The following is a 144,179-nucleotide window of genomic DNA, read 5'->3' as shown; positions in this document are numbered from 1 at the left end:
ACCCTCTCCTCCCTCCCCCCTCCACTCCCCCACATGCCCTCTCCCCCCTCAACTCCCCCACACACCCACTCACCCCTCCCCTCACAACTCCCCCACACGCCCTCTCTCCCCTGCCCCCAACTCTCCCACACACCCTCGCCCCCCTCAAATCCCCCACAAGCCCTCTCCCACCTCCCCCCTTAACATCCCCACACATGGTGTGCATTAGCGTGCACCATTAGTCCACATGGCACCAGTATGCCTGGCTGTACCTATAGCCCTCAGCCTCTTCCAGCACCAGGTGCACCCCCTGTCCAATCTGCGCAGGTTCCGGCCAGACCTACACACAGGGCTGGTCCTGGTTGAGCTTGCATTGGAAGATGTCCCAGGTTGTTCTGGCAACTGTGGTGAATGCATGGCCTGCATTGCTGCCACCATTTCGGAGAGGACCTGCCGCACGGCTGCCAATTCCCGCAAATGTCCTTTGAGGTGGTCTCGATTGCTGTTTTCAGGGATGCAGCACATTCCCTAATGTCATCCCTTGCCCGGCCACATTCCTTTATATGCTGTGTCAACAGCCCTGTCAGTTCCTCCTGGCATTCTGAATAGCCCTGATCCCCTCTTGGCTGGTTGGAACTGTGGTGGATGTGTGAGGGGTTTCCAACATGCTTTGTTCCTCATGCACAGTTGGCGTGGGGCTGGAACTTGCGGGCCGTGAATCACCAGGAGACAGCCCGTGCATGCTGCTGTTGTGCAAGCTGCATGGGGAGAGTTGTGGTGAATGCAGGGGGCCTGTGGCGGTAGTTGCGCCATGCAGCTGAGCATCTGCCTCATCGTCCGACACGGCTACTGTGGCAGCTGTCTCACCCACTGTGCTGCTGGCAGCCGATGCAGTCCCTTCTGCCACTGGCTCCTGGGTGCTGGTGGCTGGTGTGGGTGCTGTTGTGGGGGCCGTAGTGCACATTGGTGCTGTGTCCTCTGAGGTTTTCCTGGCCTTCCGCGGTGGTGCAGGTTGGCCTCTACCCCTTGAATTTGAGGGGTGGTGTTCTCCCTCCTCGCCCCTGGCCTTCTTTTGTGGTGTGGCATCATCCTCCCTAGTGTCCTCGTCACCGCTGTCTGAATGCGTGCCTGTGGGGGACCAATAGAGGGAGAGGGTTAGTGATGGGTCTACAGGCATCAGGCATGCATTGAGGTGGATGTATTCTTATGCATTGGCAGATGATTAACATTGTGGGAGTGACATACGCGTTGCTTGGCTTTTGAGTGGGTGATGCATGGAAGCGTCTGGGTTGAAACACATATGGGGTGCATTATGCATGTGGACAAGATGATGCTGTGCACTGCCTGTAGGCAGTCTTGTACATATGTGTCTGGTGGACCCTGCTCTACATCACTGCACTGTCAGTTTAGGTGGACATCATCGTGTTGGTATTAGCATTGTTTCATTTGGGACACCTAGCTGCATCGGCCGATGACATAGCTCCTCGCTCCATGTCCCCCACTCCCTCAATTGCCTCCGTCCCTATGGTGCAGGCGTAGATCTCCTCCCATGGTTGCAACTTGATGGGGGAGTCCGCACCTCCATCTGTCACCATCCCCAGGTTGCGGTTGGCAGAGAGGATGTTCCGCACGCGTAAACGCAGATCGCCCCAGCGCTTACAGACATCTTTGGGAGTGCGGGGTGTGGTGCCAATGGCACTTACTTTCTGGGCAACCTCCGCCCATATCTGTTTCTTGCACTGCACTGCAGGGCGGGACATGTCGGAGGAGAAGACAACATCTGCATATTCCTGCAGCGTCTCCGCCAGCATGGTCAACTCCTCTCGGGAGGCGATCTGTGCTTTTTTTAACAGCTTTCGGCATTGGGGGGATGCAGCAGGTAGTGGTGGAGGTGTGGTAGAGTTCTGGGGGTCAGATGGCTCCTGGTTGTGGTGGATGGCAATGGATTGTGTTTTTAAAGATGGCCGCTGTGCTCTTTCCCGTTCCTGGGCGATGACGCTGCTTCGGGTTCCGCTTATTAGCGGTGACGGCTAATAGCAGTTACCACTATTAGAGGTGACCGCTATTAGCGGTCACCGCTAATGCCGATGGCTTGGATGCCGGTGGAGCTATTTGCACTTCGTACGATGCCGGAAAGGGAGAATTTTCGCCCTTTTATGGCATGGCGGTGGGGTCATTACCGGCATGGCGCAAAGCTCGTGCCCACACACCCGTAATAGGCCGCTTTGAGCGGTCTATTGCCAGCACAGACACAGTAGTTGCTCCATGCCAGTAATGACCGGTACTTACCGCCCAGGTCGTAATGAGGCCCACTGTGTCCAGCTCCTGCTCATCTGCTTCTCTGGCGGCCCGATCCTGAAGCCCTGGATCCGGATTCCATTAATAACCTGGAAGAACAAGAACAGCATTAGCAAGCAAGAACACCTACCTTTGAAATAACCAGTCTTGAATCCATCCTGCGCTTCTCTTACCTGGGCAAGCAGCGAGTCCTGGCAGCACCCTGCGCTTCTCTTACCTCGCCCATCTCCGGGTTTCACCGCAACCAGCAAGGGAGAAGGAACAAAGTCAGTATTAACAAAGCACTTATCTGGGCAAGCAGTGCTTAGATCGCTCATCACTCCAGAACATCACCGCAACCTGTACAAAGAGAAGAGAACACAGGTTAGCAATTAACACCAATAAACAGCGCAGCGCTCCGTGCATCAATATCTCACCGTGGTCTTCGCCATCGGCGCGGCAACTCCGAGATCGCAACCATTCCTGTGAAAACAAAAAGAGACATTGTTAGGGAACAGCATAGTGGAGCAAGACGCTGAGAAGACAGAGAGAATGGAGGGAAAGAAAGAGACAGAATAAAGACATTATAACTCACCTGGAAGACAGCAAGCAGAGTCGGAGTCACAGCCGGTCTAGGTCCACGGAACACCGCACCAACCACGCACCCCTGTACAGAGACGCAGGACGGAGAGTTTAATGCACAGAAACTTAAGGTGAGCAATAACCCCAAGGGAGGGGATTTGGACCAGAGGGAGGTGGGAGTCCACCCATCACAGAACCAGTATCTTAACCCTCCATTCTCCTGTTATAGGCGCTACCCAACGTCTGGCACATAACCAAGCAGAGAGGGATCCGGGATAGCGCTTAGACCTCGATCCAGTATCGTATGGCACCCCCGTGAATACCAGGTGAGCATAACAGAACGCAAAGCCTCAATTAAAATATCCACCTAGGTGTCATGGAAACAGAGACTGACCAACTAGCCCAGTTACTGAGAGAATTAGGGGCCGAGGTGCACTCGGCCCGGCAAGAAACCAACGCCCTTAGGAGGGAGTTGATTGTCACCAAAGACCGCATCGATGAATTAGCCAGACAATTGCTCCAAACACAGGCTGGGCAGGCTACGTTGCCAGGAAGTATTCCGTCGGTTCCAGCCACATCCCTCAATCCAGTGCAGGTGGTCATCCCTGGGGCAGTTCCTTTGGCCCCACCGGAACGTTTTAGGGGGGACCCAAGAAAATATGCAGAATTCATGGAGCCAAGAAATTAGTCTTCTCCAATGAGTGTGCTCATGCGTGCTACCAAGTGGAAATGCCATTGTCTGAACCAGAGACAGTTGTCCAAGATAAAGAGGCCTTGGTTCTAGGTGTAACAAGTACACTACCAAACAAATACCACAATTTCCAAGACGTTTTCCAAAAAAAACAGGATAATACCTTACCCCCTCACAGGCCATATAACTGTCAGATCGACCTCGTACCTGGTGCACAAATCCCGTGTAGTCGAATCTATGCACTCACCAAACCTGAAAATCTCCACTTGAAATCATACCTGGACCAATAACTGCGAAACGGTTTAATCCGCCCGTCCAAATCCCCGGCAGCCTCGCCCGTATTGTTCGTATTGAGAACGTGCATGGACTACCGCGCACTAAACCAGGTAACAGTTAAAAACCATTATCCTCTACCCCTTATCCCAGAACTGCTGGACCAAGTCAAGGATGCCCAAATTTACACCAAATTGGACCTCAGGGGGCATACCATCTCATGAATGTAAAGAAAGAAGACGAATGGACGACCGCCTTTCGTACCAAGTATGGGCTGTACGAATATCAGGTGATGCCCTTTGGGCTTTGCAACGCTCCTGCCGCGTTCCAGTACTTCATGAACGATGTACTACGGGAATTGATCGACGTATGTGCCCTAGTTTACATCGACGACATCTTGGTGTACTCCTCTTCTAAACAGGACCATGTCAGGCACGTTCGCTCCGTCCTTGCAAAACTCTGACAGAACCAGCTATACGCCAAACTTGAAAAATGCTCCTTCCATTTCACCGAAGTCGAGATCCTAGGTTTTGTCCTCATTCCCAGAGGTGTCCGGATGGATATGCACAAAGTAGACGCCATCCTTAGCTGGTCATCACCGTCTTCAGTCAAAGGTGTCCAAAGTATGCTCGGCTTTGCGAACTTTTATCGCCACTTTTATCGCCAATTCATCCCGGGTTTCTTCCAGATTGTGCACCCGATCACTTCTTTATTACGAAAAAACAACAAACTGTTCCAATGGACAGAAGAGGCGGAGAAGGGCTTCCAGGAACTCAAGAAAAGATTTACCTCAGCCCCGGTGCTATGACACCCCCGCCCAGATCTCCCATATGTAGTGGAAACAGATGCCTCCAGCGAAAATGTACTACACCTGAACTTAACTATGCAATAACAAACAAGGAACTCCTAGCGATAAAGGCAACCTTCAAGGCTTGGCAGCATTACCCCCTAGGCTCCAGGCATACCATCACAGTAATCACCAACCATCGCAACCTACAATACCTCAAGACGGCAAAGGCTCAATCATCCCGTCAACTTTATTCTTCGCAGAATATGATAACATAATCACGTACCGACCTGGAGTCCAGAACGTAAAAGGCGATGTCCTTACAACAACGTTATCTCAGGACAAACTCCAAAAGGAAATTGGGCTCTTAATTAACACCGAGGCTCTACAAGACTGGACCACTCAAGGTGAACATTACACAACAAAGAACCAACTCCTGTTTTTCAGAGGGCGCTTATATCTACCGAACAAGTCATTTCTGGTTATCACGACAGCTGTAAGTGATGTCAATCGGGCACACACCCAAGTCAACGCCTAGCGTGTATTGCACAACTGAAATCCTTATTTATTTTTGTCTAAAAGTTCTTTATTCTGAACGATGTACCACTCATATCACGCCCCTCTCCTGGAACCCCCCGGTCACCCTGAACCAGGAATCAGGCTGGTTTACAAAGTTAAAATATGTATTTATGAATTTACAATTTAATCACACTATGTTTTAATAGGTACTCAACAATCACCAATGGAGTGATGTCACACTGAATGATCTCTTTACTACACAAGGAGTAATAGTTAGAAAACAATTCAGCACAGAATTGCTGTGGGTGCAGATCAGATTGCACTGTGGTTAAAGGTTCCCCCTGCACACCCCTAAACCCCCCAATAGGCAATGTAAAGAGATAGGAGGAGCAAGCAGGTATTCAGGAATGGCAGAATTAAAAAAAAATACAATCCCACTTTCCCCCAGCAAACACAAGTGAAAACAGAATCGACTGTCAAGCTGTCTGAATGGCTTCTGAAGTTATCTTGAAAATAGATTGGGCAAAAACACTGCATATGGTTTAAAATTGCTGAAATTGTTATAATTCTCAAGGGAGCCGCTTTGGATAGTTGCACACAAACACTAGCAATGATTTAATACCAAGAAACAATTTGAAATCTTAAAATTAAGCTCGGGACCAATCATGAGCTGTTTTACACGTGTAAGAATTTCCCTCCAATGAAATTTGTGGCAAACTTTTCATTGTGCGATAATTGCGATAACGGAATAACTGTATGGATTTGGGATGCGGTTTTAGATGTGATTTAAAGCTGTGGATGTTGGCTACAAGCAGAAGTTGAAATTTTGAAGTTATGGACGTTTTAGTGGAGGTGGTTTTTTTTCGAGATAGGTGCAAGGATGGAAAACAGGAATGCGCTTTTAAAATTACAAATGGGATTTCTAGCATGAGAGGAGGACTATGAATAAAACAAATCCCCACAAGAACACAGCCACTTGATCAGGGCGACTGCCTGCCAGGGACTCGCCTTCTTCAGATGAGAAAAGATCAGCGCAAAGACAGTTTTAGCAATACTAGCACAGGAGGAAGATAGGAGGGATTGGATAGAGAGTTCAGACAATTCAAAAGTACTTCTAACAATGCAGCTTCTGAAGACAAGATAGGATGGATTTAAGATAGGGATTAACTAAGGAAGGTACATATGCTAGTGAGACACAGTTCTATCTATAGATACTCACTAGATATGTTTCAAACAGAACCATCAGGATTCTGGTCAGGGATTCCGGTCAGGGATTCTGGTCAGGGATTCTGGTCAGGACAGACTGCTGGGCACATCGGATTGGGCAGCATCAAGGCACTCTGGACACCGCACGGCACTGGACTGGATCTGATCTGCAATGCACTCCGGTCACAGCACGGCACATGACTGGATTGGATCTGCCCTTTTTGGTTCTGATGATAATTATTTCAGCAGGCAAGCAGTATTGTGCAGCCCGGCTGTATTTTAGTTCCCCTTAGGTTGGTGGGGTTGGTTCTGGTTCTAGAAATTGAGGCCTAGCTGAAAGAGGTTCAGATATGCAATGGGCTCTGCTTTGCCAAGTTTCTGGAGTCTGGAGCAAGGAAGATGGAAAGTTCTGCAGCAGGGTGCTCCACCAGCATTCGGATAGTGGGTGATTCTGTCTGTCTTTTTCTGCCCTCTGCTGTCTCTATTTATGCTATGATACCGGGTGTGTGTGTGCTGGTTTAGCCTAAGTTTGCCCCTTTGACAGGGATTGGTCAGAATCTCCTCTCTGCCTTGATAAGAGGAGAAAAACAGGGTGTCACCTTTATGGTGTGGGTCTATGAGGGGTAGAGGCCACCCGTAGCCTCTTGAACACAAAATCTACTTTTGACACAATATATATTTACACATGTGCAACCTCTATAACAACCACATATACAGATTACATATTTTGTAAAGCAGTTACTCCTCCAAATCCCGTAGCTGTGGGCTCTTGTGTCTGCTTTTCCCAGAATTTCACCCTTTTCATCAGGAACACAATGTCCTATATATCAGTAAATTTCTACAATTGTGCACATATAACATGTGCATAAGTGTATAAAGTTTCTTACTTCTAGCAGAAATACATTTGGTGTAAAATCAGATTTTGCCGACTCTTGAAATGTGCAGCCAAAATTTAGATTTACAATTCTGTAGCTTTTGTGTTTTTGACAATTTTAAGTGGCAAGTTATATGTATTTAAACAAAATGTTCTTTGTGAATGTTTAGCCACAGGTGGTTGTTTGTCTCCGCCTCTTTTTGTCTCCCTTCAGTTCAGGAGCAGTATCCTCTCTGTTCTCATGGCAGAGTCCATTTTACGACTGTCCTCACACCTAGCCTTTCCTGCTTTGCAGCTATTCATTGATTCTTTCCCCACTGCAGAACAGGTTCTTCCCACACCCTATAATTATCACTTAGGTGTGGTTTGCTGGTGGAGGGAGCTGGGGCGGGAGGCCTTGCCTCTGTGAGGAAAGCTGTTATTCCAGTTTGGTAGCTTTAGCCAACTTATTCTAACTGTTAATTTTGTTGAATTTTCCCTTAGCATACAACAAACTTGTGGGATCAAATCACAGCTAAATACTTCTTCAAGATTTTAAACCATGGAATCAAAACAATTACAAGATGTGTTACTCTCAATAACAGGCCTCTTAGCTTGCAAACATTTTATTTTAGCTTATATATGTTGAAAAGTTTTAATCCTGCAGGCCCCTGACAGCTGTCATTCAGGCGGCCTAGGGTACTGCACCCAGATTTTGATAGATCCACAGAGCCACTTTTGCTGTGGAAATCCCTTGATGCTTTCAGCTTTTCAGGACATTGTAAGTTCACAATGGTTTCTTGCACTAAGTGAATTGTTGCACCCAGTAAGAATTTTGGATGTTTGAGGGTGTTTTGTACCAACATTCTGCAGTTTCAGCAACAAAGAAAAAGTGATTTAAAGCAAGATTTTGGGTTTCATCTAGCAAAGCACTGCCTTTTCCTTATGTGCTCCATCTTCACATGTTGTGGAGCCCAGTGACATATTCCAGGAGTGAGATCTCTGTTCCACCACTGACAACATGCATGACAGATTGGGCAGCCATCTTTTTGTGCTTTGCAAAGCGCAATTTTCAGAGGTTTTGGCGCGCACAAGGGTTTTGCGGCCATTTTACTATTTTTGGTACCATCAGAGCACAGTGATGCCACATGGCAGAGCAAAATAGAGCTAAAACATCCCACAGAGCCCCCGCTCATGACTTGAGGTTGACCACCCGTCAAGGAGAAGTCGGGAGATTGGGATGTTCTTTCTTTCTTTGGTCCAGGTGGAGAAAGTTCTCTGCTTCTCCTATCAGTGCTGGATCGACATGTTCTCCTCGGTGGTTCTGGATGGGAGTATGGAGCAATACTCTGGGCCCCTTGGGTCTTTCCTCCTGGTCCCCGAGTGGTCCTCCTTGGTACTTAGAATCCTTGGTTTCAGTGCTATGAGACAGAACAGAGCATGGTTATGGAAATTTCCCCACTACTATTCATGTAGTGGGGCAGATGCATACATTTGACATACAATTTACAATATTCCCCGCCTGTAATTCCTAATGATTTTGACAGGTGGAATGGTTTTAGCCGTGGGAATTTTTCTATGGATCCGGAATGTCCCCCTCTGTGTTTCCGGTTGACTCCTCTATTTGCCGCAGAGTATGCCTGGGATGGCAACTCTTCAACTGGTTGATGTGGACCCACTTGTCTTCTCCCTCTGCCAAACTGCCCTTGGGGATGCAGATTTTGTAGACGACTAGTGAGATTCTGTCTACCATTTCAAAAGGACCCCGCAAACCTGGGAGAAATTTGCGCTGTTTGGCTTGGTTCCTTTGGAAATTGTACAAGTAGACCCGGTCACCTACTTGATATTCTTTTTTAGCTGTCTTAAGGTCATAGTGGGTCTTCATACTGTCTGCAGATCTTTCTAGATTCCGCTGAGCATAGGCAAACACATGTTGAAGGTGTTTTCTCAGATTCTCAACATACTCATGATTTGTGGAGGCATTTATCAAGGTCTGCTCTTGGGTTCTGTAGAGCAGATACTGCGGAAGCACCACCCTTCGTCCAGTTATCTGCTCAAACAGAGACATTATTGTTGTAGAAGAAGGGGTAGAGCTGATGACCATCAGGACAAGAGGTAATCGAATGTCCCAACTTGGTCCAGAATCTGCCACAAACTTTTTTAATATGCTCACAATAGTCTTGTTGTATCTCTCAACTCCACCACTAGAGGATCGCCGGTAGGCAATGTGTAGTTTCCTTTTGACCCCAAGTATCTCCCACATCTTTGTCATCACTTCGCTAGTGAAGTGGCTACCTCGGTCTGACTCAATCCTTTGGGGTAGTCCAAAACACGAGAAGATGTGGTTGATCATCAGGGCAACTGCTGTTTCTGCCTTGCAATTTGGGGCCGGGAGACATTCCACCCATTTAGTGAACAAGCATGTTACGGTCAACATGTACTTGTTCCCCCTAGAGGAGCGAATCACGGGCCCGATGAAATCGACTTGTGAATCTGACCAAGGCAGTGTCATCCCCCTCTTTTGGAGGGGAGCACGGTGTGACAGTGATGTTGGCTGAAATTGTGCACACACGAGACACCCCTTCAAGTATTGGTCGAAGTCCTGCCCCATGTGTGGCCAGTATGCAACCTCTCGCAAGATTTCTAATTCGTATGAAACCCCTGATGACCGGCTGTGGCCGCATCATGGGTGTGACTTAGCAACAGGCTTCGAAATGAGGTAGGGACCACCCACTGGTCATGGCCAGCTATGGATCTCCTCACCAACAAACCGTCATGGATTCGGAACATTTTTTGACATTTCATCAACACTCTGAGGTCCTCTTTCCCTGCGTAATCGGTATCCGTCAGGAGAAAGTTCTCAGGGTCCTCAATTGTGAGCATTTGTCTGGGACCTAGTGATAGCAGTGACCCGGATTTCCCCCAACAGGAACTCGATCTCAAGTAGATCCCCTTGGATGGCTCCGGTTTTGGCCAGCTGATGAGCTAGTTCATTTCAAGTTTTGTCTGGTCCCTCTACTTTAGAATGACCCTTGATCTTTTTCCAGTAGATGGTCATCCCATTCGAGGTGACCAGTTCATCAATATTTCGTATTAATTTCCCATGTTTCAATGGTTTGTTATTAGCACATAGCATGCCTCTGGTTTTCCAATTAACCAGGTGCTCCACGAACCCGTTTCGTACATAATCTGAATCAGCGATTATGACCAGTTCGTGGAGTTGGACAGAAGTGAAGATGGCTTGATGCACAGCCATCAGCTCTGCCACTTGACTACTTCGGGGACCGATTTTGTACCCAGCGGAGGGTTCTGGGGCATCATTCACCCATGCATTCCCTACACCGGACAAAAATTCCTTTTCCCCGTTGTTGTCAACATGCTAGGAGCACCCATCCACATAGACAGTAGGCATTCCCTCACACTAGTCTTCTTCATAGACTTTGTGTTGGGAATTAAGGTATGCCTCCATGTTGTCCTTGATTTTAAGACTTTCGTCCTCGAGACAGTTTTCACAATCATGCAAGTCAGCCAGACCTTGCGCGAGGGGACTCTTCTTGTTTTGGCCATATCTGACCTCCACAGGAAAGCCTTGCATTGACAGACTCCAGGAAGTAATTCGGGAGTTACTGACATTTCCGGCCCGGATTCGGTCACTTTGAAGATATTGCAAAGGTTGGTGTGGAGTCTCCACTATGATGTGTTCCCCCTGGATAAACGGGCGGTAATTCTTCAATGCCCACACCGTTGCCAGGAGTGCCTTCTCACAATCGTTGAATTTTTCCTCCACAGAGGATAAAGTTTTACTTGCATTGGAGATTACTTTATTGACCTGGTCATGCTTTTGATATAATACTGCAGTCAAGCATGTATTTGAGAACCCTGTCTCCAAGAAGAACTCCTTGTTTTTGACAGGTTAAACTAGGCAAGGTGCTTTTGAGAGGCTTCTTTTGAATTGTCTTGCTGCCTCGGCTTGTTCTGGGACCCACTCCCTCTTGACCCCCCTTCAAAAGATGGATCAGGGGTCTTGTTATCTCTGTGTAGTCCTCAATGAACTTTCCGCTGTAATTAGTTAGTCCAAGGAGGCTCCTTAGTTCCCGCAGAGTTGTGGGGTCTGTCATGATCTCTGCTTCCAAAAGGTCAGGGTTTTCCCAACTCCCTTGGAAGCAGATCCATAACCCAGGTTCCGAGTGCCAACCAGTCCCAATTGGGACATTTTGGACCCAGTCCTGGCGCCAGTGGCACCAGGCTCATAAATATGCCCAGTCCCAGCGCTGGAAGCGCCAGGCTCATAATGCTTGGGTGGACTTACCTGCAGCAGACCATGCTGCTTACTTGCCTGCCAGTTGAGCCTCTGATCCTCTTCTGTTTGGAACTACTTTTCCTGTTGGGTGGGGCAGGAGCCACTCCCTAGATTCAGAACACTGGAACTCTTCTGGAAAGCAGGAACTCTTTTCTTACCTAGGCGTGGCTGTGGAAGGAGACACCTAAGCACTACAGGAGACTATTTAAATCACACCCGATGGATGAATCTTGCTTTGCGGTATTCTGCATCCTCTGCAGCAGAACGCTCATCGTGTCTTCTGCATCTGATCCTGGGCCTAAGGAAAAAGGCTTACCATCCTGAATCCAGTCTTCAGCAACACCTATAAAGACAAGAAAGAACAGGTTAGCATTACGGTCTTCAGTGACAGCTCTTCACTTACCTGGTCCATCGGCTGTCACCAACGCCTCGCGCTGCATTCCGGCATCTGAAAGACAAAGGCTTACCTACTCTTCGTGCGCTCCGGAGGTCTTCACACTGCATTCCGGCATCTGAAAGACAAAAGCTTACCAACTCTTCGCACGCTCCGGAGGCCTTCGGCGCTGCATCCCGCATCTGAAAGACAAAACAAGGTGTGTTTAAAGACATTGGGGAACTTTAATACTCACGTGCCATTACTCCTTTCCACATCTAACCCAGTGGGTATTCCGGCACCCTGCAGCCGCTCCGAACTTGAACCTGCAAAATAAAAAGACAGTTAGAGCGCATCGTGAAGCAGGCAACAAGCGCTTACTTGCGTGCTTCCAGGCGCTTCTATTCATCCCACGGGCTCCATCTTCAACTCACTTCAGCCCGTCATCCGCCATCGCCGGAACCCTGCAAAACAAGAAACATCATTACTAAAGACTTTAAAGACATTAGAATTACTCGAAACTTACCGTTCGTGCAGTAAACGACGGACAGCAGTCCTCTGAAGTCAAGAGGCCTGCTCCCCTTATCCAGTGAAGAAACTGGTTACAGCACCCTGACCCGAGGCAGATGGAGAGCACAGCGTTCACTTACCTAAGGTGAGAGCGTTAAACTTTGGGGTTCTACAGGAGAAGAGAAAGGGAAGAAGAGAGAGACATTCAATAACCCAGTTCCTTAATCCCATATTTTCTATCTGCAGACATCTTACCCTTCGAGTCAGACATACAGTGCACAGAGGTCCAGCCCAAAGAGCCAGCCGTGTGTTACACATCACCTTTGAAGATACGGTATACGCCCAGTCAAGACCGGCGCCTCTACGGGAATCAGGTGAGCGTTACAGGTCTTATTTTCTGGAGTGCTTCCAATTTCTTTTCCTGGGGACAGAGACCCTGATGAGTTATCTCATGCCCCAAGAAATTGACACGGGTTCTGTACCACTGTGCCTTTTGAAAGGAGAGTTTTGCTCCGGCAGCCCTCAACTGCGTCAGGACGTAACAGATCTCCGCTATGTGTTCCTCCACAGTTGAGCTTTTGACTAGAACATCATCTACATATGCCAGGTTACCCCTTTCACCCAGGTGGGGCATGGCCTTATGTAGAAAGATGGTAAATTCATTGCCGGAGTTGATGTATCCGAAGGGAGTCCGGGTCCAAGTGTACTGTTGGCCCTCGAAGGTAAAGGCCAGCTTGTATTGGTCCTTCCTACCGACAGGTACAGTCCAGCACCCATTGGTCAGGTCAATTGCAGTGAATACCTTTGACCCCTGGATCTGGGCCAGCCCTTGGTCAATGTGGGGAAGAGGCCATCGGGAAGTATGGACCCGTTTGTTGAGCTCCCATAGGTTGGCACAGAGCCTCCACTGCTGTTAGGTTTCAAAATCCCCAGCACTGGATTATTGAAGGTTTTGTGGACTGGACGAATTATCCCACGGGACTCAAGGTTCTTAATTATTTCAGTAAGGGACTCCATTGATGTGAGAGGCAAGCAATATTGCCTCACAAACAATGGTGTCATGCCGGGTCTGTGGGAATTGTTGTTGTGTGGATGTCGGTGCGACCACAATCATATGAGTCCACCGCAAAGAGATCTTGAAAATCTAAGAAAACTTGTTTACATTTTTGCTTTTGCTCCAGAGTCTCACAGGCATCAGCTATGTTGACTCTCTCTTCAACCATCTGCCTGAAGCCTGGAAAGACTTCCGGTTTGGCTATCTCAGCGGCCTCCTCCAGCTGGGTGGAGAAGTCCCTGGTCAAAGTGCTGATTTGGACTGATGGCTTCAGGTGGGGAAGGCAGTCCTCGTGGATTTTAAAGATCACCTCATCCCTCCTGAAGTCACAGGTCACATCTTCCTTACCATAAGGGCAGGAAGAGTACACCAGGAAATTCCCCCCATGCCGGGTGAAGATCCTGTCTGGTGTTGTGTCATCGTCGCTATCACTGTCAAAACAGTCCTTGGGGATTGGTCCTAACAGTTCATTACCTAAATCTATGGAAAAATGTCAGTCATCAACCGCCATTCCAATAATGGTGCCTGCGCCCAGAGTGATACTCTTTAGGTCGCAGTTATCCACCTCTATTGGAATGGTGTTGTGTTCTATGTTGACTACTGGTGTTGGGTTACCCCCAACCCTTGCTGTTGCAAATGAGCATTGAGATGGACATAGACGTCAGGGTTTTTCAGTTTCTGTCCTCTCTTAATTTTACTTCCAGTGAGAATTGCCGGGTCCATTTTGGGATGGTGACTTCCTCTCAAATCTAAATTTCAACTGCATATGGCAGCAGTTGAGCTGACCAAAATGCTTTCTCTGGGTAATCAAAGTCCATGGGATTACCCGCTAATCGGGACCAAGCTTTGAAGTTTATCAGGTCCAAACTAATGGCAAAGCGGTTGAGAATGTCACTGCCTAAATAAAATGCAGCAGGGACATCTCGCACGACTCAACAATTATGGCCTATGCTCTTGATGCCTAAGGAAATTTTGAGCATACACGTGCTAGGCAGGAGATGTTTGGAATTGGGTGTTTCCAGGTCCATTTCCCATTTGTCTAACAGTTTAAATGTGGGAATGGCTGGATCTTTTGGGAGTTTGCGGAACATGGCCTCGCTGATGAAGCTCTTACCGTTGTTCATACACACTCAGGCGAGAACAGAGTCCTTCCCCTCATTTAACTGAATAGGGATGAACAACTGCTCTCCAATTTTCTGAATATCAGCCAAGCTTTGAGCTGATTTCTCATCTTTTTGGACTATAGGAATGGGATTTTCTGATTGTGAATCTGTATAGAATTTCAGAGTGTTTCCTTCCAGTGTGGAATGCCACGTTCGACTGGAAGGTTGATTTTCAGAAATAGAGAGAGCTCCCCATCACCAGTTTGTTGTCCTACTGCAATTACTGTCACGTCTGGGATTTGATTATTCTGGAAGTGAAACTCAATTTGGTCAGGTTTTTGTTCAACCATGTGGCATGTGCCATTTAAACTAACATGGTTGACACTCTGTTTCAATTTTATTGGTCGGTTAGTCTGGGTCCAGAGGAACTTGTTTACACAATCTACGAGGGGAGACAATCTACGCAGGATGTCATTCCCTAGTAAACAAGGGGTGCCCTCTGGAGTCATAACTATGACCGGGTGCTTCACCTTGTGTTGCCCAATTTTAATGTCCAAATCTGCAGTCCCCTCGATGGGAATTTCCTTCCCGTCGAAGTTTCTGAAGTTGTCCAGGAAGAGGGGTGAGAGAAATTTGGTATTTCTCCCCCCTTCCCGAATTCAGTTGGTCAAAGTCCATTTTTGACAGAAGGGTAGCATGTGATCCAGTGTCCACCAGTGCCAAAATTGTACATTGCCCCTGTATTTGGACCGCGGCATACAATCTTCCCTCCTTTTCCTCAAGGGGGCAAAGATAATGCACATCTTTGGCCAACTGGTGGGTTAATTTCCTTGCTTTGGATACCGACAGAGAGGTGATTTGGGCTGGGTCTTGTTTGGGATCTTGGAAACCTGCAAGAAAAAGGTGACAACTAAATATGGAGAAAGGTTTGGGTTCCCCTGGTTCTGATTCTGGGATGCCCCCCCCCTTTTTGGAGGCAGTCACTAGCATGGGTTTGTGCTTGTCATTCTGGGTACTGATGATGGGCGGTTTTAACTCGATCCCCACATCTACCCAGTCTGGATGTGGATCCTTTGGGACCCATTTTTCTTTGGGAGGAGTTCCCCCATCCCTGAAGGAGAAGATCCTTTTCCCAGAATCCTCTGAGGACCCCTCTCCTTCAAACTGGAAGATTTGCACCTCCTCCTCAAAATGGGTCTTTTTAGGTTCTTTATTTCTCCTACCCCCCTCTGTTCCTTGGGTTGAGACTTTCAGGGGCAGGAGATTTTGGTTCCGGTTCCTGGGTTTCCTGGGGCTTTTCACAAGTGGGGAAGGAAGCTTACTCTAAGGCTTTGCACCCCCCTTCCCCTTGTGCCTCCTCCCTGGGAACCGGTGGGTTGTCGGGGTTCTCCCCCCGTCATTGTTCTGGAGCACCAGACCCTGGATTTGAGGAATTCTGAGCCGCCATGCTCATCTGAGGGTTCTGTTGAGCCCTCAGCATGCGACCCGGATCCTGTGCCATGTTCTGGACCTGATGCTCTAGTTGGAACACCTGCTCTGGCTGGTACGGGGTCCTCAGATCTCCCCTGGGTTGATCCCGGGAAGGGTAACTATCACTTCTCGCAAAATACCCCTGGTTAGGAAAGTTTGGGTACCCCTCCACCCTTGGCCTCCCGTCTCCCGGATTGGGCTGTCTGGGCCGAGGAAAGTGGGGAAAGAAGGATGGGTTGTTTTAGGGGTTGAAGTTTGGTGGGGACCGGGGAAAAGAAGTTTGGTCCGGCATTTGGGGAATTACTGCCCTCCTGGAGAAAGTGAGGTGGGAAGTTTTGGATTTCCTGTTGTCTGGTTGGATCCACCCACCCCTTGGGCTGGAGGAGTCCACACATAGCCCGGAATGGGTCTATTTCCCTTGTAGCGTGGACTGATGTAATCAGGGGAGTTAGTGGTCCCATTTGTGGGGTTACCTCCATGGCTCCTTGTTTGGGACTGGCCCGAGGGCCTTCTGGGTCTGGGGTTGGTCAGATTCTGTGCGGGAAGGTTCTTAGGCCCCCCCATCTCCAGATCTAAAATAGGGGCAACCTTCACCTCTGCTACCTTAGCAGCAGCAGGGATGTTGGTTGGTTTGGGGCTTTTGCTCATATTTTTACTTTCCAACGGCTTCTGTACTACATAGATGCGCGTTGCTTGTTCAATGACCCAGTTTAGTGATCTTTTCTCATGAAAGTCCCTCACTAGCTGGGTCATAATATACTAGGGAGAGAATGTAAGAAGGTGTTCACAACTCCCTTACTGTCAGTGCGCACCCTTCTAGTGGTCTGCGCAAAGGCGCGTTTCAATTCCTGAACAAATTCTTGTAGGGCCTGGTCTTCCCCACATTGTAAGTTGTAGGCTGCCTTGCAAGCCTCTTGAGGATTCCTATGAATGGAAAAATGTTTCAGGATGGCCGTCCTATATGTGGACCATCTGGAATGTTTCTGACCCTCCAGCCCCACAAAGAAGCTGCGGTACTCAGGAGAAAATGCCCACTTTACATACTGAATACAGCTTTGGCTGTCCTTCAGATGGAAAGTTTCCATCATCTGCTCAAGTAATTCAAGATGCTCCCAAACCGGATATTTGGCATTTTTGTGGTAGGGTGTGATGACGCTCCTAATAGCTTTTATTTGTTTCAGGGGATACTTGAGTAAAGCCCTCTTAACTTTGTTAGCCTTTTTAGTTCTTGTCACCCTGGTCCACTCATCCTCTGACTCAGAGGCACTGCTACCAGAGGTGGCTGTCTGGTCTTCTAGACTCTCCCGGAATCTGCAAGCTTGGGAATGGCTGGCAGAATGTGGGGGCCTAGTTCCTTCGGTCCTGTGGTGCACAGAAGAGTCTTCTGACTCTTGCTTGCTCCCCGGATTGGTTGAGTATCCCCCCCACTGTCCTAGCTGGGAAGAGGTTTTTAGTATGCTCTTAGTGGGCCTAATCTCATGGAATTCCCCACCAAATTTCACTGCCTGATCTCTTGATGAGTTATATTTCTGAGGATCCATTTCTCTGATTCTCCCCTCACTGGAGACTCCCTGATCCGAAAAGATGGCCCTAGCGCTTGGGAACCTACACATAGATGCCCGCCCATCCATTTCTGGGAGGCACTGACCTATTAGCCCCATTTTCCCCATTGGGTTGAAGTCTACCATCCCCATAGCCCTTGTTTCATGTGAGCCAGTGGACGTGGGGGTGGCAGAGTCCATGGAATTGAAGAGATTAAAGTCTCTGGTGCCAGGGTTTCTGAGGTTATGCTCAGGGGTTTCCCTCTCCCATCTGACCTCATCTCTCTCAGCCCCTACTCACAGATGGCATGCAAGAATCTGACCCTTTCGTTCTTCTATTAAGGCCTTACTGGTCTCTATTAGTTGTTCCCACATAGCTATCTGTCTATGGTGCCTGCCATTTTTTTCACAGAGAGCCTCACTGTCTCTCTGTGCTTCCTGTCTGATTTGGGAGTATTTGGCCAATGTTTGATGCAGGAGGCTCACCTCCTGAGTTCTGTCCCTGCTGGCCTGGTCATTCTTTGCCAGAGCATCTTCCACCCTCCTGGTGTGCTCTAAAAGCTTTTCATAGTCCATTTTGAGTTCACCCAGTCCCTGAAGGGCCAGGTGATTTTCTTCCACCTTGGTTTTTAAATGGCTGACTTCCTGGCCTAAGGCGTCTCTTTCTTGAATTAGAGGGCCCCTCTGTGCAGCCAGGTCATCCCTCTGTTTTTTGAATGCACCAGCTTTCTGGCGCTCTTCATCAAACTCAGTTTGTGATTCAAGGTCTTTAAGAATTAATTTATTATTTTCTTCTTTTAATTGGTCTATCTGGTCTTGTAAAATGACCATCCATTCTGCGCAAACTATTAAAAGTTAACTGTTGCTCCAGTTTTTGTTAGCTCTGTTTTAAAGAGTCCAACCTTTCTTGACACTCTTTTTGCAGTGTCAGTAATTTGGTGTCTTGCTCTACCCTCTCTTGCTGCAGGAGATCCAGATCTTCTTTTACTTTTGTCAGGTACTGTCTGGTTTCACTTTCTGATTCTTGGCTCTTTTGTAGCCTTTGCTCTGCAGAGTCCAGATCAATGTGGGTCTTCTCTAGGGATTGTACTTGCATATTTGCCAGATCTAGGTTTTCGGCATATTTTTCCCATGTTACTCCAATGTGGAGGTATAGGTAAGCCGCTATTTTGGCAATTTTACATTGCTCTTCTTTTGCTCTTGGTGCCATATACAATTCACTAAGTGCCTGGTGTAATGGACCCTGGTCCTGCCATATATCTAATTTTGAGGCAGTGGTTTGTTGTTTGATTTCCTGCAGCCAAACATTCTCATCCTGCTCAACCCATTCACCTCTGACAAACAATTTGTACAGTGGGTGTTCTTTTGCCATATTAATTTCCACTGGGGTCGACATTACGGAAATATTAATTTCCTTCTGACTTATCTCAGGGTTATTTTTACCTTTGCAAAACAGGCACAACCCCTTTGAGTATTTCTATTGAAGGGTGTTGTAAAGTGTAGCACAGTGTGGTAGCCCAACAAGGTGTATGTACCCCGTCAGTTAGCACGCTGTGTTAGACTGTCACAAGTGGTATGACTAATTCAGGATCTCGTGACGAGCCCCCAAGCTGTAAGTGATGTCAATCCGGCATACACACAAGTCAACGCCTAGCGTGTATTGCACAACTGAAATCCTTGTTTACTTTTGTTTAAAAGTTCTTTATTCTGAACGATATACCACTCATATCACACCCCTCTCCTGGAACCCCCCGGTCACACTGAACCAGGAATCAGGCTGGTTTGCAAAGTTAAAATATTTATTTATGTTTTTACAATTTAATCACACTGTTTTAATATATATTCAACAATCACTAATGGGGCGATGTCACACTGAATGATCTCTTTAATACACAAAGAGTAATATTGAGCAAAACAATTCAGCACAGAAATAATACTTTTGTGTGTGGGTTCAGATCAGATTGCTCTGTGGGTAAAGGTTACCCCTGCACACCCCTTAACCCCCCCAATAGGCAATGGAAAGAGATAGGAGGGGAGAGCAGGTATTCAGGAGTGGCAGAATTCAAACAAAATACAATCCCACTTTCCCCCAGCGAACACAAGAGAAAACAGAATCGACTGACACGCTGTCTGAATGGCTTTTGAAGTTATCTTGAAAATAGATTGGGCAAAAACACTAAATATGGTTTAAATTGCTGAAATTGTTACAATTCTTATGGGAGCCGCTTTGGATAGTTGCACACAAACACTAGCAATGATTTAATACAAAGAAACAAGTTGAAATCTTAAATTAAGCTCGGGAGCAATCATAAGCTGTTTACACAAGAGAAAACAGAATCGACTGACAAGCTGTCTGAATGGCTTTTGAAGTTATCTTGAAAATAGATTGGGCAAAAACACTAAATATGGTTTAAATTGCTGAAATTGTTACAATTCTTATGGGAGCCGCTTTGGATAGTTGCACACAAACACTAGCAATGATTTAATACAAAGAAACAAGTTGAAATCTTAAATTAAGGTCGGGAGCAATCATAAGCTGTTTTACATGTGCAAGAATTTCCCTAAAACGAAATTCGTGGCAATCATGATAACGGGATAACTGTATGGATTTGGGCTGCGGTTTTAGATGCGATTTAAAGCTGATGTTAGCTACAAGCAGAAGTTGAAATTTTGTTTGTAGCACAGAAACTGAGTAAGTTATGGACGTTTTAGTGGAGGTTGTTTTTTTCGAGATAGGTGCAAGGATGGAAAACGGGAATGCGCTTTTAATATGAATGTTAGGAAGAATTCTCTCTTTAGGCTGAATTTCCTAACCTAGTGAGTCCCCCAGCAGCTTTGCTGGATTTCTGGAGTTTGTTTTTTTCACCTGCCAAGAGTGAGACTCTTTTTCTCCCACTCTTGAACATGATTTATGGTGCTCCTTTGACTGGTAATGTGTTTTATGGGCTATGGGGTCCTTTACTCCATAGGGTCTCATGTGTTTTTACTATGCGTGTTACACAGCACCCTCCGTGCAGTAACACAGGGGTGTCATAGTGACACCCCACCATAGACTCCATACCCTGGGACTGACTATTGCCACCCAGGGCATGTAAAGTCACCATTGGCTTTACTAGTCCCAAATTATTAACAGACACCAGTACAAACCATCATATTGTGGACGTACTGGTCGGGGCAATTCGATTGCCCCGGGGTCTGTTAGTCGAGGGGGCACGTCTCCGTCCCCCCTGATCGAGTTTTGGCTGGTGGCAGTGGATACTACTTTTTATATTCGACTGCGAATATATTCCTATGGGATTTTCCCACAGTTCGAGGCTACCAACTTTAATTATTTAATTCTCATAGCCTCGAACAAACCGCCGGTTTATTTAATTAATATTAATTCGCCGGTTGGTATTTTTTGCCAGGACTCGATTCTAAAATGGCATTTGTGTTCTCTTCTGTGACTCCAAACCAAGTCGAGCCCTTTGTTCCACTTTTTGGCAGGCTTCTCCACAGAAGCCTCCAAAAGTGTTGCCACCCTGTCTGGGTGTCACAGGTGGTGTGGGAGGGGGTTTAGGCACCCTTGACTGAGTTACCTTGGTAACTCAAGTCGCACTCTTGTGTGATTGGCCCAAGTGGTGAGCCGGCGGCTCACCACTTAGCATGTTTGATTGACAGCTAGGCTGAGTGAATGGGGGTATGCTGCATAAAAGCAGGGCTTTGGGGACTGGAACTTCAGAAGTCGCCACAGGACCTGAGAATCCGACGAGGGAGAAGCTGAGCCGACCTACCACGACGACACCACCGGTGGAGCCCTGCGGAACCGACTCACCACTTCCCGACGACAGAGAAGATCTCCCGGCTGGAGAGGCTTCTTCCCCTGACTGGTGGGCACAACCAGTTTACCTTCTTCTCTTCGCACCCCGGCAACCGGAGAGCCACTTACCACTGGACCGCGAACGAAAGGACCGCTCCTTTCACCTGAGAAACTCTGCGGCTGGTTTCTTCCCTGGCAGTGCAACGGATTCCTGTTTTCCTCCTCGACGAGATCCTCTCTTCCCCCGGACGAAGCATCTACTTGCATCCGCTGCCAGGAACAACTGCCTCCGCTGGAGTATTCTCACCACTTTAAGGTACCGTGTCCGTCAGGCCTCCCTTTCTAAAGATTGCTACAAGGTAATAATAACCCCTTAACCTTCTGGACTGGGCTGGCCGCCTTGACCTTCTAACTGGTCCCTTTCTTTGGTCCAACTCCTTTTTGAACCTTTACAAGACTCTTGTGCACTGCAACTGTGTGACCTTGGACACAATTTGTTTGATCCTCTTAAAGTGAATCCGGCCTACTGACTCTAAACTCACGGTGTTACTTGCCTTCCTCTCTTGTTGTGTTCGTGAAAAAGTGTTGGGATCTGTTCCAATTTATTCTCTGCTTTTCTCTCCCTTTTTTAAACAAATTATTAGAGTGCCATCTACGTTAAGCGCTCCCCGTTGTCTGAAAATAAGTGGGGCTTTACTTAAGACTTGTCTAATATTCTTTGAAGGGAGTGTATGGGCCTCATTACACGGAAGGCGGTAAGGGTTAACTGTCACCAGTAATGCTACCGGTGACCGTTAACCCTTACCGCCTTATTACGAGGTCCCTTTGCGGGTTGGTGCCTTAACGCCTGCTTTTACCAGGCGTTAAAAAAATGAACCCGCAAAGGGACCTTGGTGCTAATTACGGTACCGCAATTTGTGGTACCGTAATTAGCGCCTTCCACATTCCCATTACGCCCTATGGGGGCAAAAATGAGAATGGGGAAGGGCCTTGGTGAATGGGGAATTACCGCCCCCGCTCACCTTGGAGTAATGAGGCCCTATATCTTTTAGTGACCGTGTTTTTGGATTGCTTACTATTAGTGCCTGTGTGTTTTTCTAGATGTGGTTTTAAATAAATAATTATATCTCTTTTACACCAAGCCCTGGTCAGTGTTTACTTGTACTATTGTGTTCTTTTGACCTATTGTGAATACTCTGTATACTGCCTAACTCTTCTTGAGGGAAGTCTGACTGCTCAGCCACAGCTACCAAGTGAATCTGTCTGGTACAGACTGCTACCAAGTGGGTTTACTGCCAAACACCTGTAGTCCTAAATCTTTTGCAGTGGTCCCAGAGGCAACTGCACAGGTTTCTGCCTAACAATGAAAAATGGGATTTCTAACATGAGAGGATGACTATGAATAAAACGAATCCCCACAAGAACACAGCCACTTCATCAGGGCGACTGCCTGCCCGGGACTCGCCTTCTTCAGATGACAAAAGATCAGCGCAAAGATAGTTTTAGCAGTACTAGCACAGGAGGAAGATAGGAGGGAATGGATAGAGACTTCAGACAATTCAAAAGCACTCCTAACAATGCAGGTTCTGAACACAAGATAGGATGGATTTAAGATAGGGATTAACTAAGCAAGGCACATATGCTAGTGACACAGTTCTATCTATAGATACTCACTGGATATGTTTCAAACAGAACCATCAGGATTCTGGTCAGGGATTCGGGTCAGGGATTCTGGTCAGGACAGACGGCTGGGCACATCGGATTGGGCCAGCGTCAAGGCGCTCTGGACACCACACGGCACAGGACCGGATCTGATCTGCAATGCACTCCGGTCACAGCACGGCACAGGACTGGATATGCCCTTTTTGGTTCTGATGATAACTATTTCAGCAGGCAAGCAGTACAGCGCAGCCCAGGCTGTATTTTAGTTCCCCTTAGGTTGGTGGGGTTGGTTCTGGTTCTGGAAATTGAGGCCCAGCTAAAAGTGGTTCAGCTATGCAATGAGTTCTGCTTTGCCAAGTTTATGGAGTATGGAGCAAGGAAGATGGAAAGTTGTGCAGCAGGGTGCTCCGCCAGCATTCGTATAGTGGGTGAATCCGTCTGTCTTTTTCTGCCCTCTGCTGTCTCTATTTATGCTATGATACAGGGGGTGTGTGGGCTGGTTTAGCCTAAGCTCGCCCCTTTGACAGGGATTGGTCAGAATCTCCTCTCTGCCTTGATAGGAGGATAAAAAGAGGTTGTCACCTTTATGGTGTGGGTTTATGCGGCTTAGAGTCCACCCCTAGCCTCTTGAACACAAAATCTACTTTTGACACAATGGGCCTCATTCCGAGTATGGCGGTAAAGGATACCGTTCACCGTTAACGAGACCGGTGCCGGTAATCCCTTACCGCCACATTCCGAGTTCCCTTTGCGCCCTTGTCCTTAACGCCTGCTTTTAGCAGGCGTTAGGAACGAGGGCGCAAAGGGGCTTTTAAGCCAATAACGGTGACCGTAAAGTACGGTCACCGTTATTTGCAATTTCCCATTCCCATTGGGCCCTATGGGGGCTCATTTGGGAATAGGGAAGAGCCCTGGGGAATGGGAAATTACCGCCCTGGTCAACTCGGAATAGGGCGGTAATTTCCCATTCCACCAGGGCGGTGCCGGTACGGGTCCGGCGCCGACCAAGGCGCTAATAGCGCCATTGGTTAGCGCCAGACTCGGAATGAGGCCCAATATATATTTACACATGTGCAACCTCTATAACAACCACATATACAGATTACATATTTTGTACAGCAGTTATTCCTCCAAACCCCGTAGCTGTGGGATCTTGTGTCTGCTTTTCCCAGAATGTCGCCTTTTCATCAGGAACACAATGTCCCATTTATCAGTACATTTCTACAAGTGTGCGCCTATAACATGTGCATAAGTGTATAAAGTTTCATACTTCTAGCAGAAATACATTTGGTGTAAAATCACATTTTCTGCTGTTTCCCTCCAAATTATGTCACACAATTTTGCCGCCTCTTGAAATGTGCAGCCAAAATTTTGATTTACAACTCTGTTACTTTTGTGTTTTTGACAATTTTAAGTTGCAAGTTATATGTATTTAAACAAAATGTTCTTTGTGAATGTTTAGCCACAGATGGTTGTTTGTCTCCGCCGTTTTTTGTCTCCCTTCAGTTCAGGAGCAGTATCCTCCCTGTTCTCATGGCAGAGTCCATTTTACGACTGTCCTCACACCTAGCCTTTCCTGCTTTGCAGCTGTTCATTGATTCCTTCCCCACTGCAGAACAGGTTCTTCCCACACCCTATAATTATCACTTAGGTGTGATTTCCTGGTGAAGGGAGCTGGAGCGGGAGGCCTTGCCTCTGTGAGGAAAGCAGTTATTCCTGTTTGGTAGCTTTAGCCAACTTATTTTAACTGTTAATTCTGTTGACTTTTCCCTTAGCATACAACAAACTTGTGGGATCAAATCACAGCTAAATACTTCTTCAAGATTTTAAACCATGGACTCAAAACAATTACAAGATGGGTTACTCTCAATAACAGGCCTCTTAGCTTGCAAACATTTGATTTTAGTTTATACATGTTTAAAGTTTTAATCCTGCAGGCCCCTGACAGCTGTCATTCATGCGGCCCAGGGTACTGCACCCAGATTTTGACAGAGCCACTTTTGCTGTGGAAATCCCTTGATGCTTTCAGCTTTTCAGGACATTGTAAGTTCACAATGGTTTCTTGCACTAAGTGAATTGTGGCACCCAGTAAGAATTTTGGATGTTTGAGGGTGTTTTGTACCGACATTCTGCAGTTTCAGCAACAAAGAAAAAGTGATTTAAAGCAAGATTTTGGGGTTCATCTAGCAAAGCACTGCCTTTTCCTTCTGTACTCCATCTTCACATGTTGTGGAGCCCAGTGACATATTCCAGGAATGATATCTCTGTTCCACCACTGACAACATGCATGGCAGATTGGGCAGCCATCTTTTTGTGCTTTGCAAAGCGCGATTTTCAGAGGTTTGGGCACGCACAAGGGTTTTGCAGCCATTTTACTATTTTTGGCACGATCAGAACACAGTGATGCCGCATGGCAGAGCAAAAGTGGGTTAAGACATCCCACACCCCCTTATAGAAGGACATCCAGGAATTTCCAAGACCCTAGCCAAGGTGAAAAGAAATTATTGGTGGCCGACCTGGCGAAAGGACATTACGCAGTTTCTGTCATGTGGCATTTGTGCACAGAATAAATCCCAGAAACAAAGACCTGCAGGCCTTTTTCAACCCCTGGAAATTCCACCTGCACCTTGGCAACACTCTCCCTCCATTTCATCATAGATCTGCCTCCCTGTCAAGGGTTCAACACTATCCTAGTGGTTGTTGACCTATTCTCTAAAATGGCCCATTTCATTCCGCTTAAGGGTCTACAAAACGCATCCAGTGTAGCAAAGGTATTTTTAGAGCAAATCATACGATTACATGGTTTCCCCTCCGTCCTGATTTCTGACCGAGGGAGTCAGTTTGTGTCTAACTTCTGGAGAAAGAGTTATGCAATTGCCAAAATCGATATTCGTCTGTCCACTAATCAGCATCCACAAACTGATGGCCAAACGGAGCAGACCAATCAGATACTAGAGCAATACCTACGGTGCATGTTACATGAAGTGGAAGAAAGCTGGATGGATGTGCTGTGGATAGCTGAATATGCCTACAACAACTCGCTACACACCAGTACCGGACAGAGTCCATTCTATACCGTATATGGAAGGCACCCACGTACTTCCGAATTAGATACCCCCCATGGCTTTGGAAATGCCCGCGGTGAAGACTTTACATACAGCCATCACTCAAGCCTTCAAAAAGGCAGCAGAACACTTGATCCAAGCCAAAGAAAGACAGAAAAGATTCTCTGATCAACACCGATGAAAAGCCCCAGACTACCAAGTCGGAGATGAAGTCTGGTTGGCGTCTCGGCACGTGCCCATAAGAGGAACTCGAACATTTTGTCCCAGATATCTAGGGCCCTATACTATCAAGGTTATTATAAATCATGTGGCAGTAAAACTAGCTTTACCACCAAATATACAGATCCATCCCGTATTCCACGTGTCACTCTTAAAACCTGTTCAGCCTGGAACTCAGGTCAAAACTCCACCAAATCCGGTACTGGTTAACGGAGAACCCGAATTTGAAGTCAAGGACATCCTAGATTCTAAACTCACCAGGTCCAAGTTATATTACTTAGTGCACTGCAAGGGATACAGCCCTCAGGACAGGACATGGGAGCCCAGCAAGCACATCCATGCGCCACGACTGGTAAGACGATTTCATCGGAACCATCCGACCAAACCAGGGCCAGACAGAAGAAATAACTTGAGAGGGGCCTTATGGGGGAGTGCTGTCTCGATCCATGCCCCTGACCCCCTCAGGTATAACAGCCCCCTGGCAGCAGTTGGGCTAAAGCCCTTCACACTGGCCCCAAGGGCCTTAAAACTCCATCAGAAACATAAATGGAGTCAGTCCTGGCGGCTTTGGCGCCAGGCTCATTATCAGGAATAAAGCAATACCAGTTTTGGACCTTAATCCAACATGGAGGCCTATTACACAGCTCAGTTCTTTAGAACCAAGCCATGCGGTCTAGTGTTTTGTGTGTGGCTGGGCCTGGAACTACTTGGGCTTGAACTACTTTACCTGGGCTATTTAAACCACACCCAAACAGCAGAACACGCTTTGCGTTATTCTGCACTCCTGCAGATTAACGCTCACCGTGTCCAGCTCCTGCTTATCTGCTTCTCCGGCGGTGCGATCCTGAAGCCCTAGATCCGGATTCCATTAATAACCTGGAAGAACAAGAACAGCATTAGCGAGCAAAAACACTTACCTGTGAAGTAACCGGCCTTGAATCCATCCTGCGCTTCGCTTACCTCGCACATCTGCGGATTCCGCCGCAACCTGTAATGGGAAAGAAACAAGGACAGCATTAATAACAATTCTTACCTGGGCAAGCAGCGAGTCCTGGCAGCACCCTGCGCTTCTCTTACCTCGCCCATCTCCGAGTTTCACTGCATCCTGCAAGGAAGAAGGAACAAGATCAGCATTAATAAAGCACTTACCTGCGCAAGCAGCGCTTCGGTCGCTCATCACTCCGGAACATCATCGCAACCTGTACAAAGAGAAGAGAACACAGGTAAGCAATTAACACCAATAAACAGCGCAGCACTCTGCGCATCAATAACTCACCATGGTCTTTGCCATCGGCGCAGCAACTCCATGATCGCAACCGTCCCTGTGAAAACAAAAAGAGACATTGTTAGGGAACAGCATAGTGGAGCAAGACGCTGAGAAGACAGAGAAAACGCAGGGAAAGAAAGAGACAGAGTAAAGACGGAAAAGACATTATAACTCACCGTGAAGACAGCAAGCAGAGTCAGAGTCACAGCCGGTCTGGACCCGACATAAGGGCACATGGACCAGTGAAGCAACTAGGTCCACGGAACGCCTGCACCAACCACGCTCCCCTGCACAGAGACGCTGGACAGAGAGTTCAACGCACAAAAACCTAAGGTGAGCAATAACCCCAAGGGAGGGGATTTGGACCAGAGGGAGGTGGGGGTCCACCCATCACAGAACCAGTATCTTAACCTTCCATTCTCCTGTTTTAGGCACTACCCAACATCTGGCACATAACCAAGCAGAGAGGGGTCCGGGATAGCGCTTAGACCTCCATCCAATATCGTGTGGCGCCCTTGTGGATACCAGGTGAGCGTAACAGAAGGCCAGATCCCAATATTGAACACCGTATTGTGTTTCAAGGATGCCATCGACCCTCCCGGGTGAACAACAGAGTTGGGGAGGCGAGGCCAAGCCTGTGGTACTAACCATGACCAGTGAATTAAAAATTGAAAAAGCGGAAAGAACTGCACACAGCCAGTGAGTTGGCAAGCAACCTGAGAGACCATTGTGTGCTAAGAGAGATTGAAGTTTGCAACAATATATCGCAAGTGAAGGCTGCACGTGTGTGAATGAGACGCGAGGAAAGGCAGACATTTGAATGAACTTTAAGATAAAGACAGCTGTGGAATCAGCGATACTGAGTAACATAGTAGTCTTGCAAAGAGGAGTAGCCCACTCTAAAGTCTCTGTGAAAGGTGCATTGTTTGAGGTGATAAAAGTGAATGAATTGAAAAAGCGAAAGCGAACAAAGTTAACCCAGAGAGAAGGGGAGAGAAAAAGCTTTGAATTCTTAGTTGAAGTGGTACTGCGGTGGTCTGCAAAGGAAGCACTGCACATTCAAAAGTCTTTGACATCCGAAAAGTGGTCTGAGCCTGACTGAGGGAGACCTGAAGTGTAAAAGGCTTGGGAGAAGGGAGCCCCGGCAAGTGTTGTTGAACTGTGAAAGGTCTGAGCCCAGCAAAGGGGGACCAATGTTTGTACTGTGACAGGTCGGAGCTCGGCAGAGGGGGACCAACGTTTGAACTGTGCAAGGTCTGAGCCTGGCAGAGGGGGACCGATGTTGAACTTTTGTTTTGTTATTTGAGGAAGGCTGTAACAAGAACCTTTAACATGGAAGGCCAGGCGGGCCTCGATCCATGTGCCGAGCTGTTTCAGTGTTAAAGCCAGAGTGTGTCATCCAGCCTATAGAGACTGCCTTATTCCTTGCTGTCCAAACGTGGGAAGGAGCCACGTGTATTCCTTTTTGAACACCGATTTTCCTTTTATATACATACCTCCTTTACACATCTTTCTGTACAAGAGATAGGGCAGGCATTAGGTTTTTGTAAGCATAAGCCATATTGATTTGACAGACACAACTAAGACTGTTTTCTTTATTATTTGATGGGCGAGACTCCCCCCATCCTAGTTATATGGCAACATAGGAGTTTTTCCAAACCCCACAAAGTTAATAAAGGTTTTACAAACTGTGGGCCTCATTACGACCCAGGCGGTAAGTTACCGCCTGGGACGTGCCTTTACCATCATGGCGTAAACTACGTTTACGCCATGGTGGTTGGCGGACTTACCGCCCCATTCCGACCTTGGCGGGGCGGTAAGTCCCCAATCCCCATTTACCCTTCCCCATTCCCATTTTTGCCCCATAGGGCATAATGGGAGTGGGGAAGGCGTTAATTACGCCACCGTAAATTACGGTGGCGTAATTAACTCCATGGTCCCTTAGCGCCATGGATTTTAATCCGCCATGGCGCTAAGGGACCTCGTACTCAGGCGGTAAGGGTCGGCGCTGTTTACGGCGCCGTAAAACCCTTACCGCCTGAGTTGTAATGAGGCCCTGTATCTTTTGTGTCAGTGTCATACTTGAAATACCATGCCTCCCCTACAGTGGATTCCCATCAGAAGGGTCTGTGAAGGTCATGTGGATGAGGGAGTGATACAAGAGGTAGCCATTAAATAGTTAGTGGGAAGGATAAAGTGAGCTATATAGGTGGTTTAGGTAATACAGCAGATATGTCAGTGGGTAGACTTCGAGTGCGTATCGGCAGGGTTGTACTGGAGGCAAGGGATTCTTGGAAATAGCAGCATTTCACACACTAAATTCAGAAAAGAATTTGGATCGGAAATTCAGTACTTATACCATATCATAAGACATTAATATGATCATCAAGCTATAAAGTGTAAACCTATCCAAAACATACTATGAATATATTTTGAAAAACTTACCATTCCAACCAGTGACGAATCAATGAGATGGCTAACACTATATATATTGTGTCGCAATTTCATGAAAATAAGTCCATATAGCCCTGCAGAGGTTGCTGACAGTAGTGTATTCAGTACGCTCAAAGCAATCACATCCCCATCTCCAGCTTCAGTGATGTGGCCTAAGGCTCCTACTGTGAAACCAAAGAATCCAACAAATTGCATATAGGCTCCAGTCAACGTAAGCTGTATCAAAACAATTGAAAAAACAAAGAAATAAATAAATCATGGTTATTAAGAATGAGTTTAATTAATAGCTATTCCCAAAGATTGATAAAACTAATATACAAAACAGAACATATTGAAAATCAACACTTTAAACGCATAGAATGCTTCACATTATGCAACTGTTTTGGAGATTCGTAAGGACAGAAAAGGGAGTGTAATCCTCTAACGAGCTTTAAAAACCAGTCAAGCAGGAAACACAAATGCAGACGCGATCCTTTCCTCTACCTGCCCATTTGCCTGCATCACCAGTTCAGAATATGTTTAACTGTCCCTCTAAAAGACTCAGCTGAGACAATGAGAATAAAAGAACATTTATAACTTGAAGCATTTCATACTTTTGAAGAAAAAGCTGTTGAGTCGTAAGAAAGCAAACAATGGGCTTCATTAAAGGTTTGGCAGTAATTCGGGCGTTAATCCTCAGAATTATCACCAAACTTGTTTACTGTTACCGCCACTCTGTCCTGGGAATTATGACAGTATTACGAGTGATGGCACATAAGTGTGAGTCCTGATTGTTGGCGTCCATAGGACTCCATGTGGAGTAATGCGGTTTTACTCTGAGCCGTAATTCCGCTGCAGTAATTCCAGCTATTTTTGGGGGGTTAAGTGGAGGATATAGCTGCAACAAAATGATGGAGGAAGATCATCCACTTTACCTCCAAACCTCAGAATATGGTGGTGCCACAGTGCAGCAGTAAAGTGGCAATAAATTAATTACCATCACTTAACTGCCGGTTTTATTGCACCAATGTACTTGTAATGAGAACCATTATCTTTATGATCACACATGCCCTGCAAATTGGTTTGGTCATGGTCATACCTCGTGTTAGGAAGCACAGCCATATAATATCAAGACCACGGTACTGATTCCTGGTTCTCAGTATGTCAAAGGTAAGTGGTAAGCATGGACAGTAGAATGCACATGCATCTACCTAAACAGATGTTACTCTTTGTCTCGTTTCCCTCTCATCTATATCCACCTATATGCTGCCCCTCATCTATATCCACCTATATGCACCCTGAACAAACCCTGTTTTGTAGGAGTGGGATGTGATTCAAAAGGGTGGTGAATCGGTAGGGGGTTAGCTGAAAGAAAGTCTGAGGGTCAGAGACAAGGTTGAGAGACAGGTCCACAGGAATGAGTATCTATTCAGAAAGGATTACAGGAAGCTGGGGCAGGGTGGCAAGATTAGGTCCCGGGCCAAGATGGCAGTGTAGTATCTATCCAGGCACCAAATGATAAAAAAAACATATCTATTTATTGAATACATCGTCCAATTAGCAACATGCATAGTAAGGCTGGAGATGTTTCATATCAATATCATGAAACCAGGCATGTCACATTGTCGAGCATCCACCAACATATGTATCTATATAAACAAACAACAATAAACAAACAAAATACATTTTAACAACTCCCAGAGGGGTGAACGAGGCTTGGGCAGTAAGTGTAGTTCATGGGCAAGTCGGCAGCTAGGTGTACCTAGATTTTAAACCAAGCGGGTACCATGGGACCACTGTGTGTTTGGTTCAGGAGAGAGTCAACAAACCATGGGCATACACATCTGCATATTTAGTACATTCCCACACACAAAGGTGAATTGCAGCTTTCACAGTGACTTATCATCTGGTGGATGAAAGTCAACGAAAATAAGGGCCCTCTAGGACTCAAATGTGTCACTTGACCTGCATGCACTCTGCCCAAGGACCAAAGCCAGGCTGTTTCCGCTAAGGACCATCGTTCTTTACGCCAGATCCTGTACTGAGGGCCCAGCTTGAGCTTCCAAGACATAGCTATAGGTCTCTTAGCAAGGGCACACGTAAGATCCATTGATTTAGTTATATGTCGATATATTTTCAGTCTGGGGTATGCGCCCAACAGGCACTCTAGTGGGTTCCCATCATATTCCATGATCCCAGCTGCTATGCACGTTTGCTTTATATGGGACCAAAAATCCCCCATTCTAGGACACCTCCAGAACATGTACATTAAATCAGCACCCTACCCTTGACACCAGGGGCAAGTCGACGTTGCTTTTGCAGCAAATTTATCCACTCTGCTAGGGGTCATGTAAATGCGGTGGGGCACATTAAGTTGAACTAATCAGAAAGGTATGTTCCGGGACACATTTTTAACAAAAAAGCAATGCGTAATCCCATTGTACATCAGCAAAAGCCTGGTCTACATCAACCTCCCATCGCTCCTTCAATCATGCATTACTATTGCTGGTCATTCCCTGCAGACATCCATATAGCCTGGACAAAGGACAGCAACTGTCCTCTAGGTTGTGCATCAGAGTAAAGAGAACCGAGGCCTCTGGCTTTGCAGACCACTCCTCCCATTTACTTTTAGCTAATCTAGTTACCCTTAAATGTTTGAGGAATTGGCCCTTAGGAAGGCACTCCCTTTGCATCAAACTCTCAAAGTCCCAGAAGGCCCCGTTCTCATACATATCTCCCCACCTGCACAAGCCAAAATCTTCCCATCTCCTGACAGCCCGCAATTCATCCATATTCACACAAACATCAGCTTCAACCCGGACATGTGGAGAGTAAAGGTGCTGTAGGGGTAGTAGCTTCAATGTCATAGTCCAGACCTGTTTTCCAAGCCTGATCAACAAGGGCTGGGCACCCATACAACCCTCAGAGATCCACAGTGCCTCTTTGAGCCATGTAGGGCACACCAGAAACTGGATCAATCAACCTTTCCGAGTGGAGTCGTCGGACAGCCATGCCGTCAAGTGGCCTAGCTGAGCAACTAAATAGCACAGCTCCAATCTCGGTAGTTGCACACCCCCAACCCTGTAACGCAGGCACAGGGCCTCATTACAACCTTGGTGCTAAGTGCACCAACTTTACCACCATGGTGTAAATGGTGGATGGCGGATTTACCGCCCCATTCCAAGGTGAGTGGGGCGGTAAATCCCCATTTCCCATTTTCCCTTCCCCATTCCCATTTTTGCCCCATAGGGCATAATGGGAGTGGGGAAGGCGCTAATTACGCCGCCGTAAATTACGGCGGCGTAATTAGCACCATGGCAGGTTAGCGCCATGGATTTTAACGCCTGCTAAAAGCAGGCGTTAAAATCAGAATCAGGCGTTAAGGGTTAACGGTGGCGTTAACCCTTAACGCCTGAGTTGTAATGAGGCCCACAGTGTCAAGTGCTATCCAATGTCTGTTTCACCCCCATAGAAAATCTCTGAGTATGATGTCTAGGGCTAAAAAAAAATACAGCCTCTATGTAGTAGCATACATTTGTAAAGATATAGAGTAATCTAAGCAGCACGATCATTTTAACAATGGAAACCTTCCCCACAAGGGAGAGCTGTAGTTTAGTCCAGAATTTTATGGAGTATTTGATTCCGTCCATCGCCCTAAGATTGTTCCCTGCGTGCATGTCTTTAGGGTTATGCGCTATCCATATGTCCAAATATTTGAAGGTGTGTAACTCCCACTGTAACCCCAGATCAGGCAGATTTGCAGCATCATATTCATGAAATCCTGCTCAAAGAAAAATGCATGATTTGGGTCTGCTGAAGCAGATCCCATATAATTTCGCATAGTCATCGAGCAAGTCAAGGACAATGGGCAGGTTATGTTGCGGCTCAGATAGGTATAAGAGCACGTCATCTGTATAAAGGGACACCAAGTGTCTAACCCCTCCACCTCTATGCCCGCTTCCAGATACTCCTGCCTCAAATACACTGTCAGAGGCTCCAACAACAGAATGTACAACATCAGCAAGAGTGGGCACCCCTGGCGAGTCCCTCTTTGTATGTCCCAAAGCTCAGGCACCTGTCTGTCAGACTTCAGTCTAGCCACCAGCAGTGTGTATAACAGCTCAATCCAATGACTGAAGCCCACTCCAATCCCCTACAATGCCGCATACACCCACTCCCAGAATACAGAGTCAAAGACTTTAATAGCATCAAGGGAAGTCACAACATGCAGAGAGCCTCTCAAATTAGTTTAGTCAATAATATGTTGTAACAGCGAAAATTCAGTGAAATACTGCGACCAGGCACAAAGCCTGTTTGATCTGTGTGGATCAGTTTATTAATAACTGTGCGCATGCGTCCGGCTAGCAGTGTGGTAAGCTGTTTAATATCACAGTTCAGTATGGCTAAGGGACGGTAGGATGCGCACCGCTCAGGCGGCTTTCCTGGCTTGGCAATGGGGATCAGCAGCGTTTCCCTCATGCTGGAAGGGAGTAAACCCTTTCTGTAGGCCTCCTCGAAGACTTTCTCTTGTACAGGGGCAAGAGTAGGGCAGTATTCCTTATAAAACTCAGCTGGGAGCCCATCATTACTCATTGTCTTGCCAGAGATTAGGGAGGCAATAGCCCCGCCCAACGCCAATGCCTCTCCAGAACGTTGCCGTAGATTTCACTGAATACAGGAGAAGTGGCCGAATTTATTTGACTGAAAATGGTAGGTAATGTGGTATATGCATAGTGCATAATAGGTGGGGTGTGGGGTAAGGGTGTACGTTAGGGTAGGGAGGGGTGAGGGAGGACTCCCCCCGCATTATAAAAAAAAAAGAAAAAGTAGAAATAGTAAAAAGTGAATTTCGTTTTTAGGTTAAATAAATGTGTCACTTCTCCATTAGGTAAACGTTTTTCCAAGGAATCACAGACATCCCTTTTATATGACTTGGTGCACATTATTCTGGGAAAATTGGGCATGTATTGGCACTGGTAATGGGTAAAATGCATGACTGCATGGTACGCTGCAGATTCTTATGGAAGTGTGTGGGGGGATGTGTGCAGTGGGAGCTGAGAGATGATAGCAGGGTGGAGATTATAAGGTGCCAGTGGGAGGTCACCAATAGGGTGGTTGATGCTCCTTACTCATGGCATCAATTAGAACTCTGACCTGGAATTTATTTGTTTTTGTTGAAACACAAAATTATTGAAATGAGAAAAGACAAATAACAAAAACACAACATAAAAAAACAATTGAATGAACACCCAACTATATATATATAACCCCCCTCCCTCCCACAGAGCCACATTTCAGTCAATATCAGGCCTAATACAATAAAATCAATTTACCCCAAATCTTGTTGAATAATGCACTTTTCTTTCCCCTGAGATACAAAACTGTTTTGATATCCGCCAAAGTATGCATCTCATCAATCCACGTTCCAATGGTAACGGGAGTTGAGGTCTTCCAATGTCTCCATATCAGTTTCTTTGCCACCATTGCACCCGGAAAAATCCACTTTCTCTAGGAAGTACTCAAGTCCTCCAGATCATCAGTGCTTCCCAGCACAATGGTCTTAAAATCCATGTGAATTCTCTCATCGAGAACCTTCTCACAAATCTGTTCAAACTAGAAACACATACCCCTCACTCTTGAACATTCCCACAGCATATGTTCAAAGGTGCCCACCTCATGAACACATGCCCAACAGTCAGAATCATCACTCATTCCCCTTTCCATCATTCTCTCAGGCGTCCAATACGTTCTATGCAAAATTTTGATCTGACGGGATCTCTCAACCAGACTCAGAGAACACAATTTCACATTCTCACAAATTCGAGACCAATGATCCTCCTCAATGTCCTCACCAATCCTCCAGTTCCAATCCAGTCTCACAGCATCATTCATCTTAAAGTTAGACACAATTTGTTTATAAACATAGCTGACCAGGCCACAACCACTCATCCCCGGGTTCCAACCAAGCAAATTCAAATTGATCACTGTCTCCAGATTTAGTCACCCAACGCTCTCCTGATCTTCCGATAATCCGCCAGACAAAAAGTAGGGATATCAAATTTCAACCTTACCTCCCTAGCAGACATCCAAGCCATTCCATTAAAAAGATCCCCAATCCACTGCACCCCAGCAAGGAACCAATCATGCCAGAACAAAACTTTCCCTTCATGAGTAACACTCAGATTCAGCCAAAGTGAAGCACTCGGGTCTCTCAACGCATTGAAACCCAAACATTCATTCAAATCCAACCAAGAAGACCGTAAAGTCCTAGTCAACGGATTCTCCAACCTCCTTCTGCATGGCTGACTCATCAGCAGAGCCCTAGGTGACAAAGGACGCACATGACTGGACTCTGCACCAAACCAATCTCCACCATCTGATTTAAGACAGGCAAATAAGGGGCGGGACATGAAAGCCAGATGATAAGCCTTGAAGTCTGGCACTCGCAACCCACCTTTTCGACAAGGGCAACTGTAGTTTACTAATCCTCAGGCGCGGAGGTTTATGATCCCACAAGAAACCTTGCATGAGTCTATCTAGTTCCCGCCAATATTTTCTCTCAATCTCCAACGGGACCATACTCAGAACATAGTTCACCCTGGGAGTTGACACCATTTTCAAAGCATTCACCTTCCCCCAAAGGGAAAGATGCAGCAAGAACCATGTATCCAGATCCGATTTGAAATTTGCACACTCTCACAAAATCAGCCACCGCACGTAAAATCCAAACCCCCAAGTACATCAATTTCTCAGCGCACCATTTGAATCCCAACCCAGTAACCAAATGTTTGTCTTATACTGGGACAAGGGGCAAAACCTCCGATTTCGCCCAATTAATCTTATATCCAGAACACTGATGAAAGACCTCCAGAACATTCATAAGTACAGGCAGTGATTCAGCAAGATTCTTAAGGACCAATAGCAAGTCATCGGCATTCAGCCAAGTTTTTTGTTTCAAACCCCAACAATCAATACCTTGCAAGCCATTCTCAACTCTCAGCATAATGGCCAACGGTTCAATACTAAGCACAAATAAGAGGTGACAACGGGCAACCTTGTCGCGTGCCACGTTTCAATTCAAAAGATAGAGACCTCTGACCATTAGTTTTAACATCCGCTGGAATGTAAGCGGCCTAGGATCATATGTTCACAGGAACCGAGTGCGCTCATACTTGCACAGGAAGAGGATAGATATAGCACTGCTGCAGGAGACCCATCGAATGCCTGCAGACCAGGACATGGTTGTCGCCCGATGGGGAGGGTTTAGTTATGGCTCTGCATACTCCAAATTCGCAAGGGGAGTGCTTGTGTGGATAAAAGAGGTATCCCATTCCAGTTATTGGAGGCAAAGGCGGACACTGAAGGGAGATACGTGATACTGCATGGCTAAATAGGTCATCAGCAGCTGTGCATTATAAATTCCTAATTCCCTAACCACTCCATTCCAGGTCATGTGTGCTTGCTGTGTGGTCTGCTGGATTTACAACCGAACGCCTTGTTCTTTGTACTGGGGGGATCAATTGCGTTTGTGATCCATTTTGGGACAGATCTATTCCCCCAAAGGGTAGGACCTCTCCTACCAAGGTGGGTCTAAATGCGGGTCTGACAGAGCTTGCTTTGGTGGATATTTGGAGGAAACTGAACCCTAACAATAAGGGATACTCCTTTTATTCGCTCCACCCTCCACCATAGGCAGCATACTAGAATAGACTATTTATTTGTTGATATTGAACATCTAACAGACTTTACTGGAGCAGAGTACATGAGGCGCTCTGTGTCCGACAACTCCCGTTAATGGCTACATGGGAAAATACGGGATCTATACCTCCTATATCAACATGGTGTATGCTAGTGGACGCACTCCGAGATGACCTCTTTAGGGAGAGGCTACGGGAAACTCTGGGAAGAAGACTCCGGACTGGATCTTCTCTTGTCGTTGAAGGGTACATAGCTCAGGACTGCAGCAGTGCTTCACCGGGACTCAGTAGTTGCAGCAGCCGTCTTCTTCTCTGCTTCTCTTCGGTTCCTTGCAGTTCCAGTGGCGTCTCTGACTTCCAGCCCAAGAGTCCTGCCTTTTATGCGAAAATCCCCCATTCACACAGCCTGGCTGTCAATCACACAGCAGGGGAGTTGTCCGGCCCGGACAACCGCCTAAGCCAATCATGCCAAAGTGTGACTTATGTTTCCAAGGATATCCTGTGCAGGGGGTGACTACACCCCTCCCTCACATACAGCCCATTTAGACACCCAGGCGTCAAGAGGAGGGCTTCTTGGAAGAAGCCCGCCAAAAGACGGTGAACAAAAGAGGCAAACCTGGTTTGCCGCGCAAAGTAAAACACAAGAAGGACTTTAACAAAAAGAAATGGCAAATAAACCCGACTGGAGCCAAAAGAAAGAGCATTTGGTCAAGCAGGTTTATGTTCGAGGCTACTATGATAGCCTTGAACAGTACCACTTTTATATAATATAATCGCGGTAGAAAGGTTAGGGTAGATACCACTGCCACCAGCTAAGTCTGAATGTTAAAAGAGCAAAACAAAGCTCAGAGAGGCACAGACAAAAAGGGATAGGAGTTAACCCTTTCCAGAACTCCATGTAAGATGGGGTGCACTGGGTCTGTAGTTTTAAATGACTATGTAAAGTAAATGGCAACTTTACCCGTTTTCTGGGGGACAGAAATCAGCCCCTGAAAATGGAGTCAGGGGGAAGTCTCAAAGACAACCCTGTGCTACTGCACGGAAGGTACTGTGTAACACACATGAAAAGTGGGGTCCATGGAGTGGTGTCCTCCAGAGCCCACTATCACACAAACAGTAAAAACACACATGGCAAAACACATGTAAGCGTGGAAAAAAGGCTCACACTCTTACCAAGTGGAAAAAATAAACTCCAGAAATCCAGCAAAGTTGCTGGGGGACTCACTAGGTAAGGGAAATTAGCAATAGAATGAGAATTCTCCCTAACAGATACTTCGGAGCTTCACTATGACGTTGGTCTGAAAATCTCTTGTGTTTTTCTTTAGCTTGCTTTAGATGCCCTGCCGCCTTTTCGAAGGCTTGTGTGATGGTAGCATGCAGATTCCTTACGACAGGCATTTCCAAAAGTAGAGGAGGGTCTAGATTGGAGGTTTGTGGATGTATTCTGTAAATCGTATAGAAGGGACTTTGCCCAGTGCTGGAGTGTAAAGAATTGTTATAGGCATACTCGGCTATCCATAAAACATCTTTCCAATTACCCTCCGTTTGGTGTAACATGCATCTTAGATATTGTTCCAGCGTTTGGTTGGTTCTCTCGGTCTGACCATCGGTTTGAGGGTGATGGCTAGTGGAAAGTCTTACATCGATTTGGGCTAACTCGCAACACTTCCTCCAGAAATGTGAGATGAATTGGCTGCCACAATCTGAAATCAGAACGGAAGGGAACCTATGTATTCAAACGATCTGTTCTAGGAACTCTTGTGCAAGGGTGGAAACTGTGGGTAGGCCTTTTAGTGAAATCAAGTGGTCCATTCCACTAAAATGGTGTTGAACTCATTACAAGGAGGAAGGTCAGTGATAAAATCAAGAGAAAGCATATGCGTGTAGGTGGAACATCCAGAGGTTGTAACAGACCAGATGGTCGTTTCTTTTGAGCCTTGTTTTGTGCACAAATACCGCATGATAGCACAAATAGCACAAATTGCATGATGTCTTTACGCCAAGTTGGCCACCAATAATTCCTTTGATTTTGGCTAAAGTTTTGGCAATCCCAGGATGACCTTCCACCAGTGATTCGTGGTAATTTGAGATGACCTGTTCCTGAAATTCCTTACTGGGTAGATAAAGGTGTCCTCGAAAATATGGCAGGTGGTTCGTGACTGTATGGTGTTCGCTTTGGTTAGGTCAATCTTGCAAAGTCTTTGCATCGATTAGGTGCAGAATTTTCTTGTGGATGTCGTCCAAGGTCAGAGATGTCGTAATCCCCAGGATTTTTCCCCCTGGGATTATGGCTACTGGATCTGGGATTGTGTATGCTTCATCTACGCAGATACGGGACAGAGCGTCAGCTTTTCTGTTCCGACATCCAGGTCGGTATGTAATCACGAAATCATATTCGGCAAAGAACATGGCCCATCGGAGCTGGCGAGATGACTGGGCATTTGCCGTCTTTAGGTACTGCAGATTACGATGATCTGTGATCACTGTGACGGTGTGTATTGCTCCTAGGAGATAATGCCGCCAGGCTTTAAAAGATGCTTTAATGGCCAATAGTTCTTTGTCTGTCACGGCGTAATTTAATTCCGGTGCTGAGAATTTCCGTGACCAAAAGGCCACTGGGTGAAGTTGACCCATCTCAGGGTCTTTTTGGGAGAGGACTGCCCCCATTGCCAGACCGGAAGCGTCGGTGTCCACCACATACGGGAGATCTGGGCGAGCATGTTTCAGGATCGGAGCTGAGGTAAATCTTTCTTTCAATTCCTGGAAGGCCCTTTCCGCTTCATCCGACCATTGAAAGCGTTTATTCTTTCGCAGTAAGGACGTGATGGGTTGCACGATTTGCGAAAAACCCAGGATAAACCGGCGATAGAAGTTTGCAAAGCCGAGCATACTTTGGACTCCTTTGATTGAAGTTGGAGAGGGCCAATTGAGGGTGGCATCTACCTTACGCGAATCCATACGAACACCTCGGGGAGTTAGAAAAAACCCGAGAAACTCGACTTCGGTGACGAGGAAGGAGCATTTTTCTAATTTGGCATATAACTTGTGTTGCCTGAGTTTTTCAAGGACAGCACGGACGTGTTTCACATAGTCTTGCTTGGAAGCGGGGTACACCAAAATGTCATCAATGTACACTAAGGCGCAAACATCAATCAATTCTCGTAGAACGTCATTCATAAAGTACTGAAATGCCACCGGGGCATTACAAAGCCCAAAGGGCATCACCTGGTATTCAAATAGCCCATATTTGGTATGGAAGGCGGTTTTCCATTTATCTCCCTTTTTGACTCATTCAAGATGATACGCCCCTCTGAGATCTAACTTAGTATAAATCCGAGTGTCCTTCACCTGATGCAGCAGCTCAGGGATTAGAGGTAAGGGATAACGATTTTTTACAGTCACTTGGTTCAATGAGCAGTAGTCAATGCAAGTCCTTACATCTCCTTCCTTTTTAGGTACGAAGAATGAGGGAGAGGCCGTCAGGGATTTGGATGGCCGAATGAAACCGTTTGCTAGATATTGGTCCAGATAAGCTTTTAGATGGAGGTTTTCAGGCTCAGTGAGCGCATAAATTCGACCGCATGGAATCTGTGCGCCAGGTACAAGGTCGATTTGGCAGTCATATGGTCTATGGAGCGGCAGAGTATTGGCTTGGTCCTTCTGGAAGACATCTTGAAAGTCTTGGTATTCCTGGGGTAGTGGGTTTGTTAGACTCATGACCGTTGCCACCTCTTTTCCCTCTTCAGTCAAGGATTCTTCCACCGTATAACATGTATGAGCACATTCACCTTTGAAGGTCCACCTCTTAGCACGCCAGTCAATGCGAGGATTATGTGTTTCTAACCACAGCATTCCCAGAATTATTTGGAATTGTGGAGCCTTGATTAGGTCGAACACAATGGCTTCCTGATGCCCGTCTTGGCACAAAAGTGTCATCTCTGTCGTTGAGTGCGTTACAGGACCTGAGGATATCTCTGTTCCGTCGACAATGGTGACCAAATCGGTTGTTGCCTTCTTGCAAAGAGGAAGATTCATCCTTGAAGCTAATTCTTGATCCATATAGTTAGCAATGGCTGCGCTGTCAATGTATGCTCTGATCGCATGCATGCAAGACAGTTGTTGGTGACTGATTAGAATTATTGACAAGGCTAGGTGCGAGGTCTGAGAATCCTTCTTTTCTTGGGCGGTTTCACTGGACAACCTCAGCGGAAGTGGCCGGCAGTCCCGCAATATAAACACAACTGTTGTTGCCTCCTTTTGTCTCTTTCGGTCTTGAACAATGGACCTCAAACTCCTCCAATCTGCATAGGTTCAGACATGTCGGTTGGTTTAGAAGTGTTTTCTTTAGGGCGCACATAAAACCGATTTTCCATTTTAGCTTGATCAGCTCTTTGATCCTGCAGTCGGTGGTCTAATTGCACCACCAGGTCAATGTATTCCGCACAGTCTCTTGGAGGATTCACCACTTAAGCCAATATGTCTTTTAGCTCACCTCCAAATCCTCGATGGAACAGTGTTGTTCTCTTGTTTTCGGGCCAACCAGTTTCCACTACCAATCTGTTGAGGGTTGCAATATACGTTAACAGATCTTGGTTCCCTTGACGCAAAGATAGGAGCTTGTTGTCTAGGGCTTGACCTTGGGTGTGCCGAGCAAACAGCTTCTCCATTTCATGTTGAAACCTCTGAAGGTGTCCCGTAGAAGAGGGTCATCCTGCTTAACAAGTGGTACTGACCAATCTGCAGCACTGCCACGAAGCACGATAGCCACCTTTGATTGATCGTTTGGAAAAGCTCCAGGCCTACATAGGAAATGAAGACGGCACTGGCTCATGAAAACCGCACATCTTTTTGGGTCTCCAGTGAAGCGTTCAGGTGGAGCCAAAGGGACGGCCCCCGGAAGAACCACCTGTACGGGGCTGCTTGACGGAGCTGGGACTGATGACCCGCTTCCTGGTAACAGTGTTTGACCAGCCTGCAACTGAAGGAATTGTCTGGCTAGTTCATCCGTGCGATCTTTAGTCACAATCAGTTCTCTTCTTAGAGCATTTGTTTCTTGTTGAGCAGAGTGCACCTCAGCCCTGAGTTCCCCCAAAAGCTGGGCCAGCCGGTCAGTCTCAGATGTTTCCATGACGCCCAGGTAGAGGATTTTATAAAGGCTTTGCGTTCTGCTATGCTCACCTGATCTCCACGGGGGAGTTCCACAAAGTTTAGCTATAAACGTCTGCGCGCGTCTCTTCCTGTCTCACTACTTCTCTCACACTTGGGCGTTCCCCTAGAATGATGAACGGAGATGTTAACTTGCTGCGCAAGGTGGGTAAGACTCCCACCTCCTTTAAACCTCCAACCGCATCCCTATGTGCTAATGTCTCACCTTAAGTATTTTAATGATGGGCTCTCTGTCCTGCGTCTGAATGCAGGGCGCTTTAATGTTCTTAGGCACTTTCACTGGATCTAGTTCCGTCACTGAACCTGCGGCCAGTAGAGGAATCCAGACCAGCTGCGACTCCATAGGTAAGTCCTTATACCAATTGGTTCTTGGTAACAGTTTTTGTTTAATGTGTTCTTTTGTTGCCAAAGTTTCACTATTGTGCTTATCCTTTTGCAGGAGCGGTTTTGGAGATGCCAGATGAAGGAATTGACTCCTCACTGCAAAGCTGAGCAGTATTTATGCAGGTGAGTGTTAGCGCGAAAGCACAGCGTCGAGATGTATTTTAAAAATTGATATTTCTATTGCGCGGCTAAACTGGTGTCTCTTTTCCCTTCCTCTGCAGGTGCGGTGAGGCTCCAGAGCTGCGATTGCGTGAACCGCTTTGATGGAATCCTGAGATGACTGTCGCCTCCGGGTAAGTATTCGTTCTCCCTTCTGATGTCGTTTCTGCAGGTGCAGCGGTTCCCAGGAGCGGCAGAAGAGAAAGCCGTTCGGATGGAGCTGGAAGACTGCTTCTCTCAGGCAAGAACTCAACCGCTGTTGTTTTTCTTGTTTTCTCTTTCCTTTCTCCAACAGGTGCTGATGGTCCGTAGTTCCTGAGGCATGGCTGAAATCCAGGTAAGCAGGAGCTGAGCAGGCACGATGAGCATTACGCTGCAGGAGTGCAGAATAACGCAAAGCGTGTTCTGTTCCTTGGGTGTGGTTTATATAGCCGTGGTCAAATAGTCCCAGGTAAAGTAGTCCCAAGCCCAGCCACTCCCTGGAAACCAGACTGTATAGCTCAGTTCCTCAGGACTGGGCTATGTGTGCCTCCATGTTCACTGAATCCTCATCCACATGATCAAATAATATGAGCCTGGCTTCAGGAAGGCCTCTGAAAAGGTTTGTTTTGTGGCCTTAAAGGTCCCAATGGAAGCCTGCAACTGTGGAAGGCTGATCTGGCCCTGAAGACTGGAGGCATGCATCATGACAGCGGCCGAATGGAAGTTGGATGCTAACGCAATGTTCGACAGCAGGTAAGTGATGGTTTAAGGAAAAGCGCAAAGTATGGCGAAGCGCAACCTTAAACTGACTGTTTTTTCCCGTGTCTAACCTTGTCTTCTGTTTTTCCTTGCAGGCACTGCTGACGACGATGGAGCGTGTCGTGCTGCGATGCCAAGATGAAGATTACGGTGTTCCATAAAGTGTAAAGAAGAATACCTGGTTCGCCGAAGAGATGTACAGGTAAGAGCAGCTTCCCCCAGTTGGTAAATATGCTGGCAGGAAGCAGGATGTCCAGGAAGCAGGATCTTCAAAGGTAAGTCTGACCTCAGGCGACGGTGAGCGTTACGCTGCTTTCAAGTGCAGAATAATGCGAAGCGTCTGTCTTGAGGATCGGGGCCGCTTATAAAGCTGAGATCGTGGGCATGCCCATTAGGGCTGGTTTACCAGCCACACCCTGCCACTCCTAGAGAGTGAGCACGTGCGAAGGCAATCCATTAGCAGCCACACTCAAGAATACACTTGGGGCTGCTTAATGGATGGAATGTTGAAGGTTAATGCATCTGAAGTGCTATGTCCATAATAAAAGCTTTTTGGTGTTAAATGGATGTTCTTGTTCACTTTTATTCATGAGCCTGGTGCCAAAGGCGCCAGAATAGTGTACGCCCAGGTCTCCTGTGCATGCGACCCCTGCATGCCTGTGCCCCTGGCTTCATGACCATGACAGCACTCCCCCTCAAGGGTGGTTCTCCTCCCGGTCCTGCTTTGGTGGGATTATTGCGATGGAACTGTCTGATTAAATGCAGAGCATGGGTGTGTTCACTGGGTTCTCAAGTTCGATCTTGAGGTCAGTAACCTTTCCAATCAATTAGGTAAATCAATTTTGATCGAACCACCTTGGAGTCCAGGATGGATTTGACTTCATATTCTGATTCTCCATCTATTACTTTGGGCTCTGGCAGAGAACTAAGCCGTGTACTGGATTTTATTGGTTTGAGGAGGGAGACATGAAATACAGGGTGAATTTCCATGTGAGATGGTAACTCCAATTTCATAGCAACAGGATTGATTATGGACTTTATAGTATAGGGGCCCAGGTATCTTGGGCGGAAAGATCTTGGCCCCTTCAGGGGAATATATTTGGATGCTAACCACACCTTTTCTCCAATCTGGTACGCAGGGGCTTCCTTCCGATGTCGATCAGCAAACAGTTTTTGTCTTTCCTTAGCCTTGGTCAGATGCTCTGTCGCCTCCTTAAGAACCTGAGTGATGGTTTTATGCAAGTTTTTTAGGGCTGTGTTAGGGAGAATTCTCTGTTTAGGCTGAATTTCCTAACCTAGTGAGTCCCCCAGCAGCTTTGCTGGATTTTTGGGGTTTATTTTTTCTCCTGCCAAGAGTGAGACTCTTTTACCCTCACTCTTGGACATGATTTGAGTGTGTTTCTTTGGATCTCGATGTGTTTAATGGGCCATGGGGTCTTTTACCCCATAGGGCTTCATATGTTTTTGTGATCTGTGTTACACAGCACCCTCAGTGCAGTGACACAGGGGTGTCATAGTGACCCCCCAGTATAGACTTTATACCCTCGGACTGACTACTGTCTCCCAGGGCATATAAAGTCACCATTGACTTTACTAGTCTTAAATTCTGAACAGAACCAGTACAAACCATAATATTGTGGACGTTCTGGCTGGGGCAATTTGATTGCCCCAGGGTCTGTTAGTCGAGGGGGCACGTCTCCGTCCCCCCTGATCGAGTTTTGGCTGGTGGCAGTGGATACTACTTTTTATATTCAACCGCAAATATTTTCCTATGGGATTTTCCATTGTTTTAGGCTACTATCTTTATTTAATTATTCACGGGAGCCTCAAACACCGCCGGTTTATTTAATTAATATTAATTCTTCGGTTGGTATTTTTTGCCAAAACTTGATTCTAAAATGGCATTTGTGTTCTCTTCTGTGACTCCAACCCAAGTCGAGCCCTTTGTTCCACTTTTTGGCGGGCTTCTTCACAGAAGCCCTCCAAAGTGGTGCCACTCTGTCTGGGGTAATTAGGAGGGGTGGAGGGGAATTTAGGCACCCTGGACTGAGTTGCCTAGGCAACTCAAGTCGCACTCCATTCTGATTGGCCCAAGTGGTAGGCCGGCCGGCTCACCACTTAGCATGTTTGAGTGACAGCTAGGCTGAGTGAATGGGGGTTTGCTGCATAAAAGCAGGGCTTTAGGGACTGAAACTTCAGAAGTCGCCACAGGACCTAAGAATCCGACGAGGGAGAAGCTGAGCCGATCCGCCACGACACCACCACCGGTGGAGCCCTGCTGGACCGCCTCACCACTTTTCCCAACGACAGAGGAGATCTCCCGCCGGAGAGTCTTCTTCCTTTGACTGGTGGGGATAACCAGTTTCACAGTCTTTTGGCCTTCCCGACGTACCTCGTGGCCCCCTTGCCTGTGCCCAGCACCCCGGCAACCGGGACACCACGTTTTACCACGACCGCGAAACAAAGGTACCACCTTTAACCGGAAAACTGCACGGCTGGTTTCTTCCCTGGTAGTGCAACGACCTTCATCTTTCCTCCAAGTCGAGATCTTCTCTTCCCCTGGACGATGACGCAACTTGCACCCACTACCAGTAACAACTGCCACCGCTGGAGGATCCTTCCCACTTAAGGTACCGTGTCCCGCCTGGCTTCCCTTGCGACTCACTGTACGGGGTAGATTTAGCCCCCGGCTTTCGAACCTGGGTTAGCCTGGGACACTCTGGCTAAACTTTCCTAAGCCTCTCTAAACTCTTTTTGAACCCTCTGCAAGACTTTCTAAGCCTAGTGTAAGTGTGTGATCTTGGGCGCATTTGTGCTCTGCTCTCTCTAAGAGTGTGCCCAGCCTTTGGACTTTGGCTCACCAGTGACTTTTGCTCTTCTGCCTTGCTAACAGTGTTCCTGAATCTTAGAGTGGTGTACCTTTCCATATTCTGTCTTTTTCCCTCCCTTTCTCACAAACTTATTGGAGTGCCATCTAGTTAAGCGCTCACCTCTGTATGAAAATAAGTGGTGTTTTACAGTGACTTATCTGATAAGGAAAAAGGGGTGTATATAGTATAATAGTAACTGTGTTTAGAATATTTTACAATAAGAGTGCTGGAGTGTTTTCAACGGTGTGTTTTTAAATAAATAATTATATACTTTGATACCAAAGCACTGGTCAGTGTTTGCTTGTATTGTTGTATCTGAGTGCCTATTGTGTATACTTTGCATACTGCCTAACTCTTCTTGACGGAAGTCTGACTGCTCAGCCACAGCTACCAGGTAAATCTGGGTGGTGCAGACTGCTACCAAGTGGGTTTACTGCCAACACCTGTAGTCTTAAATCTTTTGCAGTGGTCCCTAAGGGAACTGCACAGGTTTCTGCCTAACAGGCTGGCATTTCGAGGTTATCAGGTGGATCAAATACTGATGTCCTTGGATGTCTTCTGTGCACAGTGTAGAATGGAGTTTGCCCTGTACTTGTGTGAAATTAGTTGTTGTATGCATACTCAGCTATCCAGAGTATATTTTTTCAAGAATCCTCGGACTGCTGCAACATACACCTGAGATATTGCTCTAAAGTTTGGTTAGTTCGTTCAGTTTGCCCATCAGTTTGAGGGTGATGGCTTGTGGACAACCGGAGGTCGATTTTGGTAATCGTACAACACTTTTTCCAAAAGGCAGAAACAAAGTGAGTTCTGCGATCAGATACTAATATTGATGGAAATCCATGCAATCGAACAATTTGCGCTAGGAACACAGAAGCGAGAGTTGATGCAGTTGGAAGTCCCTTCAGAGGGATGAAATGGGCCATTATGGAGAATAAATCCACAATGACTTATATGGTGTTGTATCCATTGCAGGGTGGAAGATCTGTGATGAAGTCCATTGACAGGATATGCCAAGGTGCTGGCGGTACTGTTAGGGGATGTAGTAAGCCAGCGTGGTTGTATTTCTGAGACTTGTGTTGTGCATAGACACTGCAAGTTTCAATAAATTGGGCAATGTATTTTCGCCAGGTTGGCCACCAGTAGTTTTGTTTTACCTTAGCCTGAGTTTTGGCTATTCCTGGGTGTCCTTCCACTAATGATTCGTGGTAATTTGTGATGCTTTTGCACTTCTTGGTCTTGGACATATAATCGTCATTGGAAATACGGTAGATTGTCTTCGATGGTGTACTGGTCACCTTTTAACAGGCATTCCTGTTGTGTTGATTGATCCATCTGGGATTGCAAACTGGTTCTTGCGTCATCCACACACGTGGTGGCAGCTATTTTGGTTTCAATCCTTTCCTCAGGAATTATGGCCACGGGGTCGGATGCTGTAAAAGCCTCTTTTTCTTCACTCATGCGTGATAGAGCGTCTGCTTTCCCATTGTGTACTCCATGTCTATAAGTCATAATAAAATCATATTCCGTGAAAAAGAGAGCCCAATAAAGTTGACGCGAGGATTGTGCTTTGGCGGTTTTCGAGTATTGCAAGTTACGGTGGTCCGTGATGACAGTGACCATATGTCTCGCCCCAAGAAGGTAATGTCTCCAGGCCTTGAATGCTGCTTTAATTGGCAGTAATTCCTTATCTGTGATTGGGTACTTCAACTCGGGGGCTGAAAATTTGCGGTACCAGAATGCGAAGGGGTGTAGTTGTCCTGTTTCAGGGTCTCGTTGTGACAATACTGCTCCCATAGCTATTTTTGAAGCATATGTCTCAACTATGTAAGGTAGTTCTGGTTGTGGGTGTCGAAGGACTGGTGCTGTAGTGAATGCTAGTTTCAACTTCTGGAAGGCTTCTTCAGCTTCTGTCGACCAATGGAACTTTTGATTTTTCTTTAACAAGGAGGTAATTGGATGTACAATTTGTGAAAACCCAGGTATAAACCAACGGTAAAAGTTTGCGAATCCGAGCACGCTTTGCACTCCTTTCGTGGATGTTGGTGAGGGCCATTGGAGGATTGCATCCACCTTTCGTGTATCCATATGTACGCCTTGTGATGTGAGCATGAAACCGAGAAACTCGACCTCGGTTACATGGAAAAAACATTTTTCCAACTTGGCATACAATTGGTGTTGTCGAAGCTTCTTTAAGACTGCCCGGTCATGGCCTACATGTTCTTCCATGGAACTTGAGAAGATAAGAATGTTGTCAATGTGAACAAGAGCGCAAATGTCCAGTAGTTCACGTAGTACATCATTCATAAAGAATTGGAATGCTGCAGGGGCATTGCATAGCCCGAAGAGGCCATACTTTGTGCGGAAGGCCGTTTCACTTGGTATAGAAGCTCCAGTATAAGTGGTAAAGGATATCGATTTTTCACTGTGATCTGATTGATGGCTCTATAGTTGATGCAAGTTCTTAAGTCCCCCTCCTTTTAGGCACGAAGAATAAGGGCGAGGAGGCAGGTGACTTGGACGGACGAATGAAACTGTTCGCCAGGTACTGATCCAGTTAAGTTCTAAGATGCTGATTTTCTTGTTCTGTCAGAGAGTAAATTCGGCTGCAAGGGATCTGGGCTCTGGGTTTCATGATCTATTTGAACATCGTAGGGTCTGTGCGGGGGCAGAACGCTGGCTTGCTCTTTTTTGAAGACATCCTGATAATCTTGGTATTCAAGCGGTAAGGAGCTGATGAGGCCCAACACAATTCCTTTCTTCGGTTTCAGATTGGTGTGATCTTTTTTGTAACGTGTGTCGGCACAATCATGAGGAAATAGCAGAACTTGTTTTCGCCAGTCCATCCTAGGATTGTGGGTCTCCAGCCAAGGCATTCCCAATATCATCTGGAACTAAGGCGCACCGATGAAATCGAAAGTAATGTTCTCTTGATGCCCGTCCTAACACAGAAGCTTGACTTTCTATTGTGTATTGTGTCACTGGGCCTGATGAGAGCCATCCACAGCAGTGACGTTTTCTAATTTCTGCTTCTGTCGGAGAGGAAGGCCTATTCGGAGAGCCAAATCTTGGTCAATGTAGTTACCTACAGCTCCACAATCAATATATGCCTCCAAGGCATGCATTTTTGATGGTTGCCTGTGATTCACCAAAAGCACTGGAAGGACTAGATGCGAGGTCTGTACGGATTCCTTTTTTATGCTCGACAAGCGGATACCTACACTTGCCGGGCATTGGCGTTTCCCCGAGGTCTGTTGTTCTTCTTCATCAGTTTTGTTTGTTGCCCCAACCGTTTCCTTGGGTGGTTTTACCAGGCAGTCACGGAGGAAGTGACCTGCTTGTCGACAATATAAGCAAAGCTGTTGTTGTCGTCTTTTTTCCCTTTCTGTTTTGGCAAGGGACTTCGTAATCCACCAATTTGCATTGGCTCAGACTGTTCATGTGGTTTAGTCTGATTCTCAGGACTCGTACGTAAACTGACGTCCCTCTGATCTAGCTCGATCCATTTTCCGATTCTGCAACCTATGATCGAGTTGCATCGTCAGGTCTATGTAGTCCGCACACCTCTCAGGGGGATTCACCACTTGCGCCAACACATCCTTAAGTTTTCCACGTAACCAACGGTAAAAGAGTGTAGTCCTCTTCTCTTCTGGCCAGTTGGTCTGGGCTATGAGACAATTAAAGGTTGTAATATAGGTTAATAGATCTTGACTCCCTTGTCTGAGTGACAACAACTCGTTGTCCAGAGCTTGTCCTTGTTAGGCAGAATCCCGTGCAGTGCGCTTAGGGACCACTGCACACAATTAAGACTACAGGTGGCAATACAAGTTTTACCTTTGGTACAAGCCTGTACTACTATGTCAGAGTGGTAGCAGTGGCGGAGCAGCCAGGCTTATCTCAAGAGTATATGAGAAGTAGCAGAGATTACACAAAGGGACCACAATTACTGTGACTCAAGCAAACGCTGACTCAAGGTTTCAGGTAAAAAATATAAGTACATTTATTTTTAAACAAGTCGTTATAAACACAACACTTCTATTAAACTAAAATAAAAACCACACGTTAAATATACTACAACTAACCAATTCACTTTGTACAGTAAGTCTCAAGGTAAGTACCCTGTGTTGAATGAACCAGTGTTACGAACCAAACACGTTACCGTGAATACGATTGCGATCACTTTTTGACAGTTCGGTCTACTAAATAAACGCATATACGTGACATGAATTGCTACCGAGGCAAAAACACACTTAGCACCTGAGATACCCAGAGTGAGTTGGAGGCAAAAATCACAGGCAACATTTTGGTTAAGCAGGCAGAATCAAGAAACACTCAGAGACAGGAATTCAAAAATCAAAGGGCCGGAGCCAGGGTCGAAAGACACCGGGGCCTGTTGCCGAAGATCACACAGACAGTTCACGATTCAACGTAGCCAAAAGTACTTCGATATTGTCAATGTTCGGAAGCAAAAGTTATAAGAAGGAGGGAAGACAAAGGCAAGCCTTGGAAATGAAGAAAAGGGATTCACCCAGTTTCCTCAAGTAGAACACAGTACCTTGTTCCAATGGTGCAGCTGGTGCCCTGGCAATTGTTCCTGTTGGTTTCCCGCAGACCCACGATTCCTGGAGCTTCGTTGTGAAGGAGGACGTCTGAAGGGGGACTGCACCACACAGGGATGAAGCCGGAAGCAGCAATGAGGAATAAAAGGTGCTCTCCTAAAAAACAGGTGAGGCTCTTCAGGTGGCTTTCCGGACCACTACAGCAGCGTGCAGCGATTCCGACCAAGGAAGAGGATCCTCTGGCTGTGGAAGATGAGCTGGTCATCCCACCAAGCTCAAGGGAAGAAGACTCCGGACTGGATCTTCTCTGAGCCGTTGAAGGGAAGATAGCTCAAGACTGCAGCAGGGCTTCACCGGGACGGGGCAGTTGCAGCAGCCGTCGTTCTCTCCGCTTGTCTTCGGTTCCTTGTAGTTCCAGTGGTGACTCTGACTTCTAGCCCAAGAGACCTGCCTTTTATGCGAAAAACCCCCATTCACACAACCTGGCTGTCAATCACCCAGCAGGGGGGTTGTCCAGACTGGACAACTACCCTGGCCAATCATGACAAAGTGCGACTTGGGTTTCCTAGGATACCCTGTGCAGGGGGTGACTACACCCCTCCCTCACATTCAGCCCACCTAGACACACAGGCGCCTTGAGGAGAGCTTCTGAGCAGAAGCCCGCCAAAAGACAGTGAACAAAGAAGGCAAACCTAGTTTGCCGTGCAAAGGAAAACACAAGAAGGACTTTAACAAAAAGAAATAGCGAATAAACCCAACCGGAGCCAAAAGAAAGACGATTTGGTCAAGCGGGTTTAGGTTCGGGTTAATATAATAGCCAAGAACAGTACCACGTTTATCTAATATAACCACGGTAGAAAAGTTAGGGTAGATACCACTGCCACCAGCCAAGTCTAAATGTTAAAAGAGCAAAACAATGCTCTAGGAGGTACAGATAGAAAGGGATACGAATTAACCCTTTCCAGTACTCCATGGAAGATGGGGGGTACTGGATCTGTGGTAGATTGACTAAGTAAAGTTAATGGTAACTTTACCCTTTTCTGGGGACGGTAGTCCCCTCAGAAATGGAGTCGAGGGAAGTCTCAAAGACAACCCTGTGCCACGGCACTGAAGGTGCTGTGTGACACACATAAAGAAGAGGGCTACTGAAGTGGTGTACTTCAAAGTACACAATCACAAAAACAGGTGGAAACACATAGCAAAACACAGGTAAGAGTGGGGAAAAGCTCTCACTCTTACCAAGTGGAAAAACTCCAGAAGTCCAGCAAAGCTGCTGGGGGACTCATTAGATGAGGGATATCAGCCATAGATGAGGATTCTCCCTAACACTCCCCACCCCAGACTAAGGCACAGGAGGATTTAATCCACTCCTGGCTGGACCTCATACCTCTAGTCGGTTACAAACATCCTAGAGAGACCATCAGCATTTTGGTTGTGACTTCCTGCTCTGTGCTCAATGGAAAAATCAAATCATTGTAGGCAAATTGACCATTTGAGTAATTTTGGGTTTTCCCCTTTCATTTGCATCAGCCATCTCAAGGGTTGGTGGTCAGTCTGAATAGTGAAGGTAGATCCACACAAGTATGGTATAAACCTCTTCAGTGCCCACACAATAGTAAAGCATTCTCTTTCTATGGTTGCCCACCTTGTCTCAGGATCCTTTAACTTCCTGCTGATGAAACAAATAGGGTGTTCCCTACCTTTCTCATCCAGTTGACTAAGGACTGTACCTATACCTACATTAGAAGCATCAATTTGTACAATGAAGGGTTGGCGATAGTCAGGAGCTCTTAGGTCTGGAGCTTGACAAAGGGCTTTCTTTAGACCTTCAAAGGCTTGATTGCACTCCTCATTCCACCTGACCTTTTTAGGAAATTTGGGAGAGGAGATGACATTCAAAGGAGAAGCTATTGTCCCATAGTTCTCTATGAAGTTCCTATAATACCCAGTGAGACCGAGAAAGGCTCTCACTTGGGTTTGAGCGGTAGGGGTGGCCCAGTTTTGTACAGCTTGTACTTTGCTAGCAATGGCCTTATTTCACCTCCTCCTACCTCATGTCAAAGGTAGACCACTGAACTCCCGACCAATTTGACATTTGCTTGCCTTTATGGTCAGATGGGCCTGTTCAAGTGCCTGCAATACATAACCTAGGTGTTCAACATGTTCTTTCCATGTAGGGCTGAACACTGCAATGTCATCCAAGTTTGCCATGCATAAGTCCTCCATCCCATTCAGAACTTAATTGACCATCCTCTGAAATGTATCAGGTGCATTCTTTAATCCAAAAGGCATTAACTTGAATTGGTAGAGGCCAGCTGGGGTGGAGAATGCAGTTTTCTACTTGGCATGGTCTGTCAGGGCTATTTGCCAATAGCCTGACATTAGGTCAAATGTGCTGAGGTACTTGGCTGCACCAAGTTTGTCCACCAGCTCATCTGTCCTAGGCAAAGGATGGGCATTAGTCATGCTGACTGCATTTAGAGCTCTATATTCCACACAGAATCTCAACTCCTTGGAACCTGCCTTTGATACAATCACAACTGGGCTAGACCATGGGCTAGTAGAGGGTTCTATTACCCCGAGTTCAAGCATCTTGTTGACCTCATTCCTTATGTGGGATCTGACATGGTCTGACATTCTTAAACCCCCTGCTTTTGACAGGCAAACAGTCACCAGTGTGTATGTCATGCTGGCCCCAAGGGGTCAAGCCTGTTGAAAGTGAGAACAGGGAGGCTAACTGATTTAACAGTAACTTGCACTCATCCTGTTGGTCAGATGTGAGACTGGAAGAGAGATTAACTCCTTCCACTTGCTCATCTAAAGGTAAGCCTCTGGGGAGGTCAAGCAGAGGTTGACTCTCCTCCTCCTCCTGAGCTGAAGCTAGAAGCAAAGCTCCTATGTCAGGTCTAGAGACATAAGCCTTTAAACGGTTGGTGTGAAAGACTCTGGCAGCCTCCTTAGGATTGCCTAAATCCACCAGATAGTTCACCTCTCCAAGTTTACCCACAACCTTGAAGGGTCCTATCCATTTGTCCTGCAAGGCCCTCTGCCTTGTGGGGACCATAACAAGAAGGTATTGAGTAAACTCAACCATGTTAGCCTTCTGGTCATGCCAATGTTTGACCAGAGCTTGACCAGCCCTCAAGTTATCACTTGCCTCTGCCATCATGTGTGGCATTCTCCTCCGGAGACCTATCGCATAGTCATTCACTCTGACTGGCTTGGGGGAAGGAGCACTCTCCAACCCGTTCTTAATCAGGTCCAATGGACCTCTGACTGGATGGTCATAGAGAAGTTCGAAGGGACTGAATCCTACTCCCTTCTGAGGGACTAGTGGCATGGTCCACTAGAACCAGGATAAACCTGTTGCCAGAAGTTGTGGGAGGGTCAAGAGGACCCACACTGTCAATCCCAACCCTCTCAAAGGGAATTCCCACCACTGGGAGAGGCACTAAGGGTGCCACATTCTTGGATCCACTCTTGCCAGAGGTTTGGCAAGTGTGGCAGCTTCTGCAGAATGTGTCTACTTCTGTGCCCATTTTAGGCCAGTAGAAGTGTAGAGAGAGCCTTTCTTTGGTCTTCTTAAAACGTAAGTGACCAGCCAAAGGTACCTCATGGGCTAACTGCAGAAACTGGAGTCGGTTCACTAGAGGTACTACAAGTCTTTTGTAGTCTCCAGGGGTTGACTCCGTTGGTTTACTGTAGAAGAGGCCATCTTCCCAGTGCAACCTATACTTCCCAGACCCAGTCCCATTGAGCTGAGAAGCTGCCTGTTGGCGAAGACCTTCCAAGGTAGGACACTCTCTTTATCCCTTACTGAAATCTTCTCTGTTGGGTCCACCTTCTGCCAGTGAAGACTGCAGCTCAGGATGGTCAACAGGGTCAAGATCTCCTACCAAGGTAAGATCCTCTTCTAGATCTGATTCCTCAGTATCTAGTTTGACCGTACAGGGTTGAACCTCACACTCAGCCTCAGCTGGTGTGGGAGTCACAGGTGTGACTTTGGACAGTCTCGGAGATGTCCTTCTGGACACAGGAGTGCTTGCTGTTTTCCTGCTGGCAGACTTAGGTTTCCCCTTTGTCTTTTCTTGCCCTGCAATGGCAGTAAGTAAGTCCTCTGGACTTGGGGTGATAGCTTCCTCTATCATGTCCCCAGGAGAGCCTCTTAAGGTTATCTTCCTTGCAGACCCTGTGAGCTACTGTTTACTTCTGCTGGGAGGCTTGGGGGTGCTGGACACAACTCCAAGAGTTTTAAGGTCATTACCCAACAGGACCCTCCCAGGTACGTTATTCTGCACACTTCCAGGTATTCTGACAGTCATGTCATTAAACTGGATGAGAGCTGGTAACTGGGGAACCATTTGCACAGGGCCTCCAGCTAACCTGGTTAAGTGTTTGGGTGCCTTAGCAACATCCTCCACTTTGAAAAAACATTCATCAACCACAGTTATGCTGGCTCCAGTGTCTCGGATGGCAGGGGTCTCCTGAACATTCACAAGAACACTATCTTTATAATACTCTTTAGTATTATCTGGGATTGAGTTATAGACATCTAAGTTCTGTTGTTCCCAAAGACCCAAGGACACTAAAGAAACACTAGCTGAGACTCTCATGGGCTCATCAGCTAGTAGCTGAATGTTTCCACTGGTCATAGGTACTTCATCCACCTGGGAGAAGGCTAAGGAGACAGTGTTGATCCCTGAAGGGTTACCCTTACACTTGGAATCCCCTTTCACATGGCCAGGCAACCCACAAACAAAGCATTTTCCAAATGCTCTCTGGAATGGTGGTTTGCCCTGGCCTCCATCTGGTGTGGAACCAGGTGGTACACTAGCCTGATTCTGTTTACCTTGTCGCTTACCCTGGTTATGTTTGGGGCCCTCTTTTGGATTGGAATTATTGGAATTGTCTTTGTTGTCTTTCTTTGGCTGCTTCCCCTCATCCTTCTTCTGAGTAACCCCAGAATCCTTGTGAGTGGCCCTGCTGGCAAGCCACAAGTCAGCAGCCTTAGCTAGCTTCTTAGGATCTATCTCCTTTTAATCAGCCAAGTGCTGTCTAAGCTCAGGAGAGCAGACATCAAAAATAGACTCCAACATTACAAGATTCCTCAAACCTTCATAAGTGTTCACTTTGTAACCCTTAACCGAACCATCTAAGTTATTCAAACATTCACACACCCAAGTAGCCCAAGGGGTAGCCTTCATACTTTTTGAGGGTTCTAAACCTCTTAAGATACTGGGAAGGGGTCTTCCCAAACATAGCTACTAATGCTAGTTTCACACACTCATAATCCTGTTTATCCACCTCCCCCAATTCCATTACAGCATCACTTGCAACAGGGGGGAGCCTAGAGAAAAGCCAAGGAATCAACTGATTCCCTGAGATACCTTGAATCCCATGATTGTACTCAAACATTGCTAACCAATCCAAAACATCAAGTTTAGTCTCATACATACCAATCATTTCCTTTGGCATACAGGGTCTCTTAGGGCTGGAAGACCTAGAAGACTCTGGGAGAGAAGCATTTTCTAGAGACAGTTTCTTCATTTCTAGTTCATGGTTCAGCTCCATTTCTCTGAGCCTTAACTCTTGATGTTTCATTGCAGTTTGTGCATCAATACATTTCACTAACAAATTCAAGTATCATTTTCTCAAGTGCAATAAAGTCAGGAGTAAGTGTAGGACCTGTGGGGGTCCCTGTGGACAGAAGTTGTGCATTCTGAGCAGGCAAGGGAGTTGCAGGGTTTCCTAGCAAGGATTCATCTACTTCTTCGCAATTAACACTCCCAGAATCAGAAACATCAAAATCCACATTTGCTGGAGTGGTAGGTCCTTATGACCCACTCTCCAGACTTTTTCCCATAAACTTTGCAACCAGTTCAGATTTCTTTCCTTTACCAGAGATATTCTTATCCCTACACATGGTTCTCAGAACCTCAGCAGTATAGAGTAACAGACTCTCTTCAGTGTAATTTCCCATATTTGACATGATTTCTTATTTAAATAGAATTAGTGGTGTTAGCCTTGTGGTTAGTTGAACCCAAGCAATAGCAGCACTCTAAGTGTAATCACTCGACTTCCAAATCCTGACCGCTGTACACCAGTGTTAGGCAGAATCCCGTGCAGTGCCCTTAGGGACCACTACACACAATTGAGACTACAGGTGGCAATACAAGTTTTACCTTTGGTACAAGCCTGTACTATGTCAGAGTGGTAGCAGTGGTGGAGCAGCCAGGCTTATCTCAAGAGTATATGAGCAGTAGCAGAGATTACACAAAGGGACCACAATTACTGTGACTCAAGCAAACGCTGACTCAAGGTTTCAGGTAAAAAATATAAGTACATTTATTTTTAAACCATTTGTTATAAACACAACACTTCCATCAAACTCAAATACAAACCACACGTTAAATATACTACAACTAACCAATTCACTTTGTACAGTAGGTCTCAAGGTAAGTACCCTGTGTTGAATGAACCAGTGTTACGAACCAAATACGTTACCGTGAATATGATTGCTATCACTTTTTGACAGTTCGGTCTACTAAATAAACGCGTATCCGTGACATGAATTGCTACCGGGGCAAAAACACACTTAGCACCTGAGATACCCAGAGGGAGTTGGAGGCAAAAATCACAGGCAATATTTTGGTGGGCGGGCAGAATCAAGAAACACTCAGAGATAGGAGTTCAAAAGTCAAAGGGCCGGAGCCAGGGTCGAAAGACACCGGGGCCTGTTGCCGAAGATCACACAGTCAGACAGTTCACGATTCAACGTAGCCAAAAGTACTTCGATATTGTCAATGTTCGGAAGCAAACTTTATAAGAAGGAGGGAAGACAAGGGCAAGCCTTGGAAATGAAGAAAAGGGATTCACCCAGTTTCCTCAAGTAGAACACAGTACCTTGTTCCAATGGTGCAGCTGGTGCCCTGGCAGTTGTTCCTGTTGGTTTGCCGCAGACCCACGATTCCTGGAGCTTCGTTGTGAAGGAGAACGTCTGAAGGGGGTCTGCACCACACAGGGTTGAAGCCGGCAGCAGCGACGAGGAGAAAAAGGTGCACTCCTTAAAAACAGGAGAGGCTCTTCGGGTGTCTATCCGGACCACTACAGCAGCGTGCAGCGATTTCGACCAAGGAAGAGGATCCTCTGGCTGTGAAAGATGAGCTGGTTATCCACGCCAAGCTCAAGGGAAGAAGACTCCAACTGGATCTTCTCTGAGTCGTTGAAGGGAAGATAGCTCAGGACTGCAGCAGGGCTTCACCGGGACGGGGTAGTTGCAGCAGCCGTCGTTCTCTCCGCTTCTCTTCTGTTCCTTGTAGTTCCAGTGGTGACTCTCTGACTTCTAGCCCAAGAGACCTGCCTTTCATTTGAAAAACCCCCATTCACACAGCCGGGCTGTCAATCACCCAGCAGGGGCGGGTTGTCCAGCCCGGACAACTGCCCTGACCAATCATGACAAAGTGCGACTTGGGTTTCCTAGGATACCCTGTGCAGGGGGTGACTACACAGCTCCTTCACATTCAGCCCACCTAGAAACCCAGGCGCCTCGAGGAGGGTTTCTGAGCAGAAGCCCGCCAAAAGACAGTGAACAAAGAAGGCGAACCTAGTTTGCCGCGCAAAGGAAAACACAAGAAGGACTTTGACAAAGAGAAATGGCGAATAAACCCAACCGTAGCCAAAAGAAAGACGATTTGGTCAAGCGGGTTTAGGTTCGAGGCTAATATAAAGAACAGTACCACGTTTATCGAATATAACCGCGGTAGAAAAGTTAGGGTAGATACCACTGCCACCAGCCAAGTCTAAATGTTAAAAGAGCGAAACAATGCTCTAGGAGGTACAGATAGAAAGGGATACGAATTAACCCTTTCCAGTACTCCATGGAAGATGGGATGTACTGGATCTGTGGTAGATTGACTAAGTAAAGTTAATGGTAACTTTACCCTTTTCTGGGGGACGGTAGTCGCTTCAGAAATGGAGTCGAAGGAAGTCTCAAAGACAAACCTGTGCCACAGCAATGAAGGTGTTGTGTGACACAAAAAGAAGAGGGCTACTGAAGTGGTGTACTTCAGAGTCCACAATCACAAAAACAGGTGGAAACACATAGCAAAACACAGGTAAGAGGGGGGAAAAGCTCTCACTCTTACCAAGTGGAAAAAAAAATAAACTCCAGAAGTCCAGCAAAGCTGCTGGGGAACTAACTAGGTGAAGGAAATCAGCCATAGATGAGAATTCTCCCCAACAGTCCTTGAGTATGACGGGCAAAAAATTTCTCCATATCATTTTGGAAATTCTCAAAGTTCCGGAGTAAAGGGTCTTCTTGATTTACCAAAGGTATAGATCAGTCCACCGCACTACCTCCTAAATACGAGAGTACAAACGCCACTTTGGCTTGGTCATTAGGAAAAGCTCCTGGTCTGCACAAGAAATGAAGGCGACATTTGTTCATACATACAGCAAACCTGTTTGGATCGCCGATGAAGAATTCGGGAGGGGCTAGAGGCACTGCTCCTGGAAGAACCACCTTAACCGGTGTTCATTGTTGTAGTGTGGAAGAATGGGAAGAATGGGTCACTCCAGGCAGTGGAACCTGTCCTGCTTGTGTTTGTAGCATTTGTCTTGCCAATTCGTCAGTTCTTTCTCGAGTTACAATAAGATCCCTCCGTAATGCGTAATGCATTGGTTTCCTGTCTTGAAGCATGTACTTCAGCCCGTAATTCCCCTAGTAAGAGGGCTAACTGATCTGTTTCTGAAGTTTCCATAACCCCCAGGCAGAGAGTATTAGATGCTTCACGTTCTGTTACACTCTCCTAGTCTCTGCATAGGCGTTGGGGCACAGTTGCAGCCCTCCCTGAACTTAAATCACCCCCTTCAGGCCTCTCTCTCAGTAGAAAAGCTGTGAGTGGTGGTACGTGGTGATACTGCTCCTGCGTGGAGATAAGAGTGTATGAGTGCACCAATCTGTGATTGTTGTACCTCTCGAACCCTTCACCCCAAAGTACAGTTTATGTGAGCATACACCGGCCCATAAAGCTCACCTGTGAATTATGGCAGATAAGCTCTCTGTCCTGCTACTACTGGCAGGGGAGTGTTGAATGGAATTTAGTTCCTTCACTGATCCCTGATAAGGATTAGTCCAGTCCAGCTGCGACTATGCTTTTCCTTATGATTGGTAAGTCTTTCTTGAGCTTGTGTGATGCTGTTCTTTCTGTTTAATGTCCTTATATGTTGCTCCTATTTATGCCCGCAATAATGCCTCTCTTCTGTTAGATGGAAATGCGGCCTCAATGCAGCTGTGAGACGCGAGACGCGGCCGGATGGAAGTTGGATGCTACCTCAATGTTCGACAGCGGGTAAGTGATGGTTTAAGGAAAAGCGCGAAGTACGGCAAAGCGCAACCTTAAACTGACTGTTTTTTCGATGTCTAACCTTGTCTTCTGTTTTTCCTTGCAGGCGCTGCTGTCTGCGATGGAGCGTGTCGTGCTGCTGTGCCAAGATGAAGATTTCGGCGTTCTGGAAAGTGAAAAGATGAATACTTAGTTTGCCGAAGAGATGTACGGGTAGGAACAGCTTCCCCCAGTTGGTAAGTATGCTAGCAGGAAGCAGGATGTCCACGAAGCAGGATCTTTAAAGGTAAGTCTGACCTCAGGCGACGGTGAGCGTTACGCTGCTTTCAAGTGCAGAATAACGCAAAGCTTCTGTCTTGAGGATTGGGGCAGCTTATATAGCTGAGATTACACCATACCACTCCTAGAGAGTGCGCACGTGCGAAGGCAATCCATTAGCAGCCAGACCCAAGAATACACTTGGGGCTGCTTAATGGATGGAATGTTCAAGGTTAATGCATCCTGCTTAATGGATGGAATGTTCAAGGTTAATGCATCTGAAGTGCTATGACCATAATAAAAGCTTCTTGAAGTTAAATGGATGTTCTTGTTTACTTTTGTTCATGAGCCTGGCGCCAGGACAGGGTCCACCCAGATCTCCTGTGCATGCAACCCCTGTATGCCTGTGCCCCTGACTTCCTAACCATGACAGGCATCACAATTATTCCCCCTTAGTAGTCTGCTGCAGCCAAAGGGCGAAGATGGTAGAGCAATGCGGTGTCAGGCGTTCCTGGTCAGGTCACAGTCACATATAGGGGCTAGGTAAAGAACAAAAAAGCAATGGGCTAAAGAGAGGGGGATCACGTGTAAGCAATCTGCAAATACAAGTAACGTTGTGTCCTGTGGGAACAGGATGGGGCGGGGGCAGTTTCAGGGCAGATTGCACATAACAGTGCGCTCCCGGCAGGGGAGAAGATCCAGCAGCCGCCAGTACAAGTGGCGAGACAAGATGTTCTAACCAGGGCAACAAGTCAGTGAAATTGTGCATTCTTAACAGACCCCTCAGTGCACAGACCTTGCTGCCAGGCCCCCCCTCCGTCTGAGGCCCAGGAAGTCGCTGATGTCCTAGCTGCAGGTCAGGCACCATTTGCAGCCACAGCAGCGTTCTATGCCAGTAAGCCATTCCTCCCTCGGGCAGGGATCTTCAGACTCAATTCCACAAGTGTGAGCAAGCAGCACTCCCTCTGCACTGTGAGGGCGTTGCACAGCCAGTTAGGAGAGTGTCGGGGGAGCATGCTCACTTTTGTGCCTGACCCTGTTCAGCTGCGCTGGTCCCCTCAGTAGGCACAGCGGCACCTCACAGGCGAGCAGCCGCCTCCAAGCAGGCCCCCAGTCAATTGCTGCACAAACTCCACCTCACCGTTTGCCAGCAGCCACAGGGTGCTCCCCAGGGTCAATCCATCCACAGCAGGTCTTAGCGTGGCTCCAACACAGGGCAAGGGCACCTTGTCGACCTCCTTCATCAGGCCCGTAAGCTTCTTGTCCAGGCTAATGGCACGGTCGCCATCTTAGAACCTGAAATATCACAGAGGAAACATAAATTGCTCTACCACCTGTGCAGCAAGCCACACAGGACAAATGCTGCCGAGGTAATCACAAGGTGTAGCCAGCCAAACGTTGGGAAGTCTGAAACAAATATATGAGTATAGCACAGCAGAGAGGATCTTTAACAGGATCGTGGCGGGAGCTCACGCCAGGCACGTCCTTACTGCATGGACTCTGGCCACACCTCCAGGCACCAAGTGATGCGCCTATATCTCTTTTAGAGGCCCAGGAAAACTGATGAGGATAGGAATTGAATCTGCACGATTAGATTATTTGAAATAAAGTAGAGAGCTGCAGCAGACCAGGAAACCGCTAGGAGGTGTCAGTAATGCGAGACGGACAGTTTTCTCACAAGGCGCCACTTTAATAATAAAGGGTAAGATGAATGTCTATCTTTCCCTAACCTAACAAGGATTTCCCTACCTAACAAAATAAGGCTGGAAAATGACCTAATTCCCAAGGGTCTCTCACTCTAATACACACAACAAAAGCATACAGGAATTATCTGGTGATTCAAACGTCACAAAATAACATATACATTCAAACATCAAATTTATAAGAATGAATCCTTGTGACCAGAGTTGGATCAACTTCACCTGGATCAATTCAGGATGTTTCAAACCAAAGTTCAATTTCAGGAAAGTTCTTTTTTATTAGCCAAGTTCCACTCCAGGTAGAATGCACAGTTCCAATATGCCCCTTTCTTGGAAAAGTAACTAACTCAGTTCCAACAGGAATTTTTACTTTGAAGATAATTGTTAAAGCTTCTACAACCTTCTGCTTGGCAAACCAAAAAGACTCTCTCTTCATACGTCAAATCAAAAATAATTTAAATGGACTTTGCTCTGGTGCGAAACCTGAAGGTATTTTCACTGCTGGAACCCAGGGATTCCGTGCTCAGGTGGCCAGGGGCAGACCATCGCTTTTATCTTCCAACCCTGCGGGCAGACAAGCGAGGGAGGATCACCTGGATAAAGTATCTCTGGGGACCTTGGGGAGAAGACCTAAAGGTGAGACATGGTATTCCCCTTCCCCTGCTTTAACATCCTTACTCGACATCTCCTCAGCCTTTTAGGTTACTGTTATACGAACTCCCCACAACCTTATCCCTTATGGGAAAACAAACATGGGATACCAACCAGGACGGAACAAATTCTACCTCATATAACATTGTGAGGAATACCCCTTCTTTATGAAACAGCTTTCAAAAATCAGCTTCTTCTTACTACAGAAGGAAATGACAACCCCACAGTTTTTGTTGCCCCCTTTTTTGTACATAATCCGTACCTCTATCCCAACCTACTTTGTAGGAAACTAAAACTCCCATGATCCTCACCATTCCTACTCTATCAGTACTACTGGGCCGAGGAAGATCAGGAACTGAGCCACAAAGATTACCTCTGACTCTTTTCAATGGCTCTGTCCTGGTAATGAGGCCAGGCAAGGTCAGGCCTCCCTTTCGAATCATCCTCACCTGAAACCTGTTAACGTCCTCACCTGGGATAAAAGGAGGAGCACACAGGTACACTCTGAGCGAGGATGGGAGTGAGAAAGAACCTGACTTCAGGAGCTGCTGGGAATTCGAAGGGCAGAAAGCCAGACGACTTTACAGCTGTGGAAAAGTCTCAAGAAAACTAGGCAAAAGAACTGTGCTTGCAACAAGCAGCTGATAACCGAGCTGGAAGTCGTCCTTCTGGGGAACCTTGATGAAAGCTTGCTTCCCTCCCAGTTAATAAATGAATTATTGAATTGGGGAGGTTCGATAAAGCTATGGGTAAAGGAACCTTGAACTCAGTCACGCGAACAATATTAAAGAGTAAAGAAAGATCAATGCTTTAAAGAGACAGTGCGATACAATGTACACAGAGTGGTCCTGCTGTTAGATACTGCACAGTCGAAAGTCTCTGAACTAACATGCCGGTATAGAAGAAACTATTGAACTTTGTAAAAATGAAAGAGATTGTTGAAAATAGAAAATATCTTCGATTGAAGCTTGCATCCGATCGAGGGGACCTTGTGTGAGCAGGAGAAACACATTTTAAGCCTGAATCCGACTGAGGGAGGCTTGTGTGAACTGTTTTTTACTTTATTTATATCAAGCAACCATAGGCCCGGCAAAAGTATTGAAGGGCTGAGCCAACTGAGGGAGGCTTATTTGAAAGATAAGAGGTCTGAGCCTGATTGTGGGAAAAACAGTAATATTCTGAGTGGTTCCAGCCCGACGGAGAGAAACCCATCGTGAAACTAAATGTAGCAGAAAGCATTGGAAGAAAGTGAAGGTAACGGTTGTCAAAATGGTCAGGCATAGTCTGAAGCTAAACCTATGCCGTCTCAAAAGTCTTCGACCAAGAAAGCTTGGGGAAGGGTATCCCTAAAACCTTTATGAAATATTGTGACTTTTAAGGTTTTGTTCCAAGACGAAGAAGTCTATTTGTGAAAACATATGCAACCTTTGTTTTTGAAAAGCCCCAGTTAACATTTGATTATGAAAGAAGCCTGAACATTCTGTTCACTCGCCCCAGTAAGCTAGTGTGCGCCTCACTGGGGAAAACTCTGCTGCCTAAGTCCCTGTGCCCTCGAATCTCATTGTCCCAAGGTGAAATTGTGGGGGAGGGATTCATCATTTCTTCAAACCCATTGCCATCCTGATCCTTTTGTTGAGAACACTATCCTTTTCAATTTGTGTGCACTTCTCTTGCACCTTTTGTATTAGAATTAGGGCAGGCATTAGGTTTAGAACCTTCTGTTTTGACTGTGCCGACTAGGACTGTTTTACTTTTACTTTAAGGTTGATTGTACTCCCACTTTAGATTTAGGGCCAGTTAGGAAGTCTCCAACCCCTTGTAAAATGATAAATACAGCTGTTGAACTTGGATCTCTTGTTTGTGACCCTCCTTTTGATACCATAGGTTCCTCACACTCTGAAGGCCAATCACTTTTTTATCATATCACAGTTCTTCAACACCTTTTAGCCAGGATGGTTATACAACAAATCACCAAAACAACTCTCCTTCCTAAGCAACACTTTTGTTAAAATACAGTAGTGGAATTACCACTTCCTTTCCACCACAATGCAGTACTTCAAATCATCTTCTTCCTGGTACACTCGCCTTCTAGGACTAACTACTATTTGTCACTTTCCTGGTGTACTCACCTGCCAGGATAAAACTCCTACTACTACTACTTGTACTCTGGTGAAGCTTGCTCCAAACTTTCCGCATTTAAATCCTCAATGGGAACAGTTGAATCAACAACTACTTCTTGATTCAGTCTCTTGACTTTCAACACAATTGGTTCACAATGTTTCTACATGTATATTGTACAAAAGGTGTAAAAGAGGGGTGCTTGGCTATTCCCTGATCTCCCCAGGTAATACAGAATATTTAATAAAAAATGATCAGGGCGAGCCCGGTTGTACAAAAAAGACCCAAGAATAATTGAACAGTACTTATAACATAAACCTTGTACAATACATTTCATACATGTCAGTGATTAACGCAGGTTAGTGAACCCGACACATTCCCAACATAAAACATACATACATATTTCTAATCACAGTAACCATTTGTGCATCTTTGGAATGTCTAATGACTCAACAGTACTTCCCATTAAACTTGAGGGGGGGATTGTTATTGGTATCGATTGAAATATCAAACAGTATGTTCGGTAGGTGTGATAGACACTGTGCATTATAAAAAGTTGACACGCCTGTGTTTCGGCCTTTAGCCTATTTTGATGGCTGTAAGTAAGAGGACCTTCATCAGGACTTCATCAGGACCAGGAATTGTGGTCTGGGTTCAGACAAACTCTCCTGTGGTGGAATTCTCTAAAAAAACACATATAAAGTGCTAAGTGTCGGTCCTTGTCCGGGATAAACATATATACAAGCTCCAACGGTAGCTAGAACAGTGTCCCCAAGAGGGGAGACTTACCGTGCCTGAATAATGTAGCATGTGACTGCAATATTGTGCCACGCCTCTAGCTGCGGCCACACCAATCCACCGGAGCTGGATGCGTAATCGGACCCTTGTTGTCCTAAGTCAAGACCTGTTGGTAAAAAGGCAGGCCGTGACTAAATGGCCCTACCCAGCATGGATGACAACCTACACTTGTGGTAGCAAAAAATGTGGCGGTGTGTAAACAACTTTCCCCATTCCTGGGTGATTTCCCATGCACATAGTATTGTTTCAATGCCCTGTTGCTGAGGGTTCTTTCGCGTTCCCTGGAGCTTCTTCTACTCAGTGAACCTATCGGGGGGATAAATGCAAAGGTGAGTCAGCATATGCTGCAAGGGTCACCTGCTCAAAATCTAAACTTCTGCACTTGCATGTGTGGATGGCTATTTAGGTTCACACACGAGAATAACCCCATTGATTACATGTGAGATGCGCACCTTTCCCCTCGCCAAAGAAAGAGTATGCACAAGTGACTGAGGCAACTATTGGTACTATTGTACAAAAGGACAATGTTTCACATATTAATCTGTTTGCCACATGTAATGTGGGTTACATTTCTCTCCCCTCTTGATCCTTTCTACCAGGAGGGCCCTTTTCCTGCAGTCTGTGATTTATTTGGCTTTTGCAATGCAGGTTATAATGTCCCCTTGTTGGATATCTCTCTTTTGGCAAGAGGAATCCGTTTTTCTTTTTATTGTTGCCTCCTTTTTAGCTTGTACAATGCAGGTTACAATATTTTCCTATTCAACCTCTGCCTTTTGCGGGTTACATTCACTTTGCTTGAATATTGCATCCTTTTGGCTTTGGCAATGCGAGTTACAATATTCTCCGATTCGACCTGTCTTAATAGGAGGCGAACTTGTCTGCTACTACCGGCGGTTGCTGCCTTTGGAAATTGACACTGAACACTGTGATTCTTTGTGTTCACATTGCAGTAGCCGATCATTTAAGGATTCTGTATCTTCCTCGGTGCGGCACGGAGCGCCTGTGCAGTGTCTGGCGACAAGTCCAGTCACTCGTAAAACTGACTGTCTGACTAAAGCTCTGTGAACTTGTCTGCTACTACCGGCGGTTGCTGCCTTTGGAAATCGACAGTGAACACTGATTCTTTAAGGATTCTATATCTTCCACAGTGTGGAGCGGATGTCTCGAGTGTCTGGAATCTCGCCTTTCAACTGCAATTATGCGGAACACCACTCAGGTTTTGAGGAAACAAGGAATCTCTGACCCAACATCTGTAGGTCGAAGGGGGGCTGGGTGAAAAGCCTACGCTGCACATGTTTGGGTCCAGTAATACTGTGGTGGAGTGAATGGAAGATCATGCGGCTCTCAGTCCGCCTGCACTCTCCCCTTCTTAGGAAGGTAAGCCTACTTCACCCCCGGGTAATAACATACTCACTGCCGTGCTCGCACCCTTCCGGGCTAGGACGATAGCCAGTACAGGGTGGTAATGGAGGTACAGCATACCGCGCTACCCTCTGGGGTTACTAATCAGCATTCACAGCCCCTTACTAACAAGACCTTTGGCGAATTGAAGGAAGCATTGTGTGAAAAAGACAAAAAAAGGATTTGTCTGTAATCCTCCCTCTTTACAGCATCTGGCGAAAGATGCATTAGCATGTAATACTTTCCCCTGAGCTGCTCCTAGTGTCTTGTGTCCGCTTGCTATTACATCACTGCCCCCAGCCCCAATTACCAGCATAACCGAGGCCTCTGAAACTGGCTCCCAGAACATGTAAAGTTGCCATTGACTTTATTAGTCTTTTTAATCCACAGACCCAGTACAAACTATCGTACATAGAGTTCTGGAAAGGGATAATAGTTATACCTTTTTGTCTGTTTCTCATGGAACATTATTTCGGTCACTTTTCATTAAGATTTGGCTGGTGGCAGTGGTAACTACCCTATTTATCCTATCGCGGTTATTTTAAATAGCCTTGGTATTGTTTTAGGCTACCTTAGTAGCCTCAAACTTAAACCCGTTGGACCACATTTACTTTTATATGGTGCCGGCTGGGTTTATTCACCATTTCTTTTCGTAAAAGTCTTTCTCGTGTTTTATTCTGCACGCCAAACCAGGTTTGGTTCCTTTGTTCGCCGTCCTTTGGCGGGCTTCTGCACAGAAGCCCTCCCTAGGTGCCTGAATGTCTGAGGGGGACAGGATGTGAGGGAGGGGTTTGAGACTCCCTGCACAGGGTCTCCTTAGAGACCCATGTCGCACTCTGGTATGATTGGCTGAGGTGAGTGTCACGCTGGGACAGCACCCTGCTGTGTGATTGACAGCCAGGCTGTGTGAATGGTGGAAAACTGCATAAGAAGCAGGTCTCTGGGACTGAGAAGGCAGAGTCGCCACTGGATCGAGAGAACCGAAGAGAAGCTGACAGAAGAGGACCTCTACCACGACTGAACCTCCCGGTGAAGCCCTGCTGCGGGTCTGAATCTTCAAACTTTGACGATAGGGATGATCTACAAGGAATCTTCTCCCCTTGAGCTGGTGAGACCAACCAGTACACCAAACTGCAAGCCAGGCCTCCCTCCTCTGGTCGAATTTGCTGTGCACAGCTACAGTGAACCGGATAGCCAGGAGGATCGAACCCTGCTTAGTTTTTAAGGAGCGCACCTTTTATTTGTTGCTTTGCTCTGCTGCTGTTTTCTTCCCTGAGCAGTGCAGGACCCTCCAGTCTTCCTACTTCATGTCAGTCCGACAGTCGCTTCAGGAACCGTGAGCCTGCAGGACCTGCCAGGAACTTGCACCTCAGCTACAGCCTTCTTCTCCATTTAAGGTACTGTTCAAATCCGGTTGTTCGTTCTGTCCGACCGCGGTAAAAGTGCTTGAAAGCTTTTGCCAATCCGAGGGCTTGTCCTTCTCTATTCTTTGAACTAACATTTCATCCGACCAACTTCGTTCTGAACTCTTGGCAAAGACTTAACCGTGAACTACTCTGAACTGTGTGATCCTCTGCAAAGACTTTGGTCCAGTGACTTTGTCCCAGGCCTCTTGATTTGATTTCCTCACTGTAGTTACTTTTTCTAGATTGCCCTGCTTACTTACTTGTTGGTGTTGCTCAACATTTGTCTAACTTTTGTCTTTCCCTCCCTTTTAAATTACTGGAGTGCCATTTTGCTCACACTTCATTTTGAGCTTAACTTGTCCAGAATCTATTGGATGTGGTGCAGTGTATTAAGATTGTGATTTTTCAACTGCTTGATAATAGTGAAATGTTTTATAGCTGATGTGTAAATAAATGTATATTCTTTTATACTCAGAAACCTTGAGTCAGTGTGTGTTTGAACCATAGTCATTGCTGTCCTTTGTTTAACTGCTCACTTTACTCTTGAGATAAGTCTGGCTGCTCAGCCATCGCTACCACTTTACTCTGTAGTACAGGCTTGTACCAAAGGTGAATTTGTACTGTCACTTGCATTCTTAATTGTGTGTGGTGTTCCCAAAGGGTACTGCATATGATTCTGCCTAACACTGGTGTACAGCGGTGAGGATCAAGTACACTTAGAGTGCTGCTATTACCTTGGATCAACTGACCACAAGGCTAAACATCACTAAAAAGCAATATTAATCATGTCTGATATGGAAAGCTACAGTCAGGAGACCCTCCTTAGTTAAACTGTGGATTATCTGAAAAATCTGTGCAGAGAAAGGAATCTCTCTGTTAAAAGCAAACAGTCCTGAGTTGATTGAAAGGTTGTTAGAGAAACCAAGTCTGGAGGGTGGGTCTGAAATAACTAATCCCTCAGCAAATGTGGAAAATGACGAGGAAGATAATGTGTCTATTATTGATGAGTTAGATGAGGCAGCTGTGTCTCACAATGTAGGCCTTACTGCTCCTTAACCTGCTCAGCAACCTCAACCTTTGTCCACTGGGACCTCTACAGGTCCTACACTCAGTCCTGATGTCATTGCTCTAGAAAAGATGAGGCTTGAATTGCAATTCAAACGTTTAAATGCTCAAACTGAACAAAAACATCAAGAACTTAAGCGCAGAGAAATGGAGATGAACCATGTCTTAGAAATGAAAAAGTTGTCTTTGGAAAATGCTTCTCTCTCAGAGTCTTCTAGGTATTCCAGTCCTAAGAGACCCCGTATGCCTAAAGAAATTGTGGGTATGTATGAGGCTAAGCTTGATATTTTGGATTGGTTGGCAATGTTTGAATATGACCATGGGATTCAAGACATTACAGGGAATCAGTTGCTTCCTTGGCTCTTCTCTAGGGTACCCACTGTTGCATCTGATGTTGTGATGGAGTTGGGGGAGGTAGATAGGCTGGATTACGTGTGTGTGAAGCTAGCTTTAATTGCTAGATTTGGGAAGACCCCTTCCCAGTACCTTAAGAGGTTTAGGACCCTCAAAAAGGATGATGGCACCCCTTGGGCTACCTGGGTATGTGAATGTTTGAAAAACTTAGATGGTTGGGTTAAGGGTTATAGAGTAAAAATAAATGAAGGTATGAGAAATCTTGTTATGTTGGAATCAATTCATGATGCCTGCTCTCCTGAGCTCAGACAGCACTTGGCTGATTCTAAGGAGATAGATCCAAAGAAGTTAGCTAAGGCTGCTGACTTGTGGGTTGCCAACAGGGCTACTCACAAGGATTCTGGGGCTACTGAGAAGAAGGATGAGGGACAGCAGCCAAAGAAAGATAACAAGGAGAATTCAAATAACTCCAATCCAAAAGAGGGCACCAGACAGAAACATAAGGGTAAACCACAATCGAAATCGAATCAGGCTAGTGCACCATCTGGACACAAACCAGATGGAGGTCAGAACAAACCCCCATTCATCAACACATTTGGGAAATGTTATGTTTGTGGGTCAATTGACCATATGAAAGGGGATCCCAGATGTAAGGGTAAACCTTCAGGGGTCCACACTGTCTCCTTAGCCTTCTCCCCAGAGGAAGAATTACCTATGGCAAGTGGAAACCTTCACCTATTGGCTGATGAACCCATGAGAGTCTCAGCTAGTGTTTCTCTAGTGTCCATGGGCTTGTGGGAACAACAGCATTTAGATGTCTACAATTCCATCCTAGATAATACTAAAGAGTATTATAAAGATAGTGTTCTTGTGAAAGGCCAGGATACTCGTGCCATCAGAGACACTGGAGCCAGCATAACCGTTGTTGATGAATAATTATTCAAGGTGGAGGATGTTGCTAAGGCACCCAAACACCTAACCAAGTTAGCTGGAGGCCCTGTGCAAATGCTTCCCCAGTTACCAGCTCTCATCCAGTGTAATGATACGACTGTAAAGATACCTGTTAGTGTGCAGAGTGAAGTACCTGGGAGTGTCCTGTTGGGTAATGACCTGAAAACTCTTGGAGTTGTGTCTAGTACCGCCAGGCCTACCAGTAAAAGGAAACAGGAGCTCACTAGGCCTGCAAGGGAGAGGACCTTGAGAGGCTCTCCAGAGGAGGAGATAGAGGAAGCTATCCTCCTCTTGTGATATTCGTATTCGGCAGGTTCGCTGCTTCAGAAAAATAATTTTAGGCAGAGGGCTCTGTGTACAAGGTCGTGGTGTCGATGTCCCGGGCTCCGTACCGTGTCGATGTCACTATCAGTATAAATAGCTTGTGCCGCGCCCTTTGGCTTCAGTTCTGTTTTTTCGAGGAAATATTTGAGGAACACCCATGCGTGCCCCGTGACTTATAGACTCTTTGTGAGAAGAAAGTGTAAGAAACGCAAACTGTAATGCGGGGTAGCATGGGAGGGTCGATGAGGAATATATGGGAGGAACATCCAGTCGAAAGAATGTTACAGTTGGTAAGTAACTTGTTCTTCTAATGGATTGTGTCCTCCCACATATTCCATGTATTCCTCATCTTGCGATAGACTTCCATAGCAGTGGTAAATTTGGAGGTGGGAGTACTAGTTGTTGTTCTCATGGACGCCTTGGCAAATAAACCCTCTTTGGAGGAAGAGGCATCTAAGTAATAATACTCGTTGAAGGTATGCAGTGATGCCCATGTTGCAGCTGAACAAATATCTGCTGCAGGGACTGCCCTCTTCAAAGCCGCAGAAGTAGCCATCCGCCTAGTGGAATGGGCTCGTAGCCCAATCGGTGGGTCTTTTGCCGCTAATCTGTAGCACTCAATTATAGCCAGAATGATCCAGCGGGGTATAGTTTGTTTTGTCACCGCTAATCCCAATTTATGACCTGTCTAACCTACAAAAAGTTGGTCATCTTGACGTAACTTTGACATTCTTGAAATGTAAAAACTGAAAGCCCTTTTGGGGTCCAGTATTGTGCAGTCTCTCCTCTTCTTTGCCCAAATGAGGAGGAGGCTAGAACATTGGTAATATGATTTTTTGTGCCAAATGGAAGTCAGAAACTACTTTTGGGAAGAAAGATGGTTTAACTTTAAGAACTACCTTGTCCTTGTAAAATTTAGTATATGGGGGTTTACATGAGAGGGCCTGTAGTTCACTAACCCTGCGGGCTGATGTTAAGGCTACAAGAAGGACAGTCTTCAATGTTAGAAGCCTCAAGGGACAGGAGTGCAGAGGCTCAAAAGGTATACAAGTTAGAAACTTAAGTACTAGATTTAAATCCCAAGTTGGGACATGAAAAGGTACTGGAGGGTATACATTAGTAAGCCCTTTCAGTAATTGAATGATTAATTGAATTTTGAAGTAGGAAACCTCTTCCGAGGAGTGCTTGAAAATGGACAGCGTAGCTAGATATCCTTTAATTGTTCCGATCTGGAACCCCAGATTGGCTAGATGCAATAGGAAAGAAAGCACCATTGAGATGCCACATTGAAAAGGGTACACATCCTTATCTTTGCACCAGTTACTGAACTTGTCCCAACTAAATCGGTAAAAAGATTTTGTTGCTGGCCTTCTGGCTGAAAGCAAAATCTCCATAGCGTCATCCGGAAGATCCCAATCCTTGTATCTCAACCTCTCAGAAACCATGTGTGAAGGTTGAGTGTCGACCTCTGGATGGAGAACCCGACCTTCCTCTTGCGAGAGAAGATCATCTCTTTGCGGAAGATGTATTGGAGGGCAGATGGACATGTCCAGAAGTCTGGGTACCACGTCCTCCTGGCCCAATCCGAAGCAATTAGGATCATGGTTTTCCTGAACTTTCTCAACCTCCTGATTACTTGCGGTATCACGGGGACTGAAGGAAATGCGTACAGCAGTGGAAACTTCCAGTCCACCACGAACGCGTATCCTAGAGCTCCTCTCAGAGGAAATTCCCTTGAGCAGTACTGTTCGCACTTCCGGTTTACCGTGGTCGAAAAAAGATCTACCTGAGGGTTTCCCCAAAGGGCGAAGATCTCCAGAAGGACTTCCTGAGCTAGCTTCTACTCGTGGGAGACTGTGCTCTGTCTGCTCAGAGCGTCTGCTGCTGTGTTCTGCTCTCCGGCTAGATGAACTGCTGAAAGAGAGATTCCTTCTCATATTGCCCAGAACCAGAGCTGCATTGCCTCTCTGCACAGGGTTGTGACCCTACGCCTCCTCTCTTGTTGAGGTAGTACATGGCCACTGTGTTGTTCGTCATTATCAGGACATTCTTTCCCTGTACAGAGGGCAGGAAGGCCTACAACACTAATAGATCGATGTGTACTTTGGACTTCGATGGAGACCAACGACCGCTGATTGTCAGATCGTTGGTATGGGCTCCCCACCCCGTGAGTGAGGCGTTCATTACTACTGTTATCTCTGGCCATGGTTTCCAAAAAGATTCTCCCTTGGGGATGTTGTTGTTGCAAGCCCACCATAGTAGATCCTGAGCGACTGCGCTCGGGACTAGCAGAAGATCCGACATACTCCCCGAGAACTGGGACCACTGAGTTCTGAGGGCCCACTGAAGGGATCTCATTCTTAATCTGGCCTCTGGCACCAGAAAAATGCAGGATGCCATGAGGCCAAGCAACCTCAGAAAATCGAAGGCCGGCAGATGCTGGGCATTCTGGTACTTTGTTAACATCTGCAGAATGTGAAGAGCTCTCACCTCGGGAGGTGAGGCTTTGCCCGAGGAAGTGTCCAAAACTGTTCCGGTAAACTGGAGTTTTTGGGATGGTATCATGTGGGACTTCTTGAAATAGAGGGAGAAGCCCAGTTTGTGAAGGAAGTGACAGTTGATCGACAGATGTTTTTGAGCTTGTTCGGGAGAACATGCTCTGATCAACCAATCGTCCAGGTATGGGTAGACGTGAATCCCCCCTCTCCTGAGACTCATGCCACCAACACCATCAGCTTGGTGAAAACCCTTGGGGCGGAGGTCAGCCCGAATGGCAGAACTCGAAACTGTTAGTGAGAACCGCCAACTGCGAACCTCAGGTGCTTTATGTGCTTGTGATGGATTGGCACATGAAAGTAAGTATCCTGAAGGTCCAATGATACCAACCAGTCTTGGAGTTGGAGAGCCTGAAGGATCTGAGAAAGGGTTACCATCTTGAACTTGTCCTTCCTGAGGAACTTGTTCAAGTTTCTTAAGTCCAAGATGGGTCTCAATCCTCTGTCCTTCTTTGGAATGAGAAAGTAAGGGGAGTACCAACCCTTGTTCCTCTCCGCTACAGGTACATGTTCTATTGCACCTTTCTCTAGCAGGGTTAAACTTTCCTGCAACAGGAGCGGGTCTGGAATTTTGGCAGAGTTGGATCCCGGTGGATGATCCTGAGGCCTTTTTAGGAAGGGAAGGCAGTAACCTTGAGCTACTGTTTCCAGTGCCCAAGCATCTGAAGTAATGCCCCGCCATTCTTTCAGATGTTGAGAGATTCTGTTACCCACTGGGGTTTTGTGTGATAAGGCCTCAGAGTAATTTGGAGACAGCTGCAGGAGCGGCTGAGGGCAAAGATGCCGTTCTTGAGGATGGCTTTGCAGTCTTTCCTCATCCACCACGAGTGACATTTCTTTTGCCTCTTTGAAAGGCCTGTCCTCTTCCTCTACCAAAAGAGGAGTAGTGCTGAAAAGGAGAACCCCTCCAGGAAGATGAGCCTGAATAAATAGGGTTTCTGAGGCTGTCGCATGGAGGCGCTAAGAGATTTAGCTGCCGCTTTTGAGATCTGTAATCTTTCTAGGCTTTCATCAGCCTTACTACCAAACAGCCTCAAGCCATCAAAAGGCACGTTGAGAAGTCTGGCCTGCATATCTGGTGAAATCCCTGACTTCGACAACCACGCAAATCTGCGTAGCACTGTGCTTGTAGCCATGGACCTACTGATACTTTCAGCAGTGTCCAATCCAGACTGGAGACATTCCCCCATTGCCTCCTTTCCGTCTTTGCCAACATTCAGGAAGCCATCTCTTTCCTCGCCTTCTGGAATATGTTCAGCCGCCGCCGAAATACAGTCCCACACGGAATGTGTTAACCTGGCAAGGGTACAGTTGACGTTAGTTGACTTTAAAGCCATGCTACCCGAAGAAAAATCTTTTCAGGACCAAGCATCTACCTTCTTATCCTCTCTATCCGGAGGGATAGTTGGATATGCAGTCTGTCTTGAAGTAGTTGCAGCCTGAATAACAAGACTTTCTGGAGACGGATGCCTGTTCAAATAATCAGGATCAGAAGTCGGAGTTCTATACTTCTTAGAAAAATTACCGTTTACTGCAGCAATGTTGTCAGGAGCTTCCCAGCTGTTTTCTACTGTTCTCTGAAGTGCCCTATGGAAAGGGAGAACTGGATCCTTCTGGGGGCCCTGATCTAGAATGTCCGTCATGTCATCCTGATCAAAGGGGGGGTGAGGCTCTACCCCAACCAATATATTCCACCACTCTATTCATTAAACTCCTGTACCCTGAATATGCATGTTCTGCAGGGTCAGGTCTTGCAAACTCTAGCTCAGGTGACGTATCAATGCTACTAGCAGAGTGAAGTCTCACACACAGGTCTCTCATTTTCGATTGTGGAGCGATTACTTCTTCTGGAACTTGTCTTGTGCCATATTGCACCCCAAAAGGAGAAATCTCCTCATCTTCATAGCCACTTTCTTCAAATATCGAAGACATAGACTTAAAAAAGTCTGATTTTGGTAATGGAGTAAATCTCCTGTCTTGTTCATGAGTTCTAGTCGAAGAAATGGAAGGATCCTTCGAGGGTATCGAAGGAATTCTCGACGACACCGATGGTGTCTTCGACAAAAGCGTCAAAGACGCTTTTGGCTTTGATGTCGAAGCTGTCGGCACCGATGGCATTGACGAAGTCGCAGATGTTTTCGACGACTTCTGTTTTTTATGCAGTGTCAGGGAAACACTCGACTCTCGAGGATTCCTCGACGACTTGACGTCGACTCGAGTCTCATGAGTTTCACCCATACTACTAGGTTTTACCACAGTAGTTCCTGACTCCCTGTGTCATCCGATGGAGCGCCCGGGGTCTGGCTCTTTTGAGGGGGTTGAGGCCGGATTCTCAAAGACCTCCATCATCTTTCTTCTAAAATCTTCCCATTTTCTTGGGGAATCCAACTTAGTTGGGCATCGTACCAATTCGGTAGATGTATCAGATGATGACAAGGGAGATCTATGTCTCCTTTTAACTCTTTTTGAAGAGGAAGATGAAGAGCGCCTCGATCTACTAAGAGATCGGGATCTCTTAGAGTGTTTTTAGTGACGGTCCGAGTCTTTCGAATCAGACGATTTTTTTATGTCTTTTTGACGAGGCCTTCGAAGAGGCCTTAGAAGCATCCCGCCCTACGACTAGTTTACCTTTCCTCTCACGAAGGGCCTTCTCTGTCATCGACTGACAGGATCCACAGTCGCCGGTTCGATGATCTGAACCTAGGCACCAAAGACAAATGCGGTGAGGATCTGTTATCAACATCTTCGAATTGCAGTCGATACATTTTTTGAACCCCGTCTTGGGTGTAGAAGGGGTAGATGAAGACAACATTTTCTAAAGAAAATTTCGAAGCGTGCCGTTCTCGAGAGCAAAGCAATCGGAAAAACGGAACTGAAGCCAACGGGCGCGGCACAAGCTATTTATACTGATGGTGACATCGACACGGTATGGAGCCCGTCGAGGGACATCAACGCCACGACCTTGTGCACAGCAACCTCTACCAAAAAGAAAAATCCTGAAGCAGCAAAGCTGGCGAATACGAATATCACAAGATGAGGAATACTTGGGAGGACAAAGTCCATTCGAAAACTGCATTCTCAACCCCAGCAGGCCTCTACCAGTTTAAGGTTATGCCTTTTGGATTAAATAATGCACCTGCTACATTCCAAAGGATGGTCAATCAAGTTCTGAATGGGATGGAGACCTTCTGCATGGCATACTTGGATGACATTGCAGTGTTCAGCCTTACTTGGAAAGAACATGTTGATCACTTAGAATATGTTTTGCAGGCTCTTGAGCAAGCCCATCTGACCATAAAGGCAAGCAAATGTCAAATTGGGCAGAGAAAAGTGGTCTACCTTGGTCATGAGGTAGGAGGAGGTGAAATAAGGCCATTGCCTAGCAAAGTACAGGCTGTACAAAACTGGGCCACCCATACTACTCAAACCCAGGTGAGAGCCTCCCTAGGTCTCACTGGGTGCTACAGGAATTTCATAGAGAACTATGGGTCAATAGCTTCTCCCTTGAATGCAACCTCCTCTTCAAAATTCCCTAAAAAGCTTAGATGGAATGATGAGTGCACTCAAGCCTTTGAAAACCTGAAGAAAGCCCTTTGCAAACTCCAGTCTTAAGAGCTCCTGATTTTCACCAACCCTTCATTGTGCAGACAGATGCATCCAATACAGATATAGGTGCAGTCCTTAGTCAACTGGGTGAGAAAGGTAGTGAGCACCCCATTTGCTTCATCAGTAGGAAATTGAAGGAACCAGAAACAGGGTGGGCAACCATAGAGCATGAATGTTTTGCCATTGTGTGGTCTTTGAAGAAGTTTAGACCATACTTGTAGGGATCTAATTTTGTGATTCAAACAGACCACCAACCCTTGAGATGGTTAATGCACATGAAAGGGGAGAACCCAAAACTTCTAAGATGGTCAATCTGCCTGCAAGGGTTTGATTTCACCATTGAGCACAAGTCAGGATGTCACCAGCAAAATGCTGATGGCCTCTCTAGGATGTTTATAACCGACTAGAGTGAAGAGATTAATCCAGGAGTGGATTAAATCCTCCTCTCCCTTAGTCTGGGGGTGGGTATGAGGGGGCGAGTGTTAGGGAGAATTCTCCAGAATGGCTAATTTTCCTTACCTATTGAGTCCTTCAGCAGCTTTTGCTGGATTTCTAGGATTTATTTTTACACCTGCTAAGAGTTGCATGTGTTTTGCTATGTGTGTTTAACATTTTTTGTGTTCATAGACTGTGGAGCTTCAACTACTCCATGGGCATCATCGTTTTACTGTGTGTCATACAGCACCTTTAGTACAGTGACACAGGGTTGTATTTTTTTAGACTTCCCAACTCAGACCACATTTTCTGGGACTGACTACTGTCTCCCAGAACATGTAAAGTTGCCATTGACTTTATTAGTCTTTTTAATCCACAGACCCAGTACAAACTATCTTGCATAGAGTTCTGCAAAGGGATAATAGTTATCCCTTTTTGTCTGTTTCTTATGGAACATCATTTTGTTCCCTTTTCATTAAGATTTGGCTGGTGGCAGTGGTAACTACCCTATTTTTCCTAGTTAATTTAGTCTTGGTATTGTTTTAGGCTTAGTAGCCTCAAACTTAAACCTGCTGGACCACGTTTACTTTTATAGGGATCCGGCTGTGTTTATTCGCCATTCTTTTTGTAAAAGTCTTTCTCGTGTTTTACTGTGCGCGCCAAACCAGGTTTGGTTCCTTTGTTCGCCGTCCTTTGGAGGGCTTCTGCACAGAAGCTCTCCTTAGGCGTCTGAATGTCTGAAGGGGACAGGATGTGAGGGAGGGGTTTGAGATTCCCGGCATAGGGTCTCCTTGGAGACCCATGTCACACTCTGGTATGATTGGCTGAGGTGACTGTCCCACCGGGACAGCCACCCTGCTGTGTGATTGACAGCCAGGCTGTGTTAATGGGAGAAAACTGCATAAAAAGCAGGTCTCTGGGACTGAGAAGGCAGAGTCGCCACTGGATCGAGAAAACCGAAGAGAAGTTGACAGAAGAGGACCTCTAACATGACTGAACCTCCCGGTGAAGCCCTGCTGCCGGTCCGAATCTTCAAACTTCCACGACAGGGAAGATCTGCAAGGAATCTTCTCCCCTTGAGCTGCTGGGACCAACAAGTTCACCAAACTGCAAGCCAGGCCTCCCTCCTCTGGTCGAATTTGCTGTGCACAGCTACAGTGAACCGGATAGCCAGGAGGATCGGACCCTGCTTGAGGAGCGCACCTTTTATGTGTTGCTTTGCTCTGCAGCTGGTTTCTTCCAGTGCAAGTCAGGACCCTCCAATCTTCCTACTTTATGTCAGTCCGACAGTCGCTTCAGGAACCGTGAGCCTGCAGGACCTGCCAGGAACATCCGCCTCAGCTACAGCCTTCTTCTCCATTAGGTTCTGTCCGACCGCGGTAAAAGTGCTTGAAAGCTTTTGCCAATCCGAGGGCTTGTCCTTCTCTATTCTTTAAAGTAACTTTTCGTCCGACCAATTTCGTTCTGAACTCTTGGCAAAGACTTAACCGTGAACTACTCTGAACTGTGTGATCCTCTGCAAAGACTTGGTCCATTGACTTTGGCCCAGGCCTCTTGATTTGATTTCCTCACTATAGTTAATTTTTCTAGATTCCCCTGCTTACTTACTTGTTGGTGCTGCTCAACTTTTGTCTAACTTTGTCTTTCCTTCCCTTTTAAATTACTGCAGTCCCATTTTGCTCACACTTCATTTTGAGCTTAACTTGTCCAGAATGTATTGGGTGTGGTGTAGTGTATTAAGATTGTGATTTTTCAACTGCTTGATAATAATGAAATGTTTTATAACTGATGTGTAAATAAATGTATATTCTTGAGTCAGTGTTTGTTTGAACCATAGTAATTGCTGTCCTTTATGAACTATTGATACTGCTCACTTTACTCTTGAGATAAGTCTGGCTGCTCAGCTATCGCTAACACTTTACTGTGTAGTACAGGCTTGTACCAAAGGTGAATCTGTACTGTCACTTGTAGTCTTAATTGTGTGTGGTGTTCCCAAAGGGTACTGCATATGATTCTGCCTAACAACACCTACCTGCACAGTCTCCTAAACAAGCATGGCTAAATAAGACTACATTACATGTAACATTCCCGGACGGCCTTCCCCTCAACAAATCAACATTTGAAGAAGGAAGTCCCGAACAGTTAGACAATCATCCAGACACGAACAGAGGCTGGCTCAGTGATAACATCAGCATGGTCTGCCAACTGATGGAACTGGCCTAGTTTAAAGCCAGTGGTTCTAAAATTAGACACCCTGCGAACACTAATTGGCAAAAAGGAGAGGCATCAACAGCTCATGACACATCGCCCCTCCTGAAATGGAAACGGACCGGGAGGCTGGCTAAGATTACACCTACAAACCCATTTGCTAAGAAGACAGGCATAGAAACAGATCTACCAGAACAGTGCCTGAAGTCTAACCAGGAGCCAGAGAACCTGCCAGCAGCCCTTGCATCCGTGCTTGGAACGAGTGAACTAACGGATAACAAACTATTGGAAGGATTAGATAAAGCAGAAAATCTCAGCCTTTATACAGCTGATTTGTAAAAGCCAAAAAATCTGCTCCTGCCAGCAAAGTGGTTTATCATCATCAAAAGCATCAGCCCAAAGAAGACCAAGAATGGCCTCGCCCTCAGAACAAGCTTCAACAACTGCTATGGTCAGAAACAGGGCCCTAGTGTCTGGGGATGATAACGTTGGCATATGGAGGCCGATTTACTCAGAATCTGAGGAAAGACTGGAATGCAGAGCTTTACGAAACACCCTTTGCTGCCTACATCAAGACAATGCTACTAAGACCTGGATAATTGGGTCGCCGCCGGCTGACTCACGGGCATCGATCAGGAACAACATCAAAAGGACAAGTATGTCGAGTGATGCACATGGACCAACACAAGTTCATCACTTAGATATGCCCATAGACACTATTACAACCGAGGAAGCAGAAGTAGATGCCTCTGAGATGCTATATACGCCATGAAGACCAACAAAGGCTTCTGGTCATATCCCTGCCTTTTTGACAAATCACCCGATGTGATGTATTGCCCCTTCAATATATCACCTAAAGCCCCATCCTACACACAGGGCAATGGAAAGGACAGAACCAGGTCAACGGAGGGCACCGCACAAAAAGTACCAAAAGCCCCCAAAACAGACCCTCTAACGCAACTATCAGTGATTACTATAGCAATGGCCCCGTTCCTGAAGCTGTATGAGGCTATACATGACACCTTAGCCAATCAGACAACCCTGTTGGCAATGGTGAATTGGAAGTTTACATTACCGCTCGTTCAACTGTAGTGGTAGATCCAATAAATGCTTTCCAACCTACAGCAACAGAGAAAAGGTCCTCAAGATCGGAGCTGTATGATAATAACATAGAGGAGGGGAGGGAAGAAACTGGACCACTGACAATCCCAATAAGGGTCTCCTCTGAGAGCACACAAACTATGGATGAAATTCTAATCAGGGATGATGCTCAGAAGATTATAGTTACGGAAAGCATTGAAGAGGTGGAACAGACCAAAACCTGAAACACAATTCCACTAATAACCACTGAGGTTCAGAGGGATGATGGGGAGAAGCACCAGGCAGGTGAAGGGAAGGAACAAGAGAAAGAACAAAAAGAAACCTTCCCTATGTTTGTGGCAGGACCAATGAATAGGCAGGAGCCTGTCTCACTGTCACAGCCATCAAAACCTACCCAACGAAAACGAGGAAATAAATCAAGGAATTTCTTTAAGAAATCGACAATTCCAAGAAAAGAAAGATCTGCGGGAGTAAAGCTGAAAGGTCCAAAGAGAAAAATAAAAATCAACAACCAAAGCACCACATCTAGCCTTGAAGTTCCTCAGCAGCCCACACAAACAGACTGTGTAGAGAAAGAAGTTTTAGACACTCTCTTGGATCTCTCTACTTATTCAATTGAGGAGCACGAAGACGACATCCCCACTACAAGGAACATTGTAGCTTCGGGGTTCCATGAAGCCTTTCTTACATTGGCACAGAAGCGGGAACGTGCAATAAAAATCTTTGAAAGTAAGGAGAGGTCTACAACACACAAGGACAGGCTAAATACACCATCACTGAGGAAAAACCTTCGGCGAAGCTCTCCTGAGCATGACATGAAACCCAGTTCGAATAGGACCACCTTGTACGAGTATTCATCCTGCGACCGGAAGACAGGCTCTGTTAAAATAAGCAGTACACAGCATTCGGCTATGGATAAAAGAAAGAGTATCCATAAAGATCACCCTTGTAAAGGAAAACAAGTAGAAAAACTAGACCTTTGGAGATCCACTGCTGAACGACTGTACAAGGATTATGACTGCTGTGTACGGTTAGAGAGGGTGGCAGATGCAGAAGACAACTTTATACTTAACAGACATAATGTAGTCAGTCTGTGCCATTGTGTGTCTCAGTTGAAAGAAGTGGCCACGGATGACTTGGCAGTTGTGGAATTTAGATGTGAATATAGAGCCGACCTGGTCTATTTACATCTGCATTCAAAAGTAGTAAGGAATCTATTGCTATCTGCAGCTCCAAGCTTTTTGCAGCTGGGTTACGATTGAACTAACTTAGCAAGGAAACCGACAGAGAAACGCCTTGGAGAACCAAACTATGCCCGTAAAAATGAAGGCGAGAGAAGCAAAGGCCTTAAGCCATCTACAACCGGCAAGCAAAGGATTGTAACATTTACTAAGGATAATAAACAAAAACCTAGGACCAAGTTGACAAAGAAGACAATAGCGGGACACCTGACAATGAGAAAAGGTCCCTTAGACGAACCGTCAACTTTGAATCTGAAAATGGGTCACCAAGGGAAAATGAAGCCAACTAACGCTTTAAAAGCGTAAACATTGAAGAGGACTCCTGGGCCTGGAAAACAAACAGTTTAAATAGCAGGGATTGAGGAAGGCGGCCCCACCTAAGCATCTCCGATTTGCAGCTTCGAACACTAAAGGATTCTCACATCTGGTGAGAGGTGGGACTCAAGATTGGGGCAACCTAGACCTGACCAGGCCTCCAAGAAACGTGGTTAACCTCTTCCCCCTCTCTAAACGGATTCACTACACGTTGCAACCCTGCATCACTGGGGAAAGCGGGACATCCAACGGGTGGTCTTTTGACAATGAGTAACTCAGCAGGAGGTTGTGAAATAATCCTTGCTAAAAACAGAGGCTCCTTTGTCCAAAAGACTACACTTAGTACCACTTATACAAGCTTAAAACAAAGTCCCTTGGAATCCCACTACCTGACTGTGATTAACATCTACTGGAGCCTATTCATTCGAGATAATAAAGATCTTTTGGATCCACTGGCGAACGCAATTGACGAAGCCTATGCAATGGGGAAGTTGTGAATTATACTATGTGGAGATTTTAACTTAGTATAGCCCTGATGCAACATACCCATGGAAATTGGAGCTGGACATCAAACTGCAAAGCAAATTCAAAAAGGACTTGAATGTGATACTTTGATAAAAAGTTGCGACTTGCATGTCCTGAATGGTAACTATGAAAAGAACAGCATCTGTAAACCCACATGGCACAGAGGATCTCAGTCATCAGTCATTGACTACCTCTTTATTTCAAGGAACCTAGTCAGCGATGTTGTGTCTTTTGTAGTCATGAACACTGATGCCAGTGACCACAATTGGTTTGAACTAATATGGGCCCAAGTCTCAGAGCGACCCAAAATGAAACAAGATCTTGATCTGGTAGTCACAAATAAGGAATGAGAATGCTGCATTAACCAACAGGGGAAATAACTGCTGAAGTTTACTGATATCGCTGGAAAGCACGACAGAGGATCTGCAAAATAATACAGAAAAATTAAAGAAAAAACTGTGGGAAGCGGTCTGGATCAACAGCTTAGAGGGCGTCAGCAAATATAAACTACACAAGTTTGTGGCAGAAGAACTAAGATATGGTGAGACTTTAAATTATCTAAAAAAAAATGTCCAGACCCGGCTATCAGAGCACAGTTTATGGGGATTCGTCTTAACCTCTTTAAAACCAAGGAAGTGACCCCCCCCAGAACCTAGTAGAAATTGGAAAAAACAGATAACCCGCACATTTTGTGGGAAAGCTGATGCATGGGAAACTCTTGTCCACCTGTACACAACCTGCACAGCTCTAACACAGGAAAGATCACAATATTTTGAGAATTATCTGGTAAAATACAGAGCTATGACCCCAGAGGTATGGTGGAGGATCCTACTGAACAGAACCCAAACCAGCTTGATTATAGCAGTGGTGGAATGTTCTAATAATTGTCTAGCCGCAAGACGGTGAACTTCTCATTCTGGAACTCTGTGGATGTATTTAATCTGTTAAATTGGAACTTGTAGAAGTTTATTGCTAAAAAAGTTTATGTTTAAACTAATTGTGCATTATAAAAAATAAAAAAAAATAGGAGAGTGGCGCCCAGTTTGTTTTAATTCAAAGGTTCAGTATTCAAAATGTATATTCTTACACAGCAGTCTACTTTGGAGTGCCGCGGTATCACCTGTATCAGAACAACTCACCAGTCTTTCCTGGCGTCTCCTTCTAACTCGCTACTTCGTTTGTCAGGACTTCCCTGGCATTTTAGAGCAATGGTCAGCCTTTCTGCTGCTTGCACAGTCTGTCAATGGCGCTTTCACTGCTCCACATGTGCTACGGTAAAAGCCTCACACTGGGGCGAGATGCAGGACACGGGGAGCTTCTCTCTCCCTCGGGACATCTGGGCTCAACACTGCTTCCTGCTGCGCATCCTCTGCATCCACCAGGATCCCGGACCTGTGTCACGTTTTCTGCACAGATTACAGCGGCAGCTCCCACTTCTGATTTCTTCTGCTGCTCCCACTGCTTCTCACTGACCTGCACCTGAAAGTCCTTTAAATGTGTAAAGGTACCGCTCAGGTGTGGGTCATTGTAACAACTAGACCACTCACTACGGTGTAGCAACTCTGGATCCTTCTTCCTCATCTCAGTACTAAGAGCATTATGGGACTTGAAGTCCATAATGTTCTTAGCTGTTTTTACATCGGAGTCTTCAACTTCACAATAAGCCATTAAAATTGTATGATCATTAGGGAAATTATTCAGAGAGATCTCCCATTCCTCCTGACCTGAGCCTCATTCCATGTGACCCTGCACATAATAACACCCCCAGGGTCAGGATCAGGTAGCGTCTGCCTTTCCCTGGCCATATGAGAAGGGGATCAATCACAGATGTGCTTTGCTTGTTTCAACAATAATTCTGTGACTCGTAAGTGCAGTGAGAAGCCAGTAGTTCTTATTTTGCCAATTTTGTCCCAAACACATTAAGACCTTGATGTATGTGTTGATATTCCGAAATATCCTCAATTTTTCATATTTGAAAACAGCAGGCATAGTATTAGCATAGGCCTCGTCTACAATTAAGCAATAAAGCCTGACAAACTGAGGCATGACCAGGTCAGGTAATTGCCTGGGTTCGATTTACAAGCCGAGCGAAGGGGGGGAAAGGGCTTAATGGTTGACCCAGGACATTACCAGACCCGGTAAAACCCCCGTCAGGACAAGGGGGTTGGGAACAACCTTCTCCATTTACATGGTGGCCATTAATGCGACAGAGATACACAGGAAACACTGAGTGTTCCCGGGGCCGACGAGAGTCAAAGGAAGCCACAGGTAAGTGGGGCAGGGGATGAGGGATGTGGAAATTGGGGGTAGGGGCACACAGAGAGTCACGGGGTGCACTTACCTTCATCTCAGTGCCGAAGATGGTGGCATCCCACTTCCAGGGAGGCTCAGAATAAGGGCTTTACCATGGAAGTGGATGGCTGATACCCCCCCTTCCGGGGTGCTAATTTTTCCTAAGTGTTGGATCCATCACAACGGCATGGACAACTAACTCATTCCTAAAACGTGCACTAAAACATAGAAAATGCGAATTGGATAAGTGAACACAGAGCTTGCCTGTCTGTCTGAGCTGTTTCTGGAAAAATGATTCTACAAATAGTTTTAATATGGCAATTGTATAAGATGATGTAAGAATCAATACCTTAGGGAGTTTGGGAGTTGGCACAAAGCCCTTTAAAACTTAGAAGACGGATGTTTTATCATTGTTCGAAGTGTTGTTGATGTTTTTGCTCTGATTTTCTTGTAATGAGTTTGGTCCAGTTCTACCCCCTACATCATCTTATACCGATGCAAAGCACTTTTTAGTACTAATCTAACTGAAGAGTTCCTTGATAATTTGCTACAAAAGGTTTTAACTGTAGACATGATTTACTTGTCTATTGCATGAGTTTCACATTGTACGGTATTAATTCTGATTGTAATGTTTGATGGATTTATTTACGAACTAAAGCGGCTAATGATGAAAATCGTAGAGCAGGCAAGCAACTAAGCATTACATCACGTTTTCACTTTATACACCCTGTGACGAGGTGCCGTGCATGTATGTGGGCATCAGTGGGTGACTCAGTGTTCAAGGATGCCTCCCCAACCCAATGGATGATGGGCGTGGGGTGTAATCTGCAGACCTCCCTGGGCACCTTCCATTGAGCCTCGTTGCATGGCAGAAGATAATTACAGAATCCCTTTTATGGACCACTTCACCAATGGAGCGAGCCTGAGGCACACGCACAGTCCTGGGGAAAACAAACTCTTTCCTTTAAGATGAGACAATTTCACTCACACACTACTAGCATGTGCCCCAATACTGTTACAATCCAACCTACAGTATCAGAGAAAGCCATTCAAAGCCTCAAAGAGACAATCTTTCAACTGTGGAGACCCACATAGATACCATATAGGAAGTTCATATTTTCATAATGCAGAGTTAATGGCATGTTTTTTTTAATTTACTTTTTTTAATTACATTTATTTTTTATTAATTACGTGTGTTTTAGTGGACTTGATTTTTGACACAAACATTAAACGTCAAATAGATTAACATTTCATTAACAATAATGTACATTATGCAACAAATATTCAATACTACAGTAATATACATTTACTTTATAAAGTTATAAGTATTATTTAAAATTGAGTCAATATGTATTTCCATAAAAACAATGAAGAAAGTGCCATGGGCTTTATATGTCCTGATACAATCCGATGCCAAAAAATATCTGTACAAGCGATTGAAATTAGAGAACCCATTAAGATAACCTTCGTAAACGAGAGTCCCACACCACCATCCATCACCTTGTTCAAATAAATCCAGTGGCGATTCTGCAGACTGGAGTTGGATTTCGAAAGCTCTACTCGCTCAGAATCGAAGCTAACGCTGTGAACCGGGACCACCAGAATTGATCACAATTGGATGTTGGAACACTCGTAGATATTGTTCACCTTTTTCAATCGAACTGGCTGGGAAACTTGCACATAGTGTCCAACCATAGAAGGCTTTGAAATCGCCCTAAATCCGGCAATCAAAAAGAACATGGGCAGGCCTTCGGCAGGTCTAATGACATTTGTACAAAAGAGCTCTGGCTACAAAATCCAAGAAGCCAATAACGTTTCACCATGAATTCAAAAAACACTATTGGTCATTGAAGACGTAAAAAAGAGTGAACAAGATCGCCTTCAGGTTATCAACGTCTACTGGCAACACAACGCAAACGGCGCAGCTGCATTTGTTGTTCAAATTACACACATAATAGACCAAATGTATGAGCTAGAACTAGCTCTGAAATTTGTTATATGCGGAGACTTAAATATCAACTTCTTAGAGAAATGTAATAAAACACGCAATTGAAACGCGACAAGAATGAATGCAGCTGAGAAATGGTGCTCCGAAATGGAATTGAGAAATATACAACTTCTAAACGGTAACACCCCAAGAGGCATACCCGCAAAAGCAACCTGGAAGAGATATATGCAAGAGTCAACACTGGACTACTTTTTTTCGTCTGCGAAGCCCTGCATACGCATTTTAAATCATTACAGGTAGTTCCAAAACTCTAAAGCGACCTTAACTTAGTATTACTAAACATCTATGGCCCTCGGAATGGTCCTGTCCAGCTATGGAGGCATGACATAGCGGTCGAATCAAGCAGAATTAGACTCAAATAACCAAATATAACGTTAAATCCATCAACAATGCTTACCAGAACGAGAATGGTCTTTTGTAATATCAACATTTATTCGCAAACTTCATCGACAAGAAGCAAGGTTTGAAGAACCATGTACCAAGAAAAATGCATTTGACCTTGACATATTGAAACAAAAACGCAAGATGCAAGCTAAAATCAGAGCATGCGGAAAACCACATACAATTGAAGATGCTGCTAACATCAAAAAGATAAAACAGTCATAAAAAAACTGGCTTAAATCACATAGATCAATCATATTCCAACATGATGCAGAACTAATGGTCTCAAAAATGAGAAATGATAACACACGTCAGTTCTGGACATTGATCAATGAACAAGAGGGCTCCCAGATCGCACTCCAAACAAACATGGTGACGATTGGACGGGTCATTACTAGCATCTCTATAAGAAGAAAGGAAATTCTGTAGATCCCTCATTGCCTGCACCAGACACGTGGGACTTACGATTTGAGACAACACTGCCCACTCTAAAATCTTGCAAACTCCTGGCTGCTAAATTACTGATATCCCCATGCCAAACCCTAACTCTCTACCTCATTTACAGGCCACCAGGGCCTTTAGGCCTATTCGAAGAGGAATTATCCAGCCTTTTAGCGGGTAATACTAAAAGATCATCCCAGATAATGATCCTTGGCGACCTCAACCTAGGTCTTAATGACTCTAATGACAAACAAGCGCAAACTATTGCTACCATGCTTGAAGGGCATGGCCTCACCCAAAAAATACTCACCCCCACCCATGACAAGGGGAGAATACTAGATTGGGTAGCCACTGCCAACTGCCCTACTACTATCACCAAAATTACACCCCAGCCCTGGACTGACCACTCCCTCATCAATTTCAACTTAACACTTAATATGATGCCCAGAACTGAAAAAACAATGGCACCACCTGTTCCTACTAGATCTAAAAAAAACATCACCTCAGACAATATCCTACCCCTGCTCCTCCCAACTATTAACACCCTGCCATTCGATTCTGACCCAGACACGCTGGTTAAAATATACAACACCGACACCATGGCCATAGCCATGGATACCGTTGCCCCACTGAAAAACCGTAAAAGTAAACAACTATCCCACCTCAATACATGATTCACCCCCCAACTAAAAGAATTGAAATTGGAAAAAAGGAAGCTTGAAATTGTATGGCAACGCTCCCCTACAGCTGAAAATAAACTTAAACTGTGCGCTGCAAATTACAAGAAAGCTATCATTCAAGCTAAAAAAGAAGCATATAATGACCGAATCTCCAAATCATGCTCCAATACAAAGGAACTATTTGCAATTCTGCGAGAACTCAAATCTCCCATACCACCACCCGATAACATATCCAAAGACAAGCAATGGTGTACTAATATCCAAAATGCCCTTGTAAACAAAATAAAAACATTACTATCAAAAATTGCTATAAAAAAAGCCTCGCTCCCTCTTAGTGAAACTCCCAGCACACCCACGCCCTCGCTCAAACCTAGCCCAACACCCTTCAAATTCTCCAAAGTCTCCATTCACGAAACTGAAAAATCACTGCCTCACTAAAACCTTCCAATTGCAAAGGCGATCATTGCCCGGCCCAGATAATCAAGGATGCTGCCAGAGACCTAGCCCCCTTTGTTACCAAACTCATTAATGCATCCTTCTCATCTAGCACTGTCCCAAGCAGCCTAAAAGAGTCCTGGGTTATCCCCCTGCTTAAAAAACAAACTTTAGACCCCTCCATCCCCACCAACTATAGGCCCATCACCACTGTCCCTTTCCTCCTGAAGATAATTGACAGAGTGGCCTATCTCCAAATTCAAAAATACCTGGAGACTAACCAACTCCTCGGCACTCGTCAATCAGGCTTCAGACCACAGCACGGGACGGAGACCGCTCTCATGGATCGAAAAGCCCAAATCAACGAGCTCAACGATAAAGGAAACACAGCTATGCTACTCCTCCTTGATCTGTCGGCGGCTTTTCACCTAGTGGACCACGCAGTACTCTGCAAACACTTAGCGTCAGCCGCCCACTTCTCAAGTGAAGCTATAGCCAATCCTTTCTGGACAACAGAAGTATGCGAGTCTTCTCCACCTTAAACTCTGCAGACCCTATCCAGACAACATGTGGAGTCCCACAGGGCTCCTGTGTCTCGCCAACGATGTATAATATCTTTACTAAACCTCTATTCGACAAATTGGACAGACTGGGTGTCACCTACACAAATTACACAGACGACACCCAGATCATCATCCCCCTTTCGGGGAATTTCACTACGGATACAGCTTTAGTAAACAAAATCTACACCCTCATTCAGGCATGGATGGCAACCCATGGTCTCTGCCTGAATGACGAAAAAACAGAGATCCTTATTCTAGGCTCACCCAATAACCTAAAAGAACTTGACCCCAACTACAGCTCATTCAATATCGACGGTAACAAAATCCCTTGGTTTCTACTTGGACTCCTCTCTGTCCCTAAGGAAATAAGTGAACTCCCTGGCCTCATCCACTGCCTACACCGGCAAACTTATTAAAGCATGCAGACCCTTCCTCTCACCGGCCAGTTGCATTATCCTAGCCAACGCACTAATCCTCTCGAAACTGGATTACTGCAATGCGCTTTATGCAGGCGCTAATAAATACATCATCAATAAACTTCAAACCCTACAAAATAACGCGCTCAGAACAGCCCTGAACCTCCCAGCCAGAGAGCACATTTCGAATGTGCGGAGAAGCTACAACTGGCTAAAAATCAGTGACAGTATCACCTTTAAAATTGTCACACTAACATTCAAATATCTGCACAATGCAGCCCCCCCCCTACCTTAGGGATAGAATAATAAGAAAAACTGCTGCACGACCAACCAGAACAGCCAACTCTTTCTGCCTCCAAACCCCCAGATTCCGTCTAACAAAAACTGGAGGCAATAGCTTCCCCGTGCAAGCAGCTCAGTACTGGAACGCCCTACCAGTTGAACTAAGAAGGGATCACCCTTGCAACAGCTTTAGGCACCATACCCGCTCCTGGCTTCAACGTAACGACTCCTGAAAATCATGACCATGTGCATTGTGACCTGATGACATCGTACCCCGCAACTTTGACATGTATAATGTACATAATGTATTTTACTGTATAGAAGATGCTACCTTCATGTAATGTATGATTATAATGTAACTATAGCTGCAACTTGTAACCAAGCTCTAAGCATTCTTGTTATTCTGTGCGCCCAGGTACCCAAGGGTTTTCTGGCACCCTATAAATAAACAAACAAAACGTGCCCCCGGCCCAGATGACCTAACCAACTTTACACTAAAAGAAAACCCACAGTTCTGGCCAGATTTCTGTTCTAACCTTTTTAAGAACATTGCAAGTACGTGTGCGACACCAGCATCCTGGAAAAGTGCAATCATCATACCAGTATTTAAAAAGGGAAACAGGGCAAACCCAAAAGACTATCGCCCAATTGCACTACTGGATGTGCTGACTAAGATCTACGCCACGCTCCTACAATGCCAGCTATTAGCCTGAACCACCTTGAGTAAGCATATCGATCAGAGACAAACAGGCTTTGTCAAAGGAGCTTAAACCTCCTAACTGTCAATATCTTGAAGATGGACGCCATAAGAACAAGAACTAAGATCTATCTGCCCATAATTGACCTATAACACACTTTCGACAGCATAGATCGAGAGATATTATGGTTGAAAATGATCAAGTGGAAATGCCCTGCAAGTCTTTTTTGGCAATAAAGGAACTGCACACAAACACGGAAATAAGAATTAGATTGGACTGCTCTGGCAAACTATCCAAGCCTATCAAGACACAGTGCGGAGTAAAACAGGGATGCCCTCTAGCCGCTATTATCTTCAACTTGTTCATTTTCGACATCGATCAAGCCATCGAAAGTACTAGATTGTTCTCGCCCAAATTAAATGGAGTCCATATAAGTCATCTCCTGTATGCAGACGACTTAATACTACTAGATTCAACTCCAATTGGCCTCCAAGGAAAATTGAATGCACTGGGGCAATATGTGAGAATCAATAGGCTGAGTATTAACATCTCAAAATCAGAAATACTTGTCCTCGAAAATCTGAGTGGCCAGAGAAAGCAACAACAGCCACACTTTCGATGGCACATGGACAAAACTGCATTAAACATCACAATTAAGGACCGTTATTTGGGAATGCAAATTAACTCCAACATAAATGACACCCCGTGGGTTGAAAGAACCATCAACTGGGAATCCAGGCAGCCGTCTTAAATAAAAAATACGGCAAATATACCCTGCCGCCGGCATTAGCATTTTTTAAACAAAAGGCGGTCCCTGCACTCATTTTTGCCACTGAATGTGCATTTGGCTTCCCACAGGATCTATGGAGTACTCTTGAGAAAATCTATTGGTCTAGAGTTTTGAGTCTACCTAAAGGAACACCTACCGCTTGTATCCGACACAAACTTAGCTTAACATCCATCAAAGCCTGAGTGTGTTGGAACATGCCCTCCCTATACAGGAAAACCACGTTGACGGAAACACCTCTACAATTTAAGATCTTGCAAAATACAGGCCCTGTCAATGAGAACTCAGTGTTCGTGCTTTGGGTAAACCGATGCAGAGACCTAATGTTTGAACTTGATATCAACTTGGACACACTACAAACAAACCCAGAGCTTGCAAAATAAATGCTATGGAGACCTGATTGGTTTAACCTGTGAATAAAAAAGAGACTATTGCATAATGAAAAGCGTCCCATATGACAAAAGAGCCCTCAATGAAACTCAAAACTTTGGGAAACTATTTCCCGATCCACAACGGAGAAGAACTTACATGAAGTTTTGTTTAAACTTGTTTAAAACAAAAGAAAGAACAAGTACCTGGTCAGAAACCAGTAACATGATCGATCAATGCAGACTTTGTAAATCCAACGAAGAAACGCTGAAACATATAACGTTATTTTGCCCAGCAATTCGTCACGAAAAAATGAAAACACTTGGGAAGTTTCACATTGAACCGCCCCACGTTAAGCGCCGAAGATTGGTGGCAGCTAATGTTTGACGAGACCGATAGGTCCCTAACCATAGCATTGACTTCTTCTATGGGAGAAATGTTGTCTTGCTTCCAAATTTTGAACGTGGATTTGTAAACAGTATTTATCTCTATAACCATTGTGTAATTCAAAGCAACTGTACGCAGATCTATTAAGTGTAGATTTTCTTTCTTTCTTTCTAAATGGCTAGTCACAGTAGAATGTAGCATGACAATCTGAAGCACTCCCATAAGTTGACGTTGAATGAAATTGCACATGAATGTAAATGTATTTTTATGATTTGTAACAAACCATTAAAAAAATGAAATTTTCTGTACAAATTGTTCTCAACCCATCACAAAACTGGCCCAAGAAGATTGTGTAAGCACTATATAAAGTAAGGCAGCAGGTTACAAAATGTTGCACGCTTTGCAGTTGTGCGTTATCCTTCCTACATATTCTATCAGCAGGAGGAATCTTTGTTCTTGCCCCCAAAACCATAAATAAGGAGGTTGAAACGCAAGTGCATAAAGAATCTATTTAGATTATGGGATGGATATAAAACCATGCATTTTTGTGGTTTGTGGATTGGCCATTTATCATACAGATGATCCTGAAAGGTCTTTAAATTCAAGACATATTCAATGTTTATCCTCCAGTTCCATATCTTAATTTATTTTTTAATTTGCTGAATCAATATTGGTGCAGAAAAAGTCCAATCTGGTGTACAATATATTTCTTTCAGAACGCACAGGCATGTCTTAACAAAGTCAACCAGAACAAGTTCATCAGCGTTAATGACTGCTAATCTCATTGTGTATAGGAGCGTGTCTCCAGGGACTGTGCATATTTTAATAAATAAGATATTGCGTCTTAATTGGACCAATGCTGTTAGTGAGAGTAGTTCCAATTCCATACCAATGCGTTTAAGAGCGACTCATTTGGGTAGGCCCAATAACGGGCGCCATACTTCCCTTCGGTCTTATTCAGTGGATTCAGATTTAGATCTAAATATGACTCTAAACAATATAAAATTGGTGGTGTTATGCAATGATTATATAACTTTAGTGTGCCTACAACGTCATAGCCTCTGTAGTCTTGTGTAAAGCGTCTAATCATATATAATTGGTATGGCGATTTCTTTGTTGTATCTTCCCGCAGGATTCGTTTTGTATGTTTAGCACTAAGGTGCACACCCAGATAAATATAATTGTACACTTGTACTATGTGTTTTGTTTCAAATGTCCATGTGCTTCTTTTGGGATTGAATTTTTTCGCAAAGGTAATTGAAATTAATTGCAAGTCTTTTAGACTTAGAAAACTCCACTAGTGTTGCAAGGGATCTGTGGCTCCTAGTTTAGGTGGAAAATGTTGTGTTGTTTCCAGCGCTAGTGCCAAGTCTGCCATATATTCATAAAATAACTTGAGGGCAAGTATGCAACCCTGTTTTAGGGCCGATTGTGGTATACTGAGTGGTGGTGTGGCCCTTCATGTCTATTTGGACACATACTGAGGTTTTTTAATAGAGCTGCATTATCATATTCAGTAGACCTTTGGGAATTTGCCATCTATTTCATTTGCCTCAAATTATGTCTCTGTCCACGCCATCAAACACTGATCTGAAATCGACAAATGCAGAATATAGTGGCGTTGATAAGCCTTTTTTTGCACAATGTATTTAATAATTGGGCTACTATGTTGTTATGAGTTGTAGCACAGCCTCGTTGGAGCGCAGTTTGGAATGGGCGTTGGATTTGCCATGTGGTGGCCCATTTATTGAGTACTTTTAGCGAGATATTCCTGAATATTTTATTGGAAGAGTCAAGCATAGCTAACAATCTATAATTTGTCGGGAATCTGGTTAAAATGACAAATATTTCTGAACAAATAATGTAAAATAGCAGACATATCCAAGGATCCCTCAGGAAGATCACATTTGCCAAGCCACCCAGGCCTGGTGCTTGGGATAGTTTTAATGTTTTAATAATTTTGTATATGTTTTCATTATATAAATTGTATTCAAATGTGACTTCTGCATCTAAGGAGATTCTAGAATCATGCGAGGAGCAACAACAAAATATGCTTCTGATGTCGTTCATCCAGGCTTTTTCCTCAATTGGATTTATTTCCAAGTTGTGTAATGGGCGTATCAGTTGACACAATTTCGTACCATCATGATTTTCTAAACTGTTTATAATAAGCTGCCAGCGTGCCGTTTTAAATTAAGTGTTATGGGTTTTGAACCAGTGCTGATATGAAGGTTTGACGTGTTGAATATGCTGCTTTCATAAAGAGCAGTCATGTGTAGGACACTGTTTTTTAAATTGTCAGATTAATTTGCCCATGTGACATTTCCTGGATGGTATAGCAGGATAATAATGTGGACATTAAACCACTTCACCTCCACTCTGGGCTTTGCTTTGATTGTTATCACTGGAGGAGGATCTGCATAAGATCATTTCAAATCAGTGTACTTTTTTTTAATTGTTTGGCTGATAAATCAACCTTTCAATTTGCACAATTACACACTTAATTTATATAACAATAATACAAAAGTAGATTTGATAACAATATTAAAATGAAAAATATTTATATTATAAAAGCACTTTAAAAATACATAGATAATAAAACATTACAAAAGAGTAAATTACGGATTCACACTATTACAGTTAAATTTCAAGTTCCAAATTGTCCAGACCTAATACTTGTAAGAATTGAATAGTGGCAATTCTAATTGTAGATTGTGTAGCACCAATTATTCTATGCCAGAATTTTTATTTTTATTTTTATTTTTTAAACTTTATTTATACATTTAACATTACACATTGACAACAAAATGTAATACAATTGCAGAAGGATATTTAATCAAATATGACTCCATGGTTCTACATTTTTTATAACCAAAAAAATGAGATTAGTATCCTTATAGGAATGACATTGGTTTAAGGTGTCAATCCAGTCTCGCTGGCATAGTTTCAATTGTGCTTGTCTAGGATTGTTAATTAGCATATCAATTGAAATGTCGGCATCAACCAGTATATATAATGTAACATTTCTCAATTTTAGTGGAAAAGGGTGAGCTAACTGTAACAAATACAATGCAAAAATGTGAGATAAATCTTGGTACTGGGCTATATGAGACATTCTCTTAGGAGAGAACATAATTTCCAAGCATACATGATAAATAGTGAGAGAGCTCCCAACTCAAAGCGAATCGGGGAACTGGTAAAGAATTGGGCATGTTGAGCACGTGAGCACGGAGCACCAACATTTCCCCTCTAGTCGATCCCAGAATATTCGCTCTCTTGGAGGTTTCGTCTCAAAGCCATAAGTGATAATGGGAATCACTTTTAAAGTGTAAAACGTCATTACTGGTGAGAGAGTGAATTTACCAAATGTATACAGTAAAACATTGGCTTGTGAGATCAGAGCATATAACTTGCTTTTGATATTGGTAATGTAAGGAGCGTCATTTAAACGATTGTTAATCAGAACCCTCAAATACTTATAATATGAGGTTGTTAAGATAAGTTATTTTTGAAACGTCCACACAAAATGTTTGCGCGGATGGCATTTTGCATTGACGCATTCCATAATCTGCGTTTTTTCTAGGTTAATTGGCACGTTGTTCTCTTGAATATATAATGACAGACCTTCAATGAGCCTTTGCAGACCTCCTTGCGTTTTGGATAATAAAATGAGGTTGTCAGCATAGAGAATCCACGCGATTTGTTGTAGTCCTTGCTTAGGGGCATCAGAATTGATATTAATAAATTTAGCGCCTATGTCTAGGATGAATATATTGAAAATAGTAGAAACAAGTATACAACCCTGCTTGAGGCCATGATGAGTTTAAAACGTAGATGTCATCTGACCATCAGGGGCGAGTCTGACGAAACAGGACGTCCCAAATTCATAAGTTTGTTCAATAATAATGCTCGGTCAATGGAATAGAGAGCCTCTATAAAGTCAACAAATGCTAAAAATAGCAGCCGTTTTTGGTGTTGACATAGGGACTTAATAGCATTGAGGGATGTAAGATTAATCATCTTTTTCCTGCAACAATACCAGTTTGAAATCTATCTTGCTTTTTGCTCAACTTAATCCATTCTTGCAAATATCTCAATATTAATCTCGCAACATTTTTCCAGGAGTGTCAAGAAGGGCGATCGGTCTATAATTAGACAGAATTTGTCTGTCGTCCTTGTTGAACACTGGTACAATGCTAGAATGACGCCACGAGTTTGGGATTTTTTGGGTATTGACGATCTGCAAGAATACATGATAAAGAATTGAAGCCCACAAATCTGGGAAATGTTTGAGCATTAGGTTTGACAGACCGTCAGGACCAGGTGCTTGTGAACGGCTAGATTTATTTATGAACAATAAAATGTCTTCAACTGAAAATTCCAAAGAAAAGCGGACATCCGAATATTGTAAATTAGTCTGTACACGAGAACCTGATTTGGCATATAATTTGGAGAAATGAGCAATCCATTGACCTTCCAAGACATCATTTATCTGCATTGAGATTTGAGAGTGTGCATTTGTCTTATCGATCAAGGCCCAGATTTGAGAGGTATTTTTAGAGCTGATTGCTTTTAACATAGACTCTCCATCTTTCTGATAGAGAGAGGCTCAATACGCTCTCAAACAATTCCTATGTCTAGTTTTGATTAGTTTTAAGGTTGTCCATCTAGTCTCTATAGGTAATGATAGAGCAATTTATTTTTCTGATCTAAAAATAGATTTCTGTTTCTGGACAACAGAATCAAATGCATGAATGGGAGCATATATTTCCTTACTCTTATATTTGATACTAAATAATTGTTGCAGATTACAGTATTCAAAATGGTCTTCGCAGCTAGATGATTGACGTTTCCGAATATAATCTTTTAGAACAATTCTAAATTCAATAAGATTGTCTTCTGTCCAACGTAATCTGTTTTGTCCATTGTTAACCACCACTGCTCTTTTATATCTATTGTGCGCATTTTCATTGGAATTGCCCTGCGTATTGCATTTTAGATGCAATATCTCATGGTCACTCTGCTTAGTCGGGTGCACCTTAAATTGTGATATTAATGAGAAAAGTTCACGATTAACATATTTGTAATCTATAATTGTGCCTGAAAGTCCACTCTTCCATGTATAATGGGGAGGAGTGTCCTCCAGGCTAGAACAATTCACCATTATTAAGTTCTTGACCTTTACAAAACTATTCCATCGTGTCAAACACGGATTGTTATGACTACTAGAATCACCAATACAATTTAAATTTGAATCACCCGCCAGTATGATGTTAGGATATACACGTGCCATGATAATCTTCTGCCATATCGCTTCCAGATCCCTAAAGAAGTGGTCAGAAGATATTGCGACTGGGTTCCAATAAATATTGATGACAGCATAATTAGTTTGGTTTATATGGATTTGGATATATTGCATTTAAGAATTTAGAAAAAACTGATATTCAAGAACGATCTTGGTACTTGTTTTCAAGGCAATTAATAAGCCTGACATAGGACAACATTTTAAAGGAGTGTATAGCTGGATTTAGGATAATAGAAAAGTTATCCCATGTAGGTCTTTCCAATAGCCATGTCTCCTGTAATAAAATGATGTCTTGTCCTTCAAGATCATTAGTGGAGTTCATCATCAAATGTTTGCAACCTCTAGTATTCTAGCTAGCCAGAAATAATGAAAGAATGGTTGTGCTAGAAGTTAGTTATGTCTGAGAGCAAGAACATTTACAAGAGGATTGAGGTTGTAACATACTTTCTACAGGAATATCAGGCATCTTGTGCCTCACCACCAGATCATGACTTATAGCTATTTTAGAACAATCTGCATTATTGCATCTTATATCATTAATCAAAAGCTCCAAACCTAGCTCATATAATTCAGTTTGCACCAACCAAATGGTTTTTAAAATTACTCTAGAACATAGCCAAATCCTGGCAATAGACAGATTGTCATCATAAATAAATTCAATCTGATCAATACCTGTAGTTTTGATGTCTTCAAGTGATGGTATGTCTGCCAATATTGCAGAAATACAACTCCTATTTAGATCATATTTTGCATATGGACTCCCTCTGCATCTAAAAATGATCGAATGTAGATGATGTCTTAGTGAAGCCATTTTTGCGGATTGTAATGTTGAAGAAGGATTGTTAGAATATTGGGAATTCAGCACATATGGGGACTTAAATCAGGTCACTTTGGGTTCACTCACTCATAGTGTAGGAAGATTAGAAGCCGATCCTGTTTGCCCAAGAGACCGCTCAACCCTAGGCTCATCATTGTTAGTTTTATAAGTTTGCATAGCCATATATTGCTCCACTGATTGCCTAATACAATGTTCAATCAGAAGTCGTGTGGTGGCTTGTTCCCCATGTTTTGGTGCCGGATTGTTCAGTGTAGAATTAGGCATAAATTTATTTTTATACAACTCATTCTGAATAGAATGTATTTCATCAACCTGTGGTATAAGGGCTGTTTCTAGCGGAATTGATTCCGTTTTTAGAAAAGTATTTAATTTGAGATTCGGGTCGCAGATGGAGTGCGACTTGGACACAAGAGGCTGAGTTCTTTGAGAGGCCATATAATAGTCAACCTCTTTACGAATTTCTAAGCATCTAGCGGCCAAGCTGAAGGCATGCACCTGTGTAATGGAGAGCGCACACACTGCAACATTGTCATTATGGCCATGTGATGAACTTTGCACGTGTTTAGCAGCCTCAATCAATTCATCTAGGGGGGCATAGGGTTTTGGAAGTTTGTTTTGTACAACTTGTTTGTCTTTTTTATTGAGAGCCATTTGTGTGTATTTTTTCTGAACAGCTTCAGCTGCCATGGTGACATGTTTCTTAGGCAGTGATAGCGCTTTAAAAAAGATCTAGTTGCAAGTTGAGCTTTATTTTGAGAAGGTTTACAATGTTTAGTTTTTTTTCCTGAGACAAGCATTTTTTTTCTTATTATTAACATGATTATTTTGAGAGTTCACAAAAAAATGGTACAAGCTTGTTTTTGCTTAGTTACCAGAACTACTGGAATTGCATCATGAGAATGCGTTGGTACCGGAGGCAGTAAAGCATCGTCCGTCTCCTTATGCAAGGCACGAGACTCTGCTCTGCAGAAATTACTCGAGCGAAAAAAGGTAAAGCATTTTCTCTTTTATCAGAAGTCGTATCAGCTATATGAACTGTCGACTTAATCTCAGAAATATTGTCGCTTCCCCTTTCTTTGGCATTATTTAGGTTGTTATTTGCATAAAGAGCGGACAACTTTATTTGCCAATCTGTTTATTTTGCAGTTTGAGGTGTAAGCTCTCAAACAATTTGAACAATGATGAGATTGCTAGACGTATTGCATGCAAAGTAGTCTCAATTAAAACAGAAGAAGAGATATTCGGAAGCATAACTTGGGCACACAAGGCATTCAACGTAGGCTGTCTTAGAGTCGGCGCCACATAAGACACGGCCATGGTAGATGCATTCTCAGAGTAGATAATCGAAAACCTCGGGCAAGTGTTATGTGGTCTCCCATCCATCATTTTCATCACAAAGGGAAGAGTTAGAATCTATCTCTATAATAGCATGGGTCTGTGATGGGACCTGTTGATTTGTCACTAGAATGTTTGATTTGACAGAAACAGGTAATTCAGATGGAGCTAACAAAGCCACAGGTAAGTCCGAATTTATGTTAGATACTCCTGCTTTTGGGCCAGCAACCAACAAATCAGACTTAAATGCCTCCTGTATATTATCATTAACCCTATTGGTATCAAATACTTTTTGTTTTACAAGAAAGGGAAGTTCACAATTTTTTATCAGAGTCTTATCAGAATCAGCGACTGAATTTGAGTGAGTCGCTGCACGGGCTTGGTTAGAAAAATCAAATCGCTAGCCAGGAAGCACGGACGAGGTCTCAAAGCGGAAAGGCGTGTTGTCTTTAAACAACAGTTGTCAAATATTTCCAGAATGATTCATATGTTTCACTGATTGATCTGTTCTGTTTTGAGTAGCGCTACAGATCACCTTCATGCTGTGCTGCCCATCTGTTTGTATTTGGGGCAAAAAGGCGTGGGAATCACACAATCCGGCATGTTAGATTTCAAAGTATATAAGCTGTGTTGCATTCATTAAACCGTGCAAATCTAAAAATACGTTTTGTAATTGTAATTAATTTAAAAGCTACCGTCAACTAGCAAACTGTGTAAATTATGAAAGATCTACACTGACGCACATCTGTATAACCCAATAACAGGTTACAATCAAGACAAGTGCTTAAGAATATATAAAAATAAATGAATAAAAAACCTTATAACACAGATGTAGTCTTCTAAATGATAATTTTCTATGCCATTAGGTGATAAAAACAATTTCAAGGAGAGAAGGAGGCTGAGATGTGGCTGCGCGCAAACAGCTAACAGCACCTTTAGACGCGCGCGCTGAAGCGCGTGCACCAGGGGTTTGTAGACCGGCCCTCACTGGAGGCGGACTCTCAGATGAAATTACAAGGTAACCGCCCTGTGGCAAAAAGTAAACAGAGACATTATTAGCTAGCGCTAACAAAGGTAACACAAACCAAATCCACAAGATCCAAAAAGTCCATAGACGGATATTATTGTGTCATACCACAAAGTCACAAAAAGTTCACGATAGCAGCAAGCAGCGTATGATGAAATTGAAGATGCTGGGTTCACTAGTGTTCAAACGGCGGGACCTGCCAACTAACAGCACCTTTAGAAACAGCTTATGAAGCAAGCTTGTGAAGTGCGCGCTGAAGCGCGTGCACCAGGGTTTTGTAGACCGGCCCTCACTGGAAGCGGGCTCTCAGATGAAATTACAAGGTAACCACCCACAAAGTCACAAAAAGTTCACGATAGCAGCAAGCGGCCTATGATGAAATTGAAGATGCTGGGTTCACACGTGTTCAAACAGCGGGACCTGCCAGTTAACAGCACCTTTAGAAACAGCTTATGAAGCAAGCTCGTGAATCAGTGTACTTCATGTCATTCATGGATTCAGGTGTGTATGCACCATGATTTCAATGTAGCAATTGAATGTTCTTGTATTTGTTTCTGTCCACATTTGCCATAACCATTGCACTTCACGTCTACCCGGCAAGAGATTAGCAGGGTAATTCATAGAATTTCGCACAAAAGTGGCGCACGCGGCTGGCGCACAGTGTCCCTGTGCGATACACTGCGCCAGCCGCGTGCAATAAAATCCTTTTCATCGCACAGCGTATTCATGGATTTTAGCCTCAAAAACCAGCCGTGGCGCAGAGTGGCGCAGCGACCCTGCAGCAGCGCCAGTTACGCCCCCAAGAACGCCCTTGCGCAAGGAAAAGCCTTCAAAATTCCCAAGGGCTGCGCTAACCCTGGACCAGTTCACAGGGCTGCCAAACAGCAAATGCCAAGCGGGGAACGTGTATTTCAGTGGTGTGCGGGAAGTTTCACACGTGATTGTCCTGGGTACGTGTACATCAGGGGTGCGCGGGAAGTAACACACGCGATTCCATCAGGGCACGTGTATTCCAGGGGTGCGTGGGAAGTATCACACGCAATAACAGCAGGGTACGTGCATTTCAGGTGTGCGCAGAAAGTATCACATGCGATTCCATCAGGGTACGTGTATTCCAGGGGTGCGCGGGAAGTATCACACACAAAAGCAGCAGGGTACGTGTATTTCAGGGGTGCGCGGGAAGTATCACATGCGATTCCATCAGGGTACGTGTATTTCAGTGGTGCGCGGGAAGTATCACGCGCGATTCCATCAGGGCACGTGCATTCCAGGGGTTCGCGGGAAGTATCACACGCGATTCCATCAGGGTACGTGTATTTCAGTGGTGCGCGGGAAGTATCACACGCGATTCCATCAGGGCACGTGTATTTCAAGGGTGCGCGGGAAGTATCACATGCGATTCCATCAGGGCACGTGTATTTCAGGGGTGCGCGGGGAGCACTACAAGTGAATTGCCCGTGTGGGTCCCCCCAGGTGTTCCCTCTACACCCTCCAAGGCCCATGCAGGCGGCCCACACCACAGGGGACTACCCTGCACATGTCCCAAGCAGCCCATCCACCATGCCCATGCCCCCCAGCCAACCCACATGTCACCTTGCACTACTGCCCACCAACGCATGTCCCCCTGCACCCCCACCCCCCAGCACTTTGGTGCACCCTCCACCAGGCACCCACTCATGTCCCCCTGCACCCCCACCCTGCAGCATCCAGGGGCCCCCTCCAACAGGCCCCCACTCATGTCTCCCAGCACCCCCACTCCCCTGCATCCAGGGGTACCCTCCACCAGGCCCCCACTCATGTCCTCCTGCACACCCACCCCCCAGCACTGTGGGGCACCCTCCACCAGGCCCCTACTCATGTCCCCCTGCACCCCCACCCCCCTGCACTGTGGGGCACCCTCCACCAGGCCCCACTCATGTCTCCCAGCACCCCCACCCCCCTGCATCCAGGGGCACCCTCCACCAGGCCCCCACTCATGTCTCCCTGCACCCCCACCCCCCACTAGTCAGGGGCACCCTCCACCAGGCCCCCACTCATGTCCAACTCATGTCCCCCAGCACCCCCACCCCCCAGCACTATGGGGCACCCTCCACCAGGCCCCCACTCATGTCCCACTCATGTCCCCCTGCACCCCCACCCCCCCAGCACTGTGGGGCACCTGCCAGCAGGCCCCACTCATGTCCAACTCATGTCCCCCCGCGCCCTCACCCCCCTTCTGGGGCACCCTCCACCAGGCCCCCACTCATGTCCCCCTGCACCCCCACCACCCAGCACTTTGGTGCACCCTCCACCAGGCCCCCACTCATGCCTCCCAGCACCCTCACCCCCCACCAGTTAGGGGCACCCTCCACCAGGCCCCCACTCATGTCCCCCTGCACCCCCACCCCCCAACAGTCAGGGGCACCCTCCACCAGGCCCCCACTCATGTCCCCCTGCACCCCCACCACCCAGCAGTGCAGGGCACCCTCCACCAGGCCCCCACTCATCTCCCCCTGCTCCCCCACCCCCCAGCATCCAGGGGTACCCTCCACCAGGCCCCCACTCATGTCTCCCAGCACCCCCACCCCCAGCATCCAGGGGCACCCTCCACCAGGCCCCCACTCCTTCCTACCACCCTCCCCACTCCCCAGTAGTGCGATTCGCCTGTGTACGTGTATATCAGGGTTACGTGTGTAGTCTAACACACGATATCAGCAGGGAATGTGTATTACGGGGTTCGCGGGAAGTTCCACACGCGATTGCCCTGGGTACATGTATTTCGGGGTGCGCGGGAAGTTCCACATGCGATTTCAGCAGGGTACGTGTATTCCAAGGTGCGCGGGAAGTTCCACACGCGATTACATCAGGGTACGTGTATTCCAAGGTGCGCGGGAAGTTCCACACGCAATTTCAGCAGGGTAGGGTATTCCAAGGTGCAAGTGAAATTCCACACGCTAATCCGGCAGCCTACGTGGATTCCGGGGGTGCCGGCCAGTCCTACACGTGAATCCGCCATGTGGGTCCTCCCAGCTGTTCCGCATCTATGGCGTGGCCCAACCGCTGCCACACGGAAGACAGTTCCCGTCCTGGGTCCTCCTGCCCTCCGGCCGATGCCTGCCCCTCCGATGTCGAAGACCCCGAGCCATCATGGCTCCCACCTAGTTGCTGCTGCTGCTGTGCCTCTGCCCTGCCTCCTGCTGCCTGCACATCCTCCACTGGCTGGGGTGCAGTCGTTGATGTGGCCACCCCTGCTGGACGTCCGACTCCCGACTGTGGCAGGGATGCCTCCTCCACCAGCCTGGACGCACCGTCAGAGGCAGCTCCATAGGGCAACCAGGTGACTAATGGGTGGGAAGATGGCACGGAGGACGACTGGCGCATAGGAGGTTCAGTTGAGGAGGGGGTCTGAGCAAGCCCCATCAAACGGAGGAATCCGGCCTGCAGGTCACCTCGCATGGCCCGTTGACGCAACGCCACACCAGTAAGGACAGGCTCAACCCGGACCCGGATAGCCACGTCTGCAGGCAGAGGAAGGCCAGTTGTTGTGAGCTCATCCCCTGCCTGAAAACGGGTCTGGACGTAGGCATCCCTGCTGGTGCAAGATGATGCAGTGACAGGATCAGGGACAGGATTGCACACAGGCACCTCCGCGGCGGCCTTTGCTGCCTCTTGTTCCTGGTCCTGCACTGCACCACTAGCACCAGTGGAATCCCCACCTCCAGACCCCGTCTCTGTTGCTTGCACAGCCTCCTCCTCCACCAAACCCCCCACCAACCTGGATGACTCCGTGCCATCTTCCCCGTTGGGCCCTGTGGGGTCCCAGCTGCCCCTTCTGCTGCCGAGGAGTCCAACTCCGACCTCCGCCTCGTGGACCTCCCCCCGGCAGCTGCGGCCTGGGACGCGGCTCCGGACTCCTCACTCCCCGACGAGATCACAACCTGGGAGGGGAGCCGGGCCTTGCGTCTCCGGCTGGCGGTGCAATCCCCGCCGCTGTGCTCCACAGCACCTTCTCCACCCTCTTCATCAGTTGACGCTGCAGACAGGGAGAAATAAAACACAGGCATCAGGGCACTGTACAATGGACACATACACACATGACAGTTGTACATGAGTGGCATTGGCAAACCTCAGACATGGCATCACAATCGCCAACACACATGTCATTTCAACTCGCACACATGAGCCATACCACAGCCATATCGCAACTGCCAGCACCATCCATACACATACAACAGCATGAGCAGGCAAAGGTGAGCCAGACATCACATGCAACACAGGGAGTACACTACACATGCACACACACCACCACACTTGCATGCATGTGTACACCTCTGCCAACTGTCGCAGTGTTCAGATGGGCATCCATGTCACATCTGCCAATCAGGCTTCCACATCCCGCTGTCACCTGCATCCATGTTGCATCACTGTTGCACCCTTGTCAAATACACACACATGCACATGAACACAGTGCTGATACATGCAGCTGAAAACAGCATCCATGTGTGACATCACGAACATGCCTACTTACATACACATTCATCCAAACATGTGTGCCCACACAACTGCATTTGGCATGCAAGCCTACACACACAAGCACCATCCATGTCTCACACATGACAACCATCGCATGTGTTAGCCTCACGGCCCTGTACACCCCCACCCATACTCGGCCCCATACAAACAGATGTGCAACCTGCACACTACTGGCACATCACCACACGCACAGCTTACAATCATGATGCATGTACACTTACCGCTCGACTCCAGATGGGTCTGCCTCTCAAGGACCTGGACTTGGAGCGCTGGGGATATGCGTTCTAGGACCCTCATCTGATCTTCCGACAAGTGGCCCCGGCGCCCCTTAGCATCCGCTGCCTTCAAGAGGCGCCGGGCCTTGTTGAGGGTCCTGGACCTGAAGTCCTCCCAGCGCTTCTTGACATGTTGGAAGTCGCGGACTGCCACCTCCTCTGCGTTGATGGCAGTCACGATGTCCGTCCAGATCCGAGTCCATCCTTCCTTGTCGGCACGCAAACTTCCGAAGAGGGCATCATACTGCCCCAGGACTTGCTCCACCAGGACACCAACTTCGGTGGCAGTGAAGCTGGTGCCCCTCTGCCTCTCTGGCCGGGGGTTGTCAGTGGTGCCAGATGTTGCAGTGCCCGACATGACAACCCCAGCGGCAGGAGTGGGTGGGCAACTGGGTCCTGGGGCTGGGCTGTGGAGCGACGGAATCCCAGTCGGGAGTCTTCGGTTCCAGCAGGGGTGGTCACAGCAACAGCACCCCTGGCTGATGTGCAGGGAGCAAATGGCAGGGCACGTGGGCAGCAGGCAATCAGGCAGCAGCAGATGGCAGTTGGGAGCTTGCTCGGGGCTCTGGGGGGCAGTAATTCGGCCTCCTGGGTAGGAGCGTGGTCTTCCGTGTGCTTACGCGTGGCCAGCTTGATACGGAGTGATTTGGCACGTGAAAATCCAGCACGTCTGCGTGTAATTCGAGGAAAGGGCCCGACAGCGCGTATGCGCGTCTGTGACGTGCGTGCGTGGGCGTTTCCCTGTACACGGGTGCATGTTACACGTCCACTGACTGCACGTCAGAGTGTCAATGCGTGTAATTGGAGGATGGGGCCTTAGGGCGTACACGCCGAAGTGACGCTGGACGTGTGGGCATGTTTAAAAGGTACGTGTAGAACGCCATTTCCTTGTACGTGCTTTTCGTGGAGAGCGAGTGGGTGAAATCTGTACTTCTTGTCGGTTCACATGCGATTTACTTCACGGCGTTCCAAGTTCATACTCCCTGTTACCTCTGACAGCTTTTTCTCTTCTTGTTTTTTTCCTGGGCCTGTTTCATCAAACAGCGTTCACTTCTCCTGTTGTCCTGTCTCCACAGACAGCGTACAATTCTTCTTTTGGCGGGGGTGTTGCCAACGCGCACACACGTGTATTTTACACGCGATTTTTCCAGGCAGACAGTGAGTTGCGCACGTATTTGACATCTGTGCTTGTCCCGTGTGTTGCCTACCCCTTCAGAGGTCAGTCTAGGCTGCGTGTGACACGCATACGTTAATGTTTGTGTTTCTGGGTGCCACAGCGTAGTGCAGGTTTTTTTTCCCCACGCACGTGGTCTAGGAGGGGTTGCGTGCACATTATCTCCCTTTTTCGGGGTGCCTGTGCGTTGCGTGACCCATCATCTTCCCCCAGGGGTCACATACAGCCTTGCTAGAGCACTAAGGTACGAATTCCATCTAGTACCCTACCCCTTTGACCCCCAATTGCCCAGGACAATAGTTTACTGCAACTCTCATACGCACAACAACATCAGTGCCATGGTTGGGAGGTGAGCATGGGTGTAAGGGTGGCAAAGGTGGGCGAGCCACAAGAGGTGGCCGTGGTGGATACGGTAGGGGACGTGGCCAGGACTTGCAGGGTGCCCCTAGCACCCCATGTGTGGGTGACCAGTCAGGGACACCCATGCCCCCCCCCTGGTTGAGGGTAACATGGCTGACACCATCCCTGCTCAGCCGGTGTTGGACCAGCCCATTGTGGCACCAGACCTGGCACTGGGTGGCTCCATGGCTCACTTCCAGGTCAGCAGGTCCAGGACACGTGTGGCGGTACACGTTGGTGTCACCAGCCCACGTGGATCAGGGGCAGCTATGTCATCTGCTGCCCCAAGTATGCAGGGTGGGGAGGCTGCAGGGGCAGCTGCGGCTCCATCCACCCCAGCTCTGAGTGTCCCAGCCAGGACAGTGTCGGTCATAGTCCATCCTGCTGACGTTCCCCCTAACCACATCACACTTCAGATAATGCCTGCACCAACTCCCATGGTGAGTGTTCATTCCCACACTTCTAGTCCACAGTCCACCAGGGCTCCTGCCCCTAGTGTCCAGAGCGGCGTAGGACACTCAGTATCACCACCACCTTCCAAGCGGAAGAGGAAGAGTGCTCGTCCAGTACAGGCTGATGCCCCAGAAACGGCTACACAGTCCGGCCCAGCAAGGAAGCCCTGCTTCAATCGGGTCGAACTTGATGCACTTGTGGAGTATGTGTCCGCACATGACATCGAAATGGTGATTACTGCAGGATGCAAGACCACACCTGCACAACGTCAGGCACACTGGCAGACCATTGCGGAACTCATAAGTGCCCTTGGATTCATGAGGCGCACAGCTAATGATTGCTACAAGCGCTGGAATGACCTTAAGCGTTGGGCAAAGAAAAAGCTGGCCTCAAGTCATGCCGCTACTCTAGTGACTGGAGGTGGGTCTCCGGCAGAGGACATAGAACTCACTCCACATGAGTATGTTGCTGGGACCTACGTCACAGAGGAACAGATCCAAGGTGTGGGAGACCTGCCAGATTACGAGGCATTGTCCGGTGAGTGCACATGCATGTGTGTGTCATCCATGTGCATGGCGTGTGTGTGAGTGCTTCTGATTGAGTGCCAGGTGACGGGGTGTGTTCCTGAGTGGTTTGGGTCACCCATGTGCTTCATACAAAACATTCTGCGCACCAGGATTTGGGTGTTGCAGTATCCCTTCTGGCAACAGTAGACATTCAGCCCAACATCACGCCAGTTGCCCTTGAATTGTCATCTTGCCACAACATAGTTGCATGTTATTCTGTGTTCATTCAGGCTGATTGTCTGCATTCCACCACTTTCACTAGGCCTTTCTCAGTCCTATTGTCACATGTGTGACATGGCAAGGGTACATGCCATCTGTGTGAAGGCATGTGTCATGTATGTGTATTGGACATGCCAATCACAGGCCAATGTGTGATGGCACTGCTAGGCAGCATGCAGCAAATCTGTTGGTCTTCCATCTTGGTGTCATCAATGTGTGCCATTTGCCTCCCCTTCATACGCAGTGACAGTGCATGCATGGGAGGGTTATAGTCATGTGGGACATGTGTCAATGAAGTACTGTTTCTGTTGCTTCTCAGCCCTAATTGTGTTCCATGTTGCTAATGCCTGTTCCCATTTCTTTTCTTTCATGTCTTTGCAGGTGTCAATGAAGTACTGTTTCTGTTGCTTCTCAGCCCTAATTGTGTTCCATGTTGCTAATGCCTGTTCCCATTTCTTTTCTTTCATGTCTTTGCAGGGGATGACACACTTGATACTGCTGGGGTTGTGGAGATGGTGCAGACCCAGGAGGGGTCTCAGGCCCGACCGGGCACCAGTGAGGGACGTGGTGTGGTGGTGGGTGAAAACCCACACTTGCTGCAGGCCGTCATCTCAAGGGGTGTCTCTGGGTGCACATCCCCCGAGCTCTATTCAGGTGTCGATTCAGATGATGAGACCTATGTGCTGTCGCAGGTAAGTGTCTCTGGGAGGGATTATGTACTGCCCAACCCACCTGCACCAGGGGTAGAACCCTCAATGGGGATGTCAGTGTTGGTAGGTCAGCCTTTGGTGGTTACGGATGCAGGGTCACAGTCCGCTACATGTGATCCTATTCCTCGGCCAGCAGATCAGAGGGGGAATGCAGTCCTGCAGCCTCAGGCAGTGCCGGCACAGCGAGGCGCAGTTCGCCTTGCCCCAGGCAGGTGTGGTGACCGCCGACGCGGTGGCCGTACGCCACCTGGCAATACCGCATGGGAGCAATCCATATACGGTATGGCAAACCAACAGGCAGCATCAACTGAGATGATGGCTCAGGCCATGGATAGGGTAGCCACTTCCATTGTCCCCCAAGAAAGGCTAATGGAACAACTACAGCAGGCAACAGACTCCATTAGCCAGTCACACAGGGAGGACATGTTGGCGTCCAACAGGGACAGGCGGGCGGCACTGGAGACTCTGCGGGAAGCCATTTCCATTGAGTCCCAGGGCCACAGGGAAGCCCTGAGGGTAGAACTCCGTCAGCTCAGGGCAACTCTGGTTGAGCTTGAGGCTTCAGCTAACACAGAACAGCAGCTGGAGCGGCTCACACGTACGCTCTCAGCTGAGATGCAGGAAACTAGGGCAGAGGTCCGGGCATCCCGTGAGTTGTTGCATGGGGACCTCCGCACAATTATCTTCCAGAACCAGACCTTCCACACCCGCATGCTTGCTGCCATGGAGGAGCAGACTAGGGCTTTGCGTGGGCTGCCTCCCATAGTGCCACCACCTCCTGATGCAGCTGCAGAGGGTGAGGAGAGCGACAGCAGCAATTCTCCCACAATAGGGTAGCCGTGCAGGCCATGAGCCCATGGTGGTGTTTTTTTTCGCAAGATCCACACAGGTGGGTTTTGGTGTGCACCCTGGCCTCGGACCTCCTGGGTGGCCTCCCCCACCCCCCATTAATGGCCATTTTTGATATTTTTTTTGATTTTTGATTTTTTGGACAGTGTGTTGCCTTGTGTGGCTCCCGTGGGCATACGCTGTATTGTGGCTGGGCACATGCAGGCTTGTCCTGAATTTGGGTCAGATGCTTGGGTTTGTGTGACACACACCCCTCCTGCTTCCCGTTTCCATGGGCTTGCAAAGGGTGTGCCCAAGTGACATTGACTTACACGGTGACGTTGGACTCCCATTTGATGTGTGGGCAGTCTGTAGTCAATACTGTGTATACATTCCTAGTGCATATTGTTGTTGTATTGTACACTGCATGGTGTATTGATATGTGCCTCTGCATCCATCTCATCCTCCTAATTTGCAGGTCCATTTCTCATGTCTTCACAAGGCGGTCTACTTTGGGACTGGAGTCCATGTTGTAAGCAGTGCACCTACACTCTTGCGTGGCGCTAACACTGTATACTTGGAAGTGTTCGAAGTGCTGCCATTATCAGGTAGTGAGGCTACTAATTTTTTAAGTCCATACTGTCATGTTTATGGTAGGTTGGAGGTTGTGTAGGTGATTGGTATTCTTGATAAGTATTTGGTAATGTGTGTTGTTGGTCCTGCATTACTGTGAGCATTTCATGTGTGGCCAGTTTCCATTAGGGACACTATAGTTGGTGACACTTGGGGCATGTTGTGGGGATTAATTTGTTTGCTCTCACATTGCATGACATGCCATGGTGTGTCGTGTGGCCGTGCCGGGGAGGGGTTGGGTGACATGGCACTGTTCTCATGGTATATTTTGCAAGTGGGTATTCATTTTTGCTGCATGGAAGTGTGTCTTTTGATGACACTGCATTGGTGGTGTTTGTGTAGGTAGAGATGCACACATTGTGACACTTCCAGATGAACAATCTCAGGCTGCTATGGTTCTGACAGTTGACTGTCCCTTTGCTCATCATAATTGTGAGATTGAGTCATCATTGATTGTCAGATGGTATGTGCCAGTGCTGTGTGCACTCCACAGAGGTGTGCTTTCGATGTGAAGTAATTAGCCACCAGCTGCTTACGGGCTGCCTCACCCCATGCCTTTTCCCCTCCCATGCGCAGCGGGCGTGCATGTGGTTGGGGATGTGGGGGCACCACCATGTCCACAGCCAGGCCCCGGCGTGTTGCAACATTGTGCAGGACACATGCTGCCACTATGATCCTGCACACTACTGGGGGAGCGTATAATAGCTGCCCACCAGAACGGTCACTCCACTATGCCCTGTGTTGCAATATGGGCTGTGTTGTATCTTACCTCGGGAGGTGTGATGGGGTTCCGAATTGGCGTCATCATGTGTGTGCTCAGAGGGTAGGCACTGTCCCCTGGGGAGGTGGTGATGAGGATCATTAGTGGGGTATTGGCATTACTCTGTATCTGACATGCATGCGTGTGCTGTGGCATTTCTACTCACCAAGCAGCCATGCATCGCCATGCCGCCCAGCTTCCATGTCCCGGTTTAGGGTTGACATCCTGTAAATGAAGCTGTCGTGGGTGGACCCTGGATACTTGGCATATACTGAGGTGATGATTCCCTTGGCATCAGATACTACCTGGACGTTGATGGAATGCCAGTGCTTGCGGTTTCTATAGATGTGCTCAGATGCCCTGGGGGGACATAGAGCCACATGGGTGCAATCAATGGCACCTAGCACTTTGGGGAATTGTGCCACCCTGTAGAAATCCTGTCTGACAGCCTGCCTTTCTGCAGGTGTTCTGGGCAGGTATATGTGCCTGCGGACTGATGGGCGTGCAGTGATGATGGACAACACCTGGTGTAGGCACCGTGACTGTGTGGCCTGTGACACCCCCCGACTATGGCACTTGTCCGCTGAAATGATCCAGTAGCCAAGAAGTGCAGTACATTGAGGACCTTCTCCAGGGGGCTGAGTGCTTGGGAGCACAGGGTGGGTGATGTGAGGTCATCCTCGCACTCACTGACCAGGTCGAGTATTATATGTGGTGGAAACCTGTACCTCCCATACACCTGGTGATCTGGCATACCAAATAGGCTGGTTCTGGGTGTGAAGATTCTGGCCCTGACTATCCTTCTCCTCCTCATGCGGTATCCCATGGCCACTGCTGCTAGGAACGGTATATCCATCCTGGTGTCTGAGCTTCTTTGTTGTTTGCACACTCTTTTATGCTGCGCAGGACGTGCGCCTGCTTCATGCTGGCGTACGTGTTTCAGGATTGGTCCTTTTATTTTTTGGCGCTTTGTAGGCGAGCGTGTAAATCTTCCCACCCACCCCAGGAATACACGTTAACACGCTCTCCCAGGCACAGTCGCGAGTAAATAATCCCGCCCACCCCTGGAATACACGTACCCCACTCTCACAGGCACAGTCGCGTGTGTAAATTCACGACACACACCGAAATACACGTACCCTGCAAATTTGCGTGTGAAACTTTCCGCGTACCCCGAAATACACGTACCCTGCTGAAATCGCGTGTGGAACTTCCCGCGAACCCCGTAATACATGTACCCTGCTGATATTGCGTGTCAGAATACACGCGCAACCCTGATATACACGTACACAGGCGAATCGCACTGCTGGGGGGTGGGGGGGGTGGTAGGGAGGAGTGGGGGCCTGGTGGAGGGTGCCCCTGACTGGTGGGGGGTGGGGGTGCAGGGAGACATGAGTGGGGGCCTGGTGGAGGGTGACCCTGGATGCAGGGGGGTGGGGGTGCTGGGAGACATGAGTGGGGGCCTGGTGGAGGGTGCCCCTGGATGCAGGGGGGTGGGGGTGCAGGGAGACATGAGTGGGGGCCTGGTGGAGGGTTCCCCTGGATGCAGGGGGGTGGGGGTGCTGGGAGACATGAGTGGTGGCCTGGAGGAGGGTGCCCCTGACTGGTGGGGGTTGGGGGTGCTGGGAGACATGAGTCGGGGCCTGGTGGAGGGTGCCCCTGACTGGTGGGGGTGGGGGTGCAGGGAGACATGAGTGGGGGCCTGGTGGAGGGTGCCCCTGACTGGCGGGGGGTGGGGGTGCAAGGAGACATGAGTTGGACATGAGTGGGGGCCTGGTGGAGGGTGCCCCTAACTGGTGGGGGGTGGGGGTGCAAGGAGACATGAGTTGGACATGAGTGGGGGCCTGGTGGAGGGTGCCCCTGACTGGTGGGGGGTGGGGGTGCAGGGAGACATGAGTGGGGGTCTGGTGGAGGGTGCCCCTGGATGCAGGGGGGTGGGGGTGCTGGGAGACATGAGTGGGGGCCTGGTGGAGGGTGCCCCCGACTGGTGGGGGATGGGGGAGCAAGGAAACATGAGTTGGACATGAGTGGGGGCTTGGTGGAGGGTGACCCTGACGGGTGGGGGTGGGGGTGCAAGGAGACATGAGTTGGACATGAGTGGGGGCCTGGTGGAGGGTGCACCAAAGTGCTGGGTGGTGGGGGTGAAGGGGGACATGAGTGGGACATGAGTGGGGGCCTGGTGGAGGGTGCCCCACAGTGCTGGGGGGTGGGGGTGCTGGGGGACATGAGTTGGACATGAGTGGGGGCCTGCTGGCAGGTGCCCCACAGTGCTGGGGGTGGGGGTGCAGAGGGACATGAGTGGGACATGAGTGGGGGCCTGGTGGAGGGTGCCCCTGACTGGTGGGGGTGGGGGTGCAGGGAGGCATGAGTGGGGGCCTGGTGAAGGGTGCCCCTGGATGCAGGGGGGTGGGGGTGCTGGGAGACATGAGTGGGGGCCTGGTGGAGGGTGCCCCTGACTGGTGGGGGTTGGGGGTGCTGGGAGACATGAGTGGGGGCCTGGTGGAGGGTGCCCCTGACTGGTGGGGGGTGGGGGTGCAGGGAGACATGAGTGGGGGCCTGGTGGAGGGTGCCCCTGACTGGCGGGGGGTGGGGGTGCAAGGAGACATGAGTTGGACATGAGTGGGGGCCTGGTGGAGGGTGCCCCTGACTGGTGGGGGGTGGGGGTGCAGGGAGACATGAGTGGGGGCCTGGTGGAGGGTTCCCCTGGATGCAGGGGGGTGGGGGTGCTGGGAGACATGAGTGGGGACCTGGTGGAGGGTGCCCCTGACTGGTGGGGGTGGGGGTGCAAGGAGACATGAGTTGGACATGAGTGGGGGCCTGGTGGAGGGTGCCCCTGACTGGTGGGGGGAGGGGGTGCAAGGAGACATGATTTGGACATGAGTGGGGGCCTGGTGGAGGGTGCCCCTGACTGGTGGGGGGTGGGGGTGCAGGGAGGCATGAGTGGGGGCCTGGTGGAGGGTGCCCCTGACTGGTGGAGGTGCAAGGAGACATGAGTTGAACATGAGTGGGGGCCTGGTGGAGGGTGCCCCTGAATGGTGGGGGGTGGGGGTGCAGGGAGACATGAGTGGGGGCCTGGTGGAGGGTGCCCCTGGATGCAGGGGGGTGGGGGTGCTGGGAGACATGAGTGGGGGCCTGGTGGAGGGTGCCCCTGGATGCAGGGGGGTGGGGGTGCTGGGAGACATGAGTCGGGGCCTGGTGGAGGGTGCCCCTGGATGCAGGGGGGTGGGGGTGCTGGGAGACATGCATTGGTGGGCAGTAGTGCAAGGTGACATGTGGGTTGGCTGGGGGGCATGGCCATGGTGGATGGGCTGTCTGCTGGACATGTGCAGGGGTGCAGGGTAGTCCCCTGTGGTGTGGGCCGCCTGCAGGGGCCGTGGAGGGTTTAGAGGGAACAGCTGGGAGGACCCACACGGCCAATTCACGTGTGGGACTCCCCGGCACCCCAGAAATACACGTAGGCTGCTGGATTCGTGTGTGGAATTTGCCGCGCACCCGGAGTACATGTACCCTGCTGAAATTGCGTGTGGAACTTCACGCGCACACCAAAATACACGTACCCTGCTAATTTGCGTGTGAAATTTCCCCCGCACACCGAAATACACGTACCCTGCTAATTCGCGTGTGAAACTTCCCACGCACCCCGAAAAACACAGACCCAGAAAAATCGCGTGTGGAACTTCCAGCGAACCCCGTAATACACGTACCCTGAAATTTGCGTGTGAAACTTCCCGCGCACCCCGGAATACACGTGCCCAGGCCAATCGCGTGTGGAACTTCCCACGAACCCCGTATTACACGCACATGCTATTTTTCACACAGCGGGTGTCCGTGTCTGTCGGTACCCCTTTGCACCTCATTTGTCCTAGAGGGCCACTGTATGGACCATTCATAATAGCTGTATATGGGTGCTTTTTGTTAGCGCACATTTATTTCAGGCGCAGGGACGCTACCGCCTGCTTTCTTGTGGCGTACTTGTTTGGCCCTGTGCGCGTCTTTCACCGTGCGCTGGTTTGCGCTATTCGATTCCATGAATACGTGTTGTAGGCGAGCGTGTGGGTGTTCCGCGCACTTGCCTCCTGTACTTCCCCCGTGACGCCCATATTTTCACACGTTGTTCCCCATTCCGAGTGTTACGCCCCGTGTTCCGCCTACTTTTGTGATGTGCACCGCGCTATGTGCGATTTCGCAGTGGCCGTGGCACACGCCGTTGGATGACCTGTGCGCCGGCGTGCGCCGCGCACTTTTTCAACACACATCCAATGTTTTTCTCGCGCACGGACTTCCATGAATCGATGTGCGCTGGTTTCCCTGCAATTTTCGCAGTTGCACTGCGATTTTCGCACTTTTACTGCGAATCGCACGTTTTGGCACCTCTGCGCGGGAAGTTTTGGCGCACATTAATTCCATGAATCGACCAGTAGGTTCCCTAGAATTTAAAGTACGTACAAGCTGAAAGTAGCATGATCGCTGTGGCCATTGAAAGCAACGTTGAAAAATCGCCAATAGCTTCAACATGTTTAGTTGAACAAATAAATTAGCTATTAGACTGTTCCCTGATTTCCATGTCTAAAGGGAGTCTCTTCCAGTCAAACAAGGGGGGTTTTCTACGTGAAAATCAAGTGTGTTCATGAATTCGGCCTAGTTTGTATTCCTCTAACTAAGTTTATCATAGGGGATGGGTCAGCTAATTGCACAAGCGTGTAAAGTGGACACAAGGGTATCATCAATATACATATTTGTGCACTCAGAGTTAATATCACCCCGTATAATGACAGTGTTCACATTCTCGCAAGATTTTTTGAAATGGTTAAAGTCACACAATAGGCACTTAAAATTCGCATTATATATTAGTGACAAATACATACATTTTTGGAACCAATTTTCACTTTTAGAAGAAGTAGACATAAAAGAGACAAAGTGGCTAGAAATAATCTTAAAGAACATGTATCGAAAGGCCCTACTTTTCCTCAAATATGGTGACTAACAGAGAAAAAAGGGCATTATCCGTGTGTGCCCAAACAATGAAGTTTTATGAGATAGACTTGGGCTTACAGACAAAGTGGAAATTGCCCAGTTAAACAAACTAACTCCAAAATGGTCATATATATATATATATATATATATATATATATATATATATATATATATATATATATATATATATATATATATATATATATATATATATATTTGGGCCAGTGCCCGTGTGGTTTAAGATACATTGGGAAAACCGAGAGTAAAGTCAAAAGCAGGATGACAGAGCACAAACATTGCATAAAGAAATGAGTGGTAGAAGCCCCAATGGGGAAACATTTCATAGAGGAAGAAAACAAACCAGAAGAATTTAAATGGATAATGCTCCAACAACTACATGGACTAGACTTCCTACGTGACAAAGCACATATCATAGAATAAGAACAAAATATGATGTTTTTATTACGAAGTGACCAAAATAAGCTGAATGAAAATATCAAATGGGAGACACTCAGAAAAATCCACAGATAAGTTTATTAATTGGCTCACAGACATGTGTTGATAAGTTAATTAATTAGCTCACAGACATGACTTGATAAGTTCATTGAGAACCTTACTACAAGGAAAAGGCCAGTACAAATAATGTTTTTTGTCTTCTTTTCAGTTCCATAGCATTAATTAGGCATAAAAGCCATCAAAGCGCAAATAAAAAAACAGAAATACAGGACGTATTCACATAGTAAGACATTTAAACGCCTTACGTCAAAGTCAACTTACATTCTATCCTAGTCAGGGATCAGAAATTACTCACAGGAATAATATAAGATTCGACCAGGTTCTAAGCAAATATCAAGTAGAAATAACCAACATACATGCAGTGCATCAAGATAGCAGCCTTAAAAAAAATATACATACATGTGTACTGGCTCCTAGGCCATCTACTTGCTAATAGATAGGTGTTTGGCTGCTAGCGCGAGCAATTACAAGATTTTAAGATCAATTCTGTACACTGTTAAAATAGCATTGCAAGCACATATACGATGCATAAAAATATGACTTAACAAAACGCCTGCTCTTAATTCATCTGATCCTTGTTCTGTATTAACGTATTCTTCGGGCATTGTGCAAAATAAAGCATAAGGCAACATAAAATCAGTATTACACCTCAAAATACATTTTAAAAACTTGAAATTGCTGGAAGAACAATTAAATTCTATATACCACGCAAATAATAGGGTAATTGACGAGAATTAACTAAATTACTGGATGTTGAAATTCTTTCTAACTTAGATCTGCTCAGCCAGTCTCTGTGCAGTTATTTTGTGAGAAGAGTCACTATATTTAAATCACTGTTTTTTTTTGCAAAAAGATATTGCCACATCAACCCACAGAATGTTCGCCAAATGTAAAAGCAGCAGGAGGTATCTCAATCTCAGGTCCTTATAACCTACACAGAGCAATACAAAATGCATTATTGTTTCCTCTACTGCACCGCAAACTCGGCACGCCGGACCATTTGAGTTTTGCCAGTTGTAAGTAAAAGATGCAACTTCCAAAGTGTTGATGCGGAATTGAATGTGCAACCTTTGTGAATATAACGTCCAGATACTCCTCATACCCAAATGCATATTTTGGGTAGAGGTAGGGCCGACCAGTAGTTAAAATGTGGCACCCTTCATCCATACTGCGTCTCGATGCCTCGACACTGGCATTTTTTATCTGGTCTTTAGATTTCATGGTCATTCCCTCTTGCGATTCCCACATTTCAGGCATGTTGAGATTAGTTAGCTCTTCACGCACATGTTTCAACAATGCAAGCGGTCTTGACCCATCCAGTTACCTTACATGGGATAGTGCATCTTTGTACTTGCTTAGGTTCAGGTTTGACCATATTCTTATCCAATAGAATAAAGCTTTGGACCTAATAAGATCTGCTATTGGGCGAAGATCGCATTCCATACGTAGTCTTGCGGTAGGAGCACCAACAGGTTGCATGAGAATTGCTTTAATAAATTTGTTTTACACAATGGACATCAGCTTGGCACAGGTATGTCCCCACGTTTCAGCTCCATATATTGCAGTGGTGAGAGCTTGGTTTCTATACAGTTGAAGCACAGGAGTTATGGTTCCTCCTCCATGAGTCGGAAAAAATGTCTTAGTCCCACCACTATATTTATCCAATATAACTTTGGCTATGGTTACTTGTTGCTTCCACTGGCAATTCTCTGAGAAAGTAGTATCCAAATACACATAGGTGGGTACATGTTCCAATATAGAACCATCAATGTCTACATTCAAGTTGGAGCAGTTTGTTGACCTATATCTGAACACCATGACTTTTGTTTTGGCCTTGTTCAGTTCACGGCACAGTTGTTTGCATTTCTGGTTAAAAACTCCTATATTATGTTTTAAGCCCATCAAGGTTGTAGAGAGCAGGACTGCATCTTCGGCAAAAAAGAGCGCTGGGATCTTATCAGTGCCCATTTTGGGTGGATCTAAACAGCAAGCAACTAACTTTTCAACCACTTCATTAATATAAAGACTGAAGAGGAGGGGGGACGAGTACACATCCTTGTCGGACGCCTCTCTTGACTTCAAACGGCTCAGTTAGTTCTCCGCCGAGTCCCCAAAAAACGGATGCCTTGTTATCTGTATAGAGTGACTTTATAATGGGCAGTACATTCTCTGGAATGTTCTTTTTAGCCAATACATCCCAGAGTTTTTGCCTGTGAACGCAATAAAATGCTGGTCTTAGGTCGACAAAGATAGCGTACACTTTGACTCCATTTAGCATGGTGTACTTTCCCAGTATCAGCTCAAGTTTAAAGCTCTGATCGATGGTGCTAACATGTTTTTGGAACCCAGGTTGTAAGTGGTTGATGTTCCTCAATTCGTCTACCCAGGCCTGTAGGTGGCTTAAGACCAATTTAGCAAATATTTTGCCATTTGGGTCTAGTAGAGAAATTGGGTGATAATTCCCTGGTAACTTTCTCTCGCCGTTCTTAAAAATAGGCACTCATTCAGCCTCATGCAATGTCTGTGGCACTGTGTCACTGCATGCTTCTGCGTTGAAAACGCGAAAAGGTTCTGGTGCCCAGATCATTTTTTCATCTTTGTACAGATCTATGGGTACTTTGTCAGGGCCTGGTGCTTTCCCGTCCCCATGTCTCAATTGCTCCCTCGACTTCTTCAATGGTGAAACATATAGGCTCCCAATCCCTCGCCTGTCACCCATGTCTTGATAGGGCCTTATTCTGAGATTACCAGGGTCATCGTACAAACCTCCAAAATGATTGCGTTAAATAGACGCTACTATGTTGCAATGTAAGGGATTTGGTTAATCTTTCCTTGCCACCAATCTCCAAAATGAACATACATCTCCTTGCTTGCAGGCAGTGAACACATCGTCCCATTTGTTCTTTAAATACAAATCCTTTTTCTCCTTAATATTTTTTTTGTATGCGGCCCTGTGCGTTCAAAGTCATTCCTTGTCTGTTCGAAGATCACAGACAAGCAATGGGAGGCAATATGGGAAGCTGCCCGAAAGGTCTCATGAAACGCCCGATTCCAGCTGATTAAATTTAATATAATGCACAGGACGAATGTGGGTCCTATAGGCCACTTTCTCTTATGAACCTAGACACTAAGATTTTCGCCAAGGTGATAGCGAACCGTTTCCTCCTGTTTATGACGCATTTGGTCCATGAAGACCAATCAGGCTTTGTACCAGGGAGGTCCACCTCCCATAACATCAGGCGGCTATTTAATGTGATGTCCCGCATTGACCAGGACGCGCATGCCGTTGCGGTCACGCTCGACGCCCAGAAGGCGATCGATATGGTTTCATGGAGGTACACGTGGCTAGTGCTGGAGACAATGGGTATCGGCCCTAAAATGATCGTATATATTAAATTACTATATACCGCCCCTGTAGCTAGGGTGCGGGTCAACTCCCTATTATCCGCTTCGTTCACACTCTTTAGGGGCATCCACCAGGGCTGCCCTTTCTCCCCGATCCTTTTTGCTCTAGTGATAGAGCCAATGGTGGATCATATTCGAGCACGCCACTCCCTCAGAGGGATAAGACTAAAAGACACCCCCGTAATCATATCCCTCTATGCAGACGATGTATTACTATACATTAGGGACCCCACCACCCACCTTGACCCTATATTACGAGATATTTTAACAAAACAACATTTCGACATACAAACAATCATCAGTAGTAGTCTTTTGGGCGAGCTCCATCCACAAAGTTATCATACAGATTATACCGTGTCAGGTTTTACTAATTTGTTTCCCCTACTGGTGCCATCATCAGACATTTTTCAATTTGCTCCAAAAAACGTGTTAATGGAAATATCAGTTTCAAGTCGGTTCCTGGGTACATCTGGTTCCATCAATCATCAGCACATAAGGATGGATGGATTACACTTCATGTGCCAAGTGAATTGATCTTTCAGATTTTAGCTTAGGGCAAAATAGCACTAAATGTTTGAGTGACTCTTTGACTAGCAGACAAAGTCTACATTCAGGTTTTAGGTGCTCGTTATTCTTCCATAAGCAAAGACGTTCAGTAGGTTTGAACAAATTTAGCCTAAACAGTAAGAACAGCTTTCTTGCTTGTGGGTCTGAAAACAGAGTGATGTAACGCTGCTGGGTATTGAAGGCACGTGCTTCCAATGGCACATCACGCATCGATTTGGCCATCGCTCTCTTTGTGCATGTATGCTCCCAGTCAATGCGCCAGATTTAAAGCTTTGCCGTATCCGGATTTTCATGGAGCAACTCAATCTTGATGTCGTAATTCTGTAATAATTCTTCACACCTGTTTGACCACATTGCGATGACATTGGAGTTACCAGCTGAAACGTCGTAGATGTCAAATTGAGGGATTTGTGCTCTAGAACATGTTTTACGATACAAATTTAGTAAACTCCAGCTAATCCTGGCATGAATCGATATTATCGACAATTCGTATTTTATGCAGGCAGTCTTCACACCTTTCGGGAGTGCTAAAACTTTAGACCAAAAGCAGTTCTCTAAAGAGTCCCAAATTTCATAAGAGCAGCTGAAGGCATTTTCAGCCCCGTATGTCAATACGGGGATTACCTTCTGATGGTAGAAGGTCAGAACAGGTTTTAACGAAAATGTACCATATCTTTTGTGGATAATTAGTGCCTGGTTTGCTAGTTGTTTGCATTTTCTTCTTGTGTCGGCCTGCCACGGTCCATCCGTTATTGATGAGTTTATGAGCATTCCCAGATATTTAACACTAGCAGATATTTGCAAAGGTTCATGGCCTAGCGCCCAATTTGGGGTGCGTTTCCGCGCCACCTAGCCGCCTTTTAGGTTTTGCAGGACCAATATTTCACATTTTTTTGTGTTGATCAGTAGTTGATTGGATGTGACATATTGTTGAACTGCGTTTAACTTTCTTTGTAGCCCAATGGGCGTCCGGTCCAGAATGATCAAATCATCAGCATATAGTAGCCAGTTTAAATGTGATTTGGCCACTTTCGGCGGAAATGATTTTGTTGCCACAATTGCTTCACCTACGTCCAATATAAAAAGGCTGAATAGTACTTCAGCTAACGGACACCCCTGTTTGACTCCTTTGGAGGTGTTTATTACTTTGGATAGTTGCCCCGATTGATCCAGCTTTACTCGGATAGAGGTGTTTGTGTGCAGTTCTTTAATTGCCGCTATTAAGTCTGACGGGCATCCCCAACGCTTCAGTTTTTCCCACAGGATCGCTCTGTTGATGGTGTCAAAAGCATATGAGAAGTCTATAAAGGCTAAATAGACCTTCGTATTTGACTTTATCGCTTCCATTTTGATAATGTTTAGCAGGAGTAAATTCAGCGAACATCCCACCTGCTTCACGAAACCTGATTGGCGCTTATCCACGTGGTTCGAAGTTAGGGACCAGGCTACGAGTTTTTATTGGAGCATGGTGGCGTAGATCTTACCTAGGATGTCTAATAGAGCAATTGGACGATAGTTTTTCGGGTTTGCTCTGTCGCCTTTTTTGAAGATAGGTACAACTATCACGGTCTTCCAGGATTTTGGCGTCTGGCCACTTAAATTTACTCGATTAAACAACGTTACACAGAACTCTGCCCATTGCTCTGGATGTTGTTTAATAGTAAAATTTGTTAGGCCGTCAGGACCAGGTGCACGTGAATTTTTCGCTTTTTTAATGATGGTCACTATTTCATCTTTTGGGTAAGACAAGGCCCACGGTTTAGATGTTGGTTTAACTGGGCCGTCAGTTGAAACAGATGCTTTGTATAAGCCTTCGAAGTGAATTATCCAATCAGATTCAGACACCATACAGACTTGTATGGCTTTTTGTGGGGCATGCTGATTATTCATAAGCCTCCAAAAGTCTCTAGTGTTCTTGTTCTTTAGGACCATCAACATCTGTTCTGCATCATTTTGGGACATAACATGCTTGTGAGCTTTTAGCCAGTTTTTGTATCTTTGCTTAACCGCCCTTACGTCACGTGAGTATGTTGAACCGTTTGTACACTTCAGCCTTCGGATGTTTTGACGCATAAGACGCTTTTGTGTCAGCAATTCCCGGTCAAAGCTGTGTTTTGGCGTACAAAGGCCATATTCTTAAAACTCATTTGCTTGGGCTTATAATGTGTCAAAAGGTGATCATAGTCAACATTTGGGCAGGTCTTGCAGTAGAGATTTACCAGATGTTCCACATCATGTGTTTCGAGTCTCAATCTTACTCTATTGGAAACCACCTGGATTTTATGGGGCCATAGCTCTAGTTTCTGTTTTGGCACAGTTAGTGGCATGTTGGGCCTGAGCCGCTGTCTGTTATTACCATGTTGTGATCGCTTTCCGTCTTTTCAATAATTTTCAGTGAGGTTATCCGAGGGCTTAGGGCTTCTGACACAAATATGTAGTCAATTGTTGACCTTTGCCCATCACGATGCCACGTGGAGGCTGGCGGCATATCATCACAAGTGTTCCCATTTAGACGTTGTACGTTTCTTAGGGTCAATTCTTCCAACCACGACTTGGCCAAAGAAGTTTTTTCGGGGCCTGATGGTTTAAATAGGTCGATGTTTAAATCAAAACAGATGAGAACATTCAGCCAGCCATTTGTTTCCAGCAGTTCATCAACTATTACGAGATATTACACGCATAAGCACCCTCTCAGGGTCCACAATCAATCACTCTAAATCCTAGGTTTTTCCGCTCACTGTCTCCACCCAACAACCAGCTACTGAATACCCTCCCCGCTGGTCCCCCGACAGAATCAGATATTTGGGAGTCCAGGTGTCTCTATCTAAACCCACCCTCTTTGCAGATAACTAACTGGCCGCAGCACAGCTAGCTGAAACGAAAATGGTACGTTGGCGCTCTCTCCCATTGTCATTGGCTGGTAGGCTCTCTCTCATCAAGATGGTCTTACTCCCCAAGCTGCTTTATACCTTCAGTAACATACCCATATGGCCCGAGGCGAATCCTTCACAAGACTGCATAAATCATGCGCACAGTTTCTGTGGAACTCCGGTGCAGTGCGCAATAAATGGTCCGATATGACGCTCCCATACAAAGAAGGGGGGGTTCTCTGCTCCCGACCTAATACTCTACTGGACAGCGGCTCAGGCCCAACATGCCACTCACTGGTATCCAGGCTCACCAGTCCGCTCACATGTTAAACTAGAAATTCTGGCAGCAGCCGGTGTTAACATAATGTCCCTCATACTACACCAGCATTATGCACCTGATTCCCCCATTGACCCAGCAGGCACCACCCAGCGGGCCTGGAAGCGACTGCTACATCAAACAGTGGAATCCCCTCCACATTATAAATGGCTCCCCGTTTGGGCCTTCCCAGGACTGGAGCCTACACATGACGCTGCTCTTGCCCGGCACTGGGGAGCTCTAGGTTACCAAGCACTGGCAGACTTTTATCCCGAAGGCAGGTTCATCAACCCTCAGACATGGAAGCTGGGCCACACTGGGTCTGCTTTTGAGGTCCTACAATACTACAGGATCCGGGCTGCATTCTGTGCTGCATGGCCCTCCTTTCCTAATCAACCCCCTGATACCCTTGTGATCGCATACATTGCCAATTCGGGTGGCGCCCGTGGAGTCGTCTCCTCATATAAATTGGCACAGGGGAACGCCCCAACCCAGGTGTCCGGGGCGCACAATGAATGAGCAGAGGAACTGGGCCTGGAGATCCCCGAGCAGTTGTGGGAGAAAATGTGCTTGCACACTCAAAAGGTCTCCCTCAATTTCCGCTATCGGGCCATGCAGTATAAACTACTGAACAGACTGTACTACACCCCTCACAGAATCTCTAAGTTTGCCCACACCATCGCACATTCCTGTCCCCCCTGAAAGGCTGAGAAAGCGGATCACCTTCACATGTTCTGGACTTGCCATAAATTGGGGGAATTCTGCGGAAAAATTCTAGAGACGCTTGCTGAGGTAATTGATACTACAGTCGACCCTGACCCACTGGGGTTCCTGTTTGGGGTTTGGAAAGCCGACAATATAAAATGCTTGGCTAAATTCCTCAATATAAGCTGCATGGTGGCTAAGAAATGCATACTACAAAACTGGAAAAGCTCATCCCCCCGACATTCCAGAAGTGGCTGAGCCTGCTTACATGGTCCCAAAAATGTGAAGAAGAGTACCTCATAACGCTCCCTACTCATTCCCGCCCCAAGAACATATGGATCGCATTTAATAGTACCTTAACAACCAAGAGGAGAGAACTTCTGAGAGTGGCTTGTCTCCATCCCCACCTGGAAATATCTAAACATCATGTACCATGTTACCCTGCTTGCTCTCCATGCGTTACACTATGTTATGTTATGTTATTAGCATTTATAAAGCGCACGTTCGCCCAAAGGCATCATGGCGCTGGAAAGGAAGCTACCCAATCGGAGAAGACCAGTGGAGAGGACAGGCTTAAAACAAATTAGTTTTCAGCGCTCTTCTGAATCCAAGATGGTTAGCCGTAGCCCTGAGAGATGCAGGGAGGCTGTTCCAGAGAATGGCCGCAGTGACAGAAAAGGCTCTACCTCCAAGCCTTGCCCGGTTAAACCTAGGAACAGTAAGCAGGTTGGAGGTGGCAGAGCGAAGGTCCCGGACCGGACAGTATCGGGTGAATTTGAGCTGCAGAAATTCAGCTCCCTGGCCATGAATTGCCCGGTGAACAATGCACAGAGATTTAAAATGAATTCGCTCGTTAACCGGGAGCCAGTGCAATGGGCGGAGCACTGGCGTGATGTGGGCACCGTAAGGGGAGCCGGTGGCCAGCTTAGCAGCAAGGTTCTGCATACGCTGAAGGCGGTGTATAAGGCCACTCGGTTGAGACAGATAAAGCGAATTGCAATAGTCCAGTTGTGTAAGGACTAACGCAGCCACCACAGGGGGACGGAGGGCTTCTGGGATCAGGGGCATGACCCTCTTGAGGATTCGAATCTGGTGATGGGTGGACTGGCACAAGGCCGTGACCTGGTTGGACATCGACATGGAGGCGGACAGAATAACTCCAAGATTCTTTACTTTGCTAACTGGATTGGGTAGCGGGCCCAAGGTAGAAGGCCAGAAAGCAGAGGTCCACAGGGAGGGGTTAGGGGCGCAGCCTACCACCAGTACCTCAGTCTTGTCCCCATTTAACTTTAGCCAGTTCTTATCCATCCAAATCCCAACTGCCTTAACGCAGTCGTGGAGGCTCATTGAGGCCTCCGACTGATCCTGATCTAAACGGATCAGGATTTGTGTATCATCCACATATGAGTAACAATTAAGCCCATAAGAGCGGATGAGACAGATCAGGGCCCAGATGTAAATGTTAAACAAAATAGGCGATAAAGAAGATCCCTGAGGGACACCACATGTGAGGGAGCACGAAGGGGAAAGAAACTGTGGCATAGCGAGGGTCTGCGTGCGGTCTGAAAGGAACGAGGTAAACCAAGCAAGAACAGAACCAGATATCCCAATCTGTGAAAGGCGAGAGAGAAGGATCCGATGGTCTCTTGTGGTTGCTACACTGCTGTTCATATATTCAATGTATGCACTATGCGCTTTAACATGTGTGTCTGTTGTAAGCCTCTGCCATCAAAAACAAAAGTAAAAAAAAATAATAATCGGCTGGACCCCATTTACTTTTATTTGGTTCCGGCTGGGTTTATTTGCCATTTCTTTTTGTAAAGCTCTTTCTCGTGTTTTACTCTGTGCGCCAAACCAGGTTTGGTTCCTTTGTTCGCCGTCCTTTGGCGGGCTTCTGCTCAGAAGCCCTCCTTAGGAGCCTGAGAGTCTGGGTGGGTTGTGTGATTGACAGCCAGGCTGGTTGAATGGGGGAAAAACTGCATAAAAGCAGGTCTCTGGGACTGGAATGCAGAGTCGCCACTGGATCGAGAGAACCAAAGAGAAGCGGAAGGAAGAGGGCCACTATCACGACTCAACCTCCAGGTGAAGCCCTGCTGCGGGTCCGAATCTCCAATCTTTGACGACGGAGAAGATCTGCAAGGAATCTTCTTCCCTTGAGCTGGTGGGACCAACCAGTTCGCCAAACTCCAAGCCAGGCCTCCCTCCTCTGGTCGAATTTTCTGTGCACAGCTACAGTAAATCGGATCACCAGAAGGACCAGACCCTGCTTGGGTTTTAAGGGGCGCAACTTTTATTTGCATCTCTGCTGCTGGTTTCTTCCCTGGGCACTGCAGGACCCTCCAGTCTTCCTCCTTCGAGTCAGTCTGACAGTCGCTTCAGGAACCGTCAGCCTGCAGGATCTGCCAGGAACTTCTGCCTCAGCTACAGCATTCTTCTTCTATTAAGGTACTGTTCAAACCCGGTCGTTCGTTCCGTCCGACTGCGGTGAAAGTGTTTTAAATCTTTCGTCAATCCGAGGGCTTGTCCTTCTCTACTCTTTAAAGTAACTTTTCTTCCGACCAACTTCGTTTCGAACTCTTGGCAAAGACTTAACCGCAAACTACTCTGAACTGTGAGATCCTCTGTAAAGACTCTGAACCATAGACATTGGCCCAGGCCTATTGATTTGAATCCTCATTGTAGTAAGCCTTTTCTATATTGCTCTGCCTACTTACTTGTTGGTGCTGCTTAATTGTGAATAACCTTGTCTTTCCCTCCCTTTTAAATTTCTGGAGTGCCATTTTGAGCTTAACTTGTCCAGAATTCATTGGGCGTGGTGTAGTATATTAAGATTGTGATTTTCTGCTGCTTTACTTTAGTGATCTGTTTGACAAATGATGTGTAAATAAATGTATATTCTTTTACTCAGAAACCTTGAGTCAGTGTTTGTTTGAACCATAGTAATTGCTGTCCTTTGTGTAACTTCTGATACTGCTCACTTTACTCTTGAGATAAGTCTGGCTGCTCAGCCACCACTATCACTTTACTTTGTAGTACAGGCTTGTACCAAAGGTGAATTTGTACTGTCACTTTTAGTCTTAATTGTGTGTGGTGTTCCCAAAGGGTACTGCATATGATTCTGCCTAACAGCTGTTGGCAGGAGAAGCAAAGAGCACACAGGCTTCTTTGAAACAAAAATATATTTTTTTCTGTCAAAAACACAAAAAACATACAAATAGCTTGGAGAGCAAACTCAAGGACTCCCAAAAGTGAAGCGTGCAGTAAAAATCTGAAGATGGCTGCCAGTGGAGGTGCATAAGAGAGGACTGTCCTTGGATGGGGGCAGTATGACCCAGAGGACAGTGATTTGTTTACAGGAGAAATACAGTTTTGAAGTGAAAGTGAAACAGTTTTTTCTTTTACAGAGGATTCCCAGCCTGACGATAGGGAATATTCATGAGCATGTGAATCCATGCCAGACCCCAATGCCGCAGGGCGCTAATAGCATTACCGCCAGAGTCTGGGGCGCGTACACGGCAGGTTGTGATGCAGCGATAATTCCACTGCACGACCCGGCAGTAACGCTATTTCAGCTCAGCGGTAATTGCGCTGGATTACTGCCAGACTTGTGATGAGGCACTATGAGCCTCATTAGAAGTTTGCCGGTCCGGTAACAATGGTGTCGGTAAGCTACCAGCACCGTTGTTACTGGACTGGCAAACAACGAACTCTGCGAGCAGGTAGGTGCCTTTCAGCCCGCCAGGTCTGACCTGGTGGATTGAAGGGCACCCGCTCGCAGATCTAGATGGATGCACCGGCACTATTCATGAATGTGCCGGTGCAACCGTCCTCTCTATTGCCATTGAGTCCTATGGGACTCAAATGAGAATGGGGAGTAATATTTTTCGGCGCCTGGCAATGGGGAAATACTGGGTCCGCCGGGGCTGTAATGCCCCAGTATTTCCCCATTGCAAGGCGCCAGAAAAATGTGCAACTCCGGCAGCACCCTGCCATTCTTAACGGCACGGCTACCACCAGGGTTGTAATGACCCCCTATGTCTTTTTAAAACCAAAGTTGTAGCAAATTATACTGGCAAAGATAATTGTTGTTTACTTGGAGGAGACAAATGCAAGACAGTTCTTACTCCTACGGAGTTGGAACCTATTATTACTTTTGATGCATTCTTGAAGCAACAGAACTTTATGTGGTCAAGTACAAATCCGTAAGAAATATATTGGAACTTTGCATCAAATCGTATTTCCTTGTTTCTTTTAAATTGTGGAGAACATCTTGCTTAGATCGGGAGAAGGGAAACTCATCCGGGTTATAAGAAGAGACATTGATCATATTGTGAATTCAATCATATTTTACATATCATAGTTAAAATGAATTGCCATATATTTCCTTATTGCTTTATTGATTGTACAAGTGTGAGGGACAGATATTCTGTTGTTACAATGTTTCCTTTAGTTTATTTTAGGCAGGGAAATCCTCGTCAGGGTAGGGATAGTGAGACGTTTATCCAACCTTTTTATTTAATAAAATGGCTAAAGTTGAAACCCTTTACAAATGTGTCTGCCTCACATTTCGACCCCTCACACTTGAAGGAGTGTTAACTACAGATGCCATATTGAAGTGGAACTACAAGGCCATAATGCTCAACACACTTTAATGAATCCCAAGATGTCGTAACTTCTCCCCAAGGGGGAGCCCTTTCCCATGAGGCCACTACCGGATTGTACCCCTTGGGGTGGTACTCAGCGGGGAATCAGGCAGAACATCTCAGGAGAACACAGTATTCCGACCCCACAAACACCTCCCATACATCCTCATTTCCCTTACATTTCACCTCAATGTTACACTCCACCATGTATGTCTGTGAGACTTAGAGCTTTACACCTACTGAGACGAGGAAGAGTAGGGATGGACCTGAAAATAGCATCCTTGGTAAGTACTGGGACGAGGAGGAGGAAGTGCGGAGCGATGAGGAGTCCTCAGGAGAACTTGAATGGGTGTGCTAGTTGTTGCTCATTCTTTATAAAAAGCAAAGAAGGCCTTACCAGGTTGTCAGACCCTCCCAGGACAATCTGTGAGTCTGGAGGACGTCCCGCGTGGAAGAGAGAGGCTACTTCTGACTGGGACGCGTGTAAAGGAGCCGATGCGTCCCTATCCGGTCCATCGTGCCTCGGCAGACCAAGGAATCGGAAGAGTGAAGGTCCAGGTGGAAGCAGTAACCGGACTGAGCGATTGTGGCAAGATGTGCATTCCGCTCAGGGAGAAGCGCTGCAGAGCTGCTGCAGACGCTGCGGAAGTAGCACGAGAAGCTGAACAAGATGTTGGAGACGCACGCAACCGATAGTGAAGAACCGCGGAGTGCCAGAAGGTATATGGGCTGGGATTGAGAAAAGGGGTTAAAGAAACCTCAAACCCGGGTCTTGGACCCAGATATACCCAAGGAGAATATCTTAAGTAATTGGCCATATGATTGTACTTGGCAGGAGAGAGAACCAGGTATATCAGGAACAAAATACAGAGGAGAAAACGGGGTTGGGGACCTGCAACATGAGGTGCAGATCCTCACTAGCCATCTTCTTCGTGGTAGCCTGGCAGGTAATTGAACCTGGTCTGCCATTCCCCCTGGTGGTTTGAACTGTGAGAGTAAAGAAAAGAAAGGCCAGGGGTAGGGAGACATTCCGCCTCGTGCTGTGAACTGTGTAACTAAAGCCAAGAAAGGGCAGGAAAAGGGAATCATCCCCCCTTGTGTTTAGAACTGTGAAAGTAAAAGCCAAGAGAGTGTGAGAGCAAAGGCAAAGAAGGCCAGGGAAAGGGATTCATTCCCTTGGCATTGTGAAATTGTGAAACCAAGTGAAAAGAGGGTACAGGGGAAGGGAGTCATTCCCCTGGCTCTGTGTGGGAAAAACATTGAGAGCCAGACATCAGAAGAAGGAAGTCATTCTCCTGGTAATTGAGTTTACAAGGAGGAGCAAACCAGCGATCCAGGGGAAGGGAGTCATTACCCCTGGTGAGAGACTGGCAAGCACAATTGTGCCATTGAGTCCAGGAGGAGAGAATCATTCTCCTGGACCAAGAACATTGGTACAACTTCAGTTTAGTTATAGATGTGAGGGAAAGAGATAGGGATATTTGACACAGGACAGTGGACTGTTTTTTTTATACTTGGAATAACATCCTGATAGACCCTTTGGCACTTTTAGTTGAGGCAGGCAAACCCCTCATAGATTTAGGGAAAAGTAGATTTTCTCTTTAGTTTGATCTTAAATAAAAGTCCATAGCAATCACTATGTCACCTGTGTGTCAGTCTCCTCCTTCTACTCCCTTCCAACACTTAGGGATTCAGTTGAGGACCACCCGCTCAAGGACCTTTGAATTTTGGAGAGGGAGAGGAACTAGTGGATAGTTTTCTATGATGTTTTGATCAGTATATTATTTCTTCAAAATGGGAAGGAACGTTGCAGATTTGAAGGATGGCAGGGACGAGGCCAGCAGAGAGAGAGGTTAAAGAACTCAACTAGATAAAGGTAAGTGATTGAAACAAAGTCTTTGACAGTTTGAGGATCAAACGGGTCAGCATGAGCGCAAGATGGGTTGCATTAGTGCAAAATTGGTAGAAGAGGTGGGGAGCAGTAGTTGAGAGTATAAGTGGGCGTGGGGGAGGTGGTGAACAGACTGAGGTGGCAAAAGGAGAACAAGTGAGTGTGAAGAATTTTTGAAATTTTAGAGGAAGAGTAGAGAGAAAAGTAAATAACAGAAGGAGGAGGAAATTGATATTTGCTTGGGAGGTGTGAGAAATGCTTGGAGATTCCATTTTTTTATTGATATGAATTGATTAGTATTTGCACTAACATCCAATCAAGCACCAAAAACAAGGGTGACTAAAAGACCCAGAGACAAATGGAGCAGGAGAGGGAGGTAAACATGAGTCTTAAAGATTGTTTAAGAAGAGGATTAGGCCAGAAAGGAGATTAATTCAAAAGAAAGTCTTTAGTTTTCTTCTAAATGACAACTGAGAACTGGCACTACAAATCCCCCAGTGCGAAGAATTCCAGAGGGATGGCGCTGTTGCCCGAAATGAGATCCAATGGCTTTTTTCCATCTATAGCGTGGTACTGTTGCCACAAGGTTGTCTGCTGATCTTCGTGAAAAGGCTAATTTGTACCAAGAGATCATCACTTTAAGTGTGGTTGGAAATGACAATAAGGAATTTTGCTTTGATGTTCACCCTTGCCGGTCCTGGGAATCGGCGCAATTTCGATACTTGTCTTTCATCCAGTTTTCACTAAGATTTAATGTATTTTTGATGTATTCTAGATTTTGACCTGGGGTACCCGTAAGTTTAAAAAGGAGATGGGTATTTGTCCACATAGTTTTGAAATATGGCTCCTGTATTTCTCAGTAAGTTATGGAGAGGTCTCATCTATAAATTGAATAAAATGGGCTTTGTGGAATACCTGTGAGGGGGTCAGTAATGTGAGGCTCACAACTGAGTTTAGTTTTCTCAAGGTTTGACATTTTATTTTTCACAGAAATAATAAATAAACCATAATTAAACCTACCTATTTCATACCTATTCTAAGATCTATGGCAAAACTTCCCAGCATACACAAAGCTAACCATCACACTAAACAACCAAACATTCATGGTAAAGCATAAACAACATAAATAAAAGATTACCAAATAAACAAGGTCTTGGATGACTTCTTGCTCTGGGTAGATTCCGCTCCCCTAGAAATGTCCAAAGTCAATTTCTCCCAAGGAAAAACAAAGTCCTAAAGCAAGTCTTGAAAAGTTCCAAAGAAACAAAAAAAGTCAAACAAAAATCCACAGGTAACTGTTTTTTCTTTGTTGGATGAAAAGCTCCCTTTTCAAAGTTGTATAAAGAAAACTGCACCAATGGTAATACTGGATGAAGTTCAAAACAAAAGTACCACTTCCACTTTGATATTCATGAAGACATGCAGAATAGGAGATCTGAGATTGCCAATTGTCTGGGCAGAAGAGCTAGGATAGGATATTGATCAAAAATGTTGGCAACCCTGCTGCGAGAACATTCGCTTGATGAGTTTGGACTGGGGCCTTAGGGCATCACAAACGAAAATTCTCTTTAGAGCCTACTGGACACCAGCTAAGTTATTTCGGAGGCAACTCTTGGCGAACGATCTCTGCTGGAAATTCAAAGGTGCAAGCAGCTCCCTCAATCATTTGTTGTGGTTTTGCCCGAAAAAAAAAACATTTTGGGAATATGTATGGGAAAGATTAGGACTAGTTTTGAACTGTACAATCCCTCTATCTGGCTCCCTTCTGATTTTAGGTGACATATCTCAGCTGGACGATTCTACCTTTGGAATGAAAACTTGGTTCCTCCGGGCATGTATGATCGCCAAGAGGATGATACTGAGAATGTGGAAGTAAAGCAGCTCCTTTAACATTGATGAGTGGGTGGAAGAACTACTCACTGTTTCCACTTATGAGAAGGCCATTTACAAAGGCTCAGGAGATGTTGAGAAGTTTTGGGACATTTGGGGAAATTTCCTTCAGGTGCATGGGTAATGTATACCTAATTACTTGGTCTACTAGGTCTCTGGACTGTGAATTATAATACCAACATGGCTCACTCTTTGTCTTATTATCTGATGCTTTGTTAGCCATTAGCAATGCTTGAGTGTTTAATTATGTTTAGGCTCTTTATTCTTTGTTCTATTTTCTTTTTCTTTCTTTTTCTTTCTTCTCCTCCTTTATTTCTTATCCTTTTCAAATGACCTTGGTACTGGTTTGATTTGATATGTTATTGTGTGTGTTAATATGTTTTAGATGCTTGGAGGATTCTTGTTATTATCATCTATTCAATTGTTATGGTATTTTTTTTATTTGAAAATGAAAACTTTGAATTACACTTTGATAACAACATTGCTTTTCTGCAGCGTCTTGAATGCAATTTGTCAGGATGCTTCTCTTAAGGGAGTTGCTCACTCCCTGGAAACTTCCTCCTGCCAATGTTACTGCAAGAGCAGGCTTCTCTGTCTCACAGACTGCTTTTACTTCAACTTCATCAACATGCAAATATTCTGACAACATTCTAGACAACCACAGTTCTACTTTCTGCTGCTGCGACTTGATACAGTGGAAATGTCTTAGGAAACTTAATCAAGACTCTCCAACCTCTCCAGGTTGGCAAGGCACTCTTCTTTCCACTTTTACAAGAAAGGGGAGCCTCTTTGACTTTCCTCTAAGTCTTGTAGCTACCACAATATCTACTTTAACTTCTAACCGCCACAGTTTCAGCTTTACATGTATTTCATGTTACATGAGCCCAGCTCCGTTCCCCAGCTTTATAAGCATCTCGTGTCTCCACGGTTTACCCGAAAGCTGCAATGCCACTCTCCCAGTTTTATAGAACTTTGTCACCCTTGTATCAGAGGACTATGGGGCAGTATGAGCTTCAACAACTTCAAGAAAACAAACTTCAGTTCTTATTTGGGCTGTTTTCTTCTTTGGAAAGTTCTGTCTACTGGCTTGGGCAAAGATTGTCCTACTTAAAAGTTCAACAACTTATGCAACAATTAAATGTAGAGTGTTACAAGAGTTAACTTTCACCTAAAAATCTGATTTAGGCATACGCAATTGCTTCTTGATGGTAAACTCCAACTTCCCACTTGCTTTCCCTTTAATATGGACAGCATACTTCATACGCGGCCTCTCTGAAGTGAGATATTCTTGTAAATGTTTGGGAAAGTCTGCTACGGCTTATTAAATCATTACTGCTACCGTTCTCCCTGTTAATAGAAGCCACACGACTTCTCTGGTCAATGATTTTAGTGAAACAATGGAAAAATAAAGACTTTCTTCACATGCGAGCACTTCAGCTATTGCAGGATATGGGCGTGAGACATTTCACTTCGTTTTCCAAGACTTCCCACAACTACAAACAAGTTCACTCGCTTTACCTTCTATGTGAGGGAACTGCAGCTGGTTACAGTTACCAGCAAGGATTGTCTGCTGCTCTGGAGTACAGCCCTTTATTTACCGAATCCGGAAAGACAGCGACTGCTTCCACTTCAAGACTTCTTTTTCTCTACTACTGCTACCACAGGCACTCTCATGATCCACACCCTTCAGCACGGGTGTCTCCAATATGGCCTTGTTAATGGACTTTCTTTCTCCAACTTCCCTCTGCTTGCTTCTTCACTCAGGCCTCGGGTACAACACAGGACTTAAGCTCTACATTCACGAAAATTAGGCGCACCCAGAGAGACCGCCAGCTTCTTCCAATCTCTTCCACTGCTGGCACAGCCAAACAGGGTTTGTGAGCACAGGACCAACTCAGAGCCTGCAGGTGAAATATTCTCCACATTTGCTCCGGTGTCCCTTTATGGTCACACTTCCTTGTGCACTGCCAGCCTCCTGTTCTTCTTATTCTCCTACTGCTACTGCCGACCTTCCAGCTCCTGCTTCTCTCTATTCTTCCCTGCTCCAGCAGCCTCTTATAGCCTTTAGGTGCACTATTTGTCTTGGAATTCGGGAACATGTAGTCCCTTTCAGGTAAATCCGGTTTTCCAACTGCTTTGATGTTTTTAACAACAGTTTCACTTCCCTTAATATTTTTAGAAAAGGAAATATAAGGCTTAACTCTTTTAAAGATAGATGGAATAGGGAAGGCCACATTTCCATCATTCCATGTGGCATGTCTTTGATTTGGAAGTGGACACTTAGGGAGAATAAAGAATGGTTCTGGGGATATAACAGTTTTAGACTTTTTTAACCTAGGTTTTGTTAGCTTAGTCTTTACAATATGTGACGTTATGTTATTGTGCAATTGTATAGCGCCTCTTTTACCATAGGTATTGAACTTAGGGTCTTTGGCGGGTAGCATGCCATGCAGAGGATGGTATGCAGAATGACTCTTACACCAAATAATCAAACAAGCTCAGAAAGATGGCAAATCACATTTTACTGTTTTAATATCAATTTTCTTAAACAGGGAGTTACAACGGACATGAACGGACGCCATACAGCATATCTCTCCGCTCAACAAAGCATTTAATTAAAAAAACATACTTTTATAAGGAAATTTGCCATACTTGACGTCATACTACGTGACAAATAAGAAAATCCTACATGGGTTGTGGTTGGCTTAAGGGGAACATCTAAGTATACTTTCTATAAGGAGTCGGGTTGTGATTGGTCTCTACAGTCAGCTGGACAACTCATGACCACCCCTAGTGCAAGTCATCTTCAACAGTTATTAGATACACAGTATATCATTGGCTCTCGAAATATAAGGCCCTTGGCTATATGGCCCTCTACAATTGGTTGGCATGCTCGTGCCCTTCTGGAACATTCGGCTCACTAGCAGCACGTAATGCTCTACCTCAGGTGGCAGGAGGTGGACATGATGTTACCTCCCCACCCAATTAGCCCATCATCTCTCATAACCCGTGCCTTCTTCCATGAAGATTGTCTTTGATCTTGGCTTTGCAGTGTATTCTCGTCTCTGAGAATATAAGGGCGTGTGAGCACATGATATCTTAGTTCTGGAGCCGCATGCCCAACTTCTATTTCCATCCATATCTCACGTGACAGGAGACTGCAATTCGGTCCATTTTGCAGCATTTAATTGTTTTAAATGAATAAACTTGGCACTCATGGTGTTCTTTCTTTGCACCTGATTCAGCTTCCCACAATTACTGTCTTCAAGAATAAATAACCAGTTCCTGGCTGCTCCAGTCTTGACACCAGGCCAGACAGCCCTTCTCGATCCTTCCATGATTTCAGCTGCTTTCTTGCTGCGACACAGCCTTCAACCTTTCTCCATGGGTTTGAGCTTACTAAAGTTGTGACACCGATGTCCAGCTTCTACGTAATGGCGGCTTCGCCTGCAGTCTATTCACTACGTATAATTAGCTTCTATGATCACTTAATCTACTGGCCTTGCTGCATCTGTACAGTTATAAAACGGCTTGCATTTTCTGCAGTGCTCTTGTTATGTTATGTTATTTGGCATTTATATAGCGCTCTATATATCAATGGTATGACCTCAAAGCGCTGGGAGGTTGAATGCCCTCGGGGGCCGCTGTCCAGGTCAGTAGACAGAGTAGAGAGAGTTAGTGTCATAGGGTGCGTGGGTGCACCAGTTATGTGTGCAGCTGATGTAATTACCTGGTGGTAGCTGCATCCTAGCATTAGGTGTGGTGGTGAAGATATCAGTAGAATGTGTGCATTCTGGTGGGTGGACACCCAGACTGTGTTCTGGCTGCGTTAGGCCTGTAGGACGCTTATGTGAGCAGCTAGGCTGGTTTGTCATGGGATATAGCTGTGTTTTATTAGAGTGATGAGGTGAGCATGGGGTAGTGTTCATATGTGAGCAACTAGGCCGTATGTGAGCAGCTAGGCCAAGGCATCTTCACAAGTGCAATCTTTATTTCGCATATGAAAGCTTACTTAACTCTTTACCTCGTCATCAGATTCTATAAGGTTTATACATTCTCTTCTTCAGCCAGTCTTCTCAGTGAGCCACGTTTGTCCTTCGTGACGTCATCAACTTCTCTTTCTTTCATTCTTCATATTCCTTCGGGGATCTTTTCCAAGAGATTGTCATCTATTCAAGGATATATCAGATAGGGTTTTCTTAGTGGATACCTTTTCTCAGAGATTCTCCATGGAATAATCACAACTACTGGTGTCATGCATGGAACTATTTCTGGCTTCCAGCATATAGGTGTATAGGGGGCGGGACTTTCTGCAGGGGCACTTGGCTGCTCCTCTACCGTATGACCTCAAAGCGCTGTGGTTTGAACACCCTTGGGAGCCATAGTCCAGGTCAGTGGAGAGAGTAGGGTAACATATAGTGCTTGGGTGAACTCAGTATGTGTGCAGTCAGTGCGATTTGCGTGGAGGTGGCCGCATTCTAATTCTAGGTGCGGTGCCGTGGTTGTGAGAGGCCAGTGGAATGTGTGCAGCATGGTAGTTGGTCTATGAGTCTGCATTCTTTTGGCCGTGGGGTCTGTGTAAGAGATTATGTGTGTAACTAGGCTGATTTTTTCGTGAGGTATAACTGCATTCTAACAAACTGTTGAGGAGTTACAGGGGTAGTGTAGGTATATGTGCAGCTAGGCTGCAATTGATTGAGGGGTATAGCTGCGTTCTATTGTTTGTTGGTGTAAAGTGGAGAGTGAGCACATTGGTAGGAGTGAGTGTCTGTGCATACTGGTAGGAGACCCCTGTTCCTGGTAACTTTCGGGAACCCGATGAGCAGGCCGTGTCTGTCCTGGTGGTTCACACATGTGGATCTCCGAGACAGATTGTCTGGCTGGTGCGGGGTATTTTGTGTTTGCCTGGTCGGCGCGTACTTGTTTCTGAGCCTCTGTCAGAGGGCCCATTTTCCAGGTTCCTGGTCATAGTTTATGGCTGGTGGCTGGGTAATTCCTGACACGTTTGTTGTTGCAGGCGTGGAATTAAGTTGCAACAACGTTGTCCCATCGAGAGCAGGTGTTCTGGAGAAATAATTGGATGGAGGCCGTAGTGCATAATTCTCAGGAGAGTCCAACTAAGCATGGTTGTTGCAGCACCTCGGGTCAGGCCATTCTTAGCCTTATTCCTTGGTAGGCCAGGGTTGCTTGACTTGAGCATTGAAGAGGAAAAGGCAAATTCACACCCTCCCCCACCTCCTATAAGGTACATGACGCGGAAGAAGAACAGGAGATACCGTGATCGCCCATACTATTTCGGACCAATTCCCAGTGCTCCGATGATCGATCAATATGTTGAGAGGTGCCCACTCAGCCAGCCTTACAAACCAGAAGCAGTACAAACCCTACCCAGAGTGGATGAAGAGCCTCAGGCTGCAACTAAGGAGACTTCAATTGACAGTATTGATTAAATAGCCTAGAAGCCACGTTACTGACGTTGTTAGAGACACCACGACATAGCAGCGTTAGACACCACGACATAGCAGCGTTAGACAGGAAGCACAAGTGCCATCCGCACATCGAGATACAAACACACACCCGAATACACGAAGAGCACAGGCGTAACAGTTCTACAGGTTAGAGGGCAGATACATGCACATACTGTCTTTGCTTTTATTGTTTTGTCATTAGCTTAACCACAGCAACACACAGACCACAAGAAGCCAGATATTCAGAGTAAAGCTTGCAGATGCTTATATGCAATTAATCGTATGGAGCTGCAGGAGCACCTATGAGACCTGACAGAACCATGCGTGTGATTAACATATGGAGAATATAGAATAGCACGAACATGTAGAAGCCATGCTATGGTTTAGGAAAATCACAGTAGGCCACACGCCCCTCAGTAAGAGCAGAGCTGAATTCAGACTGAACAAGACAACGAACGTGTGAGACCAGGCCTACAGCCAAGGCTACCAGATACGAGTGACATTCCAATCCCTGACCGACAGTAACACCAGACGCAGTAAATGCGAACAATTCTTCATAATTCAGAGTAATTCAGAGCGGCAGAGCTCCAAATCACGGTCTCCGAACACGTGACCCGGCTGACTCAGGTGATGAATCGAAACCACAGCTGGGAAAGATAGTCGGTCTCACGCCGGCAGACAGAAGCTTGCAACAAAAATGTTACAATGGGAGGCAAGTGTTGCACAATGTGAATGGGCACTCTCGTAGACTATGGTGGTACACACAAGTTACAAAGCAGGCACATAGTTGTTCTTATTACCTTAAAAGGTAAATCGAGAGCTGAGAATCATTTCTGGACCCAGGCCTGGGGACGTGAGCTCTAGCCAACCACTGCTCAGTATCCTAGGGGTTGGTAGCAAGGGTCAAGAAGAAATGGTAAGACCCTCACACTGAAACATAGTTTAGAAATAGTAATTTGGGGAACGATCAGGCCAGCCACCTGACATATGAGGGCCGGTAGAATAATTAATATGCAGGATAGTATAGGTTATTAGGCTCCCGGCTGCCAATCCCAGAGGGCGATAGGTTTTCTGGAGTAGGGCCCAGGTTTTTACATCACTATGAAGCCATCAGGATACAAAGCTGGCCTGCGAGCAAGGAAACGTTGAGATGTCGTAAGATTTTGCTTCGATCCTTGTACTGATCCCTGTCGGTTTGGGTTGTAATAAACCGCAGTTGATCTTGCTGTCTGGCTGGGACTAAGTTCCTTTAGGGGGAAGGTATTGGGCCTTCCGTGAGTTCAGAAACTCCTAGTAGCCCTCGAACCTACATGGTAGTTTGCCCCAACAACATGATATGGCCCAATCGTAATGGTTGAAAGATAAGTGCTATGAGGCTCAGCAGTAGTGGCTCTGTGGGTTGACTCCCAGCTAGGTAGAGCCATACGATTATAGTGATGACAGGTCTTATGTATGGAGTCTTTGGACATGGGATTGGGAGCACTGAGGGGGCCATGGCCCAATTGTTGGTGCAAGGGGGGCTGCTAGGCCATTGTCGAGCGAGGGTCTGGAGAGCCAACAGCTACATAGTCCGAGCCTGCTGGTCTCTTGAGACGACTTCCATGCCCCGACTGTTCCTGCTTTCGCGATGATGCCTTATCAGCCTACTTTTCGAGATAATGCCGTTCTAGCTGAATTCAGGCTATAGGTGGAGGGTTTTGTGGGCCCTTTCATGGGTTAGGGAAAAATCCAGGTTTTCAATGCTTTGCAGAAGACCATGTAGTCCTGGTTGTGTCGAATGTGGGGAGGCAGTGAGTTTCACAGTGTTGGTGCCAAGGTAGAGTAGGTCAGACCCTCCAATTGTAGCTGAATTGGAGGCTGGGATCACTAGCAGGAAGGCCGTGCTTGACCTTAGGGTGTGTGTTGGGAGGTAGGGCATAGGGCCTCATTACACGGTAGGCGGTGAGCCATGGCGCTACTAGCGCCATGGCTCATGCCGGTAAAATACCGGCACCGCCTTGGCGGAAAGGGGATTTACCGCCCCATTCCAAGGTTGGAGGGGCGGTAAATCCCCCTTCTGCCATTGCCCTTCCCCATTCCCATTTCTGCCCCATAGGGCTCTATGGGAATGGGGAAGGCGCTAATTACGGCACCGCAATTTTGCGGTGCCGTAATTAGCTCCGAGGTCCCTTAGCGGGTTGGATTTTAACGCCTGCAAAAAGCAGGCGTTAAATCCCCCAACCCGCAAAGGGACCTGGTAGTAAATATAAATTTAAATTAAGGCGGTAGGGATTTACCGGTACCGGTATTTTACCGGTACCGGTAAATCACTACCGCATCCGTGTAATGAGGCCCATAATCTTTTCTTGTAAGTATGCCGGGCCAGTCTTGTGCACTGCTCGGTGAGTGATACATAGGATTTTGAAAGTGGACCTATGTCCAAAAGGGAGCCAATGAAGGGTGGGGAGAGCAGGTGAGATGTGATCCCTTTGTCTGAGTGCAAGATGGAGTCTGGCAGCTGCATTGTAGACTCTTTGCAGTTTGTTAAGTTGGTAGGCCGGTGCACCCAAGTAGATGGAGCTTGCATAATCCAGTCTGAACATGATAATGGACATGATAACAGCCAGTCTGTTGGGTAAGGGAAGATGAGACTCAGAGGCCAGAGGTGGTAGTGACAGGATTGGATACATTATTGATCTGATGGGACAGGGTTAGGCCTCAGCCCATGGTGCAGTCAAGTTTTTTGACTAAAAACAAAGTTGTGGCAGAAAGAGTCACAGGTCCACAGCGCTTATATAACAATTAGAGAAATCAAACATCAAGGCTGCTGGTATCTGGGTGGTGTGTGTATACTGCCAATATACATCCACAAGGTAAGTTTGAGGAAGAAAAGAGTGATCCCAGTCTCTCTGCGCCAAGAGTTTAGAGTTTATTGAAGGTGCGAAGAAACGCCTGACACGTGTTTCAAGCTGCGTACATCTTTTCATCAGAGGCTTAAATTACAACAATGGAATCTCCACAATTTATAAAGTAGGCAAATGCCAAATGCGATTGTGCGTTTCAGTCTGCTCAGGCTAACATTGCGACAGGCGCAATGTTAGCCTGAGCAGACTGAAATGCACGATTGCCGCGCCTACCGCAACTGCGAGGCAATTTGAGAATTATATCTGGCATTTGCCTACTTTATAAATTGTGGTGATTCCATTGCTGTAATTTAAGCCTCTGATGAAAAGCTGTACGCAGCTTGAAACACGTGTCAGGCGTTTCTTTTCACCTTCAATAAACTCTAAACTCTTGGCGCAGAGAGACTGGGATCACTCTTTTCTTCCTCAAGGTTTTTGACTATGTTGGAAGTAGGGTGCAGAGTGCCGAGAGAGGGGGGCTATCAGAGTGGTTGCGGGAGTTGAGCTGTCTTGACGAAAACCATAATCTCTGTTTTCCTTGGGTTCAGAAGGAGGTGGTTTCTTGTCATCCATTGGTCTATACCTCTGAAACAAGCTGCTAAGTCGGGTCGTGGATCGGAGCTTGTTTTGTGTATTCTCAGGATATAATGGGTGTCGTTAGCGTAGTTATAGCAGGTGAGGTTGTGCACGCGGATGATCCCGGGCAGAGGGTTCATGGAGAGGTTGAAAAGGAGAGGTGAAAGGCAACCGCCTTAGAGTACTCCAGTGTTCACAGGGGGAGTGGTAGAGAGAAAGGGGGAAGGATAGTGAATTGTTTCCTGTTGTTGAGGAAAGAGGCAATCCAATTGAGCTGCTGAGAGATCAAGGAGAACCAGTGCTGCACATCCTGCAAAGTCTGCAGAGACTTTGAGGTCATCCCAGATTGAGATCAGTGTGGTTTCTGTTCTGTGGCGCGGTCAGAAGTCTGATTGAGCGGGGTCTAGTAGGTTGCTTTATTCTGCGAAAAGGGTGAGCTGAGAGTATGCAGATTGATCGATGAGTTTTGCCAAGAATTGGGTGTTGCAAATGGGCCTATAATTGATAGGTTGGAGGTGTTTGAGAGACTTTTTTTCAGACGGGGTTTGACATGCCCTTCTTCGAAGGGTCTTGGGAAGATGCTAGAGATGAGGGAGTCGTTGAGTATGGACCTCGCCCTTTCTCCTGCACAGGTGAAGGTGAATATTTCTTTGAGGCGAGAGGCGGGATAAGGGTCAAGGGGGGACCCAAGGGTCTGCTGCAGGACAGCAGTTTGAGGAACTCCTCGCTAAAGATGGGGTTGAAAGAGATGAAAGATGGCGTTACAGGGTTGGGGAAGGTGGAATCTCTAGGAGCTAGGTGTTGGGTA

This window comes from Ambystoma mexicanum, chromosome 3q (genome assembly GCF_040938575.1).
Source record: "Ambystoma mexicanum isolate Mex_15411 chromosome 3q, UKY_AmexF1_1, whole genome shotgun sequence".
NCBI classification, from domain to species: Eukaryota; Metazoa; Chordata; class Amphibia; order Caudata; family Ambystomatidae; genus Ambystoma; species Ambystoma mexicanum.
Note: the sequence above shows the minus strand (reverse complement) of the source record.